Source organism: Phaseolus vulgaris, chromosome 6 (assembly GCF_051622355.1).
Source record: "Phaseolus vulgaris cultivar YP4 chromosome 6, ASM5162235v1, whole genome shotgun sequence".
Taxonomy (NCBI): Eukaryota; Viridiplantae; Streptophyta; class Magnoliopsida; order Fabales; family Fabaceae; genus Phaseolus; species Phaseolus vulgaris.
The window spans coordinates 4,274,893-4,419,071 of record NC_143503.1 but is presented as its reverse complement, the minus strand read 5'-3'; the positions used below and the strand labels follow the sequence as shown (position 1 = coordinate 4,419,071).

At 37.2% G+C, this 144,179-nt stretch overlaps 5 protein-coding genes and 1 pseudogene across 20 annotated transcripts; 5 read left to right on the top strand and 1 right to left on the bottom strand.

Moving 5' to 3' along the window:
• Positions 1-50,260: 50,260 nt before the first annotated feature.
• On the top strand, positions 50,261-54,656 carry LOC137830940 (uncharacterized). Of its 6 annotated transcripts, none has more exons than XM_068638361.1 (4): positions 50,261-50,359; positions 51,080-51,117; positions 51,245-51,379; positions 52,178-54,656. In XM_068638361.1, exons 3-4 carry the CDS (start codon positions 51,271-51,273, stop codon positions 54,502-54,504), a joined length of 2,436 nt encoding a protein of 811 aa, XP_068494462.1. In that variant the 5' UTR covers positions 50,261-50,359; positions 51,080-51,117; positions 51,245-51,270; the 3' UTR covers positions 54,505-54,656. The 6 variants fall into 6 exon arrangements, with proteins under 6 accessions (XP_068494462.1, XP_068494458.1, XP_068494460.1 ...); XM_068638357.1 differs by having other exon boundaries at positions 52,175-54,656; XM_068638359.2 differs by having other exon boundaries at positions 50,265-50,359; positions 51,249-51,379; positions 52,175-54,656.
• A 4,622-nt stretch (positions 54,657-59,278) lies between these two features.
• LOC137830942 (uncharacterized) lies at positions 59,279-62,873 on the top strand. Of its 10 annotated transcripts, XM_068638368.2 has the most exons (5): positions 59,289-59,454; positions 59,789-60,219; positions 60,732-60,770; positions 60,874-61,017; positions 61,850-62,873. In XM_068638368.2, the coding sequence occupies exons 4-5, from the start codon at positions 60,984-60,986 to the stop codon at positions 62,692-62,694; spliced, it is 879 nt and encodes a 292-aa protein (XP_068494469.2). In that variant the 5' UTR covers positions 59,289-59,454; positions 59,789-60,219; positions 60,732-60,770; positions 60,874-60,983; the 3' UTR covers positions 62,695-62,873. The 10 variants fall into 10 exon arrangements, with proteins under 10 accessions (XP_068494464.2, XP_068494471.2, XP_068494470.2 ...); XM_068638370.2 differs by lacking the exon at positions 59,789-60,219 and having other exon boundaries at positions 59,280-59,434; XM_068638369.2 differs by lacking the exon at positions 59,789-60,219 and having other exon boundaries at positions 59,280-59,454.
• A 4,030-nt stretch (positions 62,874-66,903) lies between these two features.
• Positions 66,904-71,708, top strand: LOC137830943 (AP-1 complex subunit sigma-2). 2 transcript variants are annotated; one of them, XM_068638373.2, is made up of 7 exons: positions 66,904-67,059; positions 69,461-69,547; positions 69,800-69,891; positions 70,003-70,111; positions 70,217-70,252; positions 70,950-71,036; positions 71,440-71,708. In XM_068638373.2, the coding sequence occupies exons 1-7, from the start codon at positions 67,057-67,059 to the stop codon at positions 71,509-71,511; spliced, it is 486 nt and encodes a 161-aa protein (XP_068494474.1). In that variant the 5' UTR covers positions 66,904-67,056; the 3' UTR covers positions 71,512-71,708. The 2 variants fall into 2 exon arrangements, with proteins under 2 accessions (XP_068494474.1, XP_068494475.1); XM_068638374.2 differs by having other exon boundaries at positions 66,950-69,010.
• Positions 71,709-89,933: 18,225 nt separating this feature from the next.
• Positions 89,934-112,389, top strand: LOC137833226 (zinc transporter 1-like; annotated as a pseudogene).
• Positions 112,390-118,851: 6,462 nt separating this feature from the next.
• On the top strand, positions 118,852-121,459 carry LOC137830944 (zinc transporter 8). Its single transcript, XM_068638375.2, has 3 exons — positions 118,852-119,771; positions 120,104-120,253; positions 120,977-121,459. Exons 1-3 carry the CDS (start codon positions 119,169-119,171, stop codon positions 121,280-121,282), a joined length of 1,059 nt encoding a protein of 352 aa, XP_068494476.2. The 5' UTR covers positions 118,852-119,168; the 3' UTR covers positions 121,283-121,459.
• Positions 121,460-129,508: 8,049 nt separating this feature from the next.
• Positions 129,509-135,575, bottom strand: LOC150026274 (uncharacterized). The gene is made up of 2 exons (XM_090304108.1): positions 135,331-135,575; positions 129,509-135,258 (listed from the first exon to the last, which is right to left on the bottom strand). Exon 2 carries the CDS (start codon positions 135,087-135,089, stop codon positions 129,675-129,677), a length of 5,415 nt encoding a protein of 1,804 aa, XP_090160234.1. The 5' UTR covers positions 135,090-135,258; positions 135,331-135,575; the 3' UTR covers positions 129,509-129,674.
• Between the last annotated feature and the right edge of the window lie 8,604 nt (positions 135,576-144,179).

Here is a 144,179-nt window from a genome sequence, read left to right as displayed (position 1 = left end):
GGTTTCATGAAATGGATTCCCAAAGGTTGTGAGGTGTCGAATGAAAAAAATAAATCAAATGGACCCACATTTGTAAGGGGACCAAATCTTGTTGCTTGAATTAATTTTGATGCAGGGATACTAGAGAAACATGAAGCTCTGAGTTATCTGATCAAGTTCTTGGAAGAAAAAGATTGTGATTGGAACTGGATTGAGGGTGTCTACCAGTCCAAGCTATTTCAAAAGCGAAAAGAAGCATTCTTGATCACAAACAATGACTTATTGAAGGGACTTCATAAAAGGATAAGACCTTCCTTATCTTTGCTTTTTAATTACTGATTCATGATTAATTTTTTCTTCTTTTTCAAATGAGCAATTACATCTATTTTGAACCTCTCTCAGTCTATGCCTGAAACTCACATTTCGTTAAGCTGTTGCAGAAAAACAACCGAGTGTTTCCTCGAAACAACCGATTGTTTCTCCTCTGACGGCACTGTGAAGAATTGATTTAATTTCTCTAAACATTTTATTTGTTGCAGATCTCAATAATAAAGGGATCTTGAGTCAATAAAGTAGTCTTGAAAGCCTGATTTGGTTCTGGAGGAAGTTACAAGTTGTCATAAAGGAATATATTCCATATCTTGGAAATTCAAGAGCCTTTATGTCTAGTCAAAAGTCGCATGTGCTGACCATGTGTTTTTCTGCTCTATGCTGACGTTTTCTGTGCAGAGCTTCAACCAGTTTCCTTTCTTGAAGACTGAAACCCACAATCACCAAAGGATCAAAGAAGGTTTCTGCTTTGCTATAAAATCTGCTGCAACTGTTTTCCTTCACAAAAACAACTAATTGGCTCATCTCTTGCAACATCTCTTTCTCTCCTTGTATGTGTGCCTTTGTCTCATTCTGCTTTCATGGATTCCTCCACCTACATCCAAGAGGATCAAAACAAGGGTTGTGAGGTCAGGAGGAAGGCTTGAGGGCTGGTATTCAGGAGATAATGAATTAATTGAAAGGTATCGCTTTGAGACAAGTACAAAAGTGATCAACAATCCAAAAGTTGTTTCCTTTGATTGGTTGAAAAGCCAAAAGCTGGACAATGTGAGAAGGCTTCTCAAGGATCAGCTGTTGAAGAGGTTCTTGGAGATGAAGGGGAACATTTATCCAGATTTAATCCGGGTGCTCTACACCAACTTAAAGTTTGAAGGAAACAATCTTGTTTCACATGTTAAAGGTGTAGACATGGAAATTACCCATGATGTATGGGGTGTTGTAACTGTGTTGAAGTATGTTGGTCTTAGAATCAATAAAGGAAACATTGGTGTTGTGGAAGATTTCAACAAGATTCAAAACTACAAAAGCTGTTTGAAGAATCTACAAGCTCAAGTAAGAACTTGTTCAGTTGGAGGATTAAAATTAGATGAAAGGGTGTTGGTTCTCATTGTCACTTGGATTCTAACTCCAAGAGGGAGCAACCATTCTGTTTTAACATAAAAAGATCTTGTCTGTGTCTACTGCATCATGAAGAAAGTCAAGATCAATTGGATTCATATCATCAAAGAGCATATGCAAAAGTCCATGAGGTTAAGTGACTACCATTACCCCTATGTTGTTTTAATTTCTAAATTTCTACTCTATTTTGAAGTGAATCTTGAAGATGAAACCTCTAAGTTGGTAAAATCAACACAAGAAGTGAACAATGGTTCACTAAGCAAAATGGGTTTCACCAAGATAAATGGAAGATGGGTAAGCAAAGATGGTGATCATGGTGGTTCCTCAAGTGTTGCAACTGCTGATTTTGATGAAGAAGATCAAGCCGCTGATATGAATATTCACAATGAAGAATAGCCTGCAATTGACTTTGATGTTGGAACAAGTGCTGGACATCAAGGGGATGAGATTCCCTCAATGTCTTCTTTTGAAAGATACATGGTGGATAGAATTGATGACTTTGCTGAAAATCAAAGAAATCTCCATGATCTTTGTGTTACAAATTTCCAGAACATTGCAACTGATTCTAGAGCATGGACACTCACTTTTTGACCCTTGATGAACAGATTGAAGTTGTTCAGAACCAGATCTTTGAGCTGCAATATGGCAAGGATGACTGAAGAAAAACAATCGGTTGAATGCTCGGGACAACCGATTGTTTTTGCTCTGTGGAAGCTTTACTGCTCTTTCATTTTATATTCTGTTTTATCTGGAACAATTTTTGTTTTATCTCTTCCTAAAGTCTATTTGGGAAGACAAATAGGGGGAGAATTTTGTGTTGTGTTGTTATGCTGCTGATAACTCTGCAAACTCTATATGCTTAAGTGGTTTTTATTCTGCTGATGTTTTATAGTTTGAAGGTGGTTTGCCTTTTTGGCTTGTTTTCTCTGCTGTAATGGTTATGCAGAAAACAACTTAAATGTGTTATTCTAACCTGTTGTTATAGATGTTGTGTATTGAATAAGTTTTGTTTTGCAGGAACTGCTTCAGATTCAAACAAAGTCCAACACAAGCAACATGGATTTGTCTTCATCAAATAAGGGGAGATTGTTGATCAAGAGTGATCAAAGGCTTTGAAGAATACAAATCCAAGTGTTTAATGCAAGGCTGGAGTTGTTGCTGTGTTTAGGATAGGATCTGGGTAGTTTATTTGTGTAATCCACTCTTTGTTGAATCTAAAGTTAATGTGTTTTAAAACCTTTTTGAGTTTAAAGTGTTTTTCAAACTAAATGAAAAACAACCTGTTGTTTTGTCGAAACAACCGATTATTTTGCTCTTATGTATTTTTGAAAAGGTTGAAAACTGTTTTGGTTTGTTGACTTGCTGTCAAACCAAAGCAATAGATTGTTTCGTGGTTTCAATCGATTGTTTCTTTGAAATTCCTAACAGAATTCTGTTTTGTTAGTTGAGTGTGCTTTAAATGATTTCCAACTGAATACGCTCCTCTATTAAATGCTTTGACCAATCTTTGAAAGTTATAAATAGTTTGTTTATGTTTTATAACAAACAAGAAAAACAGATTTGAGTTTTTCAGTTGTGAAAGATTGCTTTCAAGTTTTGAACATTCACATCAAGCTTTGGGTTTTCTCAAGAGAGAGTGGAATAGGATTACATTTGTATTGATTTCAGATTGTTCTGTAAACAAGTGTAATTCATTCTGAACATTTTATAAATTCTGGTGTTGTTGACAAGGAGTGTTGTGTGCTCTTGACGTTGTTAAGATCAACATTCTTGGTGTGTGTTGTGCCAAAGGAAGTGTGTTTCTTGAAGGGTTCAAAGTCACTTCTTTGGTGGTTTGTGTGTAATCTGTTTTGATTACTTAGTGGATTGCCTAGTGGCTTCTGGGGACTGGATGTAGCTCTTGGTTTAAGAGTGAACCAGTATAAACTGTTTGTGTATCTCTTTCTTCCCTTAAACTCATTTAAATTCAGTTGTTATTGCTTTGCTGGTATAAACAACCGATTGTTTCGAAGAAACAACCGATTATTTTTCTGGTGTTTTGCTGTTTTGTGCTTTATATCTTGGCTAACTAAATTTCTGATTAATTTTCATACAAAGGATTTTGTTTTAGCTGAAAAAGTTTTCAAAAAACCCTTTTAAACAATTCACCCCCCCTCTCGTTTAAGGCCATATATTCTAACGCCCTTGACTTTGTACAGCAAGGACGAGGTCAATTCAAAACCTTCCCCGTGGGTTAGAGGTCTCGAGGGTGGACAGGATGGTTCGTAGAGAACGCCTCCCCCTTTGAGTGAGAACGCCAGGGCGGGAAGCATGGTTCACCAGTTAAACCCTCCCTTGACTTCATACAACAAGGACGAGGTCAGTCACGAGTTTCTCTTTGGACTAGAAGTCTTGAGACTGGGCAGGACGGTTCGCATAGAACGCCTCCCTCTCTCGAGTGAGAGTGCCGTAATGGAGGCAGCCTGGTCCGGCGGGTGAACTCTCCCCGAACCCATTATGGTCAGATTGGGGACAAATACGAACTTCTCCTTGGATTAGAAGACTCGAGGCGGGTTAACGCAGAGTGCGCCTCCCTCTTGAGTGAGAACGTTTACCAACGGCATCAACAAAGCATCTCCTTACTCAATGAAGTAGGAGCAAAGTCAGTCAGTGGGTCTCTTTCTCCCTCGTCTTACAAAGCAGGTTCGAAGAGTGACCATAAAGAGTTCCCTCTCCTTTGTGTTACGGAGGTGAGGTCAGTTAAAGGTTCGTGTGCACGTCATCGCTACCTTGAGAAAAAGGTAAGGTAGGGCGGGTGGTGGACAAGCGCGCTACCTAGAGTATGGGTGATCATCAGAAGTGTTGTTAGCAGAGGTTAGTGCGAGGCACGACTGTTAACGATCAAGACGAAAGAGCCAAACGATTAAGACGAAAGAGCCAAACGATCAAGACATGAGGCAAACCAAAGCAAGATAAAAGCACAGCAGTTAACAAACCAAGACCAAGAAGGCAGTTAAAGGCAAACAAGTTATAAAGATACAAATATATATTGTTCAGCAACAGGACAAAGTTTGCGAATAAGGCAAGTTAAATCCTAGGTGCGAGGTGCCCATCTACAACCCATTTTGACGTCGAGAAGGGTGAGGTGTCCATCTCAGGGTGCACACAGGCAACCTGAGCAAGGGCATCCTCGAACCCTGCCCCATAGGCGTCAGCGGCTTCTTAGATGAGCTCCACCTCGGTCTTCTTGAATGTTTCGGCCTGTTGGGCAAGTTCACCCTCTATGCGACCAAGTTGAACTTCTTGGTTGGTGGCCCTCTCCTCCAGCTTGGCCATCTTGGCCTTAGACTCCTCCGCCTGTTCCTCCAGCTCGATCACCCTGGTGCATAGAGGCAGGATCTTTTCCTCTAGTTGGACAGCCTCCTGACCCTTTTCGAAGAGTTGTTTCTTGGTATCTTTCACCGATTGGCGGAGGCTGCTCATCTCTTGGGTCAGGGCGGTTTCACGAATGGCAAAGACCCGGGCCTGTTGGGCAAGCTCCTCTTTCATCCTTGTCTCCACCAGAGCAATCTCCTCCTCATCCTCGCCTATGCCTCGCTCACGAGGGCGCTTGAATGGACAAGGAACTCCCCAAGACCATGGCTCATGCGTTCCCTTAGCATGTTCCCGTCCAAAGCCTCTACTGCCTCTTGCTCTTCGAAGCTCTTGAGGGCATGTTGGAGGACAGCGGGTAGCTCGGGGGTGGGTGGCACTTGGTCATTTTTGGGGGTGCTCTCCCCGCCACATTCGAGCGCGAGGAGTCCACGGGGGGAGGAGGTGCTGGGGGGATGATCCCTGAATGAGGTAGGACAGTTATTGGTGGCAGAGTGTGAAGTCGTCGCTGCGACCACCCTTCGCCTCTTAAAGACGACGCCCTCCTCAATGTCCTCGTCATCATCAGAATCAATTGCCACCACCCCCTTTTCCTTCTCAGCGGGGGTTGGAATGGGTGAGGCCTAGACAACAACGAGAGGAACCGCGGCAAGAGGAGCAAAGGGTGTTGAGCCACCTGCACCATCAACTGCCCCTTGACAGCGGGCAATCACCTCAGCCAATCTTTTCCTTTTTCTCCTCGTTGAGCACCATGCCTACACCAAGACAAGAAAACATGAGAGGATAGTCCTATCAACCAGAAAACACAAGATTCATAGTAGGCAAGGGTGAAACCGGAGAATACACAAGCATAAAAAGCTGATAACAGATATGCACAGTAAAGTGGAGAGAGAATTGAAGCAGGTACCAATGTAGCCCCTAAGGCCTAAGGAGTTGAACTTGTGCTTAATTAGTTGGGCAGTGTTGAACACCACTCCTAGGCTTGAAAGGACCTGGCACAATGGGGAGGAGTCAGTTCCTCAAGGGTCCTAGGTTTCTTGAGCTTCAGCTGCCCCACCTAGTAAAGGGGGAACCCATCTAGTAGGGTGGGGTCGTGGTCGGTGCAACACACCCTAAAGAACTTTCCTTTGAAGCCTTTATAGGATTGCTGGAAGAGTGTGAGGAGGACTCTCCCCGCCACTCCACTGAAACTCACCCAAAGGTTCTTCCTGGGACTCTTAGCCTCAAAGAAGTGGAGGAAGACATCAACGGAGGGAGGGTGCCCAAAACGGTTACACAGGATGGCGAACACCCTCATGAACGCCCAACTGTTAGGGTGCAGCTAGGCAGAGGCAACGTTAATCTTTGTCAAGAGAGCCCTCTCGAAGCCCGTGAGTGGTAGGCGGAGTTTAATCCATTTGAAAACGGTGGAGTAGAGGAAGAAGAAGGGCTCTCCGTCGTTGACGCGATCGTCAACGCATACGGGTTCACCCTTTGTGCAGGGACAAACCGAAACATATGCATCACTCTCTATCCCAAACACCCGTCCCTTGTAGTCAGGCTCGTCGTCCCGGTGCTTCCTCACATCCTCGTTAGAGGTAAGAGTGGAGATCTCGACGAGGAGTTCAGCGAAGGCCCAAGGGTAGAGGGCTTTGTAATCGATGTTGGGAGGAGGGTTGGATGTAGTTTTTGTTCGGGCCATCTCAAGAAGAAAGCTAAAAGGAGAAAAAAAGAAGGAAGAAACGAGGGTTTAGAGGAAGATGATGGTGCGACTCGAGAAACCCAGAAAAAGCTGAGACTCAGAAGAAAAACAAAGAAAACCTAAATGTAGGAATTTAAACAGTCCCAGAGCAGTTTATCACATGTATGAGCAGCGGAATCATAAGATAAGAGCAATCGATGCATAAAGATCATACCTTTTGATCGAAGTGGGTTGGAAGTTCTGAGCTTTGAAGAAGGAAAGCGAGAGCGTTCAAGGAGAAGATGAAACGATCGAAAGAAGTTTTAGAGAAGTGATGGAATAGTGACGAAGCGCGCGTTTTTGAAAACTTAACGTAAACGAGGGAGTGCAAGTGGCGTTAAGTCCTGGCCGTTGATCTAGTCACGTGTGCGAAGATTAAAAAAGGTACGGAGAAGTGTCACTTTGGTGCACTATTGACGTCCCTTCACACAGTGCCACGTAGGTCCCCACGGGCGAGGTCTTAGTCTCTTCATTGAACAAAGTTAACAGCTCGAGACTGGGGGGCTTGTGTACCGACCAGTCCTCGGACGTCATTGACTGCGGCTAGAGGTGGGCCATGTAAGTTGGGTCCCACAAGTGGCATGGGCCAGTGCCTCGCAAGCGGCACGTGCCAGGGTGCCGATGAGTGGTCAGACGTCGATCACCAAGATGTGCTAATGTGTCCTCGGCAACAGAGTGAGGGTGATGTGACATCGGACATCAGTGACTCAGACAAAACAACTGGGCCACGAGAGGTGGGCCCCAGACAACACCCCAGTTATCAGTAGGGGAAAGCCTAGATCACGAGGGGTCTGTGCGTGTGGTATGAATAGCGCATTCATGTGCGGCATAAGCAAAGGACCACTGGAAGCGCTAAGGCCCATTAGGGTTGCGCTCCAGGGGTAGGCTGCATGCATGGCACGTGAACAGCTAGGGCACCTCCAGGACGAATGGCCTTAGAGATTAGATGCACAAGTTGGTATCCAGGTGGTCATTCCGTCAGAGGTTGCACTCCAGTAAGGGAGCCTTACGTGCTAGATTGCCCTAGGATTGGGTGATAGCGACGCTAAGGCACACCCTCAGAAACCCTAAATGCGGGTAGCAGAAACCCTAGACTATATAAAGGGTAGTAATAAACCTTATAAGGTACGCAAGTTTTATGCAGCTCTACAGACAGTTCTTGAGAGAAGGACTGATACACACATTTCTGTTTCTTTGCCCCAGTATTGACTTGAGCGTCGGAGTGCGAACGGCCTCTAGGGCGCCCCTTTGTCTTTGCAGATTCAGGGTGTTTGATCAAAAGAAAGCACGAACAAAGGCTGAGAGAATTGGGCGTGTGACCATCGTTAGAAGTACGAAGGCAATCGAGTCAACCGGCAGGAATAAATGCCAAGTACGGGTATTTAGCTTGATATTCTCCAAACACTTGCCCTGTCACACGTAATGAATCACTCTTTGCCAGCAGTTAACGAGTTCCCCATTCCTTTGCCAACAGCATGCCTGCTGTGAGGGCTTCATATTCGACTTGATTGTTGCTTGCTTTGAATGTGAACCTGAGGGACTATTCAATGAGAACTCTGTTTGCTCATTCCAAAATGACACCATCCCCGCTTCCTTGTAAATTTGAGGATCATCAACAGAGAAGACCCATAAATAGTCATCTGGATCGAGCTCGGATCCTCTGGGGCAAGCTCATTAAGGAAGTATGCGCATACCTGCTCCTTGATTGGCATGTGTGGCTCATAGTGTATGACGAACTCAAATAAGTCAATAGCCCATTAAACCATTATCCCCACAATATCTGGTTTTTGAAGCACCTTGCAGATAGGGAGGTCGGTCATCACTATGTCTATAAAACTTTGAAAATAATTTTGCAACCGTCGAGTTGTGAAGACCACCACAAAAGTTGCTTTCTCAATGTCTATGCGCCTTGTAGTACCTTGTTAATGAAACACATTGGTCTTTGAGACTGCCAATCTTCTTGCAAAATGACCGAGCTTATAGCTCAATTGGTGACAGAGAAGTACAACCGCAGGGGAAGTCTTGGGGTGGGTTTACTAAGTATGGGCGGCTTAGCTATATATTCCCTTAACTTAGCGAAGGCCTCTTCGCATTCTGTCGTCTAGATAAAACGATCATTCTTTTTTAGGCATTGAAAATATGGATAACATTTGTGGCCGCTGGCTGAGAGGAAACGAGAAATAGCCGCCATGCGCCCCGTTAACCTTTGCACTTCCTTCACGTTGGTCGAACTCCTCATTTCCATGATGGCAAAACATTTTCAGGGTTAGCCTCAATTCCCCTTTTAGTTAGCAAAAACCCGAGAAACTTCTCTACATGTACACCGAAAATGTACTTTTCTGGATTGAGCTTCAAGTTGTGTGCTCCAATCGTGATGAATAATTCCTCCAAATCGGATATGTGCTTGTTTGACCTTACTAACGTAACCCCATGTCATCTACATAGGCTTGAACATTCTGCCCGAGCATTCATTGGTAGCAAAATTTGGTCAATGAGCCTTTTGTAGGTCGCCCCAACGTTCTTCAGGACGAAAGGCATAACCTTGTAGGAATAGTTGGCTGACTCGGTCATGAAATTCGTTTTGCTCTCATCAGCTAGATGCTTTCGAATTTGGTTATATCCGGAGAAGGCATCCAAAAAACTCAGCAAGTCGCATCCCAAGGCATTATCCACCAAGAAATCTATATTCGGTAGTGGGTAAGGATCTTTGGGGCAGACCTTATTGAGGTTGGTGAAATCCACACACATTTTCCAATCCCACTTGCCTTTTTTACTAGGACCACATTGGCCAACCACTCGGGGTACTGGATTTCCCGAATGTGACTAGTTGTGAGGAGCTTCTGCGTTTCCTCGCGAATGATGAGACACTTCTCCTCGTTGAATTTTCTTCTCCTCTGAATGACGGGCTTGGTTCCTTCGTCTAGAGTGAGGTGGTGACATAGGTAGCCCGGATCAATCTCGGGCATCAGCAAACGATCATGCAAAAGAATTCATGTTCCTAGAGATCACCTCTAAGATCTTTTCCTCCGCCTCCTTAGGTAATGAAACTTCGACCTTAAACTTCTTCCCATTTACCTCTATCTCTCTGACCTCCCAACTGGTCCAGGTCTCCTTTCCGTGTCTGGAACGAGGTTTATCTCAATGTCAGGCACTCCGTGAGTGGTGGCCACCATATACATACCTCTCCTGTTCCTCAGGCTACTTTCGTAGCACTTCTGAGCTATCTTCTTATCCACCTTCAAAGTGATGACCTTCCCTTCCAGCAAGGGTAATTTTACCTTCATATGATAGGACGAGGGGACCGCTTTCAATTTGTTCAATGATGGGCGTTCTAAAAGCAGGTTATACGAAGAGGGTGCATTGACTACCATGTATCTTACTACGATGGTGATTGTTACATGCTTGTCTAAAAAGGTTATTCGGAGGTCGGCGTAACCTTGAACCTCCATGTGATCACCTGTGAACCCTACTAGACAACCCTCATGAGGTCGTAATTGGTCCAGTGGGACTTGTAATCCCAGAAATGTCTCACAGTACATCACATCGGTCGAGCTTACCTGATTCATAAGGATTGTATGTACAGTTCAGCCTATGATGATGACTGATACGACAATAGGATCATCCTCATGAGGAAACATGTCTTCAGAATCCGAGGCTGTGAAACATAAAGAGGAGACTAGGCTAGACTCAAACTTCCTGACCTCCAGGGTCATTACGGCTCGGCAGTAGCATTTTCGGCTTGATGTCGAGGCTCCCCCTAAGAATCTCTCAGAAATAGTGTTAAAATCACCTAAGATAGGTGTCTCGTGGTCTTTTTCTTTTGTTGTGTCTCCCTTCTTTTCTTTTTCCACCTCATCATCAAGGTACCTGACCAGATGCCCTTCGCTTACCAATTTTGTTAATTGGTAGGCCAAGGTGAGGCATTGCTTAGTGTCATGACCTCGGGCACAGTGGAACTCGCACCAATCGTCTCTTCGTCCGCCTAGGACTCGGCCTGTCATCTTCGGGAAACGCAACCTTTTCGCCATACTTTCTTTGGTGATGAGTGATTTCTACGACACCCAAAACCTCGGCTTGGGCACCTCTCCTTCCGTTCCTTCTTTGGTATCGCCTTTTTTTGCTACGTAAGGGACGTATCTCTGGTCGGAGCATCGATTCATGGATGAATCGGTATTCTTTGGACGGTGGTCACGCCCACTCTCCTTGTACTTTCCCTACTTGGGCTATGATTGCTATGCTTTACTATTACTGCCTTTTCTACTCCTATGTGGGCAACTGCTCGCTCACTAACATTGGCCATGGATTCTGCCCAGTTTCGAATGAGAGAATCACTAAAAAGGCTTGCCCACATGCCCTTCACGAAAGTGGCAACAACCATTTCCTCGTTTGGCGTTGGGAGCCGAACTAAGAAGGCGCAGTAACGATTCAGATAATCTTTCAAGGACTCGCCCTCCCTTTGCCTGATATCAAACAGGTTAGTTAGTCGAGGGGGTCGACTTTATTGGTTGAGAACTGCTCTTTGAAGATTCGTGAAACTGTCGAAACGACGTTATATGGCCATCTGGAATGCTACTAAACCAGTGGAGGGTTGTTCCTATGAACGTTCCCATGAGCATCTTGAAACGAATGGCATCTAAGCCACCTGATATTATCATCTGGGCCCTAAATGACTTTAGGTGATTCTTAGGGCCCTCCACTTTTGAGAAAGGAGTCATCTTTGAAGTAAGAAAATGTGGAGGGATGGGCTCATCCATTATTTGTCTAGAGAAAGGTTGAGGGTCATCCCTTGAGGACGGATCCGGGGAGCGTGTTAGAATTATAGGACTAAAACAAGAGGGGGGTGAATTTTTTTTTAAAGATTTTCAAAGTATTGAAGGTAGAATGAAAGACTATGAAGAATTAATCAATGGAAAATCTGTCCAGCCAAATATAAAACTGTTTTTAAGCTTGATGCAGAAAATCAACCGGTTGTTTTTACGAAACATTCGGTTGTTTTTATCAGCATTTTATAAAAACAAAGTTAAAGTAGTTTAAATGTAAGGATAGAGAGATTCACACAGAATGTTTATACTGGTTCACTCTTCACCAAGAGCTACATCTAGTCCCCAAAAATCACTGGATATTCCATTATGTAACCAACAATAGATTACAAATTACACACACACCAAAGAAGTGACCTTGAATCCCTCAAGAACACTCACTTCCTTTGGCTACAACACAACACAGATCATAACACCCTTTGACTCTGTGCAGCACCAATTCTTTACAGAAATACAAATCAAAGAGAGAAAAGAATAAAATACACCTGATACAATCACAGATTGGATTGAAAGAATACACAATAGTCATATTCCACTCTTAGCAAAAAAAATCCAAAGCCTTAAGCAATCTTAGAAAAACTGATTTTGAAAGTGTTAATTTGAATCCATAATAAACTAGGAGCGTATAACCACTTATTTATACTTCAATCAGTCATTAAAAACGTTTAAAGAACAAGCCATATCAGTTTTAAAACAAATAAAACAAATTGAATCAATTAAACTGAATTCTGTTAAGGATTTTCAAAAAATAGTCAGTTGATTTTTCGAAACAACCAATTGAATTATTTTGACAACAAAGTCAACCAGTTTAAAAACCCTTCCAACAAGTTGAGAGAAAAACAACCGATTAAAACGAGAAATCAACTGGTTGTTTTTTTGCTTCTCTTTGAAAACACATCTTTTTCAAAAGGATTAAAATCAAATAACCTTGGATCAATTCTATGAGTGGATTACAAATTCAAACTACCCAAAACACACCCAGAAACCCATTATCCAAGTATTCAAGCAATCCACATAGATTTGGAGACATCAAAGCCAATGTTCAACAGATTACCCGTGCAGTTTCCTCCATCATCTTTCGGGATGCTTCTATCTCTCTCAAAAGATTATCCTAGTGGGCTCGGGCTTCTTCTCTCTGTTGCTATTGTTCAGCTCAGGCTTCATCCCTCAGATGCGTCTGTTCAACTCGTGCCTCCTCTGAGGCGATCACACTCGACAAGATCCTCCTACCAGAGACGCTCTTGCTCGACTTGTGCTTCTTATTGAAGGCGATCTTTCTCCCTGTGATGATCCTCATTAGCTTGTTGGAGGACTCTCATCGTTTCCATGATTTGTTGCAACATGGGGATCTCGTCTTCGTCGGACGCCAAAGCTCCTTACCTCGTGTTTCTCATCTCATGCGCTGGTGTGCGCGAACTCGTGTTGGTAGCTAGTGGGACCAGTTTTACCGGTGTGGTTGATGCTCTCTCACTATGTCTTTGTTGCGATTGTTTGTGACCTTGGAACCCTTGAAACTCCAATGGAGGGTCCTCCACCTGTTGATTACACTCCGACGATGAAGTCCTTGAGAGCACTTATATATTAGAATGTAGTGTGTATAGCGTATGATCAACTTACCTGGTGGTTAGGGTCTCAGGTGTTAGAATATATGGCCTTAAATGAGAGGGGGTGAATTGTTTAAGAAAGGTTTCTAAAATCTTTTTGAAGTTTAACAAAATTCTTTGTATGAATCCAGAACAGAAATCAGGTTAGCTAAGAACAAAATGTAAATGAGATTAAGGGTAAGAGAAAGATACACCAACAGTTTATACTGGTTCACTATTAAACCAAGAGCTACATCCAGTCCCCCGAAAACCACTAGGTAATCCACTAAGTAATCAAACCAGATTACAACACACAATCCACCAAAGCAGTGACCTTGAACCCTTCAAGAAACACATTCACTTTGGCAAATCACACACCAAGAGTATTGATCTTGATCCCCTCAAAAGCACACAACACACTTTGGCAACACAACCAGAAATACAGAAGGTTGAGAAGAGATTACACTTGTTTACAAAACAATTTGAAATCAGTACAAATGCAATCATATTCCACTCTCTTAGAAAACCCAAAGCTTTGATGTGAATATTCAAATCTTGAATCAACTCTTTCACAACTGAAAAACTCAAATCTGTTTTTCTTCTCTGTTTGACAAGATAAACAAATTATTTATATTTTCCAAAGATTGGTCAAAGCATTTAATGAAGGAGCGTATTCAGTTGGAAATCATTTAAAGCACATTCAACCATCAAAACAGAATTCTATTAGGATTTTCAAAGAAACAATCGGTTGAAACCATGAAACAACCGATTGTTTGGTTTGCCAGTTAAGTCAACCAAACTTAAACAGTTTTCTACCTTTTCAAAAACACCTAAGAGTAAAACAACCGGTTGATTCGACAAAACAACAGGTTGTTTCCACTTAGTTTGAAAAACACTTTATTTAGAATAGTACATTAACTAGTTTTCTGCATAAACCTTAGAGCAGAAAAACCAACATAAATAAATACTATATCAAACAAACAACCAGTTGTTTCCTCGATTCAATTGGTTGTTTCTATCATTAGAAGCAAAAATCAACCTTAAAAACATAAATTAAAGAGATTTAACAGTTTGAAACAAATTGTAGAGCAACACAACCAATTCTCCCCCTATTTGTCTTCACAAATAGACTTTATGTATAGAAAACAGTTTAAGAGAGATTTTGAGAGTCAAGAATGCCTAACTCATTTCTTAAAAAGAAAAACCTATCTTTTGGCAAAGGTTTTGTGAATATATAAGCAAGTTGTAGTTTTGTTTCAATGAACTTCATCTCACAATCTCCATTGTTCACATGATCTCTTATGAAGTGATGACGAATCTCAATGTGCTTTATTCTTGAGTGTTGAATATGATTTTTGGTGAGATTTATAGCACTTGTGTTGTCACAAAGCAAAGGAACTTTGCTAATCTTCAATCCAAAATCTGCAAGCTGCTGTTTAAGCCAAAGAATTTGTGCACAGCAGCTCCCAATAGCAATGTATTCAGCTTCTGCAGTGGAAAAAGCTACACAAGCTTGTTTCTTACTATGCCAAGAAATGAAACTTGATCCAAGAAGATGACAAGTGCCACTTGTGCTTTTTCGGTCTAGCTTACACCCTCCAAAGTCAGAATCTGAATATCCAATTAAGTGTATAGGTGAGTAAGAAGGATACCATAGACCAACATTGGTAGTTCCTTTGAGATATTTGAGAATCCTTTTGGCAGCCTTGAAGTGAGATTCCTTTGGATTTGCTTGATATCTTGCACAAAGACATATGACAAACATGATATTCGATCTACTTGCTGTGAGATAGAGTAAAGAACCAATTAAGCCTCTATATTTTGTTTGATCTACCCCTTTTCCAGCAGCATCTACATCCACATAATAGCTTGAAGACATAGGTGTTCTAGCTTCCTTGCAACTCTCCATCTCAAATTTCTTGAGGATTTCTTTGCAATATTTTGATTGACATAAGAAAATTCCATCCTTTGATTGTTTAATCTGCAGCCTAAGAAAGAAGGAAAGCTCTCCCATCATGGACATTTCAAACTCACCTTGCATTGCAACAACAAACTCCTCACACAAACTATCTTTGGTAGCACCAAAAATGATGTCATCAACATAGATTTGGACCAAAATAATTTCAGAATTTGCTTTCTTGATGAAAAGAGTTTTGTCAATCATTCCTCTTTCGTAGCCATGTGATAAAAGGAAGTTGCTAAGCCTCTCATAGCACTGCCTTGGAGCTTGCTTAAGCCCATACAAAGCCTTTTTCAACTTAAAAACATGATTGGGATGTTGATGATCCTCAAAACCCGGTGGTTGCTCAACATATACTTCTTCATTTATGAAACCATTGAGAAAAGCACTTTTCACATCCATTTGAAAGAGTTTGAATCCACTCATGCAAGCAAAGGTCAACAACAACCTCACAGCTTCCAACCTTGCAACAGGGAGTCAATTCCTTCCTCTTAATTGTAGCCTTTGGCAACTAGCCTTGCCTTGTTTCTAGTATTTACTCCAGCCTCATCTAGCTTGTTTCTGAATACCCATTTAGATCCAATGACATTCATCTTATCTGTCTTGGGGACAAGAAACCACACATCATTTCTAGCAAACTGATTCAGCTCTTCATGCATTGCATCCACCAATTTTTCATCTTTAAGCTCTTTTTCAATAGACTTTAGTTCAACTTGAGAGACAAAAGCAGTGTACCTGCAAAAGTTTGAGATAGAACTACGTGTAGAAACACCCTCCTTTATCTGCCCAATGATGTTCTCCACTGACAGATCTCTTGGTATTCTCCATTCCTTAGGCAACTCATCTTGCTGCAGAATTTCAACTAGTTGTTTCGATGAATCAATCGATTGTTTTTCTGGACAACAATCCAGTTTCTGCATAATGATGTTCTGTTCGTCCTCTTCAGTGTTGATCTGTGAAGGATTCAAGACTTTGTGATCAACTTCATCAAATACCATATGAACAAATTCTTCTACAACCATGAGCCTCTTGTTGTAGACTCTATAAGCATGACTGGTTGATGGATAACCAATGAAAATGCCTTTGTCCGCTTTTTCATCAAACTTTCCCAGATTTTCTTTCCCATTATTCAGAACAAAACAGCTACATCCAAACACTCTTAGGTGACTAATGTTTGGCTTCCTTCCATTGAAGAGTTCATAGGGTGTTTTCTTTAAGCTTGGCCTTATTAGCACTCTATTCATCACATAGCAAGAGGTGCTAACAGCATTAGCCCAAAAGTACTTGTGTAGGAAGGACTCACTTAGCATGATTCTTGCTAATTCCTCTAGAGATCTGTTCTTTCTTTCCACTACCCCATTTTTTTGAGGGGTTCTTGGTGCGGAAAAATTGTGCAAGATCCCAGTTTTCTCACAAAATTTGCTGAATTTCTCATTTTGGAATTCTCCTCCATGATCACTTCTTATTGAACCAATACTGCAGTTTCTTATGTTTTGTAAGGCTCTTGCAAGCTTCTTGAAAGCCGAGAAAGCATCACTCTTTGATTCTAAGAAGAGTTTGCATGTGTACCTAGAAAAATCATTCACAATAACAAGAGCATAATAGTTGCCACCAAGACTTATGGTTCTTGAAGGGTCAAATAAATCCATGTTATGAAACAACATTTTTAAGTTTGAAGGGATTTTTAACTTGTTTCCCCTTTTGACATGCTTCACATATGTGGTCCTTCTCAAACTTAAGCTTGGGAAACCCAATCACAAGATCTTTTGATATTAATTTGTTTAAGTGATTCATGTGAATGTGAGCAATTCTTCTATGCCATAACCAAGATTCATCATGCTTAGAAAGAAGACAACCAATAGAACAAGGAGAAGAAATATCCAAGAGATAGACATTGTTGATTCTCTTACGAATCAACATTACCTCTTTTGAGTTGGGAAGGCAGATTTCACAAGAGTTTGTCTTGAAGATGACTTGATAGCCTTTGTCACACAATTGGCTAATGCTAAGCAAGTTGTGTTTTAGTCCCTCCACATATAAGACATCATGAATAAGCAAGATACTCTTGTCTCCTATAGAGCCTCTTCCAAGAATTCTTCCTTTGTTGTTGTCTCCATATGTTACATGGCCTTCTTGTTTGAAGATGATGCTCACAAACTTATATGTATCTCCTATCATGTGTTTTGAGCAGCCACTGTCCAGATACCACTGTTGCATGCTTTCCATCAATTTTGCCTACAAAAGACTATTTCAAGTACAAAGATTTGGTCCCCTTATAAATGTGGGTCCTTTTGATTTACATTCATCACTGGGAACTCCAGAATCTTTAGGAATCAATCTCATAATGCCTTTAGGAATAGAATATTTCCTAATTTTACAGAGTCTGACTGAATGTCTTGTTTTCATGCAGTAGAAGCATGTAACAACCGGTTGTTTCGATTTAACAATCGATTGTTTTTCTGACAATTTTGAAAATGACTTTGAAAACTTATCTTTCTTGTTCTATGGATTAAAACCTAATCCTGCTTTTCCAAAAACACAATTTTGAGATGCCAAGACATTCTCAAAGTTGGATTTACCCTTTGAAAGCTTATCCACAGTTCTTACAAGATAATGAACTTTATTTTCAAGATTTTTACAATTTTCACAAACAAGAGAGTCACACTTGCAAGAAGAGTTTTTGTAAAGAATTTCAAGATTTTCAAAATCTGTTTTCGAATTTTCCAACTCTTCTTCCAATGATTTAAATCTGTTTTCAAGCCAGTTGTTCATTCCCTTCAACTGGTTATTCAAGAAAGCCAATCAGTTAGCTTCTTCATGAGTTTCTTTAAAAGCTTGAAGTAATTGACTATAGTTTTCAGCATTTAAAGAAGGATAAGAACTTACGCTACTTTCACTGCTTGAATCATCCTCCTTTTTGGCCATAAAACACAGATTGAGACCTTTTTTTTATTTTGCCTCCTTTTTCTTCTTGCTTGACTTCTTGTCTTTGCTTTCTTTATTTTAGTGATACTCTCATGAGTTGCTTTAAGTGTATCACACATCTCCTTATCAGATTCACATTCTGAGATCCTGAAAAATTCTTTAGAATCCTAAGCAGAGGTTATGATATTCTTGGCAATGCAATCAAACTTGGCCTTTTCACTTTCTTCAGTAGTCCATTTGGACCAAGGTTTTTTAATAAAAGATCCACTCTTTTTAATCTTAGGAATGAAAGGGGCATTTTCAATTGCATACCAAATTCCTTGATCAATGGATTCAACAAAGATTTTCATTCTAGCTTTCCAATACTTATAATTCAAACCACAAAACAAATGTGGTTTGTTAATTGAAGCACCCTCCTCAAAAGGTAGTTTTCCAGCCATAAAAAAAAAAAGATTTTAGGATCAAACTTGAATATTTTTCAAGTACTGTACCGCCCTGGTGGTCGGATGCGATGACGTGGCATCCTGTTGCAGTGTAGGCGTGTTGACAAGGCGCCAGGTTGACAGTTGGGAAGGAAGTCGGGAGGCACGTGTAGTCGCCGATAGTTAAGTTGGCGTGTTCCGATCTCTAGCTTACCAGGGTAGGCGATCGCCAGGTTGAGGACGAAGTCGCCAGATGCAGACTCAGGCGACCAGGCAGTCGGAGATCGCCAGAACAAGCACATCGCCGAAGTTAAAGGAGAAGCAGATTATGAAGGCGGCCGGCGAGACCACAGGGAAGGTGTATGAAGGCCCTACCTCGCCAGTTTTAGTAGAGATCGCACTCCTGAGTTAGCTATGCACTGGGCAGTACCATGCATAGGTAACTTAGCCAAAATGAGAGTAGAAGCAGCGCCAAGTCAGTGAGCCTCCAGATGATGGCACGTGTACGGTTGGATGCAGGCCACGTGTCCAAGCCTGTAACTGCCAGGAGAGAGAAAACCACCAGGTATATAAGAGCTCCTAACAGATTTTCTAAGGTACGCACGTTCAGTTCATACACTTTACGCTTGCGAGTGACAGAGCTGTTTGTGAGAGAGATTTGCACGGTTCCAGTTCTTAGTATTTGGTGATACCGTCACTGACTTGAGCGTCGGAGTGCGATCGGCCGCAGCGGCGCCGTATCGTTTCTTTGCAGGTTCTTGAGATAGATCCAGAGGAGGAACGGAAGTGAGAAGCGGCGCGCACGTCGATCCTTTGACGAGGCATTCTCCAGCGCTCCGGTCAACAGGCAGGATCAAGTACCAAGCTCTTGATGTCAATTGTTAGAATATACGGCCTTAAACGAGAGGGGGTGAATTGTTTAAGATATGTTTTTGAAATCTTTTTGAAGTTTAACAAAATTCTTTGTATGAATCCAGAACAAAAATCAGGTTAGTTAAGAACAAGATCAATAAAACAGCAAAGTAGCAGAAAAACATCAGTTGTTTATACTAGTAAAGCTAAAAACAAAATGTAAATGAGTTTAAGGGTAAGAGAAAGATACACCAACAGTTTATATTGGTTCACTCTTAAACCAAGAGCTGTATCCAGTCCCAAGAAAACCACTGGGTAATCCACTAAGTAATCAAACCAGATTACAACATACAATCCACGAAAGCAGTGACCTTGAACCCTTCAAGAAACACACTCACTTTGGCAAATCACACACCAAGAGTATTAATCTTGATCCCCTCAAGAGCACACAACACCAGAAATACAGAAGGTTGAGAAGAGATTACACTTGTTTACAGAATAATCTAAAATCAATACAAATGCAATCCTATTCCACTCTCTTAGAAAACCCAAAGCTTTGATGTGAATGTTCAAATCTTGAATCAACTCTTTCACAATTGAAAAAACTCAAATCTGTTTTTCTTTTCTGTTAGAAAAGATAAACAAATTATTTATATTTTCCAAAGATTGGTCAAAGCATTTAATGAATGAGCGTATTCAGTTGGAAATCATTTAAAGCACATTCAACCATTAAAATAGAATTCTGTTAGGATTTTCAAAGAAACAATCGGTTGAAACCACAAAACAACCGATTGTTTGGTTTGGCAGTTAAGTCAACCAAACTTAAACAGTTTTCAACCTTTTCAAAAACTTCTAAGAGTAAAACAACCGGTTGATTCAACAAAACAACAGGTTGTCTTCACTTAGTTTGAAAAACACTTTATTTCAAAAAGGATTTAAAGCACATTAGCTTTAGATTCAACAAAGGAGTGGATTACAACTACCCAGATCCCTCCCAAAACACAGTAGCAACACAGCCTTGCATCAAGCACAAAGGATTTGGATTCTTCAAAGCACAATTTGAATTCTTCAAAGCACTTGATCACTCTTGATCAACATCAGGTCCTTTTATAGTCAAGCATTGATAACTGCATAATTTATTCGTTAATATGCTCCCTTATATTTTGGGGTTATATCTTTGCAGAGTATCGTCTCTGACTGGGTCTTTTTTCTGTTTCAAACTACTAATTGCATCAGTTATAATGTGTATTTAGTGTTTGGGTTGTACTAATTTCCCAAAAATGAGTGTTTTCTTGGAAATACTCAACCTTTTTGTATTTGGGCTGATGTATGGAGCTATGTTATGCTCCACATGTATCGATCTGATTAATGGGCCTAAGACCCACATGTTCGGATTATGAACCGAAAATGCCGAACAGTACAAATAATAATAATAAGATTAATTGTACTAATCATATTTTATATTTAATATTGGTATGGATAAAAAAACAATAATTATGTTCTACAAGATAAATTATTTTGATATAATTGCTTACAAACATGTGTACCCTAATCTTTATGAAAATAGTAGGATTGAAAAGTGCATATCATATTTGGAAGTTATTGAAGATCTATTATACATCGCCTACTCATGCAATAATCAAGAAACTCAAGCTTCAATTCCAAATGTTCAAGACAAACAAAGGGGTTAATGAAAATCCTTTAGAAATAAAGAAAATTGTTGATTTTCTTACTATGCTATCAATGTTTGAGTATATGAACAAGATCATATTAATGTCAATTTGGATGGTTTACTAGATTATTTTGATGCGTATATGGATTTTTTTGTGGTTGAGGAAAATAATAGATCTAAAGAATGTTTCAAGACACAATGCATTGAATTCGAGTAAATTTCTTAGTCAAATTTGTGGAAAAACTAAACATATTTCTCATGATTATTGATATGAGTACAATCGGGAGTTTCATAATCACCCTCCGACAAATACCACTGAAATACAAATCCTGGCAATGAAGTCTATAATCCTTTTTCTATTGTCACACCCTTTACTATGTTAGATCCTCTATTGTACCCAGACTTGGGTGCTTCTCACCACATCACACAGGATCAATCCAATCTATCCATGAGGAGTGCTTATACAAGACCATGTTATAGGTGACTAATAGTTGTCATTTAATAGTCAAATTAAAATGATAATGTAAACCATGTAACCAATGCTAAATTGTCTAACGTCATAAAGATGATATATAATTACAGTAAAAAAAACCCCAAGTCGTCTCCCAACGAATCCAATAGTGAAATCGGTAAATCAGTTATCAAAATCTATTTGCAAGCCAGAAAAGTTAGCAAAAACAATAAAGATAAAATGGAGTTTTTAATTTGTTTAACAATAAACATAAAATAAATTATTAAAATAGTAAATAAAAAGTAGTTAATACCCAAGTTCTTCCACCATTGAATTATTCACAGGTTCTCTAAAGATTAGTCATTTCTCAATCCTTAAGCAGAGTTAAACCATATTGAACATGTGTCAATCTGATTCATATGAAGCTCACTAGTAAAACATGTGTCTACTGGTTTAATCAGTATCCACTTTGTTTCATGCGTATACTCCATGTGAATGTTTATCTCCTATCTCTTGAATCATGTGCTAAGAAATTAATCGGAACAATGTGACTTAATTAAGAAACCAAAGTTTAAGATAAGGAAAGCTCTCAATAATGCGTTCAATTACAACCTCTTATAAAAACTAGTTTTCCAAGAGATTATAATATTAAAAAAACTGCTATACAGAATTTAAAAATGAAACTTTTATTGATCAGAACCTCAGAACTCAATGGAGAGTTACAAAAGAAACAACAAAAAGGTTTAGCCTTCCACGTGAAGCCAAAAAATACAAAGACAAAAATGCAAAAAAAATAAATAGAGAAAGCGACTATGCACCCATAGAGATTGGTGTCTTCTGTGTGTTTCTTTGACTCTCCTTAAATAGGACGCAAATCAGCAACAATATCCACATTCCATGGTGGAGGCACCACTTTTTGTGGAGAAGATGATGGAAAAAATCCAGCTCCTACTTAGGTGGAGAAAATCTTCTGAAATATTTGCTTATATTTTGATTCAAATAAGCAACTTGGACTATTGCATATTTGGCCCATTCGCAAAGGTAGACACTTCCTTCAGATCGTCTACTCTAAAAACACAAAATAATAGGTAAGGCCCAAATAAACCCAATTATATTAATCTTAATTAAAAAAATGGTTTTATTCATTATTATAGTCCAATAATCTATGATTATGGCTATTAAGTGTGAATAAAATTATGTTCATCGGTGACATCAATTGTCTCAAAATGTAAGTTAGGTATGCTAAGTCACAATCGAATGTATAAAGGGTTGCACCCTGACTATCAACAATATTTTTAGCCTAGTAGTAAACGCTCAATCAAACAGACCAAACTCTATCAATATTAGGAATGATACAAGTTTTCCAATTTATAATGTTAGTCATTCTTATTTTCATACTCCTAAATCATCAAAACATTTACTTATGTTTTTCCTCATGTGCAAAAATAGACCCCTAAAGTCTACAATTTCCTCATGTTTTCCTCTAAAATCAAAGATCTACATTAGAATAAGGAAAAAAGAATACTTAAAGTTTACCAAATATCTTATAGACAATGGTATACAACACAAGTTATCTTTTCCTTACACGTAAACAATATTGTAGACAAAAAAAAAATCATAAACATATAATTGAAAGTGGTCTCATCTTACATGTTAATGCCTCTCTTTCTCTTCATTTTTAGGATGATGTTTTTCTTCCTACAACATCTTGTATTGAGCTTCTTCACACACCTTCTTTAAGAAACATGTCCTTAATAAAATATTTTTCATTAACCTCCTAAATATAATTTCATAAAAAAAAGTTGGTTGTGTTTACTATACTCTTCTCTAACCATGTGAAAAATATCAACTTGATTTTAGATCTCATGAGTGTCCTTTTATAGGATATAGAAATCAATATAAGAAATATAGATGTTTATTCCATGAAAGTTATATATATCTAGACATGTCAGTTAATGAGTCTTGTTTCCCTTATAAACATTTTATAGTAATTTTCTTTCAACCTTTAATTATGATAATAATTCTTTCAATACTTTTCCTTAATTAGCTTTGTTGTTAAGAATGTCACTCCTACAATTTCTAAACTTCTTACATTAATATTAATACTCATGTTATTGATGTTGAAATTGATTTTTTTTAATTCAATAGTTGTTTGATCCTAATTCTATTGTTGACACATGTTCTGCTAGTAACCATCTTAGATTAATACTCATCACATGACAACTTGTACCAAGGCATGCATTTTTAAGCCAAAAACATATGTTGTAGTTGTCACATATCACCTATGATAACACAATTAAGCATGCATATTGAAGTAGGTCCTTTCTAAATTGGAACAATGTCAAACTATGAAAGAAGAATATGAAGTTCTAATTAAGAATGATTTTAGAACCATTATCGATTTACCTCTTGGATGTAAGGATATAAGATGTAAATGGATTTTAAGAGAAAATACAATATTTAGGGTCCTAACAATATCTTTAGTTTAGTGATCATAGGTTTTTGTGAGTAGGTTGAGCTTCCTCAATCAAACTAGGACGGTTGGAGTTATCCTTATTCATTATTGTAATTAAGTTAGAATTTCATGTTTATTTTCCTCCAAGTACCATCCTAAGAAGTGGACTTTAAGTCTAACTCAACCTTATAAAATAGGCTTATAAAGTGAGGTTTGCACCCACTTATATACTATGAAATGTTCTTTTTTATAGTCGATGTGGGATCTTCAACATACCCCCTCATGCTGAGACCCCCAACTCGTGACTGAGACTATATATTTGTTCCTACCGGTTGACTTGATCGCCTTCGTAGCTCTAACGATGATCACACGCCCAATTCTCTCTGCCTTGGTTTGTGCTTTCCTTCAATCAAAACACTCTGCACCTGCAAAGACAAAGGGGTGCCCTAGAGGCCATTTGCACTCCGACGCTCAAGTCAATACTGGGTAAAGAAACAAAAATGTGTCTCAGAGTTCTAGTCTCAAGAACTGCGTACCTTTGTGAGGTTTCTTACTACCCTTTATATAGTTTAGGGTTTCCGCTATTTTCGTTACCTGCATTTAGGGTTTCTGAGGGTATGCCTTAGCGCCGCTATTACCCAATCTTAGGGCAATCTAACGGGTAAGGCTCCCTTATTGGAGTACAACCTCTAATGGAATGGCCACCTAGTACCAACTTATGCACCTAATCTCTGGAGCCATCCCTTTTGGGGGTGCCCTAGCTGTTCACGTGCCATGCATGCAACCTACCCCTGGGAGACGTAACCCTAACGGGCCTTCGCGCCTCCAGTGGTTCTTTACTTGTGTTGCGCCTGAATGCGTTATTCACACCACACGCATGGACCCTTCGTGATCTAGGCTTCCCCCTATTGATAACTGGTGTGTTGTTTGGGACCCACCTCTCGTGGTCCAGTTATGTTGTTTGAATGACCGATGTTCGATGTCACATCGCCCTCACTCTGCTGCCGAGGACACATCAACACATCCTGGTGATCGACGTCTGACCACTCATCAGCACCCTGGCTCATGTCGCTTGTGAGACAGTGGCCCACACCGCTTGTGGGTCCCATATTACATGGCTCACCATTACTAGTAGTTAGCGATATCCGAGGACTGGTCAGTACAATATTTATGGGTGGTTCGATAACGAGTGGCTCGATAGGCCCAACAAATTCTCACTCGAATAGGTTTTAAATGCTTTCATACCATTTTAAGAAGTGAATTTTAAGCCCACTTCAACCTTATAAAATCGACTCATAAGGTGAGGTTTGTACCCACTTATATACTATTAAATGTTTTTATCTCTGGTCGATGTGAGATCTCCAACATATCGTGACATTTATAGATGTGCAAGTTGAGTTATAATGAACTTATCCTAATCCTTAACTCTTAGGTTTCTTATTGAACTAATTGGATTAGATTATGAATTAGTATATGGTAAAACTACTTTAATACGAATCTTTCATAAAACATTTGTTATTTATTGAATATGACATTACCCTTTATGTCTTTATGTGCATTGATTTATTATTAATTAATGTATTTGTTCTCGTCGGTTTGCCTAAGGTGTCTTGTGCATCTACGACAGTTGTGCGTCCAAGAATCCCCCCTCTTCAACAGCGCTTTCCTCGTCTTGAATCACCTGAAAACAAAGAGACAATGGGCGTCCTCGCGGCCATTTGCACTCCGACGCTCAAGTCAAACACCGGGCAAAGAAACACCAAAAACTCTAACTTCTAAGCGTTCTGTGTGAGTATTCTCTCTGTGTGTTACTTGTATTAGAAATGCGTACCTTGTTATGCTAGTTGTTTCCCTTTATATACCTTTCAATGTCTCTGCCCTTTTGCTAATTGTGACTTAAACATGTTGTAGGTGTGTTTTAGTGACACTATCACCAGTCTTAGGGCCATTTAGTGCGTAAGACTACCCTGCCGAAGCGCAACTGGCGCGGGATGACCACTTGGATGCCAACTCATGCACCCAATCTCTGGGTCATCCGCCCTAGGAGTTCCCTGCCTTACTCACGTGCCATGCATGCAAATCACCCCTGGGATGTGACCCTTACGAGTCTTCTCTTTTCCAGTGGCTCTTTGATGGTGGTGCATACTACCGCGTTTCCTACACCCCATGCACGGACCCCTCGTGATCTAGGCTTCCCCTTACTGGTAACTGGAGTGTGGCCTGAAAACCACCTTTTTTGGTCCATCTTTACTGTTGGGTTGTCGAGGCCCGAGGCCTCTATGCCCTGCCTCAATGTCGCCCCCCTCCTCGGCTCCCCTTATCTGTGAGCCTAGCGAGACTCTGCCCTGTCCTGCCAACCTCCCAGTGGACCCAGCCTTCGAGGCCCCACCACGACTTTGGTCAACGCCCGAGTCCGAGGACTAGTCGGTACACAAGCCCCCCAATCTCGAGTTGTCAACTTGTTCAGCAAAGAGACTATGGCATCGCCAACCTACGTGGCTTCATGTGATAGGACGTGCACAGTGCACCGAAGTGATGTTTTCATGTTCCTGCTTTAATCAGCGCACACGTGTCTTAATCAAGTGGATGGGACTTAACGTCACTTGTGCTTTCTAAGTTTACGTTAAGTATTTCAAAAGTGCGTGCTTCATGCATTGTTCCATCACTTGCAACTTTCTCTTGCATTCTTCATCTTCTTCTTCGAGCGCTCTGGTTTCCTCTGCCGCAAAAATCACTACTTTCACTCATCAACAATCAAAGGTATGATTTTTCTCCATTGATTGCTCTTTATCTCCGATTTTGCGCATTGATAACTGTCTGGGACTGCTTAAATTTCCGCATCTTAAGTTTTCTTCTGCATTTACTTCGTTCCTCTGTTTTTTGAGTCTTCCTGCGAGGGTAGGGGTTTTCTGGGTTTCTTTAGTTTCATACCATAGCCCCCCCTTGTTGATTCTTTGCTTTCTTCTTTTCCTTGCTTTTCCTAGCTTCCTTCATCATGGCACGAACGAAAGTCACCGCCAACCCTCCTCCACCTAGCGTCAACTACAAGCCCTTATACCCTTGGGCCTCCGACGAGCTTCTTGCTGAAACCTCCACCCTCACCTCTATTGCATACTAGAGGGCGCATCTAGATAGCGAACCTGAGTTCATGGGTAGGGTGTTCGAGAGAGAGTGTGACGCCTACATCTCGGTTCGTCCCTGCGTAGAGGGCGAACCCATGTGCATGGACAATCGCGCCAACGAAGGTGAACCCTTCTTCTTCTTCTACCAGACTGTCTTCAAGCGCATTAGGTTGTGCCTTCCCTTCAGCAACTTCGAAAGGGAGTTGCTAACAGAAATAAACGTTGCCCCTGCCCAGTTGCATCCCAACAGCTGGGCTTTCATAAGAGTTTTCACCATACTCTACAATCATTTTGGCCACCCCCCTCCGTCGACGTCTTCCTTCATTTCTTCGAAGCCAAAAAACCCGGGAAGAACTTGTGGGTGAGCTTCAACGGTGTCGGGAATAGTCTTCCTTACCCTATTTCAATCATCATACAAAGGCTTCAAGGGGAAGTTCTTTAGGGTGTGCAACTCTGAGCACGGCCGCACCTCGTTGGACGAATTCCCCTTGTATTGGGTGGGGGAGTTAAAACTCAAGAAAGCCAAAACCCTTGATGAGCTTTCTTCTACCGGTCGTGGGGTATGACAAGTGTTAGCCAGCCTGGGGCTGGTTTTTAACATTGTTGAGCTTATAAAGTGCGAGTACGATCCATCCAGACTCACTAGCTACATTTAAAGCCCTGCCTCTAACGTTTTCTTCTTCCTATACCGCTTTGCTTATTTGTTGCCTCATACCTTACATATGTGTTGATTTTCTGTCCTTCCTTCATTCACTAAGTTCTTATCCTTCCTTATTCTGATGCAGGAATGGTGTTAAACGTAGAGAAATGGGCAAGATTAGCTGAGGTTTTATCCCTTCGTGACGACGCCGCTGCTGGTGCGGGCGCCTCAGCACCCGCTGCTCCACATATCCCCTAAACCGTTCCTACCCCTACGACCTTAGCCCCTACTGCCGCAACTCCCTTGGCAACCGTTGAGGCCTCTCCTACTCCAGCCCCCCTTGAGAAAGGCAAGGGGGTTGTAAACATCGCCTCTGATGATGAGGAGGACTTCTTGGACGACCCTGTCTTCAAGAGGCGTAGGGTGGCTGTGGCGACTCCCTCACATTCCACATCAACTAGCCGTCCTGCCTCGTTCAGGGAGCACCCACCGAGCGCCTCGTCCCCCCAAAGCCTTTTCGCACCCGAGGGTGGGGGTGAAAACGGCCCTGAGCCTGTCCCTGCGCCTGCTCCTAAGCTTCCCCAGGTCCTTCAACAAATCCTTAAAGGCTACCAGAAAGGGGCCATGGGAGGCTCCAACAAAAAGGTCGCGTGGGAGAGCTTGGCTCTCAGCCTTGGTGAATTCTTTTCCCAAGCTGACGCCTTCTCCTGTGAGACAGAATCGAAGACAAAAGAGCAACTAGCTTTGGTTGGAGAACTGGATCTGGTGAAGGAACAACTTGCGCAACAGGCTTAGGTTTTCTTCAACCGTGAGACTGCACTGAACCAGGAGCTAAGTGCCCTTCGACAGCCTGAGCTAGAAGCTAACAAGAAACTCCACGACAAAGGCCAAGAGTACACCACCCTGTTGAGCAAAGTTGTGCCACTACGTACCCAGGTGGTGGAACTCCAAGAAGAAGTTGCGGCCAACAAGGCTAAAAAGGCCAATCTTGAAGAGTGGGCCACCGATCGGGAGGTGCAGCTGGGCAAGGTGGAGGCTGAGCTCACCGCACAAACTGAAGCCCTTGAGAACGCCAAGGCGGAGCTCACCTCACAAGCTGAAGTCTTTGGGAAAGCCAAGGCGGAGCTCATCAATGATGATGCCGACGTCTACGCAACGGGGTTCGAAGATGCTCTCGCTCAGGTTACTTGCAAGCATCCTGAGATGGATGTCACCCCCTTCGCGACGTCGAACCACATCGTTGATGGGCAGATTGTGCCTAGGCGCCCTCAATAGGAGCTTGGCTTGTGTAATCTAATCTTTGAAACAATGCCCCTTTGTGAACTTGTATTTAATATGATCTTGCACCTTTCTTTACTTGTCTTTATTGCATTTGCTCTGTTTGTCTTATTCATCTTCGTTTGCCAATCACTGCGTCTTTTACTGCCGATCTTACTTGACAGTGCTTCAATACTAATATCTTTAGCACACGACCTTTTTGGCAAACTTAAGACTTTGAACCTTAGGTAACACGCCTACTACCTTCACTTCCTGGTAACTTGAGATGGAGGTGAGGCACGCGTGAACTTTTAACTGGCCTTGCCTTAATTCTATTTGGACAAGGAGACTCCACTACTGATCCTCACCCCTGCCTCTGTGGTCAGGGGAGATATGCTAACTGGCCTCATCTTTGCCCCTAAGACAATAGAGGGCTTAACTGGGAATCCTTTCACTTAGCCTTGTTGTCGATACTTGAGAGGAGGCGTCCTACTTGGAATGGAAATGGATGAAGAAGATGAAAAGAACTAGGAAACTTATGTGGTTGGAGCTCTTGGAGATGTGCACGCCACTTGAAGGATGAAAGGCTTCAAGATGAGTGTAGTTGCCACCACTTGAGAGTCCAAGAATGCACTCAAGATAAGACTAGAAGAGAAGAAGACACAAGTCTCTCTCAATTCACTCACCAATTTGGGAGAGGTTCTTTACTCAAAAAATCAATTCTATTATTTCAAAGACCCAAGCCCTCCTTTTATAGGGAGAAGGACCGATCATCTATTACAAAGAAGCTTACAAGAGAAGTTTTACAAGGTAGCCTATAACTCTTCCACTTCTAGCGCCTAAAATGGAGAGTGAAAAGGCACCTTCTAGATTTTTCCTAAAGCTAACGCCTATAGATGCTATACACAAGAGGTGTCTTAGGTTTCCCTCTTTAGCACCTTGCTAAACACTACTCTATGTATTTTAATTTTTATACAAAAGAAACTACAAAAAGAGAAAACATTTGAAGCCTACTTCCTAACTCTTTAGCTTTGCTCCTTGTAATCCTTTGAGGTAAAAAGGATGATGAGCTAATATGTCTTTGAGCATCTTCAACTTCAACCTCATTCTCTTTTTCTTCTTGATCTCCATCATACTCCCCGAGTTGGAGAGAATTCGACCACGAATTCTGAAGACCTACAGAAAAAGGAGTTAGATCACTGATATTAAAGGTATGACTACCAAGAAACGTATCAGACATATCTAACTCATAAGCATTATCATTAATCCTCTTTTGGACTTGAAAAGGTCCATCACCACGAGGCATAAGTTTGGACTTCCTTTGATTAGGAAAACGATCCTTTCTCAAGTGAAGCCAAACCCAATCACCAACATTAAACAATAATGTTTTTCTCCTTTTGTTGGCATGTTCAGCATACTTGCTAACTTTCTTCTCAATTCGTAACTTGATGTCATTATGCAAATCTTTTTATAAAAGAAGCCTTTTCACAACCATCCTTGCATAATACATCATCAAGTATAGGAATAGGAAGAAGATCCAGAGGTGTTAGGGGGTTGAACCCATACACAACCTCAAAAGGAGAATGGGATGTGGTAGAATTTACTACTATATTATAAGAAAACTCAACATGTGGTAGTAAATTCTCCCAAACCCTTGGATTCCCGGAAATAAAGCATCGCAACATTTGGCCCAAAGTTCGATTGACCACTTCAGTTTGACCATCAGTTTGGGGGTGGCAAGTAGTAGAAAATAAAAGTTTAGTGCCAAGTTTCCCCCACAAGGTCTTCCAAAAGTGACTCAAGAACTTGGAATCTCTATCGGATACTATACTTCGAGGAAGTCCATTTAAACGAACTACTTCCTTAAAGAAGAGATTTGCAATATGACACGCATCATCCACTTTGTAGCAAGGAATAAAATGAGCCATTTTTTAAAAACGATCCACAGCCACAAAGATGGAATCCTTACCCTTTGATGTCTTGGGTAGTCCTAAAATGAAATCCATAGAAATATCAACCCAAGGCATTGTAGGGATAGGAAGAGGGGTATATAAACCATGGGGTTGCACTCTAGATTTAGCCTTACAACATGCAATACATTTATCACACAAGTTACTAACACATTTTCGCATATAAGGCCAAAAGAAATGCTCATGTAAAACATCTAAAGTTTTGGCTACCCCAAAATGTCTCATTAATCCACCCTCATGTGCTTCTCTAACAAGAGATTGTCTAATAGAGCTTTGGGGCACACAAAGTCTTTTACCTTTAAATAGAAACCTATCTTGTATAAAAAAAATCTTTATGTCCTCCCTTAGCACACTCTTGATAGATAAGAGAAAAATCAAGGTCATCATGATAAAGTTCCTTGATGTGATCAAACCCAAGATATTGGGTACCTAAAAGATTGAGCAAGGTATAGCGTCTAGAAAGTGCATCGGCCACAATATTAATTTTTCCTTGCTTGTGTTCGATCACATAAGGAAATTGCTCAAGAAATTCCACCCACTTAGCATGCCTCTTATTAAGCTTGTTTTGGCTTTTCAAATATTTAAGAGATTTAGGATCACTATGAATCAGAAATTCTTTAGGAAAAAGATAATGTTGCCAAGTATACAAAGCTCTAACAAGTGCATATAATTCTTTATCATAAGTGGAATAATCGAGATGACTACCTTTCAATTTCTCACTAAAATAAGCTATGGGGTGGCCCTCTTGAAGGAGAACAGCCACAATGCCTATATTCGAAGCATCACATTCTATCTCAAATGTTTTAGTAAAATTAGGAAGGGCTAAGATGGGAGCATTAGTTAATCTTTCTTTCAAAATGTTAAAAGCTTTTTGTTGCTCTTCTCCTCATTTAAAAACCACATCCTTTTTTACTATGTCATTGAGAGGTGCGACAATTGTACCAAAGTCTTTCACAAACCTTCTATAAAAAGAAGCAAGGCCATGAAAGCTTCGTACATCATTCACATTGGTGGGTGTTGGCCAATTTTGAATTGCTACAACCTTTGATTGATCTACATGCACCCGTTTAGCACTTACAACAAACCCTAGGAATTCTATATGATCAAGTGCAAACATACATTTAGCAAGGTTAGCATACAAATGTTCTTTCCTAAGGGTTTCTAACACTTGTCTAACATGCATCTTATGGTCACCCAAAGACAAGCTATAAATGAGGATATCATCAAAATAAACAACCACAAACTTGCCAATGAATGGTCTTAAAACATAATGCATGAGACGCATGAATGTACTTGGTGCATTAGTTAAACCAAAAGGCATAACTAACCACTCATACAAGCCAAAGTTGGTCTTAAAAGCAGTTTTCCATTCATCTCCCGGTTTAATACGAATTTGATTATACCCACTTTTAAGATCAATTTTGGTAAAAATTTGTGAACCATGCAATTCATCCAACAAATTATCATGCCTGGGGATGGGATGCCTATATTTGATTGTAATGTTGTTTATGGCCCTACAATCGGAACACATCCTCCATGACCCATCCTTTTTAGGGACAAGTATGATAGGCATGGCACAAGGGCTCATACTATTTTGAACCCACCCTTTGGTAAATAACTCTTCTACTTGTTGGCGAATTTCTCAAGTTTCACTTGGGTTGGTCCTATATGCGGGACGATTTGGTAAAGAAGATCCCGAAATTAAATCAATTTGGTGTTCAATCCCTCTTAAAGGTGGAAGTCCTTTAGGAGGATCTTGAAACACATCATGAAATTCCTCTACCAAATTATTCAAACAATGTGCACTATCCTCAAGTTGTTCGCACTCAAGAGGTCTAGGAATAGCTAAAAAGATAGGATTGTGAGAAACTATTACCTTGTTGACCGCATGGCTAGAGATAAGAAGAGCCTTCTTAGAACTTTTTGTATTTTCACTCTCCCTCTTTTTCTTCATAAGAATTTGGTCCTCATGGACTTCTCTTGGAGAGAGAGATTTTAATATGACCTTGTGTCCATGGAAGTCAAAAGAAAGTTTATTGGTAAAGCCATCATGAAAAACTTTTCTATCAAATTGTCATGGCCTACCCAAAAGCACATGTGTAGCTTCCATTGGCACAACATCACACAAGACCTCATCTTTGTATTTACCAATAGAGAAATTTATGAGGACTTGTTTGTTAACAATGATCTCACCCACCTCATTAACCATTATAACTTGTAGAGCTTTGTATGAGAGATAGTAGATAATCCAAACTTATCAACTACTTTTGTACTAGCCACATTGGCACAACTACCCCCATCCACTATCAAAGAACAAATGTTGTTTTGAATGAGACATCTTGTATGAAAAATATTTTCTCTTTGACTTTCATCAAAGGGTTGTAAAACTTGACCAAGAAGATGTCTCACAATCAACAAATCTCCTTTAAGTGGACTTTCGCTCTCATGCTCACTTGATGGCCTAGAAGGTGAAGAATGCCTAGATGAATCGGAATCATGCTCACTAACTACTATGCCATTATGCACATACATATTCCTTTTAGAAGGACAATTAGAAGCAATGTGACCATATCCCAAACATTTAAAGCATTTCTTACTAGACGATTTGATTGGTGATTTAGGAGTAAAAGTAGAAGGCTTAGACTCCTTAGGTTTGCAAGAAAAATCCTTAGAAGGAAGTTCTGAAAAAGCTTTTTTATTTTTCCAAGAGTTGTTGTAGTAACCATCATTGGGAGAGTTTTTGAAAGCATTTTTCTTTGCAAGTTGGGATTCAACCTTCATTGCAAGGTGAACCAAAGATCCCAAAGATGAATACTCTTGAAGTTCCACAACATCTTGAATATCCCTTCTTAGACCACTCACAAACCTAGCTATCATAGCTTCCTCACTCTCATCCATGTTTACTTTAAGCAAAAGCGTTTCTAACTCCTTAAAATAAGTATCCACACTTAGCGTGCCTTGTTGAAACCGTTGGAGCTTCAACAATAGGTCTTTCATAAAGTGTGGTGGCACTAATCTAAGGCGCATACACTCTTTCAAATCGTTCCAAGAAACCACGGGAGGTCTCTTGTTATATCCAATGTCCATTACAATGCTATGCCACCATTTCATGGCATAATCTATGAATTCTAAAGAGGCTATTTTCACCTTTTGGTCATCATTGACCTCATATGCCTTAAAAATTTGTTCACATTTAGCCTCCCAATCTAAATACACATTAGGATCACTATCACCACTAAAGCTAGGTACTTTTACAAAAGGAAGTTGAGGCTTTGCTTCTTGGTGATGTCTTTGGTCACGGTGATAGCTCTCTCCATGAGAATGATGGTGATGCCTCCTTCTCCTATGTTCTTCTCCATGGCCGTGACCATTCGAAGAACTTTTGAAAGAATGTATAGGAGAATGATGTCTTCCATGGATGGAATGTGAGGATATTTCTTGCTTGAATTCAAGTTTTGCTAATCTTTCTTCCAATTTTAGCATAACATAATCTTTGATTGCTAATCTATCTTCCAACTTTTGCATAGCTTCATCTTTGAGAGCAAGGGCTCGTTTTGCTTCTTTTAACTCATTAAGAACATAAGCTTTATGAGTAGAATGTGGTTTGGGAGATTTAGCACTTGAATATGTATCCATTAGACAAAGAAAAACAACAAACACAATAGCAAACAATATTAAGAAAAACAAGGTTAGCAAATGGAACAATTATAGGGATGTACCGAAAATTAAAAGTCACTCAAGTCACTTTAAGAAAAAATACTTCCCTCAACCAATCTGCTCTTGAGGTCTTGTCTCAAACGAAATATGTCAAAGCAAAAGCACTCTTACTCAAAGCCAATACACCACAAAACTTAAAGAACAATAAAAGACAAGCAAGAAAAGGTGTAAACAAGAAAGGCTATATCAAAAGGAATACAAAATATATATAACAAACTCAAAGAATAGTGAATAAAAGACAAGCAATAAAAATAAGGTACTCAATTAAAGGATGGCACACAAAAGAAACCTAAAGAAAAGCACTAGAATAGATGAAGAAAACAAAAACAGAACTACTGGAATTTTTGTATAAATTGTGCGTGAATTTACAGATTTATCTAGAACTGTATAATGCAAACTGGATTATGAAATTTAAACCACAGAAAGTTCAAGATCTTATTTCAACAATGGCCCTGGAATTACAGAAATTTCTAGTAAGCAAAGAAATTGCAATAAATCGAAACAGTCAGCACGTTTTCAAGAAAATAGAGGAAACCTAACTGGAATGAAAAACAGAATTAAGAACTTCAAAAGACATAATAGAAGTGATGTTTAAGAACTTGTATAGGTCTATTACACAAGTATGAACTCAAAACTAAAAAGAAAAAGCACCAAAGGATCAAGAAAACAAACACATAAAACTGTACTCAAAACAAAATCAAGAAACAAAAATTATCAACAAAAGGACTACATAGAATTGATAACATTTTTGGAGAAACATGACTTTGACAAAACTTATAAGGATTCAAAAATCAAAATGACACAAACACAATGTAATAAGAACAAGAAAACAGCAAGAAATACTCAAAAATAAACCTAAAACAGCCTAAAACAGAAAGGTAACAACAAGAATGTAAAGTTCTTGAATTAAAAGTGCCAAAACAACTCAAACACACATAAGAACAAACCTAAGACTCATGATACCACATTATATGATTCCAATAACATGATAGAGATATAATATGAACATGTTATGGATTCAACAAGAGTTGGAATATGATTAGGCAGTTTTAAAGAATTGGATCAATGTTCTTAACAATCAAGAACTCACCAAAACACAAGTAACCAAGCCAAACTCATATAGAAACCCATAATATGGCATATGAACCGATTAAAACAAGAGAGAACACAAATGAACCGATTAAAACACAAGGAAACACAACCAAAACCACAAGAACAGCAAACTAGAAGAAACTACGAAACAAAAACACAAAACAAACAAGTTCTACCGATTGAAATAACTAGAAACATCAAAGACATGTTTTAGAGTTTGTTTTGGAATGGAAATGGATGAAGAAGATGAAAAGAACTAGGAAACTTATGTGGTTGGAGCTCTTGGAGATGTGCACGCCACTTGAAGGATTAAAGGCTTCAAGATGAGTGTAGTTGCCGCCACTTGAGAGTCCAAGAATGCACTCAAGATAAGACTAGAAGAGAAGAAGACACAAGTCTCTCTCAATTCACTCACCAATTTGGGAGAGGTTCTTTACTCACAAAATCAATTCTATTATTTCAAAGACCCAAGCCCTTCTTTTATAGGGAGAAGGACCGGTCATCTATTACAAAGAAGCTTACAAGAGAAGTTTTACAAGGTAGCCTATAACTCTTCCACTTCTAGCGCCTAAAATGGAGAGTGAAGAGGCACCTTCTAGATTTTTCCTAAAGCTAACGCCTATAGATGTTATACACAAGAGGTGTCTTAGGTTTCCCTCTTTAGCACCTTGCTAAACACTACTCTATGTATTTTAATTTTTAAACAAAAGAAACTACAAAAAGAGAAAACATTTGAAGCCTACTTCCTAACTCTTTAGCTTTGCTCCTTGTAATCCTTTGAGGTAAAAAGGATGATGAGCTAATATGTCTTTGAGCATCTTCAACTTCAACCTCATTCTCTTCTTCTTCTTGATCTCGATCGGTATTCCATCAGCTAGGTAGCGCCTATAGGGTGTCATCCATGTGTCCCCCTCCTCAACTGTGCATACTTGCATAGGATCCCCCTGCAAGACTGGGTAAGCGCTTACTCTGGGCCTCCTCAGCGTCTCCTGAGTTAACGACCGATGACTCATCGCCCCTCCCCTGATCGTAACGACCGATGACTCATGGTGCTTTGAGGGTTTCTTGTATCACCGTCCTCTGCCTTCCCCCTTTGCCCGAACTGACGAGCTTGGCTAGCAAGTCGACTCAGGCATTCTTCTCTCTCGGGATGTGCACCAGCTCAAACACCGCGAACGAACTCTTCAAGACTTGGGCGTACCCCAGGTACGCGGCCATCTGTGGGTCCTTGGCTTGATATTCCCCAGTCACCTGACCTGTCACTGAAAAGGAGTCGCTCTTTGCCAATAAGTTCTGCGCTCCCATCTCCTTAGCTAAGAGCATGCCGAAGATGAGAGCTTCATACTCTGCCTGATTGTTGTTGGCCTTGAAAGCGAACCTTAGGGCCTGCTCGATCAACAGCCTGTGCGGTCCTTCCAAGATCACGCCAGCTCCGTTGCCCTGCTGGTTGGATGATCCATCCACTGAGAGCACCCATCTGAAGTTGGCCTCCTCCTCTTGCCGTGCATCTGTCGGGGAGATCTCTACTACAAAATCCGCATACACCTTGCCCTTGATGGGGCGTCGGGGTTCATACTGAACATCAAACTCCGAGAGCTCCTGATGGAGGAGGGCCCAAGCTCACCACACGATGAAAGCCAAGCCTCCAAGACTAGACGGTCTAGCCTATGATGAGGAGCGTCTAGACTCAAAAAGGAGCGTCTAGCCCATGAAGAGGAGCGTCTAGGCCATGATGAGGAGCGGCTACATAAGGAGCGTCTAGGCCATGATGAGGATTCCTTCTAGACCGTCTAGCTTCACATACACATGGGTCAAAGCTACGGTTTTGGGAAGAGAAGACCTTTGTAATTGTTACATAAAGGCCCATTAGGGGTGCTTAGTAATTAGAGTAGTGTAGAAAGCATATTTGTGTGAACATTCTAGAAAGACCATGGAGGGGGGGTGAGCATAAAAACTAGACACACCCCTCCCCATGTGCTCATTTGTGCACCCATGTGCCATGTGCACCCATGTGCTTCACATTTACATTTCATTTGGCTAGCATTAGGGTTGCATTATGGTCCTCCTTAGCCTATAAAAGGAGGAGCCTACACCTTGTATTTCAAGTTTATTGTGAGTAAAGTTATGCTGCCCATTTGTGCTCAACTTTGCTTCTCCCTAGAATCCTAGGCTCTAAACTTCAATTCCTTCATCTTTTCCCTTGGGCTGGCCGAACCACCCAATACCCACACTTATCATGCACCTACAAGATCAACACCACTCTTAGGAGGATCTTGCTCACTCTCATTCATTGCTTCCACCCCATACTCTACATTGATTCAAGAAGAACTTCATGAAAATGCCATCATTTGGTATCATGAGCTTTGGTTCTTCAAGATGAGTAACTCCTTGTCTTTTAAATTTTAGTTCTTCTTTATTTCATATTGTCATTTACTTTCCTTACTTGTCTTGCTGTTTTTTACTTTTTAATTTGTTCTTGGTGTGCTTTGTGGAAGATCCAACCGAAGCACTCTTGTTCATTTGATCTTGAACAAGTTCTTGTGCAATTTGTGATAGGATTCCATACACCTTTGTGTTGCTGTTTTGTTTTAGGCTTTTGAGTCTTTATTGCTTTCCTTATTTGGTTCATATTATGCTTTGAGTCTTTAATTTTCTGAATCTATACATGTTTTGTCAAGTCATGTTCATCCATATTGTCAACAATTCATAGTAGTCCTTTTATTTGGCTTATTTGTTTCTTGATTTTGGGTCTCTTTATTTTTGCTTGAATCTGCTGTTCTTTGCTCCTTTGGTGCCTTTCTAATTTTTAGTTTGAGTTCATATTGTGTTTAGATCCTACACAATTCTATTTCACAAATTTCCATTGTGTCTAAACTTTGGTATCTTGCTGTTTTTGTTTCCAGTTTTCAGATTCCCCTGTTTACACCTTCTCTGTTTTGGCTATTTTAACCCAGAAAAATATTTCCACCCATATGAAAATTCTGATTTTCTGGAAAATGCAAGTTTAAAGTGTTATAGAAAAGACAAAAAAAAATTAGGTCAAAAGAAGCAACAGAAAAAAAAAATGATAAATCTTTTAAGATCAGAGTGCAAATCTGAAGCGCTCCAGCTGGCCTAACCGAACACCAATTTTGCAAAATTTATTAAAAAAAAATGGTGCATCCGTTTTGAGTGAATCCAAAGCCAGATTTTAGATAAGATCCTGAATATCTTGCATAACAAATTTCAGAGCCAAATTCCAAAATTACAGATCAGCATAAATCGGGGAACAAACACGTTTTCTGGCCCACAACATTTTCCAGTGGTGCTGTTTTTTTTTATTTGGTCATCTAATCTAGTGCTTTTCTTTAGGAATTCTTTTTGTGTGCCAACCTTTAATTGAGTACCTTTATTTGTTTGCTTTAATTACTTGACTCTCTTTCTAGTTGTCACAATCTAAATCCTTTTGGTGGTACTGTTTTATTCAATTAAATTTGTTTCTTGCTTTTGTTCTTTGACCTCTAATTTGGGTGCTGGAATTTAATTCTTCTTTGGTGCTTATGTGAATGGGAACTTGATTTGGTTAAGGTTTAGCCCTTTGCTAGGTGCTGGAAATTGGAGGATTAAAGGCCATCATTCTAAGGAGAAGACAAGGTCAAAGCCGAAACAAACATTCTTGAAATAAACACTATAAACACTTGGAAGATCAACAATCAAAGACAACAAGGAAGTGCACTAATCAAAAGAGGATCAACAAAGGGAGTTCTCTTATTTCCTTTGCAACTTGGTTTATTGTTAATTACCTTGTTAATTACGTTTTAGACGGTGAGTGTGTCTTCAAGGGCTCAAAGTGTCCAAGAAGCCTCACCTAGGGCCGAATAGTATAGCATTCTTGATTAGTAATTGTTACTTGTTTGTAATTGCTTTTCTTTTGCTTTCATAGCTACGTTTTGCATGTTTAATTTTGTTAATTGTTGGTGATTGTCTTTCTTTTTGCTTAGTAGTAACACTTTGCATGCTTATTTTGTGTTAAACCGACTAGCTTTGTTAAATTAGTTAGCATACATTGTTTTCTTGCATTGAAAAAAAAAATTGATTTCTCAACTTATTTGTGTTCTAAGTGTTTCACTAAGAGAAAGTCTTGTGTGAAGATATTGGAGGATAGTTTTTGGCAAGGAAAAGGCTTGGTATTTAAGTAGTCCTTTGTGACTCACCTCCCTTACCTGGAAAACTACCTTCTTTAACTTTCCTAAACTTTCTCAAAGTAAAACACCTATATACACAAAGCTTTAGCCATGTCTTCTTCTTCTCATTCTACAAAGTCTATTGGAAGTGAATTAAAATCTTTAAAAACTCTTTTGAAAGAAGTTTCACAAACTGTGCAATCAATTGCATATAGACAATTGGAGAGTGAGACTAAACTTAATGTTTTGACTAAAGCAAAGGATGAGAAGTCTCACATTCTAAAAAAATTACCTTCTCATGCATATATCTCTAAAGATCATGATTCTTTTGGGGAGGGAAGCATTAGAGTAAATGATTATTATCAAGCACCCCCTAGAAGACATAGAGGAGATAGAAAAGAACAAGAAAACCCAAGAGAGGTTAGGGTAGACCAACCCCATTTCCATGGAAAAGAAAATATAGAAGCTTGCCTAGATTGGGAAATGAGGGTAGAAAAATTGTTTGTTTCCCATAAAGAAAGAAAGGAAAGAAAAATACAAAAGAAGATAGGGGAAGTCGAAAGGGAAGCTAAAGAAAAAGAAGAAAAAGAAAAGCATGAGAAGACCCTTGAAGAACAAAAGGCGTGGGAGAAGAGTGTTCCTTCCCACAAGGTGATTCAACAAGACCAAAGATTTAAAAATACCTTTGAAAATATGTGTCTTGTTGAACAACCTCAAAGCCTTACCTTTTGTAAAGGAACACTTGCAAGCCTAAGTGAAAAAGAAGAGTCTTTAAAAGAAGCTTGCATAGATAAAAATGAAATAGATTATTTCTCATATGTGCTAGGATATCACCAAGTGAATGTCAAGTTTTTTATAAGCATCTACAAAAACAATTTTTTATGTGAAGTAGTGCCTAAAGAAACTTGTCATGTCTTATTGAGACAACCATTGCAAAGTGTACAAATCCTTATAAACAATGGTTGTCACAACGAGACTATCCTTACACATAAGAGAAAAAGTCTTCATGAAGGAGAACTCATGGGACAAATTAGAGTTGATAAAACTCTAGAGCTTTTAAAAGGAAAACTTTTGTCCCCCATGAGAAAAGAAGTTCAAAGACATTACCTTAGGTACAATTCTTGTTTTCAAAATACGCCCAAGGCAATGTCTCATAAACTCTATACTCCTTCACCTTTTGCAAATGATCCTTGGGAAGATATAAATTTCCTATTAAAACTCCCTAGGACAACAAAAGGTTGTGATTCAATCTTCATGGTTATGGATAAACTCTTCTCTAGAGAAGTGATACATCTTCATGGTTTATCTTCAAGCATAGTGTTGAATAGAGTTCCAAATTTCGCAAACCATGATTTGAGGATTTCCTTTGGAAAACTTGCAACTAAATTGCACACTTTAAATTCTTATCATCCTCAAACGCATGGTCAAAATATATTTGAAAATCTAGCTCTTTCTACTATGCCTAGAATAATCATGAAGTGCACACACAACTCTAGAGGTGAGCAAACATACCATAAAGTAGTTCACAAAACTACTTATATTTCTACTTTTAAAGTTATGTGTGGGTTCAATCATCTTTCTCCTTTTAAGTTGTTACCATCTTCTATAGGATTTATGCCTAAAGAGAAAGTAACCACAAATGAACCTTTTAAAATACATAAGATGATTAGAGACCACACACAACCATTAAAAGAGAAACTTTGTCCAAGGTTGCCAAAACCAAAAGAAAAGCAAAAATGGCAACCTAGTAAAATTAATTTGCAAACTAACACCTATGCCTTATTTGATTATTTCTATAAGTGGACGTTTGATCCAGGAGGACAAGCTTTGGCGAAGCAAAAGGTTGCTATCCGAGATCAAGTCTGTAGATCTGAGGATAGATCTTTTCCCGAAGGAGGAGATGATGGACACCATCCAGCCACAACCATCCCCCTAGTTGAAGAAAAAGCTTTGGATTTGAGGACAAATCCTTTTCAAGAGGGAGGGGATGATGGAGGAGGGCCCAAGCTCACCACACGATGAAAGCCAAGCCTCCAAGACTAGACGGTCTAGCCTATGATGAGGAGCGTCTAGACTCAAAAAGGAGCGTCTAGCCCATGAAGAGGAGCGTCTAGGCCATGATGAGGAGCGGCTACATAAGGAGCGTCTAGGCCATGATGAGGATTCCTTCTAGACCGTCTAGCTTCACATACACATGGGTCAAAGCTACGGTTTTGGGAAGAGAAGACCTTTGTAATTGTTACATAAAGGCCCATTAGGGGTGCTTAGTAATTAGAGTAGTGTAGAAAGCATATTTGTGTGAACATTCTAGAAAGACCATGGAGGGGGGGGTGAGCATAAAAACTAGACACACCCCTCCCCATGTGCTCATTTGTGCACCCATGTGCCATGTGCACCCATGTGCTTCACATTTACATTTCATTTGGCTAGCATTAGGGTTGCATTATGGTCCTCCTTAGCCTATAAAAGGAGGAGCCTAATGTACCACTGCCTAATGTACCATCCTTCCTGCTACGTCCGGCTTCTGCAACACCTTTTGAATAGGTAAGTCCGTCATCACCACCACTGTGAAACTTTGGAAGTAATGACGAAGCCTCCAAGCCGAGAATACTACGGCCAAGGCCGCCTTCTCCAGGGCCTGGTATCTTACCTCTGGTACTTGCAATACTTTACTCACAAAGTATATTGGTTTTTGTACCTGATCCTGCTCTTGGACGAGGACCAAGCTAATCGCCCGCTCTGTTACAGCAAAGTACAATCGGAGTGGAGTGCCCAACTGCGGCTTGCACAACACGGGAGGGGTAGCTAGATACTCCTTCAACTTAAGGAACGCCTCCTCACACTCTTCAGTCCACACGAACCGGCTATTCCTTCTCAAACACTGGAAATAGGGGTGTCCTTTTTCCCCTCCAGCCTACACAAATCTGGACAGGGCGGCCATCTGCCCGGTCAACTGCTACACCTCCTTGACCAAGGTCGGGCTTCTCATGGCAAGGATTGTCGCACATTTCTCCGGGTTCGCCTCTATCCCACGCTCGGTGAGCAGGAAACCCACGAACTTTCTCGCCTCGACCCCGAACACGAATTTCTTAGGGTTTAGCTTCAACCGATACTTAGTTATCGTCGCAAATAGCTCTTCCAGATCAGACACATGCTAACCCCTCTTCTGCGAGATCACCACCATGTCATCCACGTAGGCCTGCACATTCCTGCCTATCATGGGTGCAAGAACCCTATCCATCAACCTTTGGTAGGTGGCACCTGCATTCTTCAGCCCGAAGGGCATCACTGTGTAGCAGTAACAAGACATCTCGGTCATAAACGCCGTCTTGCACTCGTCTCAAGGGTGCATCTTGATTTGGTTGTACTCGGAGAAGGCATCTAAGAAACTAAGCATCCTACAGCCCAAGGCGCTGTCCACCAAGGCATCGATGCTTGGTAAGGGGTACGAGTCCTTTGGGCACGCCTTGTTGAGGTCGGTAAAGTCCACACACATTCTCCACTTCCCGTTGGCCTTCTTCACCAATACCACATTTGCCAACCACTCAGGGTATTAAATCTCTCTAATGTGGTCGGCATCCAGCAACTTCTTCGTCTCTTCCTTGATGACTTGCCGCTTCTCTTCATTGAACTTCCTCCTCCTCTAGCGGACGGGCCTGACCTTGGGGTCCATGTTGAGGCAGTGACACAGGAAATCTGGGTCTATACCTGGCATGTCTGAGGTGGACCAGGCAAAAGCGTCCAGGTATCGTGTTATCACCCCAGCAACTTGGTATTGCTCCGCTTGGTCCAGTGACTTACCAAGTTTGAACGTTCTACCCCCGATCTGCCTCTCCACAATGTCCTTTGTTGGCTCGGGTCGCCTCTCCCGAGCGCTTTCTGCGCGGGAGACCCCTGCACGGGCGTCCCCGTCTCTGCTAGGTGGCCGTTTTGTAACCATGAACACCCCCTTTTTGGTCTTGAGGTTGTTCTCGTAGCACTCTTTAGCCTCTTGCTTATCCGACTTGATGGTTATCACCTCCCCGCTCAAGTCCGGTGACTTCATCTTCATATGGCGTGTTGATACTACCGCCCTCAGCCTATTCAAAGCTGGTCTCCCCAACAGAATATTATAAGCTGAGAAAGCGATAGCCACCAAGTACCTTATATTCTTCGTGCGGGATGCAAAGCTATCCGTAAAGGTTGTCCTCAGCTCCAAATGCCCCCGTACCTCCACCTGGTCCCCTGCAAAGCCATACAAGCACCCAGTGTAGGGCCTCAGCTGATTGGGAGACAGCTACAGCTTGTTAAAGGTGGACCAAAACTTCACATCCGTCGAGCTGCCTTGGTCCACTAGCACTCGGTGCACCTTCCTCCCTGCGGTTACAACGGATATCACCACAAGGTCGTTGTCATGAGGAACGACGTCTCGAAGATCGGTCTTCGTGAAGGTAAGGTCGACATCGAGCACGTCATTCACCGCTTGATGGAAACCAAGTAGAGGATGCTCAAGCCCATGAAGCCCAAGCCCAACAAGGGGCCCAAGCCCAACAAGGGGTCCAAGCCCAACGAATTACTAGGAGCATGGCAAGAGCTTTGGGACAAGAGTATAATAAGATGGCTCTTCTTATTTCTTTTGTAGAATAGGGGTGCGGATGTAATAAAAAGGTGTAAGTAGTAAGGGAGTCTAGGGGGGAGTGTAGATAGGAGTTAGGAGGTGCCAAACTAGGAAGGAAAGTCACACTTCCTTCATTGTCTAGTTAGCGCCGAATTTGAGTAGCATTTGAGGGTCATTTGGATTTGCATTTCAACACCTCATAGGCTATAAATAAGGTGCTTCCCTTTGTATTTTTCAGATTTGGATTTTGAAGTAGAGAGACTATACTCAAATTTAGAGAGAAATTGTGAGTCTTGAGTTTTCTTCTTCCTTTGCCTTATCTTGTGAGCAATGGTGAGCTTCAAGTGGCGGCACTCCATCACTTATCTTGGAACAAGGCTCCAAGTGGCGTGAATAGCTTCTCCAAGTCTCAAAATCCAGCAAGCTCCATTTCTATAATTGTTCTTCTTTCATTTCTTCAATTTTCATTCGGTAGCTTCTTAGTTTCTAGTGTTTCCTTTCATTTGTACCGTTTGAATTTGTGTTTCCAGCTTTGTTTCTTTTGTTCGGTTCAATTCAGTAGCTTATCCTTACATTTCTGTTCGGTTTTTCTTTCTTGTTCTTCATCATTGTTGTTTGATTCCATTTGACAATATATGGACTTCCATATGAGCTTTGGTTTGGTGCAAAGTCTTGGTGAGTTCTTGAATTAGAACATTGATCCAATTCTAAGTAAAAGTGCCATTTCATGACCAACTCAAGTTGTTCCTAAGAATGTCAAAGAATCATGTATTCTTGTTGTTACCTTCACATCACCGCTTGCGCCTCTACTGACATCACCGATCATGCATACCTCTTGCGTTGAGAGGTAGTGCACCCTCCACCTGAGAACCCCCCGAGATGGTGTGGATCTCACCATGAACGGGCATCTCAGGACCCTGGTCCTCTCCTGATGCTGCTGGGGTCTCAATCCCCTCTGGCTCTGCCAAATAATCATTTAGGAAGCCACTCTTCACCAGCTCATCCAATTGGTGTCCCAGCGCCAAACAGTTGCGTATGGGGTGACCAAACTTTTGGTGAAACTCACACCAAGCCTCTTTGTGAGGTCCCAGCTTCATGTCAGTCTTGGGCGGCATCCTCAACCTTTCTGCCATGTTGGGCATGGCTATCAGATCTTTCAAATCCACCACAAAGTTATGCCTCACGGGCTTATTCTCCCTAGCACGCCCCCTAGCCTGAGGCTTCCTGGGCTCATAGGGTTGCTTCTTCCCATGGTTCCTCTTCTCCATTGCTGCCTCATGCACTCTCATGGGCTGCGCACGCGCTGGTGCACCTAGGCGCGTGGGAACAACACAAGCACGCTTCTCATTCACTTCCCCTTCCACCGCGATGTGGGCTACCGCATGACGCCTGATCTCAGCAAAGGTTTTAGGGCGACTTCTAATGAGTGATTCACTGAAAGGCCCTGGACAAATCCCCTTTCTAAACGCATGAACCATCATAGTCTCGTCCTTGGTGTTAACCTTCACCACCTACGCCCCAAAACGGTTAACAAACTCCTTCAGCGACTCACCCTAGTACTGCCTTACGTCGAAAAGATCGTAAGAATTGGGTGGGGGAGCGCGATTCGCAATGTACTGCTCCCTGAACAACTTCAACAGCTGGGCAAATGACGTCACATGGCCATCAGGGAGGCTGATGAACCAATCCATTGTCGTCCCTACCAATGTGCTCATGAACAATTTGCACCTGACTGCATCAGAACCACCAACCAGCATCATCTGCGTATGGAAAGCTGTGAGATGAGCCTCTGGATTCTCCATCCCAGTGAACGTGGCTTTCGGTCCCACAAACGTAGCAGGTATCACAACATCCATAATTGCTTGTGAAAAAGGCATGGGAAATTCCCTAGGAGGAGTAACACACTCTCGTTCCTCTGTTTCACGATCCCCTGCCTGGTTTCGCAATTCACGGCGCAATTCTTCATTGGTTCAATGTAGTTCTTCGTTTCTTGCTTGTGACGCAGCCAGATCAATCTGGATGCGTTCTTGATTAGTTCTTGCCACTGCCATTGCTTCTTGAAGGCCATGCATCATCTCCATAACCTGTTGCAGGGTAAGACCTTCGCCACTGACTGGCGCAGCAGATCCTTGCCTCGTATTCCTCATTCTTGATTGATTCTTGATGAATCTTTCTCAGTTCTTGCGGTTGAGACAATCGTTTTAGATCGGGCCCCACGGTGGGTGCCAAATGTTCCCGCCGGTTGACCTAAGGTTTCTTGTGCGTCTACGACAGTTGTGCGTCCAAGAATCCCCCCTCTTCAACATCGCTTTCCTCATCTTGAATCACCTGAAAACAAAGAGACAATGGGCGCCCTCGCGTCCGTTTGCACTTCGACACTGAAGTCAAACACCAGGCAAAGAAACACCAAAAACTCTAACTTCTAAGAGTTTTGTGTGAGTATTCTCTGTGTGTGTTACTTGTATTAGAAATGCGTACCTTGTTATGCTAGTTGTTTCCCTTTATATACCTTTCACTGTCTCTGCCCTTTTGCTAACTGTGAATTAAGCATATTGTAGGTCCGTCTTAGCGACACTATCACCCAGTCTTAGGGCCATTTAGTGCGTAAGACTACCCTGTCAAAGCACAACTGGCACGGGATGACCACTTGGATGCCAACTCATGCACCCAATCTCTGGGTCATCCGCCCTAGGAGTTCCCTGTCTTACTCACGTGCCATGCATGCAGATCACTCCTGGGATGTGACCCTTACGAGTCGTCTTTTTCCCAGTGGCTCTTTGATGGTGGTGCGTACTACCGCGTTCCCTACACCCCATGCACAAACCCCTCATGATCTAGGCTTCCCCTTACTGGTAACTGAAGTGTGGCCTGAAAACCACCTTTTTCGGTCCATCTTTATTGTTGGGTTGTTGAGGCCTCCACGCCCTGCCTCAATGTCGTCCCCCTCCTCGGCTCCCCTTATCTGTGAGCCTAGCGAGACTCTGCCCTGTCCTGCCAACCTCCCAGTGAATCCAGCCTTCAGGACCCCACCACGACTTTTGTCAACGCCGAGTCCGAGAACTGATCGGTACAGTATTTAATATATATTACATATGATGATATTTGTAATATAAATTACATATCATTTTGAAGTAATAATGATTTTTTTATTATTATCTATGTTAACCTATTATGATTTATAATTGCATAATAATCTATATATTTTTCCTTCTCAAGTGTATATATATATATATATATATATATATATATATATATATATATATATATATATTACATATGGTTTATTATGTTTATAAGGCATTACATTGTACTTATGTAAATATATTAATAAAATTATTATTTTTCAAAACACGTTCATTTAGTTAAATTTATGTTAATATACATAACTATTTATAAGTGAGTTTGAAGTGTAAAAGTTAATATGTTAAAAAAACATAAGTTGTAAATTCAAATCAAAGGTAATTTATTTCGTAATGAGTGCAATACTCTTTCATTATTTCGTAGTAGTGAAAACATAAATATTCTATTGTGCGTATTCATATTTTTGTAAAATAGAAAAATAATGAACTCAATTAAAAAAATATATAGTTACTGTAACTCTAATCACATTTAACAAAAAATTGTTACCAGAATATTATAAATAAAATAGTCATCATTAAAAATGTTGAAGATTAAAAGGCTAGTCTACTCACAAAAATTTATGGAACACGTCTCACAAAAGTTACTTTAACAAAATTTCACGTGTTTTTTTGTTTCATTTCAATGACACTTAAGCTTATTTATTTTGCAATAAGCAATTTAATTTTACCAATTAAGCATGCTACTTATTTATTATCTACAACAATATATTATATATTACTATAATTATATATTAAGGATATTTTTATGTACATTTTGTTTTTCAACTTTATCTTTTATAATATTAAAATATAATAAATTTAATAATTATTTATTTTAAATTAAAAAAATTGAATTTGAAAGAAAAAACAATAAACCCAAAATATAAGGAAAATTTTCTATCATACATAACTTTTTTTTCTATTTTATCCTCATTAATATATTTTATATTATTATTTTATTTTATTAATTTTAAATTATAAGAAGAGACGTTATATAGTTTATACTAATATATATTCATAACCGATTTTTTATGTAAATAAGTTTTTATCAATTTTATCAAAACGTCACAAAACTTCCTTTAACATTCACTTTATTATACTTTTAAAAGAGAAGTAAAATAATTTTTTTAAATATTATATAAAATATAATTATGAATAAGTTTAATGTTTTAATTGACTGTTTTAATAAATTATGTGTTTAATTGACTGTTTTAATATAATATATATATATATATATATAATAAGTGTATTTCGTTCAATATAATTTTTTATAATAAAGATAAAGTTCATAATAATATTTAAAAAACATATAAACACATAAATTTATTATAAAATTAAAAAATAATATACGTAGTCACGATAAAAAGGGAAACACACATAAATTTATAATAAGTTAAAATATTACAATATAAATTTATAATAATAATATATAAAATGTAAATACATATAAATTTATAATAATAATATATAAAATATAAATACATATAAATTTATAATAAAACTAAAAATTACGACACATGATAATAATATATTTTGTTTTTGTTAACGTAAATTCAAAACAAAAACAATAAATATGTTTATTTTAAAATGAGAATAGTAAAATTATAAATTCAACGATAAAAATTATATATTTTAAAATATAATATTAATTTTTATATATATGGTAATTTGTACATTATCAATTAATTATAATTTTATTTCAAATAATTTTAAAAAATACTTAAATGTAATTATAATATTAAATATATAATAGAGGATAAAAATTATATATTTTAAAATATTAGATACATAATAATAATATAATAACAATAAAATACTGTATATATAATAATAATAATAATAATAAATTACAGATATACATTAAAAACAAAAATTAAAAATACCGATACATGTGTTGTAAATAAAGGATTTAAAGTTTACATAATATTTATTATATTACAATAAATAAATAAATAAATGTTTGATTTAACTATTATTTTATTTATGAAGAATTTTAAAATTTTGATCTTCTAAATATTTTTTTTAAGTATTTAAAAAATATATGATTTTAATTTCAAAATATTCAAGTTAAAAAAGTCTCACCAAAGTTCAGGTTGGATCTTACTCAGTTTGAATGTAAAAATCTAGAGATTAATTTATGTAATATCTTAGAATTCATATTTGACTATTTTAGTTTTTAATTAGTAAAATTTCGTTACTTGAGTTTGATTGATATTTTAAAATAAAAATAATCTAAATTTATTTGAATTTTAAATAAATAAAATAAATATATTGAACTTTTAATATAAAAGAACTTGTGTGTAATTTTAATCATTATTTTTATGATAAACTATAATTTTGTATAATTTATTGCTAAATCTCAACAAAAATTTAACTAATTTTCAACAAAATTTGTTAAAATAATAATAGTATCTCATTTTTAGGAATGGATGAGTTCCGAAAATTAATATCAAAACCCATTATCTAATATCTCTTACATAATTTAAATTCATGGGAAGTTTTTTTAAAAAATTATTTTTACTAAAATATACTTCTTTGATTTTAAAAGATTTGAAAATAAAATTTAAAGTACAGAAAATAAAAAAATAATTAAACCTAAATATTTTTCTTAGGTATAAACAAAACTTAAAAAGCAATTAAGAAAGGAGGTTTATGAATTGTTTCCGAGAAAAACAAATACAATTACTTTTCAAATAGTTAAGTTTCAAAATAAGACGTTATTCGTGTTAATTAGAGTAAATAGTGACAACAAGATCAAATCTTCAGAAATAATAGTGATATTCTTAGATAATATGTTTTAAATTGGGAATTAAATTTTGATAATTTTTTTTTATTATATAATTTTGAAACTTAATTTGGGATTATTGTTATTATTACCTTCTAAACAGGGATCTAATATCTTTTACCAAACAAAATATATATATATATATATATAAACAAATTTAGTCACTCACTCACTCACCATAGTTATTATCACTGTTTGCATTCTCTTCTCTTTCATTCATTCACTCACTCAAATTGCTTCTCACTGGACTCAGATCAGGCGAGTCACACTTTTCCCTTTTCTTTCCTTTTCTTCAACTCTTCTCTCTTTCTCTCTCCAAACTTTGTGAAAATTCGTAATTCATCATTCAATCTGGGGCTCTTATTCTCCTCTTCAGTTTCTATAACTTATTTTCCTGGTTTTCTTACCGAGAAAATCATTCTATTACGCATCATTCTATTACGCGTAAGATTTTCAGGGTTATTCTTTTGGTGAATGAAATTTTCTGTTAAAATGCGACTCTTTTTATTTTTCACATTTTAGCGATTAAATGTGGAGGGTACACACTCTTGAAAATTTGAGATCGTTCCGATGATAACCAATGGGGTTATGGAATTTAAATTGATTAATTGTGTTTTAAGAAGTCTTATCAAACGGACTCTTTTTTTTTTTTCTCAGAAACAAAAAAAAATTGCTGAAGATGTGGGTTACGTTGATTTTCTGTGGTCGTTTAGGGTGAAGTCAATAACCCGTTTACATGCAGTGTTTTTGTTCTGCTAAATCATCACTTGTTGAAAATATTAAAATATTGGGTGTGAGTTTCTTTTTTTATTTCTTTGTTTTTTATAAAAAATAATAATTTATATTGGAAATGCTAAAAAACTTTACTTTTCTGTTTTTGAGAATTATAATAATGGATGTCATCTCTTAAATTGATGAAATATGTTTTGCTTTCTTAGTGTGAGAGTTTGTATAAGTAAATTTTTCTGTTTCATGCAGGCATTGATGAGTTCCAGAATTGATTGAGAGAGAATTTGGTAAGAGATTCTTCTTTTTGTTAAGTGGAAGCCATTCAAAATATTGATCTCATTACCTTCAGTTTTGTTTATCTGCAAGTAGTTTTGTAACCCTGGTTGTGTCTTTGCTTTGCATGTGTTGTATTAGGTAGTTTATTTTATTAGCAGGCGGCAATGGATGTGGTTTTGACCCTAGGAAGAGGTGACACTGATTTTGGTGATGAGACAAAAAGTACTGGAAACACCATCATGCATGAAGAAGCCCGGGGGAAACTTGGAAGCTGTAAGATTTTTGTGTTGACTTAATATCTATGGTGATTGTGATTTTTTTTGGTTGTAGTGTGTTTTGTATGGAAATCTGGTTTTCTACTTTTCTACAGGTTTTTAAATTAATCTGAGCATCTCCATTGGTGATGTAGGAAACCCACTTTAGGTTTTTTAGTGAGTCTGAAGTGGGCTCTACTATGTCATATTACATTTAAGCAACCCACATTTGTACACTCTTTCTAACTGTAAAGTAGTTTTTTTGTTCATAATTAACTCTTTCTTATATAAGTTATACTTAGATTTGAGCAATCGTCCGGTTATAAGATCATCTCCAATAGGGAAAAAAAATAAGGAATTGTTTCTTAGTTTGCGTTGAGAATCGTTTTTCCATACCTTCCGATGTTAAATCTGTGACTGATTATTTTGTGCACAACCTTTTTGTGGTAGAGCTTAGATATCTTCTCTATATTTCGTGGTTCTGATATATGACTCTTTTTACCTGCTTGGAAAAAAAATAAATTCAAAAGTGGACGTTTGGTTTGCGTTTTATTCCTATTTGATATCATCCTCTCAATTGGTTCTTGATTCATGTGTGGAACAGTAGAAGTGTAGGAGGGCTTATGTTTATGTATCATTTAACTTGCTTTATTGTATGTTGGTATTCTGAGTGGCTTCTTCATCTTCATCATCTTATCAAGCGCTGAATTATTGTGAATAGATTGGCCAATGTTTAATAGTGTAATAAACATGGCCTCATGCTTTCAATAGGCTAGGTACAAATTATTGATTGAGCAAATTTTTTCCTTCACAGCAGGCTTTGATTCAAGAGATCGAAGAAAGAGCAAGTACCTGTCTTACCCGTATACAAACCTTAGATCAAAACAAAAAGATTCACCTGCTGAAACTGAAAACTCGAAGACACCATATCCTTCTCGGAAAGGAGGGGCTTCAAGTGTTGGTAGTAACCCTGCAAACATATCTTTGTCGAATGCTAAATTGGGTAGCAGGAGGTTCCGAAAGAACTGGTACAGAAAGTTTGTCAGCTGCAATAATCAGTCCAGTAGTCCCGAATTCATGAATGCATCTATAGTTGATGTACTCTCAGGACTTTTTTCTACAGCCGTTGATTGTATGTTTCCAGTTGGGAAGGAGAACTTTGATTTTGTTGAGCAGTTCTTTTGCAGATATAGAATATCAAACTATTATGATGAGGCTGAACTTGCTACCTTCCAGGTTAATGCACAAGAACCGGGGAAACCTGTGGGTAATGATTTACCAGATACCACAAGTAAGAAGAGAAAGAACAATAAAAGGGAAAGTGCAGTTAGGCGGAAGAGAAAATCACTCAGTGGCCTATCAGATGTGAATGCAAACACATCTAGCATTGACTCTCATATGCCTGGGAAAAAAAGGAAACAAAAGAGGAAGATGGAAGAAGCAACTTTGGGGCAACAGCCAAAAAATGTTACGACAAATTTAATTGGGGGAAGCCGCAAATACAGCTCAACTCCTCAAACTTCACCAAATCTGAGTTGCCTTGCTTATGAAGGAAAGACTGTTTATAAAAAGAGGAAAAAGATAGAAGTACTAGAGAATGAAAGTGCTCAAATTACTTCGGTGTGTACAGATGCCAAAAAGCTTAAAGGCAGTTCACTGGTAATAGATTTGCAGTTTACATCCCCACCTGTGCCTGTTGATATTCCTGACAGAAATAAAAGTGGAAATAAGGAAGAACTAGTTTTATTTTCTACTAATCCAGAGTCATGTGTTTCCCAAGAAGGGCCTGTTGGGAGGATTAATGATAATAGCTTGTCAGTAATTACCAAGGCAGAGGCCAGTACTGTCCTGGTAAATGAAGCAGCATTAGAGAACAGCATTGGGAAAGCAGCAGGAGTGCATCTCAATAATAAACTTGCTGTGGGAATGCCTCATAATAGCTTGGGGAAAGCAGCGGAAGCGCATCTCAATACTAAACTTGCTGTAGAGCAAACAGGGCTGAACAATAACATGGAGAAGGCAGTAGAAAAACCTCTCAATACTAAACTTGCTTTAGGGGAACCTAGGCTGATTGATAGCACAGAAATGGCAGCAAAAAAAGCTCTCAACACTAAATCTGTTGTTGAGATACCTGATCTGAACGATTCTAGTGCTGAGTGCAATTCAATCAGCACAGAATTTGATACTGTCAATTTCACTTCAACTGAATTGAAACCAAAGCAGTCGAGCTTATCTGCTTGTTCAAGGCCTATCAAAAAAACTACTATTTGCTGGAGACGGAAGGACGGTGGTGAATCACTTGGAAATTGTCTTCTCCTACAATTTTCCCCGGTAGCCTATATCCCATCAAAAGAAGATCTAATGACTACCTTTTACCGTTTTGGTCCCTTGAAGGCATCAGAAACTCAGTTGTTAAAAGACGCTGGTAGTGCTCAAGTTGTTTTTGTCAGAAGTAAAGATGCCGCTGCTGCATTTCATAGTTTAGAGCAGAACAAATTTGCCTTTGGTTCTACTCTTCTTGATTACAAGCTCCATCGTCCTTCTGCATCCTGTCCACCTGTGGAGCAACTCATGATCCCTGCCCAACCCGCTGGGTTTATGGCAATGCCTGGTGTAACCCCTAATCAACCAACTGGATCTATGGCAATGCCTGGTGTAACCCCTGCTCAATCAACTGGGTTTGTGGCAATGACTGGTGTAAACCCTGCTCAACCAACCGGGTCTAAGGCAATACCTGATGTAACCTCTGTTCAACCAACCGGGTCTATGGCAATGCTTGGTGGAAGCCCTACTCAACCATCTGGGTCTATGGCTGTAACCCCTACCCAACCAATTTTGTCTAAGCCAAGGCATGGTGTGACCCCTAACCAGCCAACTGTGTCCATGGCAGAGCCTGGTGTGATCCCTACCCTACCAACTGGGTCTATAGCAGTGCCTGGTGTGACCCCTGCCCAACAAACTGGGTCTACTGTGCCAATGCTTGGTGAAACACCTCCATCCCTTCAGGACATGAAGCAGAAGTTGCAGATGATGACATCAGTACTGGAGAATTCAGGGAGTAGTCTTTGCCCCCAGATGAGAGCCAAACTGGATTCTGGAATTAAAAACCTTATGAGAAAGGTGAATTCCAGGACCAAGGTCTAAACAGAGGTCTGGGAGGCTTTTCTTTCTAAATTTATCATGGTAGTTAAGTAGATCACAGTAGTTTTATTCCAGTCCTCTTGCAGTGGTTGTACTGGTGGACTTTCATCCCCATTTTTTAAAGATATTTTATGCACGAGTGTCGTTCGATTCAATATCATTCAGTGCTTACAATGTCTTTCATTTGTATTTATGCTTCTATATTACGGGACAAAGTAGGTTTTAACAATCTCCAAATTAGTCATTAAGAGATTTAGTTAGGGTTTGTTAGTCCTTGATAATTCAAAACATTGTTAGTTGCATAGAATGTTATCATTTATGGTTGTTTTATTTGGTTAAAATATTTATGTAGTCTTTACTGTTGAATACTTTTTAATTATTATTCTTTGTACTTCAAATCATTTTTTAGTCTATATGTTTTAAACTAATTTCTCTTAGTCCCAACCAGTTTAAATGAAAGAGATTAGAAGAAATGGTTTTATTGTGTTTGCTAAAGTTCACTTTTCTTTCTTTCTAGTGTTTTCTACATGACTCAAAATTACAGTATCAAGAGTTTTGCATTATGATGTTTTCGATATTTGCATTTAGACCTAGTTACTTTGTATCACTTGAATTGTGTTCATCTTCTCGTGTTCTCCAATTACCATGCTAGACTCAACTTTTTCATTTCATGCCTTCTTTTATATTCTTATAAAAAGAAATAGCTTGACATTGTTTCAGTAAAAAAATTGACGATCTGATCCCTAAATATATAAATTGGTAACATTTTTAGTCTTAAAAGAATAAAAAATATTATTTACTCTATATATATGCTAAAAAAAATACAAACTGATTTCTGAACTTTATAATTTAATATGAATTAGTCTTAAAGAATCCAGTGTTAAATTGATTTTTAAATATTACAATTTAATGGCAAATCTCACATAAATTTAGCAAAAATGACGTAATTATTTCACTTTTTACACACTTAGGAATTGAATACAAAATTTCCTTCTTTTATACACTAAATTGAGATCTATTTATATTTTTAAGGGAAAAAAATGACCATTTATGACTTTTATGAACATATTTGTAATGTTGGCCCTCTAATTAAATCTCGTTTGTCAATCTTGTTTCTCATTGTTATTGTCTTGGTCGATGATCAACATTTTGTTCTTAACAACTCCGTTTGTTGCAAGTTTGAAGTGATGATTCTCTTTGGTGGAATGAGAGATAAATTCTTTTGGTTTTCAAATTTCTTAGGGGTGTCTTAAGGACCAAGGTTGTTCTTCACAAATCAAGTCATCTTATGTAGCTCAAGTACAAAAGAAGACTTTTGCACAAACCTTGAATAATGCTTGTGATATAACCCTATTTCATAGTTGTGTTCTTCTTGCATTAATGAAGATTTAATATATGTTTAGATTGACGAAGATGTGTATCTTATCTTATAGGTCTTGAAAACTGTAAAAATCACCTTCATGGGAGAATAATGCTATCTAAAGGTGACAAACATTTTACTCATACGAACGTGTGCAAAAATTTGGATTTTGCCTCGAAATCTCTGGGACTTTGGAAAGTTATTCCTTTGGAAAAAAAAAAGGTTTATGAATTTGTTTTCTCTTCTCTTGAAGTGAAAAGAGTCCTAGAAGTGGGATCCTGGCAGTGTGGTATTGGAATCTCAATTCAACTTGAGAGTTTTTGCTTGTACCAAAGACTTTGTGTCATCTTCCATGAAACTCGCCAAAGCTCAATTTATACTCCTTTTTTTCTTGATGACTGCACCACGAATAAATCTGAAGATTTCTTTTGGTAGAGTGGTGAATGATATTGTTATGATATTTGCTTTGCCTAATCAATTTTTGTGTGGAAAGACCTAGTTTTGCTTTTATTGCAAATATTGAATTTGAGAAGTTTCCTGCAAAATGATAGGGCATGATATTTCTAAATACAAACAACATTTTCATAACCTCAATAACATTGTCAAACTGCCTACTGTTTGTCCAAACCTGTTGTTGTACAGTATAAACTTGTGATTGTCTAGACCAAAGAAAATAATGATGTCCCTCACAAGGAAGTGGTTGGTGAAATAGAATTCTACAACAGAGGTACTGATATACTTGTTCATAACACAAGAGTGGTGGAAGTTAAGGGAACTATTATTGATCTCGATACCCTTTATTGAAGTTGGTGTTGGCTACGTGGAAGTTTTATCTCTTATTGGTCAAAGTTTAAGAATTTTGCTAAAGATATAGGGCTTGTTTAGGATTTTAGAATGTTGTTTTTACTGATATACCATTTTTGGAGGATGCCCATTGTATCGGTATGGGCGAGGCTGGGACCCACCTGGCTGCCCGAGGCCGAGTCTACCTGACCGACACTTGGGAAACCTGGTTGAGGCTTAAGAACTTTGGCCGAGAGGACGAGGCCGACGATCCACTTGGCCGAGACCTTAGAAGATCTGGCCGAGACGGCCGAGACCACAAGGATTTGGCCGATGGCCGACCCATACCATGGGAACTTGGCCGATGGCCGAACCCTATTACAATTAACGCTCAAACCGAGATCAGTGAAGTTAATCCATCATCAAGAATTAGGTAATGCAACCCTAAGCGGTATCCACCTTGATAAACGAGCCCAACAAGGTAGGCCTATTAGAATAATATAAATAGCACGCATCCCAAGGAGTAAGGTATGTCATTTATTACTGTTCACCTACCTGAGAGCTGACCACCCGCTTTACTGACTTGAGCATCGGAGTGTCTTCGCAAGTACCCCCACCATCCGGTGTTCTCCCGAGACCGAGTGCCGAAAATGGAGAAGCAGGAGGACGAGAAGAATCTCAGCTCATCACCCAGTCACCTGCCCGACCGAAGGAAGAAGGAGAAGACTTCAATAGTTCTCTAGGCCCCATCTCCCTAGTAGGAACACCCATGAATTAGATAATTTGATAAAAAATGACTTATTGCCTATTGGAAATTATGGTCTTTTAGAAGGATTCTCTCACCTCAAACAAGTTACTTTTAAATCTATTTCTCAAGATCTAGTCTTACAAAATTGTTTTGAATATCTTTCAAGTGATGAACAACAGGCTCAATAATCATGTCTGACCATCTTAGCCGTGAATATAGTTGAATCTACCTCAACCGATATTTTCTTAAAAGAAGTCAATTTGGTCCAAAATAGGTCAACTCAAGAAAAAGTAATTGTAGCGATGTGCATCATATCATATGATTTTATTATCAATATTGAATGCAAATGATAGTCAATCTGATTGGATTTTTTAGATTCAATGGTTCCTTTATTATTTTTATGGGAGCTACTTATTAGAGAATGTTCTTTTATTTATCTTCTTGTCTTTATTTAATTTTTTAATTTTTTTTTAATTTAAACTCTAGTTGCTTAGACTACTCTTAGTTTTTTTTACATATATTTGGTCTAGTCTCTTTTTTTTCGTCTTTGTGCTATTTTTGGTATGATGGCATGCCTAGCCTGAGTTTTATTAAAAAAATTAATTTTAACTTGCATAAAAGAATTCATACATATTCTTTCTCAATTTTTTTAAAAAGACCTTTTTAGAGATTTTTTTACATATGATATGATATAGCCGTAAAAGTTGAATTAGTTATTTAGAGAGTCTAAGATTTGAAATTCTTGGTAATTTTTTGAAGTTTTAATTTTGAACTTGCAATATATCCATACTTTAAAAAAAACGCGTTGACATAGTGCTTTTAAGATTAAGTTGCAAGCAAGTTTATATATATATATATATATATATATATATATATATATTTAGAGAAATTTTTATTGCAACTCGATGATTAATACTTGGAATATCTTTCAGTTTTCCAATAAAAAATTTAAATCATTTTAAAACTAGATATAATTATATTTTTGTCTCTACATTTATGATCAATATTCAATTTACTATAGTGATTTAAAAAAAAAATTAATTTGGTCCAAAAAGAATTTAAAAGAATATACAATTTGGTCTCTTGTTAAATTTTCATCAAGGAGTTAACTTTTGATGATGCGATACACAATGTGGGACAATAGTACATAAGTGGAGTCCACGTGTTAAGTCCACATGTTATGAACCCCATGAGGATCATAATTATTGTTGGTTGTGATGCAGGATAGGATAAATTGATAAATAATGAAGAAAAATCCATTATTACGAAGGTGCTTGGAGGAGAAAGATGGTTAGAGTTGGAAGAGAGGATGAAGAGAAAAGGATTTAGGATTTAGTGTGATGACGAGGATCCGACGTGGAGACATGTGTGCATAAAAGTGTCACTTACAATTGTTACATCATAACGTTAATGAAATTTAACATAAAAAAAAAACAAATTGTAATAGATTGAATATTGATGTAAATGTAGAGATAAAAATGTAATTATATCTTAAAATATTTGTGCAATTTAAAAATAATTGAAATATTAGTATAATTTTTAAGAAGCACCAATGTAATTTCCTCTTATAATAAAGAAATATACAGAGGGTATAAATGTGATTTAAGAATTTCTTATAAAATTTTACTGTAATTTATTCTCTCCTTTTAATGATAATAATTACAACCTCGTTACTAAACTCTAGATTTAAATTCACTTTTAGTTCTCGTTCCTCTAATACAGTGAATGTGTAATTTTGATCCTTATAAAAATTCAATAACACGTTTATTCTTCGAAGTTTTTAAAATTAGGAAATTTTAATCTAATATAATATATAATCTAATTATTAAATTATTAAAATTTATAATTCAATACTATTATTAATATATTTGGTAAATAAATAACTTTGTTATTATTGAGAGATAAAAATAAAAATTTTCGTTGTCCACATAGTCGGAATGGCCACTGCACAGACCTTCCTCCGTCCACTCCTCCGTCTCCGCCGCCGGGACCCACCTGATTGACGGCGGTTCCCACGTCAACCTCCTCTTGCATTATCCCAAGTTTTGATTCTTTTCGCACAGTAGGATTTAAAAAAAAATCTATTCATTGCTATATCAAACGAGTTAGGGTTTTCCATTGAATGATTGTTTCAAATTCTTGTTTCCTTCTTCACTTCATTGCTTGTGAACTTTTTTGTTTGGAAGAATCCCTGTACTCTACTAAATTATTTTATTCCATTGAAAATAATGATTTAGAATTTATGTATGATTTATTAGGGTTAATGTGGGCGGAATTGTGTAGTTGAAATTGAAATGAAGGTTCAATTTCTTACAAAGTTAAATTTGAGGGGAGTGTTGAATTAAAGTATGTTTTGTTTCCCATTCTTACTAAGGCTTTGACATTTGAACCTGCAGAGCTTGGTTCCCATTGTGCTGCTTTTAAGCTTCCTGAAGGTTTTCAGGAAGACAAGAAAGAGGCTGATAATAACTAAAAGTTGGTTGAGGATGAGGACTAATTATATTTCCTATCATCTGAATTGTTCAGCGGCCAGAGCAAAAGGAAATCTGGTGCTGGAGACGGGCAACAGTATCACTATTCACTATACAGTATTGGTTGTCTTGCAACAGAAACAACTTGCTCTCCTTCTTGTGGAAACTGAAGCTGTGAAACAAGAAAAAGAATATCAAATACAGAGTCACTTTAAGGCAATCCAGGAAGCATATGTGGTGTTGATTCATGATTGATCCTATGAACCGCTTGCTGGTCCTGTGTTCTAGTGTTACCGTTTTGGGATGTTCTAGTGCTAAGCTATCTGGGGAATCAGCGGGAAGCATATTAGAAGGAGGTTGGAGAACAAGACAGACAGTGATAGAGAACACATAGGAACTAATCAAACTATGAAGGATACACTTACTGAAGTAACTAGGGACTATTCAATAAATATGCATTCTTCATCTAACCAGTTAAAATTACCTCATACAAGCGTTTAATTTTTGTGTAGTCATCCATCTCAAAACATATGTAAAAAAATGTGCCAAACAAGAGGTGGAGTAGTTGCATTACTTTTAACGGTTACTCTAGTTTGAAGTGGTGAAGAACCCTTCACATTCAGTGCCCTTGTTCTTCTAAATCACTCATTATTTTTTACTTTCCTTTATTGTTTTTGTCTTTTACCTAATTAGCTTTTCATTATAAATATTAAAATTAATGCTTATATCATATTTTATTCTTTACAGTTCAGTTTATTTTTGTGAATGATGGGTGTTTGCCCAATTCTTAAATTGATTTCGTATGCCTTTCCCTTTCCTTTAGTGTGAAGTGAGAATTTGTGCAAGTGAAATTTTCTCTGCTCTGCAGGCTTGGATTGCTTTCAGAATTGATTCATAAAGGCAACTGGTAAGAGAGTTTTTGTTTATTTGGAAGCTATTCAAAGTCTTGATTTGTTTTTTTTTTTTCCTTCAATTTTGTTTATTTTCCTTGCGTGCATTGTATTCGGTAGCCTATTGGAAGACGGCGAAGGATGTGGTTTTGACTGCAGGAATTGATGACGTTAATTTTGTTGCTGAGACAAAAGTGACTGCAAACACCACTGTGATAAGAAACCCCATCATGACTGAAGAAGCCCCTGAGAAACCTATAGGCTGTAAGATATTGGTGTTGAGATTATGATCTCCTTTATGCACTTTGTTATGTGTTTGATTGTTACTTTTTCTAATTATGGTTTTATTCTGGATGGAACTCTTTTTTTTTAACCTTTATATGCATTCTTAAATTTCTATGGTCTAGTGTGGTTTACAACGAGTATCAATTTCCCACAGCGTGCATACCTTCCAATGTATAAATTTTGACTGCGAATATTTTGGGCGCACAATCATGTTTAAAAATTCAAAATCACTTCTGCCAAAACTTAGGTCCAATGTTTCATATCTTACTATGGTCCAGTTTCTGCATCATTTCAGCATTTGACACGATTTATTCCATCTGTCACATCTTTCCAAACATGGGTAAAACAATAGGTCTCTAAGTCTCATGTATACATCATAGTTGCACCAATTTGATTGCAGTTCACATCTTTAATCTGTAGTACATTTCATGATTCTAATTTCTATTATATGACATGACACATATCAGCATGTAAAAAGTGGTGTTTCAAATTGGACATTTGGTATTTTTTTTTTCTTGTTTGGCATACGCATGTCTGAAATTTTATAGATGTTGAGTTATTTCCCCATTGGTGCTTTATTCATGTGTAGAATAGTAGAACTGCATGAGGGCTAATGTTTATGTATTCTTTAAGTTGCTTCATAGTATGTTGGTATCATGAGCGGCTTCTTAATCTTCTCTTATAATGAGCTGAAGGTTTGTGAATTGATTGGGTAATGTGTGATATGTACAATACACTGACGTGGTGGTCATGTGGTTTCAATTATTTAGCCAAAAAATTACTGATTGGGCAATTTTCTTTTCTTTTACAGTAGGCTTTGGTTACAGAGTTCGGAGAAAAAGTAAGTATCTGTCTTACCCTTACTTGAACATTGAACCAGAGGAAGAGGTTTTGTCAGCGGAAAGAGAAGACTCGAGGACCCATGAATCTTCTGCATATACTAAATCGGGTAGTGAGATAAAATCACTCTCTGGCCTGTCAGATGTGAATGCTAATACTTCTAGTGGTGTCTCATTGAGGCCAGAGAGAAAATTGATACAAAAGGTGAGGGTGACAGAAGTAACATCAGTGCATCAGCAGCCAAATGTTGAGATAAATTTAAAGGGGGGCAGCAGCAAATACAGCTCCATTCCTGATGCTTCACAAAATCCGAGTTCTTTTTCTTTTGTTTCTGAAGGAAGGGCTGTGCATAAAGAGAGGGAAAAGATAGAAGCACCAGAAGATCCTCAAATTTCTCAGATTTCTTCAGTGCATATCGATGCAGCAAGCCATAACTGCAGTGCACTAGTTATAGCTTCAAATCTAGAGTCACATGTTTCCCAAAAGGGACCTATTGGGAATGTTATTACTGATCATAGCCTGGCAGCAAGTTCTATGTCAGTGGTTGGTACTGTCCCTGTAAGTAAAGCAGGCTTGAAGAATACCATGGTTGGTACTGCAGCAATGCCTGGTGTGACTCCTACTCAACGAACTCAGTCTATAGCAATGCCTGCTGAGACACCTCCTTCTCTTGAGTTTATGAAGAAGAACTTGGAGATGATGTCATCAATCCTGGAGAATTCAGGGAATACTCTTTCCCCCCATATGAGAGCCAAACTGGATGCTGAAATTAAAAACCTGTTGAGGAGGGTGAATTCTAGGAATAAGAAGGCCTGAGCAGTGTTTTGGAAGCTTTTTCAGATTAATCGTGACAGTAGTTAAGTAGATTAGTCAGGGTTTATGTTCTGGTCGTCATTCAGTGGTGTACTGGTGAACTTTCCTGCCCTTTCTTTGACTTTCGAACACTTCATTTGGATGGCTCAAGGATATCTATGAATGAATGTTATTTGATTCTATATCAGTTTATATTCTTTCCATTTTTTCGTTTGTATTTATGCTGGGAGAAGGAGAAACTGTTAGGACATATGTGTCCTCTAACATACAAATCGTGTTAGTTCCTTAGAGTGAAAAAATAATGTCAGTTTGAGGTGAGATTTTTATTGTCAAGATTCATGTCTGTCCCCAAATTACAGATGGGTCAAGGGGTTTACATTTTTGTTACAGAGGCAAAATATACTGAAATGAAATGTTATTTTGTATTCTTAAAGGTAGAAAATAAGCAGACATAAGAAATGAAATTTCAATAAATTAAGTACTTAGCCGTGGCCATAAATGAGATGCTTCCCGGGAATTACAATACCTAGAAGGAAATGGATCGATATGAAGACTGGTTTGGATACTGTCCTTTTTCAGAAAAAAGTATAGATATAGATTTTAATTTTTTTTATATAATTATAAAATTCACTTGTGTAATTATGTTTGATAAAGTTTATTTATTTTGCATGACTTTTCTATATGGCCCCACCCTAGAGTGTGAAGAGTTTTGGTGGTATAGTGTTTTCAAGATAGAAATTCCCATGTAGTAATTATGTTGCGCTTAGATATGTTCATCGTCTTGTATTCTGTCTTAATGGTTAATCAAAATGGTTGAAATGCAGATAAAAGAAAATTAATTAGAACAATGCGAACTAACTAAGAAATCAAAGTTTAAGATAAGGAAGACTTTCAATCCTCTTACAAAAACCAATTTTTCAGAAGATTAGAATATTAAAATAACTGTTATAGATAATTAAAAAATGAAACTTCTATTGACCAAAACTTCAAAACTCAATGGAATTACAAAAAAGAAAAGAAACTAAGAAAATCCTATGATCATCCTTTCTCCTTGATGCTTGTGTCCTTTTATAGACTTTTCTGCTCCAAGAATCTTAGAAAAATATTGTAGTTTAGATTTTGTTAACAGACTTCACTTTTCCATAATTCTTGTATTTTGCAGAAGATTTGCTTACGATTTTTTTTTTTCTGAGATATTATAGCTTTTATTTCCTCTTCTTCTCCTTAGATTTTGTTTTTTGTTTTGATTAAAAGAAGCAACTTGGACTTTTGCATATTTGACCCATTTACATAGGTAGACACTTCCTTCATACCATTTACTCTTAACGAAGATAATAGTTAAAGCCAAAATAAACCCAATTATATGAATATTAATTAAAATAATAGATTTATTTATTATTATAGTCAAATAATCTATGACTAAAGCTATTGAATGTGAATAAATATATGCTCATCAATTATATAGAACCTCATAATTCATTGTGAAATTACAAGAGAATCAGTCTAAAGGAGTTTAGCCTTTCATGTGGAGACAAAATGAACAGATTACAAAGAAGAGAATAAGAAAACCTTAATGCTTTGTTCTCCCAACGTCATTGTCAAGATACAAAATTTGATGATTTATCCTTGAAGCTTGTACCTGTTTATAGATTTTTCTGCTCCAAGGATCATAGGAAAATATTCCAGTCTAGATTTTGTTAACAATTTCTCAATTTCCAACTTTCCAGAATTCTTAGAATTTTTTTACAATTTTATCACGATTATGTTTTTTCTTATTTTGTAGAAGATATGCTTCCAACTCTGTTTTATGAGATATTGTATATCTTATTCTCTTATTCTTCTCCTCAGATTTCGTTTTTTTTGTTTTGATTCAAATAAGAAATTTGGGCTTTCATATATTCGGTCCACTCACAATGGTAAATGCTTCCTTTAGACTGTCTATCCTGAGAAATATTAGACATTCTATTCTAAAAACAAAAAAATAATAGAAATAACGGTTACGACCAAAATAAACCCAATTAAATTAATCTTAATTAAAATAATAGAGTTATTTATTATTATAATCCATGAATTTATGATTAAAGTTATTAAGTGTAAATAAAATTATGTCTATAGAAATCTAAAAACACCTAACTAATATGATTAGTTTTTTTTTTCTTTAGTGAGAGATTCTTGTTGTAACCTATATATGTTTATATATTTGAGATAACCTGGAGAGATTAGTGTACTTGATGTAATCATTGTTCTGGTTAGTGAAACCTCTTAAATAGTATGCTTCAGGGAGAACTAGCCCACGTATTAGGATGAACCAATATAAATCTTGTTGCGTTGAAGTGACTGTGTTCCAAACAATATCTTGTGTTTATCTAAGAGTGGTTGTGTCCAAATAATACTCAATGTTTAACCATTAGCAGTTGAGTTCAAATAATACTTGTCTTATATCTTGTAGCATTAGTATTATTAGAATTATAGGTGATGACATTTCATGTGTTCTTCTTGAATCAAAGTAGTAAAAGTGATGCGGAAGCAATGGGTGAGTGAAACAAAGCCCTCTTAGGAGTTGTGTTGGCTTTGAAGGTGCATGAGGAGTGTGATGTTTGAGTGGTTCGGCCAGCTCAAGGGAGAAAGGTGAAAGGATTGAAGTTTATAGCCTAGATTTCTAGGAGAAGTAAAGCTAGTGCACAAAAATGGCAGCATAACAATACTCAATTAAACTTGCAAAATACAATGAGATAGCCTTCCTATTTATAGGCCATCTTGGACGTAAAAGGTAAGCTACTTTCTAATGAAAAGAAAACAAAAATTAAATGTAAAACCTAAGCCATGTGCCATGTGCAATGACCGGCCACACAAACCTAGTTTCTAGAATGTTTCCTTCACAAAGTGCTTTCTACACTATCCTATCTACTAAGTACCCCTAATGGGCCTTTATGCAACAAAGCCTTCTCTTCCCAAACCGTAGCTTGGCTCATGTGTGTGTGAAGCTAGACGGTCTAGGACTCTTCATAGATGCTCCTTATGTAGCCATGGCTAGACGCTCCCTTGTGAAGCTAGACGGTCTTAATCTTTTGGCTTTCATAGTGTGGTGAGCTTGACCCTCTTCCATCAATAGGGCTAAAACAAGAGGGGAGTGAATTGTTTTAGAAAGATTTTTGCAAGTATTGAAGGTAAAGTGAAAAGTTATGAAGAATTAATCAATGGAAAATCTGTCCAGCCAAATATAAAATTGTTGTTAAGCTTGATGCAGAAAATCAACCGATTGTTTTAAAGAAAATATCAGTTGTTTTTATCAGTAGTTTATAAAAACAAAGTTAAAGCAATTTAAAGAGTGTAAGGATATAGAGATTCACACTGAATGTTTATACTGATTCACTCAACACCTGAGCTACATACAGTCCTCAAAAACCACTGAGAATACACTATGTAATCAACCCTAGATTACAAGCTATACTCACCAAGAGTAATGATTTTGAACATACAGTACAGTACCGTGAGGGCCAATTAAAGGCCATGTGTACGCAGACTTTATGGTAGAGCTTTCATCTAAGGAATCAAACTTTTATGAGAACTCTACATTGATACAGATTTTATAGTTTGAATGCTTTCACTAACTTGATCGTTAGAGTGTGATCAACAGGTGCCCCTTCGTCACAAAACGTCTTCATCTCGATTCAATACACCAAGCAAAATTGCTTGAACCCGGAACCCACTTCCAAGTCCGACCAAGTTCAGCAAGCGCGAGAACATTTTATATTGGAAGTGATTTTTTTTATATTATTAATAAAATAGAAATAATTTACATATAAAGTTTTAAAAAATTACTCTAAAACTGTTTTTATAATTTATTATCAAATGCTTATAACATTTTTACACATAAGGTATACTCAACTTAAATTCTTGTTAAAATTTAAAATATAATAATTAAAAGTGTCTATAACTAGTGCAGAATAATTTTTAATAAGTTTGAATCTGCATTTAAAAAGTGAGATATATGTTTTTATTCATATGATCGTGTAAGTTTTTTTATTTGATAATATATATATATATATATATATATATATATATATCAAATTAATATTCTTTACTTTAAATTGATTGTTACCTGTAATTTGAATTTTTGTTAATTGATATTCTGTTTTTAATTTAATACTAATTCATGGCTAAATAATTATAAATTATCAAACTAGAAAATTTGTCTTATCAATTAAATTCAAATTTTCCTATATATATATATAACATGCGAATAGTTGTTAAGATTACATCTTTTTCTTCTTTGTTTGAGTTGCTTTGAAGAATCGAGTGGTGTTGTTTGCTGAAAGACATTGTTGGTGAATATTGAAGTTGCAGGCTCTAATCAGATTCTAAATGGTGTGTGCAGTGAACTTCTCTTTCGAATTTCTTTTAAATCTATGGTTTGTTATTTATTCGCATAATAACACTTTGATTTGTGTCTTGAACATTTTTCATCCCAATTAGATCTAACTTGGCTCTATACAAATACAACCGCTTGGATTGCGTTCTAGATCTTTCTTTCCATCTGGGTAGGGTCGGATCGTGTTTTTTAATCTCATTTTGAGAAGTTTGACGTTGTTGGACTCTTTGGTCAATTTTGATACTGCCAGTTGAAATTGGTCATGTTAGTTTGTAATTCATTTCAAACATCTATGCTTTATTGCTAGGTTGTAGATTTTTGGCTAGATTTCAGTTGAGTGATGATCGCTCTTTTAATGTTTTCATGACATTATTTGATTAATCTCTGTGGAAATGGTGAGCACCAAGTTTAATTTTGAAAGGGGGAAAATGGTTAGAGAAGCATTTAAGTCTAAATCAATCGTAAATGAGAAATGTTAAGAACCTTCGTACTATAGTTACTATAAAATTTTACTATCAAACTTTTTTTATGCACCCAAACTTTGAACAATTCTCTATCAGATTTTTCATTTCATCGAGGCAATCAATTAAGAAAGAACAAGAACGTTATCTTGTACTAGATTTTGATACTAAATGTGAAATTTCACTGCTTTGTTAGAAGAAGGATAGCTATATTGATTTAGTATACTCAAAAGACAGTTGGTACAAAATGGACCGTCTTCTGTGGAATCAATCCCCCATTTTGACTGTTCAAGAATTTGTGGGGATCAAGTGCAAGCACGGGAGAACATTCTTTTGCTTTTAGTCATATTAATAGACAATGAAGGATCTTAGACACCTTTTTCACATTGAGGATTGAACATGAGACTATATATTTATGGGGGTCTAAATAGTGATGATTCTTACAAGATGGGTCCAACAAATATTATTAGAACACACTCTTACATCTTTTAAGAAAGACGAGTTTAAGTTTTACTTAACTTTGCAAAACCAATGTGTAAGATGAGATGTACTTTATCTTATCCATATTCCTGGTCAGTGTCACAAGATTCACCTTCATATGTGATCCAAAATTTCTTTATTCCTCTTTGGTGTGCTTTGTGGGTGAACGCGGGAGAGATAGTTGATAAATATTAAGTGGGATCCACAAAAATTATAATTTCTAGTGACTTTCAGACAGTGATAGAAGAAGTATTCAAAAGAGTGTGTTAGGGACTATGTTGTTATCATTTCTGTTGTTTTAAATTGCAGCTGTGGTTATGTCATGATCATTGATACTTAATGTGGTCACAATTAATGTTACAGTGTAGTTGTGCCACTAATTTATCACAACAATATGGCAGCGGGGCAACCCCTTGCCCACTACAGGCTGTGTGGCCTTTGCAGATCAAATAGCATGTGGAGTAGGGGATGTAACACGCTACTTGTAAATTACAAAGAGAACTTCCAATTAGAGATATTAGGGCTCTCTTTAGGTTATTGGGATTTCAATTTTCAAAAATTGAAATCTGCAATGATATTAGTAGTGAAAATGATTAAGAAGACTTGGATTTAAAAAGTTGATGATTGATAATTGATGATTCCTATCTAGGAAACTTGTATTTGATTTTGCTGCTAGTATTTATTTGTATATGTTGTTTAAGAAATCTGTGACTTTCTTTCGTTAATCATCAGTCATTAATTTTGAGTAATTATTATAGTTTTTGAGAATTTATATTCATATAGTATACATTATATAAAAATTCCAAAACAAAGGTTATCCTTCTATAGCATTTTTTGGACTGGCCATGATGATACATGCAGTGGCAATTGTGGTCGTGGACTGCATTTAAAAACGCTGGGCCATTGGAAAGGTTTCTGCCTTAACATGAAGGTTACATGTCGTTGTAACAGCTTTGCTGGTAGCAAGGATAGGCTGTGTTCATCTACATTCCCTAGACCTTGTTAGGTAGGGTAAGGCTTTGTACAGGTTTCGCTTCGTTGGAACTAAAGTCATCAACATTATACCCTGTTTGATTTCTTTGAGGCTTTTGCATTTCGTGGTAAATTGGTAATTAACTGTGTATGTAAGATAATTTGTAGTCTTGGTCATATGTCTGTATATCTGCTGAAAAGTACTGAGTTCGTACTTGCTTGTGCATGTCCTCAAGCATGCTGAAAAATCTATATACCTGAACTTGATTTGGTGTCTTATGGAAGGGCTTGCTAATGTTCTTTCATATTTTAGCAAAAGGGTTGGCAAATTTAAGATGATAGGAATAGGATCTCTTTCCCCATTGTAATTAGTATACTCTAAATCTAATCCTTGAGTCCAGATTTTTGGTTTGCTAGTTATAACATGCATCTTCTTTATGTATTTCCAATGTGAGTGAACATGCTTTATTCCTCTGCTATGTAGATAAACTTTGTGCTTCTCATTAGTCGCCAAGGGAAGGTGAGACTGACAAAATGGTATTCACCTTACTCTCAGAAAGAACGAAGTAAGGTAACTAATGAATTCTTTTTTCATCATTTATATATCATAGTACTTGCAATTTCTTATAATCTCCATTTTCTAATGTATGAGTAATCTTGTTACAGTTGAGCAGAGTATATAAATGTTTACCTCAGATACTATTTTCATTTTCATATTACATATATGATGGTGTTAACATGGCTATTGCATGTTGATCATATTGCATTCTGCAAAGTAATTATCCCTGCAATGTGAATTTACATTTAATTTATTTTGTGAAAGGTAATCCGTGAGCTCAGTGGAATGATTCTTGCCCGTGCTCCCAAGCAAAGTAATTTTGTAGAATGGCGAGGATATAAAGTTGTTTATAAAAGGTACAGTAACAGAGAGAGTAGTTTTTTGTCATTATTTCAATTCGTTTTCTGGGCACCCTTCTGTGTGTTATGTTAATTAACTGAGTCTAAACTAATGCATATCTGGTGCAGGTATGCTAGTCTTTTTTTCTGCATGTGTATTGATCAAGATGACAATGAATTGGAAACCCTGGAAATAATCCATCATTTTGTCGAGATTCTTGACCGCTATTTTGGCAGTGTGAGTTCTCATAAGCTTTGACATTTGAAGGACACTACTTGATTTACTTCAGAGATTATCCGATTATTCTAATAAGCTTTGTAATTATTGTTTTATGTTTTGCAGGTGTGTGAACTGGACTTAATATTCAACTTTCACAAGGTTTGTACGTGGTCATAGCATCTTCATAAGTTGAAACAGTAGCTACTTGTTCACCTTTCATATATTACCTTTAGAAATTGTTCCAACTTTAAGTTTGCTTTACGGATGGAGTAATTTTCAAATATTAATAATTTTCAAAAAGAGATATCAGTTCATTTAGTTAGTCACTCTTATGTTACAATCTATTTTATTCAATTCCATTTCCAATAAAAAAAGTACACATAAATATCTGTCTACAGCGTATACATTGCAATAAGATTTATTAGGAGAATACTCTTTGATATGTAAAGGTAACAAACGAATAAAAACTAATAACAACACCTTTGTATTATATATCATATTTAATTTAAAGAAACTTAAATTAAAACAATATTTTAAACTTATTTATAAAATTATCATAAATAATATAAAAAATGAATTTTGGTCCCAATGTCACTGTGTACCTTGGAGGTTGTTTATAAATTATCTGGTTTTGATTCTTAAGTATTGTGAGACTTTATGCGTTTACTAGAATAAGCACCTTAGCTGAGGCTAAAGGGCAAAAATGATCTAAGCTCTCCTTCTACAACACTAATGTTTAACTAGCCTTAACAATTGGTTTTTTTATTTTATTTTATTTTATGAAGTGCTTGTTTGTTTTGGTGAAGTGAGACCCTTCTGATATGTGGTGTGTGTTTTGTTTTTTGCATTGAGAAAGGCATACTATATACTAGATGAAATTCTAATAGCTGGTGAGCTTCAAGAGTCCAGCAAGAAAACAGTTGCCCGATTGATAGCAGCACAGGTATGGAACAAATTTTCTCTTTTCTTATCAGTTGGTTTGAATGAGATGAAAGAGGAGAAAGAGGAAAGAAAGAGAAAGAAAGGAAAGAGGTGGGGTGGGGTGGTTTGGTTTGATAGAAAAGAGAGTGAAGAAAGGCACAATCCTTTAAGTTATATATATGATATTAAAACACTCAATAATTGATCATGAGGTTTATATTTTTCAATTTTTTATAATAAATATATGAAATAATATTATTAATAACAAATAAATAATAAAATAAAATAACAAATATTATTTCTTTCTGTTTTCTTCAATCATACCACCTCTATTTCTTACTTATTTCTTCAATCTACTAGACTAAGCATAAGTATTTTCTCGAAATGTTATGTTGAATGCATTTTACAACAATACTGTATTTCAGGATTCACTGGTGGAAACTGCAAAGGAGGAAGCCAGTTCATTAAGTAATATAATTGCACAAGCCACAAAGTGAGAAGAGCAAATGTTGTACTTTCCTACACACTAATTTACTCTGTTGATGTCCCATTTTACTGATACCAAGTTTCCTTTCTTGAAGTTGGCCTTCGCATATCATGTTTTTGTATGCCTGAACTGTATTTATTGTATTACATGTGATTCTGTTTGGTTCCTTTTGAGATTCAAATTTAAAAGCATGTATGTTAATATCCATTCTTCTTTCTTCAATTTTGTAATACATTGTTTGCTATAGGGAGCTTGTTAGAATGATAGCCGATGAAAAACAAGTTATAACTGTATTGGAAAGGGGTGAATTGAATTTTTAGGAGGTATTATTTTCACCAATTGTGGATAAGAAAGTATGGAAAATGATGAAGCACCAATATCTGAATTTGTTTAACGCACACGTATATGGTATATATCTGATATTGATTTTCTTTGATACTTTATTGTATGGACAAAATGTCTAAATGTATGAAGCATCAATACTTTAATACTTTTATATTTATTTAACGTATTTAATGCCGATATTTCACTGATGTGCATTGGTGGAGTGCGCACATATTTCAATTGTTAAACTAGAGAACTCAAAATGTTAAAAGAAAGTCCCCTGTCGAAATACAGCTGCATAGAAAGAAAGGGTTATGTTTTGTGTGTGATGAAAAGTTTTCCCCAATGCATAGATGTCCCAATAAGAAGTATTTGTTTCTACAAATGGAAGAGGATAACATGGGTAATCATATACTTGACACTCATGATGATATTAGAGAAAATATAAAAACCTTAGCATTGAGGCCATAACTTTATATTTTGATACAATACTAGATCTTGTCATAACATTTTTGTTTCTTGTTAGAAATCACCAATAGAAACACAATATTTGGAAGTTGATTTTCTATCAAACGAAGATTCTGCCAATCGACATTTGAGTAACTCTCTAGTATGATTATTGTGACCTTATAGTAAGTCATTTCCAAGATAACCTTTAATGTACTTCAATATATGAATGACTACATTTCAATGATTAACACATGGAGAATTAAGGATTTGACTCACCACATTAACTGGAAATAAAATATCAGGATGAGTAATATTAAGATAGTTCAATTTTCAACCTTATCTTATGTACTTCTCAAGATCTAAGAGAGTCCCCTAACTAGGTAGGAGTTTGACATTAGGATCCATAGGTGTGTCAACAAATTTTGAATTCATTAATTTAGTTTCCTCCAAAATATCCAATGCATACTTTCTTTAAGAGATAACAATATTATTGTTGGATTGTGCTATCTCAATCCCCAAGAAATATACGAGTTTACCAAGATCTTTGGTCTGAAAGTGGTGACCAACATGTTGTTTTACTTTAGAGATGTCATTACTTGTAAAAATAAGGTCATCACTTGAGTGACAATAAAAAACCTGAATGATTTTCCTCACTGCTATTCATATCAAATGGTTGAACTACACTATTTGAGCTTTCCAAACTAGGCCCTACAAGACTACTTAAGACTAATAAAGATTTGCAAAAATGACAGACCATTCCAGAAGACTCCCGCTGAGCAAAAAAATTAGGAGGTTGCTCCATATAAATTTCTTCCTACAAATCCTCATTAAGAAAACATTTTTCATATTCAGTTGATAAAGAGACTGTTTTTTAAGAGTTGTCATGGCTACGAATAAGCGAACAAAAGCCATCTTTGCAACTGGATAAAATGTATCACTATAGTCCAAACCAAAAAATTGTGTAAAACCGTTAGTCACAAGATAAGTGTTAGGTTTATTTTTTGTGGAAAAGTGTTGGAGTGATTTGACACCAATGAGCCATGAACATGCATATAAGAAAGTCAAGACACCACTTCCAACCCAAAATCTTAAGGCAATGTGTATGTGAGTTTTCTTTATTATATATCTCTCTTGAGGCACATTCCTACTCAATGCGAGACAAAATCACACTTGGAATCTTAACAATCACCTTTTCAAGTGCGAGTTTCTTCCACAATGGTTACCCACTTGTACCACCGTTTTTATCACAACATGACACTCACTTGAAACCCCTTGTTAAGAAGACTTTTGATACAAGAAATCCTAACAATACAGGATTCAACCACTCACGTGTTCGATCCACGCTCATCGCACTAGTTTGTTAGTTTCTTTCATGGGAAAATGTCAGGGTGATTCGACACTAATGAGCCATGTGCATTTTCTATAAGAAAGTTAAGACTCCACTTCCAACCCAAAACCTTAAGTGATGGTGAACCATTTGGAAGGACACATATTGGAACTTTAATTAGGACCATGGCTACAAAAATGGTGAAGAAGAAGGAGTTCAAAAAACTCTATTTTTATGGAGAATTAATTTTTAACTTTTTCTTTCAAATTTCCTAGTCTTATAAATTTGTACAGAGTAGTATATGCTTTATTTTGTGCTTGTATTTCGGACATTATCATGGGCCATGTTTTAGTCCAATCTTGCTAATTAGAGTAGGGTGTAAATAGAAAAAGAAAGAGTCTAGCTAGAGTTACAATTGGATCTCTAGACCTAATGCAACTCTAGACCATCTGAAGAGTTTTTTTAGGGTTAAAGCTTGCATCTTGGCTGCCCATAGTACTATAAATGCAAGTGTTAACCCCCTTGTAAATGAGATTTGAATTGATAATGAAAAGTTGCCCAAGTTGCTAGCTCAGTTGTCTTCAAATTCTCACTCTCAAGTTTTCACTTCTATCAGTGTTTTGCTTGAATATTCTTAGGAGTTGGTCCACCTCTCTTAAGCTTCAATATCATTCTCCATACACCAATACTTCACAATTTCTTTCACTCATTTTGGCCACCCAATCCCACAAAATTCCGCACCCCAAAATACAAAACAAAAGACTCATAGCAATGCAAGCTAGGATTGCATTATTAAAGCTATGGGTATGTGAGTCTTCTTTCTTATATATTTCTCTTAAGGCACATTCCCACTCAATGTGGGACAAACTCACACTTAGAATCCTAACAACGAGCTTTGAGACGATCAATAATACTAATAGCTGACGTTTTGCTGCCAAATTAAAATGATTACAACACATCTGTCTAACGATAAAGAGATGATAGTATAATTGTGGCTAGATGATCCCAAGTTGTCTCCCAACGAACCCAATAGTGAAACCACTAAATCACTATTCAGAATTTATCCGTAAGTAGGAAAAGTTAACAATAACAATAAAGATAAAAAGGGTTGAGATTGTTTAATCGAAAATATAAAAGAGATTTAAACAACAAATAAAAAGCGGTTGATCCCTAAGTTCTTCCACCATTGAATTCTTCACAGGTTCTTTAAAGATTAGTTCTTTCTCAATCCTCAAACAGAGCTAAATCAGATTGAACATGCGTCAATCTGATTCAACTGAAGCACACCAGTAAAACATGCGTCTATTGATTTAATTAGTACCCATTTTGTTTCATGGGAATGCTTATCTCCTCTTTCTTGAATTATGCGCTCAAGAAATTAATTAGAACAATATGAACGAACTAAGAAACCAAAGTTTTGTTAGAATATATGGCCATAAACGAGAGGGGGGGGGGGGTGAATTGTTCAAGAGGGATTTTCACAAACTTTGAAGGTATAATGAAAATCAATGCTGAATTACAGAGAAAGAAATCAAAGATACAAAGAACCAAAACTGTTTCAAGATGATATCAGAAAAACAATCGGTTGTTTTTATCAGCAGTTTATAAAAACAACTTAAAAACAGAATTTAAAGAGTAAAGGGTAAGAGATAAGCACGCAAGCAATTTATACTGGTTCACTCTTACACCAAGAGCTACATCCAGTCCCCAGAAACCACTGGGTATTCCACTATGCAATCAAAACCATATTACAAACACCACACACCAAAGTAGTGACCTTGAACCCCTCAAGAAACACACTACCTTTGGCAAACCACACCAAGAATGTTGATCTTGAACACCTCAAGAACACACAACATTCCTTGGCAACACAACTACAGTAATCAAGGAAGAAGGGAATAAAATACACTTGGGTATTACAAAGCTTAAAGATAAGAAATACAACCCAATCCTATTCCACACACTTAAGAATGATCCAAAGCTCTTTTCAAATCTTGGAAAAACTGTTTTGATAAACTCTTTCTGTTACTCCAAGATTAGGAGCGTAAAACTACCTTTATATAGACCAACCAAGTGGTCAAAAGCATTTAATAAAGGAGTCAAGTTAGTTAGGATCAATTAAAACATATTAAAACCGCTTAACAGAATTCTGTTACGGTTTGCAGGAAAACAATCGGTTGTTTTGTCGACACAATCGATTGTTTTGGTTTGACAGCAAAGTCAACCAAGTTTTTCAAAAACAGCTAAGGTAAAACAACCTGTTGAATTTTTGACAGCTTTTTAGAAAACACATCTCTTCAAAAGGTTAAAGATTCAAATGAACTTGGATCATCTTAAGGAGTGAATTAACAAGTTTCAAACAACTAGACAACACACACACCCCCAACAGCAAGGTCTTCAAGCTTTCCTCTTGGATTTGGAGACATCAAAGCATCTTGTTCAACAATCTCCCCCTATTTGATGAAGACAAATCCCTGATTTGTTTGTGTTGTTGTTTTTGAACTTGAAAGGTCCTGCAAAACAGAATTTGTGCATATACAAAGCAAGTATACCATCAGGATACCAAGGAACATAAAACTAGTTTTCTGCATAAGCCTTTAAGCAGAAAAACCAGTCAAATAACAATAAAAACTAGTGCCAAAATGAGACTTGTGTGCAGCAGAACTATGGTGAATAATAACATGGCAGCAGCAGAATTTAAATCATGATAAAACCAGATAACACCAGAGTGTATCAGTAGCACCACAACACATAAAAGCACATCATTCTCCCCCTATTTGTCTTCTCAAATAGAATGAAAGAAGGGATACAAACAGCAGAATTTCCAGCATTGAAAACCAGCATATAACAACAACATAATAAACCAGAAAACCTGTGTGTTGTAGCAGCACCGTTGCAACAACAAATCTTTGATACCATATCAGAATTGCAGCAAAATCTATGGTGTATCAGAGCTATGACAGCAGCAAAATCAAAGTACCATACACCCCAGAAATGTCAACAAGGAGACCACAATTTCTCCCCCTATCTTTTCTTCATCCAACAATTCAAGTTGGTCAAATGATTGTTCAAGAGGCGGATTTGGTAGAAATATTCTTTCTTCACACTTCCTTGGAGCTTGCTTAATCCCATACAAGGCCTTTTTCAGCTTGTATACATGGTTAGGATGTTGATGATCTTCAAAGCCCGGTGTTTGTTCAACATAGACTTCCTCATTGATGATTCCATTGAGGAAAACACTTTTAACATCCATTTGAAACAATTTGAATCCCCTCAAACAAGCAAAAGCCAGCAGCAACCTTACAGCTTCTAATCTTGCAACTGGAGCAAAGATTTCACCATAATCTATGCCTTGTTCTTGATTATAACCTTTAGCCACAAACCTTGGCTTGTTCCTTGTGATTACTCCAGATTTATCCAGTTTGTTTCTGAAAACCATTTGCATCCAATGATGTTCTCCACTGAAAGATCCCTTGGAATTCTCCATTCCTTTGGTAGCTCTTCCTATTGCAGAATTTCAACCGGTTGTTTCGCAAAATCAATCGGTTGTTTTTCTGGACAGGATTTCAGTTTCTCCAAGGTGATGTTCTGCTCATCTTCTTCTGTATAAACCTTTGTAGAACTTTGATCATTCTTCATCATAGCACCTGTATTTGAAAGGTCCTGTAACACAAAATTGATGCATATACAAAGCAAGTATAGTAGCAAGATAACAAGACACACACAAACCAGTTTTCTGCATATACAACATTAGCAGAAAAACCAGAAAAAAAATTAAAGTAATCAAGTGCTTTCAAGTGCAGAGAAACAACAACATAATGCACAAGTTTAAAGCTAACTATACAACCAAATCAAGCATAAACTTCTCCCCCTATTTGATCTACAAATAGATAATGAGGAGGGTTGTACAAAGCAGAAATCATAATGATAATAGAGTAGTCCAGCAATACAAACAATTTTGACATTTCAAGAATATAACATGTCATAGAGCTTTCAAGAAAACAAGTGGATATAATCTTTTATTGTCAGATTTCGAGGCATATTCAATGTATATTTGTCCAAAAGCAAGATTTGAAAAAGAGAAATAGGTTTAATCATGCATAAACAAACTTGACAACGTTATACAAAGGTGCCAGAGGAAAAACAATCGGTTGTTTTGAAAAAACAATCGGTTGTTTTGAAAAAACAATCAGTTGTTTTATTGTGACAGCAAAAAAAGACATTTTTCATAACCAGAAATTACCTTTTAAATTGATGAAAATGCAGTATGCAATTTGTTCATACCTTTGCATAGAGAACCCAAATAGATTCACCCAAAAAGAAGACTTTGAGATGTTCATATGCTCACAAGGCATACTTACATAAAATGAGAAATGAAAACACACATACTCTCTTTATTCTTGAAGTTTCTCTTTTAAGCACCCACTATGCATGTGCCAAGATGTCTCTTGACTTTCAAAGAACCTTACAAGACATATACAATTGAAAGGTGTAGGTACAAAGATTGTCTTTGCTCTTGTCGCTTTTCCCTTTGACAGTCATTCTTCAAGTCCAAAAATGATTCTTGGCTGCCAAGGATACCTACAAGAGAGGATTAAGAAGCAAGATTTGGTCCCCTTATGAATTTGGGTCCAATGATGTTAGTAGGAACCTTAGAAACCTTAGGAACCCATTTCAAAATACCTTTAGGAACAGAAAACCTTCTTACTCTGCAGAATCTAATAGTGTGGCCCCTTTTCATGCAGTAATGACAAATTTCAACCGGTTGTTTCGATAAAACAACAGGTTGTTTTTCAAAGAAACTTGAAAAGGGTTTTGAAACAGATTTGTTCTTGCTGTTTGGATTAAACCCCAACCCAACCTTGCCAAAAACACATTTTTGAGAAGCAAGAACAGTTTCAAGATTGGATTGGCCTTTGGAAAACTTGTCCATGGTTTTCAAAAGATATTGAACCTTCTTTTGAAGAGATTCACAATTTTCACAAAAACTTGAATCAACACACTTACAAGAAGAGTTTTGGTAAATCATTTCCAAATTTTCAAAATCAGTTTTTGAATTGTTCAACTCTTCTTCCAAGATCTTGACTCTATTTTCCAATGAGTTGTTCAAATCTTTCAACCGTTTATTCAAAAGGGCCAACCTATTAGCTTCTTCACGAGTCTCATTGAAGGCCTCAAGAAGTTGGCTATAGTTTTCAACATTAATGGAAGAGCTTGAACTTACACTGCTTGTGTCACTTTCTTGTCTTGTCATTTGACATAAGATTGCTTCTTCTTCATCACTTGAAGAGGAGCTTGATGAGTCATCATTATAAGCTCTTCTTGATTTTCCTTTCTTCTCATGCTTCTTGAAGTTTTTCCTCTTTTTGTTGGGACATTCAGTTTTAATATGACCCTGTTCACCACATCCAAAGCATGTATATTTGTTAGTGTTAAACTCAGTAGGTTTCTTGTTATCATACCTGTTGAATGAGTCACTTTTGTTGTTTCTCTTCTTTAGGGACTTGCTGAATTTCTTAAACAGCAACCTAAATGTTTCCTCTTCACTCTCATCACTTGAGTATTGATAGTTTTTGTTCCCAGCAGATTGACTTGATCCAAATTCTTCTTTTGTCATAAGACAAACCTCTTTTCTGGATTCTGAAGAGAAAGATTCAACAAAAGATTCTTCTTTGTCCATCAAGGCACTCCTTGGATTCTTGTGATACTCTTCAAGGGTATTCCACATTTCTTTGGCAAAACTACATTCTGAAACCTTGAGCAATTCATTAGAATCAAGTGCAGATACAATGATGTTCATAGCTACACAATCAAGATGTTCTATTTCAGAAGAAACATTTTCAGATATAGGCATGAGATAGCTATTTGTAATAACATTCCAAATTTTTCTATCTATAGATTCAACAAAGAATTTCATTCTAACCTTCCATATTTGATAATTCAGTCCACAAAACAGAGGTGACCTGTTAATTGAGGCACCCTCCCCAAAAGGTAGTTTTTCAGTCATAGAAAAAGATTTAGGATCAAAACTTGAATATCTTTCAAGAACTAAGCTCTTGATGCCAATTGTTAGAATATATGGCCTTAAACGAGAGGAGGGGTGAATTGTTTAAGAGGGATTTTCGCAAACTTTGAAGGTATAATGAAAATCAATGTTGAATTACAGAGAAAGAAATCAAAGAAACAAAGAACCAAAACTGTTTCAAGATGATATCAGAAAAACAATCGGTTGTTTCTTCGAAACAATCGGTTGTTTCTTCGAAACAATCGGTTGTTTTTATCAGCAGTTTATAAAAACAACTTAAAAATAGAAACCAGAGCAAGCAATTTATACTGGTTCACTCTTACACCAAGAGCTACATCCAGTCCCCAGAAACCACTGGGTATTCCACTATGCAATCAAAACCATATTACAAACACCACACACCAAAGTAGTGACCTTGAACCCCTCAAGAAACACACTACCTTTGGCAAACCACACCAAGAATGTTGATCTTGAACACCTCAAGAACACACAACATTCCTTGGCAACACAACTACAGAAATACAGTAATCAAGGAAGAAGGGAATAGAATACACTTGGGTATTACAAAGCTTAAAGATCAGAAATACAACCCAATCCTATTCCACACACTTAAGAATGATCCAAAGCTCTTTTCAAATCTTGGAAAAACTGTTTTGATAAACACTTTCTGTTACTCCAAGATTAGGAGCGTAAAACTACCTTTATATAGACCAACCAAGTGGTCAAAAGCATTTAATAAAGGAGCCAAGTTAGTTAGGATCATTTAAAACATATTAAAACCGCTTAACAGAATTCTGTTACGGTTTGCAGGAAAACAATCGGTTGTTTTGTCGACACAATCGATTGTTTTGGTTTGACAGCAAAGTCAACCAAGTTTTTCAAAAACAGCTAAGGCCTGTTGAATTTTTGACAGCTTTTTAGAAAACACATCTCTTCAAAAGGTTAAAGATTCAAATGAACTTGGATCATCTTAAGGAGTGAATTAACAAGTTTCAAACAACTAGACAACACACACACACCCATCAATAAGGTCTTCAAGCTTTCCTCTTGGATTTGGAGACATCAAAGCATCTTGTTCAACAAGTTTAATGTAAGGAAGACTCTTAATCATGCATTCAAGTACAACCTCTCACAAAAACTAGTTTTTCAGGAGATTGAAATATTAAAACAACAATTATAGAGAATTGGAAAAAGAAACTTGTATTGATCAAAACCTCAGAACTTAATGGAAAAATTACAAAGGAATCAACCAAAAAGGTTTAGCATTCCATGCAGAAGCAAAAATACAATGATAAAAATGGAGAAAAAAAAACAAAGGAAGCAGTTTTGCACTAAGAGATATTGGTGTCTTCTATGTTTCCCTGACTCTCCTTAAATAGGCATGCTCCATGCAACCCCCTTTACATTCAATGTGAAGGAACCACTTTTGGTGGAGAAAATGATGGAGAAGATCATGGAGAAAATAGTGGTGAAAATATAACTCCTACTTAGGTGGAGAAAATCTCTCTTACTTTGCATAAAATCCTTTCAAATATTATTTTGTTTTGATTGCATATTTGACCCATTCACAAAGGTAGACACTTCCTTTAGATCATCTACTCTAAAAATACAATTAACCAAAATAATAGTTAAGGCTCAAATAAACCCAATTATATGAATCTTAATTAAAACAATGGATTTATTTATTATTATAGTCCAATAATCTACGATTAAAGTTATTGAGTGTGAATAAAATTATGCTCATCAAATACCATTATGACCAACTTTGATAGCAAAAACCCACTTGCAACCAACAACAAATTTCTCATAAGGTAAAAGAACAAGTTCCTAAGTTCCACTAGTCTAAAGAACACTTTTTATCAAGCATTATCTAACGCCAACCAAGATGAGTTAAGGCATCACCTACAAACTTTGGAATTGACACAAAAGAAATAGATGAAAGGAAGGTATAAAAAGGTAAGATATTCGATGGTAGCTCAAAATAGTATAATATAGAGAGGGATTACGGGTAGAACATATACCTTTACATAAGGCAATAAGTTGAAGGGATACCCAAGAACATAAAGAACATTATCAATAGATAAAGAAGGAAGAAGATCAATTACTACTAGTAATGCGATCTATGACACCTGAGTTGCCAAGATAATTGGAGTGAGTGAGGACAACAAAAATGTACCTAAATGTGCAACAGAAGAAGTGGAACGAGTTCAAATAATCCTCATACCATTTAAGAAATTCATTGAAAATAGCAAGTTGCCCAGATGAAGTAGGGTCCGTAGTAGAAGGTTACATAGGAGTAGTTTGGGCAACCACATCATATCTAGAAGGACGACCATGTAAGACATAAAATTTCCCAATTTTGTGGTTAAGCTTGCCACAATGATCACACCTGAGACGCCTTTTACTTGGCTTGTGAGGTGAGGTTTGCAAACCCTCCCCCCCCCCCCCCACGTTGAGGTCGTCAATTCATGCGTGAGACTCGATATTTATGGATATGGTCTGATACCATCTTAAGAAGTGAACTTTAATCTTAATTCAACCTTACAAAATGGGCTTCCGAGGTCGAGTGCAATAATTACATTGAGAGAATAAAGCAAAAGAGTCATCAACATGAGTAGGTATATCAATGGTCTCTTTACTTGACACACACAGAAGGGTAGAACAAGTGAAAGTAAAATTAGACACAATAAGATATCCCAAATTTGATCACGAAAATAAGAATAATAATCAGGAAGTTCATGTCAGCCCAATAACATGAAGAACTTAGATCTTAAAACTCATTAAAATCATGAAAAAAAGCATAAAGTTTACCCAGATATTCAACCATTAATTGAACCATAACCTATGCTCTAGATACCATTTTAAGAATAAAGAAAATAAGAACAAGATTATTTTCCCTTGTACACATAGGATTTTTATTTGTAGATGGAAATAATAACAGAATAATAAAAACAATGAACTAAGCCGTTACATTCAACATTAAAAAGTTTGTTTGGATTAGGTAGTATGAGATTCCGGGCACTATCATTGCCATGAAATTTTAGGTGTTGCTGGACAACGGGATTTCAGATAATTGTTTACGGCCACGGCTAGCTAATTGTTTATAGCTTCTAGTGAAACCAATTCCCAATGTTCAAGTGTTGGTAACGCTTTAGCATCTAAATGATTGATATGATAATTGAAAGTAAAGATTCAGGATCATACCTTGAAAATATCTTTTTATTTGCTTCCAGTTTCATGTGCTAACTCTGTTTTGGTGGCTACTTGATTAGCAACTCGTATGCCACACATTGCATATTACAATAAGTTGAATTCGATGTTTTTGACTAATATTCACTTTATTACCGTACATGGGGGAGCAAAGTAAATTATCAACTCAAGACCAGTTTCACTAGTTGTGTAGAATGCATCAGATTCACTCCATAGCTAAGTTATTTGCCCTACAAATGAAGCTTTATGTGTCTCCTTTGCAAATTTATCAAACTCAAGAGTTTACATTGAATCATGAGAATTTCGTAAACTTGACTATGAAAAAAATAACTAGTAAACTTGACTATGAAAAAAATAACTAGTAGTGAATGAGAATTATATAAGTTCATACAAATATTACAAATGGATTGTGGAGAAACATTATGTCTTGGAGCCTTTTTACTTATTTTTAGTATATGAGTATGCATTTGAGTTATCCTAGTTGAATTTGATCCACTCCTAGACATATCTTAAAAAAACAATTTTTTTTAAAAAAAGGAATTTTCTGAAATTAAAGTTAGAATTCAATTGAAAAAAACTCCTAACAATTTCAATTAAAAAAGAACTTTGCAAGTGCACTTTCAATATTCTCTCTTACATGTATGGTCAAGCTTAAAAAAACTTTGCAGCAGGTGCATTCCCATATTCCCAATGTTCTCTTGGCTAAGCAAACCTTAAACTCAAATAGAACAAAGACGCACTAGATGACCACGGCACGACACGACCACGATGAACGTAAATCATAGACGACAACACACCACCATGATCGAAACACGGATGCAAGAAGAGGCAATGATGAGTCCTTTTTAAAGCAAGTGTATGGAGTTAGAACTAATAATTTATCCTTAAGGACGGATATCGAACTCACAAGGAACCATTGAATTCTCAAGTATAATATTCAGTAAATAGAAAACAATAAGTAAAAGTTTGTTGGATGTGTGTTGTGTATGAGATTGCAAGAATGTAAATAAAGAGTAAAAAGTTGTTTGATTCAATAGGAAAAATTGGAATTGAGGTTCATCCTTCTCACTCTTTTGTATTTTGAAAAGTATAATAATATTCTATCTTTGATTGATATTAATGTCAATATAAATTTCATTTATATCGATTCATCGGATATAAAATTATTAAGATAGTCTCTTAAATATCAATTTCTCACATATTTATAAAAACTCCTTATTGTTATTAGTAGATATTGATAGCAATTAACATTTCAAATCTATTTCTAGCATTCAAATATGTTAAGCATTACAATTTAGGTCAAATACTTATAAGTACTTTTTAGTCAAATCTAAGAATCAAAATCTTGATAAAACAAACTTTAAGAATAAAATGAAAATACCAATCATCAATCAAGAACAAAATATTATGTTTAAATATCATCTCAATTCCAAATGGTAGAATTAGCTACTCATGTTGGCCATTACAAACATGAACAACAAGAAAAGACAATCCATGATGTTTCTCTTTGACGGCTGCCTCATTTAAGGTTTTTTATTACCTTTTATTCTTCCAATGATGCTTAGGATTATGCCTTGTGTCTTTTATTCAACCTTATTGGGTTTGGGCTCAATGATATCTTTATTCATAATATATTTATATGCTTCATCTCTACTTAAATTCCTGAAAATAACAAAAAATTGGAAATAAATAATTCTTATTCATATCATAATCCTAAAATATGTAAAAATATTAAAATTTCTAAATTAGAGGTTGAATTATAATTATTTTATCAATTAGTTCATAAGTGCCTATCTTTTTGTATGAAATATTACTGAATTATGGTACTTATCAGGTAACCATGAAAGAAAGAATGTGAGCACGAACTCGACCACCAAAGCCACCAGGATCGCAACAATGCACCACATTCGAAATAGATATGCACCATGAAGAATGTGAATGAACCCTACGTGAGCAAGTTGAGTTTGTTTGATTTTGGGTTAAAAAATGGGTCATTTTGGGTTTAATGGAAAAACCCTTTGAACTCACCAACTCGGTTGTAAACTCGTGAGTTCAACTGAGTTCAATACGAGTTTACCAAGGTTGCTCCAAAAGTGAGTTTGTTTTCGAGTCAACTCACTCAAGGTGAGTGGGAACGTAAACTCGTTGAGTTTACGAGTTAACTCGCAGATTTGATAACCATGCTCCTTTGTATCAGTGACTAGACTTGCTAGCATGAAACCAAAACTAGTCTTACTAAATGCTTACGAGAAAGTCTTTGTTGTTTCCTCAGTTTTGTCTCTTGATAGATCTCAGAATCATGTAATTTCCTTACAGATAGATTATGAGTTTGTTAAGGTCAAACAACACCATCATCCTAAGTCAAAAAGTACACATAGAAATAATGGTACAAAAAATATGTTGAATGAGGGTATTATCACCCGTAACACTAGCTCATTCTCTTAACTTATAATCCTTGTAAAGAAAAAAGACGGAACATGGAGGTTTTTGCATTGACTATCAGGCTTTTAATGCAATAACAATTAAGAATATTTTTCCTATCACTACGTTAGATGAACTCATTGATGAGCTGTTTCAAGTTATGTTATTTTCTATGATGGATCTACTAAAATCAAATTATCATCAAATATTGGTTATGGAGGAGGATATGCATAAAACATTATTTAGAACTCATTAGGACCTTTATAAATGACTGGTCATGACATCTGGATGTGTTTTTCTTGTTGCACCCTATCAACTTGGGACTTGCACCCCTACAATTGGGTGAAATAGTCGAATTATCCTATTCAATTTTCTCTGATTGCATCCCACCACCAAAAGAGAAAAAAAAGTAAAAGAAATTTTATTCGGTAAAGCTTATTCCATAACACATTCCAGGTGTTTCGGAAAGCTTATTCTGGAAAACTCATTAAATAAAATCTATTCCAAAAGAAATTATGTACATTCTAGAAGAATTATTTTGAAAATTCTGTTATGTAAAGTTTTTTTCCAAAAATCTTGTTCCAAAAAACATATTCTAGAGTTATTTTAAAAAGGTAAAACAATCTTCTTAAAAATTGTGAGGATGCAAGTCCGAATTTGATCAAAGTTTATGAAAGAATTGTAATCGCTGATTTATTTCATCAATTTGGTCCCTATATTAATACAACTTACAAGGAGTTATTCTAGGGTTACTATTATTATTCTAATAATTATAGTATCAACATATTTGGGTAAAAGAGATATTCTAGGAATATATACACTATAATGGAGGCAATAATTTCGGTAATAATATGGAAAGATATTATTCTAATACTCTCCCGCAGTCATAGCGGGAGGTTCACGGACGCTGAGACTGGATCTGAAATCAACAAATAACGCGCGTGGTAGTCCTTTTGTGAAAATATCAGTGTATTGAGAACGAGACGACACATGGAGAACGTGGACCTGGCCTTTTGCAACCCTTTCGCGAACAAAATGAACATCCATTTCAATGTGTTTAGTTCGTTGATGATTTACCGGGTTGCCGGTCAAGTAGATAGCACTAGTATTATCGCAATAAACAATGGTCGCTTTGTGAAGCGGGCAATGTAATTCAAGTAGCAGATTCCTAATCCAACAAGACTCAACAACAACATTTGCAACTCCTCTGTATTCAGCTTCGGCACTGGAACGGGAGAGAGTGGGTTGGCGTTTTGATGACCACGAAATCAAATTATCCCCTAGAATTACACAATATCCCGAAGTGGAGCGACGGGTGTCCGGACAACCAGCCCAGTCGGAGTAGATGGAGACTTACAGAGATGAAGGCCGAGAGTTGGAGTACCCTTTGTATATCGAATTATACGTTTGAGGGTAGCAAAATGTTCCTCTCTTGGATCGTGCATATAGAGACAAATTTGTTGCACTGCAAATGAGATGTCAGGACGGGTAATAGTAAGATATTGAAGTGCATCTGCAAGACTCCGATAAAGAAGAGGATCAGACACAGATGGGCCAGAAGATGCCGAGAGTTTACTTTTTTGTATCAACAGGCGTGTTAGCTAATTTGCAAGATGACATATTTGCACGAGCTATTATCTCCGTCACATACTTTTTTTGGGACAAAAATAGACCACCAGAGTGGCGTGTGACGGCGATTCCCAAGAAATAATTTAAGGGGCCAAGATCCGTCATGGAGAATTCACTTTTAAGCTTTGAAATAATCGTGGTGCGAAGATCGTCGGACGAGGAAGCCAAGACAATATCGTCGACATATAGGAGAAGATAGGCAGTGGACGTACCCTGTTTATAAATCAATAGAGAATTGTCACATAAGCTTTGAGTGAATCCGATGGTTGACACGAATGTGGCGAAACAGTGATACCAAGCTCTTGGAGCTTGTTTGAGTCCGTACAGGGACTTCTTTAGAAGGCACACATGATCAGGTTCTTCTTTGTCACGAAATCTCGACGGTTAGTGCATATATATTGTTTCACTGATATGGCCATTAAGAAAAGCATTCTTCACATCTAGTTGATGGATAGACCAATCATTGGATATAGCAAGGCTAAGAACAGTCTTGATGGTGGCAGGTTTGACAACCAGACTAAAAGTTTCATTGCAATCAACCCCAACTTGTTGAGATTTGCCATTGACAAATAGTCATGCTTTGTAGCGTTCCAAGTCTCCGTTTGTCCTGTATTTGTGTTTAAACAACCAAATGCAACGAGTAATATTAACATTAGAGGGACGAGGGACCAAGACCCATGTCTTATTCGCAACAAGAGCAGAATATTCATTGTTCATGGCTTGGTTCCAATTAGGGTCTTGGAAGGCGGAAATGGGGCTTTTGGGTATTGGTAAGATGGTGGTGGAGTGTGAAAGGTCAAATGTGGGTTTGGGCCGAAAAATACCGTGTTGAGCACGAGTGCGCATTTGAGGGGAGGTTGGCAGAGTCGTGGGGGGGGGGGAGGATGCATGCGGGCTGGGTGGTGTAGGGGGTGAAGGTTGGATAGGAGACGTAGGTGGCGTGGGAGTGGGTGCAGTGGGAGGAGTTGGGTTAGAGTGTAAGTGGTGGGTGATGTAGGGAGAAATAGGCGTGTCGAGGAATGTGTAAGAGTGAGGGGATGGAGGTTGTAATTCTTTGAATGGGTAAATAGATTCATGAAAGGTTACATGACGAGAGATAAAAAAAATTTTGGTAGATAGGTCGTAGCATTTGTAGCCTCAGTGATGTGAGGGGTAGCCAAGGAATACACGGTGTGGAACGGGCATCCAACTTATGAATGCGACTAATGGGAAGATGGGGTAACAAAAGCACCCGAAGGTGCGAAGTTCGGTGTAAGATGGATGGCGAAGATAGAGGTTGAGAGTCGGTGTTAGATTGTGGTTAGCTTTGCTCGGGAGTATATTGTGAAGATATGTGGCCATTGAAAGAGCATGGTGCCAAAAGGAGGGGGGTTGAGAAACATGGAGAAGGAGAGTTCGCACGATATTGTTTATGGTTTTGATTTTGCGTTCGGCTTTTCCATTTTGAGAGGATGTGTGCGGACATGAAAATCTAAAGTGGATGCCATGCTTTAGGAAGTGACGACGAAAAAAATGGTTGTCATATTCTTTTCCATTATCACACTGGAAGGTTTTAATAACTTTAGTGAATTGTGTGGAAATGTATTTGTGAAATTCAGTAAAGATATTAAAGGCTTGAGACTTATTTTGTATAGGATATGTCCATAAGAAATTTGTAAAGTCATCTAGGAAAAGAATATAGTATTGATGGCCCATGGTACTTCGGACTGGAGATGTCCATAAGTCACTATAAACGATGTCAAAAGGAGAGTAAGTATAAGTCATAGATGGGAAAAAAGGGAGTTTAATATGCTTGCCAAGTTCACATGAATTGTAATGGCGACTTGGACTTTTATTATTACAATCAAGGAAAAGAGTACGACGCATAGAATTAAAACTAGGAAGTCCCGGATGTCCAAGACGATTGTGCCAAGTGGTAGCTGTGGTGGCGGTGAGAGCGTGAGGCGAGGAGGAGTTTGGACGACAAAAGGTGGTGTGAAGAGGATATAAGTCGCCCACACTATTGCATCTCAGCAATTGATTCTTCGTATGGAGATCCTTAACCAAAAATCCAAACCGGTCAAATTCAATAGAAACAAAATTATCAGTTGTAAATTTGCGAACAGAGAGAGGTTCTTAATAAGTTTGGGTGCATGTAGGACTTTATTTAGGGTGAGAGGGGGGTTTGTGTTAGGTTAAAGAGTGTGACCAAAACCTTTAATTGGAACAGTGTGACCACTTCCGACAATTATATTATTATTTAGACTCGAGTGAGAATAAGAGGAGAGTATACCTTTGTCAACCGTCATATGAGAGGTGGCCCCAGTGTCCATATACCAGTTGTCATCTGGTGGTTGAAGAGAGAGCGTTTGCATAGCCGCAACAATATCCGTAGGAACAAACATACCGGTTGAGGGCTCGGCATGTGCGGACTGGGTGACGAACGCTTGTTGAGGACGAGGGCAAAGGGTGCCAGGGGAAGATGAAGCGGTTGATGGTTGTCATGGTGTCCATGAACTCGTAGGATATGGGCAAGGCGGTGGTGTCCAATTAGGAACCTGACCCCAAGGGTTGTAAGGCAACCACGCCCTCCAAGGTAGGTGGAGCACGAGGGTGCGGAGTATACTGATCTCGTCCACGAGCGCCACTCGAGCGCCCACCTTTATTGCCTTTACCACGACCATATGGTGGTCGAGTGTTGGCACCAGTTGATGTGGTTGGAGTGTTAGAGATAAGACGTGGATCAGGTTGTTTTGATGCAACAAGAGCAATGTCTGTTGTGATAGCACGAGAGCGATGTGTTTCTTCCAAGAGAAGCATATAACGAGCTTTATAGAAAGAGGGAAGAGGATTACTTTGTTCAATATGACCGGGGATCCAACATTTGCAAGTTTGTCGGCAAGCATCTTCAAATGCTGACAGTAGGCCGAAACAGTAGGGTACTGTTCCATATGAATACGAGCAAATTCCCGTTCGAGAAAGACGGTTCTTGAGTGTTTGTTGTCTTGAAAGATGTCGGCAAGGCGGTCCCAAGTATCTGGGCGGTGGCTCCTGGTGTGATGATAGTATGGAGAAGGTTCGTACTAATGGTGCTATATATCCATTGTTTGACAATAGCATCGAGACGTTCCCATTGAGCGTCTTTGGTAATTGGCTTGTCTGCTTTGGGTGGCACGATATGGTCGGCCACGGTAAACGACTTGGCAGTGTTGATAAAGAGTTCCGTCCAATGTGCATAATGGATGTTTTCTGTATCAAGGGTGATTTTGATGTGGTTATTGATATTAGAAACAACAAAAGCAGGATGAAAGGTTGGTGATTTCGAATTTTGAGAGTCGGTCGACATTGGACGATTACACGAGAAAAAGAGAAAAAGAGAAGAATGGATCGGTTAATATGATACCATGAAGATACCATGAAAGAATTGTAATCGCTGATTTATTCCATCAATTTGGTCCCTATTAATACAACTTACAAGAAGATATTCTAGGGTTACTATTATTATTCTAATAATTACAGTATCAACATATTTGAGTAAAAAAGATATTCTAGGAATATATACACTATAATGGAAGACAATAATATCGGTAATAATATTGAAAGATATTATTCTAATAGTTTCATTAACATAGTATTTTAAGCCTATTATTAAAGAAGTTTGTCATTGTTTTCTTTTATGACATTTTAGTATATAGTCCCTTATAGTCCATGCATTTACAACATTAGGAGACTCTTACAACTTTTACAATAGCATAAACTATTTGCTAGACTATCCAAATATTCTTTTGTCATTATTCTACTTCAACGAATTTGAAACAATTAAGAGAGCTGACAAGATATTACAAAAGATTCATTATAGGTTATGTCTCTACGGTCACTCCTTTGACCTTTATTAAAGAAAGACAAGTTATGGGTTATACCCGTTGTACATTTTAAGCTTTGAAAACAATTATTAAGAAGAATCTTGTGTTGGCTAACCAACTTTTCAAGGCGTTTATCTTGGAAATTTATGACTCTGAATCAGGTGTAGGTGTTGTACAAAGTTAAAATGGTCAACCTATTATTTTTTTTCTCAAAAAAATTGGATAGAATGCCTATTAAATTAATTTGAGAAAAATTAAAAAAAAGGAAATTCTTTTAAGGAAAAATATAAAGAAAAAATAAATAATAAAAAAATACAAAAAAATAAAAATAAAACTAAAACTAAAAATATAAAAATTTTATTTTTTATTTTTATTTTTATTTTCGTTTTAAAGAAATAATAAACTTTTGGGCCTAGCCTAAAAAAGTAATAAAAAAGGTAAAACAGGAAAGCTAAAAGTAAAAAGTAGAAAATCAAAGAAAAATCAGGAAAAAAAATAAAATGATCACGACACACACCCGACCATATAACTCTTACGTGTGAGTAATTACTGATGTGTCGAAGGGAAATTTAAATTATTGGGAAGTCTTGAGGGTGTTTAACGTTGGAGTACGAGGATGAGAGCGGGAAATGAATAGAAGAGCAAGGGAGAGACGAAGAGTTCGCGTTTGGTAGTGGGTGTGTCGTAGATTCAAAGGAAGCGAAAATGGAAATCATTTTGGCGAAGGGAAGTGTAAACGGAAATCGGTTTGGTCAAGAAGTTTAAGTGGTCATTATGGTACGCTTGTTTGTGGGTGTGTCGTAGAGTGAAGGGAAGCGAAACCCAAAACGTTTGTGTGAAACAACAAGCCATTTTCAAAGGGGAAGTATTTATGTTTGCGAACGCTGGTAATATTTATTGGGGTTTTGTTGGTTATTGTGGTTTTGTTTGGTTTTGAAGGAATTTACTTATTTAGGATTGGTGTTATGATTTGTGAGTTTATAATTTTTTTTTGTTTTTGTTTGATTTGTACAAAGGTAAGTGATTTTGTGTCTGGGGTATTTTGGAACATTTTGTGGGTGTTTTTTTTTGTGTTGTCGTTTTTGTTCATGGTGTCATTTCATTGTGGACGTGGATTTTGGTGGAATTGTTTGGTGTATTTGGTTGGAATAAGTGGTGACTTGAAATTTTAACCATACTCAAATACTTGGAAGGGACTACATGCTCATCATGTGTAATAAAAATGTCAATGCACTTAGTTCATGTAAAAGTTAGTGGTGACCTATGATTGAATAAGTAGTGATTTGTGACCAGGTTTATGCACACTAAGTACTTTTTTTAAAATTTTAACTATACTCAAGTACTTGGATGGGGAAATGCATGGTCATCATGTGTGTTCCTTAGAAATGAACTTCAATGGAGGCCAACAACATGTATGTAACACATGTGTAACAAAACTGTCCATGCACTTAGATCATGTGAAAGTTAGTGATTACATGTGAACGAATAAATGGTGAGTTATGACAAACATTATTCATAATAAGTACTTTTTTTAATTCTAACCATACTCAAGTATTTGGAAGGGGCAGTGCATGACCATCATGTGTGTGTCAATTGACTTCAATGGAGACCATCAATATACATGTAAACATGTGTAATAAGAGTGTCCATGCACTTAGTTCGTGTAAACGTTAGTGGTGACCTGTGAACAAATAAGTGGTGATCTATGACCAAGTTTATGCATACTAAGTACCTTTTTTAAATTTTAACCATACTGAAGTACTTGGAGGGGGCAGTGTGTGACCATCATGTGTGTTCCATAAAAATTGACTTAAACAGAGGCAAGCAATATGCATGTAAACATGTGTAATAGTAGTGGTCATGCTCTTAGTTTATGTAAAATTTAGTGGTGACCTGTGAAAGAATAAATGGTGACATGTGATCGAGTTTATACACACTAAGTACCTTTTTTAAAATTTAACCATACTCAAGTACATGGATGGGGCAATGCATGACCATCATGTGTGTTCCTTAAAAATTGACTTCAATGGAAGCCATCAATACACATGTAAACATGTGTAATAAGATTGTTCATGCACTCAGTTCATGTAAAAGTTAGTGGTGACTTGTAAATCAATAAGTGATGATATGTGACCAAGTTTATGCACAATGAATACTATTTTTAAATATTAACCATAATTTAGAACATGGATGGGGCAGTGCGTGATCATCATGTGTGTTCCTTAAAAAATGACTTCAATGAAAGCCAACAATATGCATGTAAACATGTGTAATAAGATTCTTCATGCACTCATTTCGTGTAAAAGTTAGTGGTGACTTGTAAATCAATAAGTGGTGATATGTGACCAAGTTTATGCACAATAAATACTGGCCCATAGGTCCGCCCTGCGTTTGACCTGCAAAATGTGGATCAGGTTTGATGGAAGAGGCCCCAACACCAATCCATTGAAAGGCAACCAAAATGTCAAATTGAGGCAACCACTAGAGTTATGGTCAAAGAGGGGTCAAGAGGACGCATTCTACATGTCATAAACTCTAGTGTAGAATAGTTTTTACATTTGTGTCAAAAATAACATAGTTTAATTCTTTTGTATTTGTGTTAAAACATGCAAAGTGGCACCTAGAAGGCTAACCTAAGTTTAATTAGAATTTAATACTTCTAATTAAACTAAGGTCCAGCCCACATTTAGCCTAAGGGGAGCGCAAGGTTCTAGAACTCCTAGCACATGGAAGAATTCTAGAACCTACCTCACATGTGCTGAATTTTGGAGTCACCTTCCCATGTGCCAACATTTGAATTTCCCTCCAATTCTCTTTTCATTTTCAGCCCACTCTTGCTATATATAGAGGAGTTTGAGTCATGTAAATTCAAGATTAATACATGAGTGAATTGCTGCCAAAAAATTGTGCCAATATCACTCTTTGCCCAAAACCTCACAGGTTAGACTCTTAATCTTCATAAACCATCCCTTTCCAAGTAGAGTTGGCCTCACCACTCTCAAATCCTACTTCTCATGCACCTTCAAGGTCACCACCACTCTTAGGAGGACCTTGTTCCATCTCCAATCCGTGAAGCTTCCGCAAATCACTTACAAAAACAAAAAGAGGAGGACACAAATCCATCATTTGGTATCAGAGCTATGGTTCTACAAGAGCTAAGTGTCTTCTTTCATTTTTATGTTTGTGTTCTTCTTGTTTTCGTGTTGTTCTTCAATTCTTCATGTTGTCTTGCTGTTTTTTGCATTTTAATTTGATTTAGGTGTTGTTTGAAGAAATTCAATCGGTGCATTGTGTTCAAATTGTTCTTGAGCTTCTAATTTTCACGTTTTGTGTAGGAATCTATATAGAATAGTGTTGCTGTTTTGTTTTTAGTTTGTTTGAGTCTTGTTTGCAATTCTATTCGGTTTATTATATGTGTCTTGAGTCATTTTAATTTCTGAATCCAATTATGTTTTGTCTAAGTCATGTTTCTCCCAATTTGTCATCAAATCCATGTAGTGCTGATTTTGTTGATAATTTTGGTTTCTTGATTTGATTTGAGTTTAGATTTATAATTTGGTGTTTGTTGATCCTTTGGTGCATTTTTCTTTTAGTTTGAGTTCTTATTTGTATGTTAGATCCATACAAATTCATATACATTCACTCCATTGTGTTTTTGAAGTTCTTCATTCTGTTTTTAAATTCCAGAATTAGGATTACTCTGTTTTTCAAATTCTATGATGGCTGTTTTTTGTTATGAATTTCAAATACGTTGAAAAAAATTTATGAAAATCTGGATCTATACAGTTTGATGTATTAGAAAATCAAGAAAAAAAAGAATTAGATCAAAAGACAAAATAGAGAAAAAATTATAAATAAAACAAAAAAAGTGTGCATCCTGGCGCCAAAAGATACGGTAGTTGGACAAGAATTTTTAAATATTTATCACAATTATTTGGTGCATAGTTTTGGTGTGATTCCAGCGCCAAAAGTTTGCTAAGACCTTGAATTGTTTGTGGTTCAAATTTCAGAATCAAATTTCAAATAGTCAGCTCAGCATAAATTTTATAAGTCACGCTTTTTGGACCTAAAATTTCCAGTAGTGTTGTTTTTTGGTTTTTCTAATCAATTCTAGTGTCATTCTCTAGGTTCCATTTGTGTGCCACCTTTTATTGAGTGCCTATTTTTATTGCTTGTCCAATATTATTCAATACTCCTTCTTGTTGTGTCCTATAAATCAAATCCATTTTCTGTTGCCCTTTTTTTAAATTTAAATTGTTCTTTGCTTTCATTTCTTGACCTCTAAATTGTTGGTGAACAAAATCCAAATTGGTGTTTGTTAAGTGGAATTAACTTTGTGGTCAGTCCATCCCTACTTAGTAGGTACTGTTTTGAAGATTTTAATTGGCTAACCATAAGAGGTTAAGGCAAGGAGCTGCAGCAAATACAAATACAAACACATACACTTTGTAGAACACATCAAGGAAGATCAACCACAAGCCAAGGAGTGCATAGTTTAGGAAATCTGAATTTTATTTTGTGTAATTCAATTTCTTTGAGTTGTAATTACATTCAACCTTGATTAATTAGTGGATTAATTGTGTGTAGACGATGTCTTCAATGGCTCCAAGTGTCTAGAAGCCTCACCTTAGGAATCGTCTAGTTTAAAGTTTTGTAGTTAGCAATCTTTAATTTGTGCTTAGTTAATTGCTTTACTTTAATTACTTGTTTTGTATTATCAAACTTGATTTGCATTGTTTAATTGCTTTGCATTGTTTTCCTTTGCATAAAAATTGACTTTTCATTCCTAATTGTGATCTAAGTAAATTACTTAGAAAAAGAATTGTGTGAAGTCTTGAGGGATAGGTTTTGGCAAGGAAAGACTTGGTACTTAAGAGATCCTAGTGATCCACCTCTCTATCCTGTCATTACTTTCCTTTTTCTTTCTTGAGGTAAAATAATTTTAACACAAAGCTTTAGTCATGTCAAATCACTCTTCTAAATCTAGTGAAAGTGATATAAAGTCCATTAAAACTCTTTTAAAACAATTAGCCAAGGACTTTCAATCACTCTCATATAGACAATTGGAACATAAGGCACAAATCAAAGAGTTGAAAATGGCTAAAGAAAAGGATGAAAGCTCTCAAAAATCTAAAAAAATATATTCACATGCATCTAGTTCTCACAATCATGAATCTTTTGGGGAAGAAAGTCTTGGGATAAATGAATATTATCAACCACCCCCTAGGAGAACTACAAAAGAAAGAAAAGAAAGCACTAAGGAGGTTAGGGTAGATCTACCTTATTTCCATGGGAAAGAAAATGTAGAAGCCTATCTAGATTGGGAAATGAAGGTAGAACAATTGTTTGCTTGCCATAGAGTAAGTGAGGAAAGAAAGGTACCCTTAGCCACCCTAAGTTTTCAAGATAATGCTATGTATTGGTGGAATGCCTTTGAGAGAAAAAGGCGCCTTCATAAAGACCCTCCCATAGAGTATTGGAATGATCTTAGGGGAGCTTTAAGACGCCGCCATATTCCCTCCTACCACAATAGGAAGTCAATGGACAAACTCCAAGGACTTCATCAAAAAAATATAAGTGTAGAAGAATATTGGCAAAAGATGATGTCATATATAATAAGAGCAGGGATTAATGAAGACAACCATACCACCCTATCTAGGTTTTTAAGTGGTCTCAAACTTGAGATAAGAAACAAAGTTGAACTTTTACCTTATAGAGATTTAAATGACTTGATTCAACTTAGCATTAAAGTTGAACATTTTTTTTTTTGAAGAAACAATCAAGTCAAAAACAAAGTTCATACTTTGTATCTTATGACAAGGATGAGTTCCAAAGAGGGGAAGAACATATAAAAGAAACATCTCTAGAAATTTCCCAAAACCTATCCGAGCATATCTCACACACTCAAGCTAGACAAGTTCAAAGTTTAGAATGTCTTGGTAAAGGTCATTTCGCATCTCATTGTTCCAATGAAAGATCTGTGATCTTAAGGAACAAAGATAACAATAGTAGCCAAGAAAAATAAACTAGTGAGAGTGAAGAAAATAAGAAAAAGAAAGAAATAGAAAAGCCAAGTGAGGGTTGTGTGAATCTAGAAAGAATGAGGAATATCTTACAACATCCCTTACAAGCATAGTAAAAATAGAATCTTTAAAGAGGGAATGCATAGGTAAATATATAGTAGTTTATGATTACCTAAGCCACCTTAGGAAAGTTTTCTTAGTGTTTATGGCTAATAGTTTGTTTGCTAATAGTGATAAATGTACTTTCTATGTTGATAGTGTAGTGTCTTTGGTTTTTATAGCTAACAAAAATGGGGTACATGTTGACCCCGAGAAAATTAAAGCCATCCAAGAATGGCCAACACAACAAAATGTAGGAGATGTTAGGAGTTTTCATGGTCTAGCAAGTTATAAAAGGAGAATTGATCATAACTTCTCAAGTCTAGCTTCACCACTCAATGAGTTAGTGAAGAAAGACACTCCATTTTGTTGGATGGAGAAGCATGAGCAAGCCTTTCAAAGGTTGAAAGCTTAACTCACCAATCCACCCATTCTAGCTTTACCAAACTTTGTAAAAACTTTTGAGCTAGAGTGTGATCCATTGGGAGTAGGAATAGGTGTTGGGTTGTTGCAAGGTGGGCACCCAATTGCATATTTTATTGAAAAACTTCATGGTGCAACCCTCAACTACCCCATCTATAACAAAGAGCTCTATACACTTGTGAGGGCCCTGCATGAGTCTTTAAAATCTTTAAAGAGTCAACACAAGTTAAAAATACATGCAAAGTGGATAGGATTTCTTGAGCAAATTCCATATGTTATCGAATACAAGAAGGAAAATACAAATATTGTGGTGGATGCTCTATCAAAGAGACATGCCCTATTTTTAAAACTTGGAGCCCAAATTCTTGGATTTGATAACATACCTAAACTTTATCAAGATTTTGCACCCACTTTTGCTAAGAACCAACATAGAGCACATGGAGGGTTTTATGTTTATGAGGGGTACTTATTTAAAGAAGAAAAATTTTGCATACCCCAAATAACACATAGAAAACTCCTTGTAAATGAGTTACATGAAGGAGGATTCATAAGTCATTTTGGAGTTGATCAAATTCTTGAGCTTTTGAAAGAAAAGAAAATTATGAACTCCTCCCTAAAGAAATATTGTAAAAAGTTGCCAAAAACAATAGAAAAACAAAAAGAATGGCAACTTCATAAAATTGATTTTTATACAGCTGCTCAAACTAACACATTTGTTTTGTTTGATGATTCCCATAGATGGACGTTTGATCCGGGAGGACGAGCATAGTTGTCAAAGCAAGAGGCTGCTATCCGAGATCGACCCTGTGGATCTGAGGATAGATTTTCTCAAGAAGGAGGAGATGATGGACACCATCCAGCCACATACATCCCCCTACTAATGACGAGGACGAAGCCTTGGATTTGAGGACAAATCCTTTTCAAGAGGGAGGGGATGATGGAAGAGGCCCCAACACCAGTCCATTGAAAGACCACCAAAATTTCAAATTGAGGCAACCACTAGAGTTATGGTCAAAAAGGGGTCAAGAGGACGCATTCTACATGTCATAAAATTTAGTGTAGAATAGTTTTTACATTTGTGTCCTCCTCTTTTCGTTTTTGTAGGTGATTTGAGGAAGCTTCATGGATTGGAGATGTAAGTTTCAGCCCACATTTAGCCTAAGTGGAGCGTAAGGTTCTAGAACTCCTAGCACATTGAAGAATTCTAGAACCTACCTCACATGTGCTGAATTTTGGAGCCACCTTCTCATGTGCCAACATTTGAATTTCCCTCCAATTCTCTTTTCATTTTCAGCCCACTCTTGCTATATATAGAGGAGTTTGGGTCATGTAAATTCAAGATTAATACATGAGTGAATTGCTGCCAAAATTGTGCCAATATCACTCTTTGCCCAAAACCTCCTAGCTTAGGCTCTTAATCTTCATAAACCATCCCTTTCCAAGTAGAGTTGGCCTCACCACTCTCAAATCCTACTTCTCATGCACCTTCAAGGTCACCACCACTCTTAGGAGGACCTTGTTCCATCTCCAATCCGTGAAGCTTCTGCAAATCACCTACAAAAACGAAAAGAGGAGGACACAAATGTAAAAACTATTCTACACTAGAGTTTATGACATGTAGAATGCGTCCTCTTGACCCCTATTTGACCATAACTCTAGTGGTTGCCTCAATTTGACATTTTGGTGGCCTTTCAATGGATTGGTGTTGGGGCCTCTTCCATCAAGGTTGGCCCGCCTCGCATAAGAAGTAACCAATGGGCCTGCGTGCCAACTCGCATAAGAATTTTTTTAAAAAAAACAAAATAAAATTTCATTAATTATAAAAAAACTTATTCCTACTACTGAAAAATTAAAATTTTATTCGTGTTTCAATTCATTTAATTAGGATAAAAATATAAATTCAAGTATGAGGGTTGTTAGAAGGCTTGATTAAAAATAATTAAAGTTTTGTTTTGCATCTATTTTTTCATATGTATGTATGTAAATGTATAAGAGTATCTTATGAAAATTTTGCTACAAAGTATTTTAATGAAGAGGACTAATTTTTTAACTATCCTATTAAAATCTCTTCTTTATATTACTTTTTTATTAACAAAATTTAAATATAAGACTTTACTTAAAACTAAATTCAATGTTACTCTTAATACTAATTCCTTTATATGATTAAAATAAAACATTCATTCTTTTAGTACATTAAATTCAATTTTTTTAAATAAAATAAAATAAAACAAAGGTCACACTGCAATAATGAGTGAATGGAGTATGATTTTTTTTTACAAAAAAAAATTAAATAATTATTTTTTATCGCGGGCCAGCAGGCTAACCAGCCCCGCCCCGCCCCGCCTCGCCCCGCCCCGCTGTTGACCCGCGCGGGCTGCGTGTTATGCGGGGTGGGCTTAGATTAGTGAGTTCGCCTCACACTTTTTGTCACCCCTACATGTAAGCAAGTTTATGCACACTACATACTTTTTTTAAAATTTTAACCATACTTACGTACTTTGGAGGGGCAGTGCATGACCATCATGTCTATGTTAATTTTCTTCAATGGAGGCCAGTAATAAACATGTAAATATGTGTAATAAGATTGTTCATGCGCTTAATTCACGTAAAAGTTTGTGGTGACGTGTGAAGGAATAAATGGTGACATGTGAGCAAGTTTATGCATAGTGAGTAATTTTTTTAAATTTCAACCATACTTAAGTACTTGGACAGGGTAGTGCATGACCATCATGTGTGTTCCTTAAAAAATGACTTCAATGGAGGCCATTAATATGCATGTAACTTAGTTCATGTAAAAGTTATTGGTAACATGTGAAGGAATAAGTAGTGACCTATGACTAAGTTTATGCATATTACGTACTTTTTTTTAAATCTTAACCATACTCAAGTACATGGATGGGTAGTACATGACCATCATGTGTGTTCCCCAAAAATTGACTTCAACGGAGGATATCCACTACAAGAAAAAATGATTTTAATGGAGGTTATTTAGTGGAGGTTAATATAACCCTAGGAATTGATTTAATCAACGGAGGTTAACCTTCGTTAAATTCTAAAGGTTTATTCTAAAATTTTAGCAAAATAACAAAGGATTTTTAACCTTCGTTAAATTCCAAAGATTTATTTTAAAACCTTAGCAAAATAATAGAGGTTTTTTTAACCTTCATTAAATTTCAAAGGTTTATTCTAAAACCTCAGCAAAATAACTGTGATTTTTTTAAACTTTCATTAAGTTCCAAATGTTTGTTCTAAAACCTCAACAAAATAACAGAGATGTTTTTAACCTTAATTAAAATTTTCAAATGTTTATTTTAAAACCTCAGCAAAATAATGAAGGTTTTGTTAACCTTCGTTAAATCCCAAAGGTTTATTATAAAACCTCAACAAAATAACTGAGGTTTTTTAACCTTCGTTAAGTTCCAATGGTTTATTTTAAAATCTCAGGAAAATAGTGAAAGTTTTATTAATCTTGGTTAAGTTTTAAAGATTTATTCTAAAACCTAAAATAATAGAATTTTTTAACATTCATTAAGTTCCACATTTTTATTGTAAATTTGAGTGAAATATTTTATATTTTTTAAATCCTAATAAATAAAAATATTAAACTTTTTTTTATAAATAAATAATTAAAAATATAATTTTAATATATTTGATAACTAAATTCTTTAAAGTTTTTGAAAGTGTAAGTTTAGACATGTAAAACTTTTTAAAAATATTCTTAATCTTAAATATTTATTTAATCAAAACTATTTAATTTTTATTTTATTTTATATAAATTTTTATTTTATTTATATAAATTTTTATTAAAAATTATCATAAATTTTTATTAAAAATTATCATAAATTTTTATTAAAAATTATCATAAATTATAAATATTATTAATTATATTTTAATAGACACTAGAAAATAATAATTTTAATGAAAAAATAATATAACCACAAAAATAAATTTAATTAATGATTTTTTTTTAATCTCTATTACATATCTATTAACTATCAAAGGTTTATTTCAAAACACCAAATATTTAAGGTTGATTTCGAAACCTCAATAAAAACTTAAATTTATTTTTTATTTTATTTTATTTTTAATTTTTCTCTCATTTTCATCCCTTTCCTCTTCACTTTAAGGTAAATCCTGAACCCCTTCGAGAAAGTTTCAGTATGTTATCTATAGTTATGTCGCAACAGAAATTTGCTTCTTTCCTCTCTCCTCATGGACTAAAAAAAAATTTGAAAATCTTGCCATTTTGTCTCCCTCTCACTTCTAACCACCTGTTTCTACCACAAAGCCTGCTCCTCTTTCTTCACCTTCTTCTAATTATAATTCTAATTCATCATCTTCTTCTTCAACGTCGTTGTCTTGGACCCTTTGCATTTGAATATGTATTATTCGACATGTTTGGCCCATACAATGCATGATCATCATGTCTATGTCAATTGACTTCAGTGACGGCCTATGATATGCACATAAATATGCGTAATAACAGTGTTCATGTTCTTAGTTCATGTAAAAGTTAGTGGTAATATGTGATCAAGTTTATGCACACTGAACACTCTTTTAATTTCTTTACCATAATCAAGTACTTCGATGGGGACAGTGCATGACTATCACGTGTGTTGCATAGAAATTGACTTCAACGGAAACCATCAATGTGCATGTAAACATGTGTAATGAGAATGTCCTTACACTTAGTTCATGGTAAAGCTAGTAGTGACATGTGAAAAAGAACTAATATAAAAATTACAACATTTTTTTTTTATCAGCAATGAATAAATAAAATTAAAGAGGATACTTCAGGGGTATCCCAACCCATATACAGTAACCAGAAATGGACTTCCTATATCATCCACAAACAAAACTCTCCTTTATGAGAACAACCTTAAAGTGAGAAAACCATACCCAAGAATATAACCAACATCGGCGACCACCGACTACACATATGGAGAACGCCGCTTCATCGATCGGCGATCATGTTGACCTATGGAGAACGCCGCTTCATCAACCGGCGATCATGTTGACCTTTGCATACCTACGGCGACCACCGACTACGCACATGGAGATCGCCGTTTCATCGACCGGCGATCATGTTGACCTTGTATAACTTCAGCAACCTCCGACTACACACATATGGAGAACACCGCTTCTTCGATCGACGATCATGTTGACCTATGGAGAACGCCGCTTCATCAACTGGCGATCATGTTGACCTTTACATACCTTCGGCGACCACCGACTACGCACGCATGGACATCGCCGTTTCATCATCGACGACCACCGACTACGCACGCATGGAGATCGTCGTTTCATCGACCGGCGGTCATGTTGACCTTTGCATAACTTCAACGACCACCGACTACGCCCACATGGAGATCGCCGTTTCATCGACCGGCGATCATGTTGACCTTGTGTAACTTCGGCGAATCACACAGCCTAGCACATGGCGGAAGTTGCCTCATACAAACCTTACTATATTTGAATCTGCACTCATCAGTGAATACCTACCGCGTATCATGGCCCCTTCTTGCAACGTTTCCCCCTTCAAAACCCTATACCTTCCTCCAGATTCAGCACCGCATCGGATCAGATATGCCCCCATTAAAATCTGCAGTGTGATGACAGGAAAAGTTGCACCTCTTTACCGTCACCAACAGCAGACCCCTGGAACCTGCTCCTAGCACCAAAAAGAACCCTACAGACCAACTCCTTACCTACTGAGACTCCTACCCTGTACCATCAGTTTTGAACCTCCATCCTTCTCTCATTACAGCTACTTATGCATAACATTGGGTTCATCAACCAATCCGCAAAGCAGCGAGCAGAAGTCTGTTCTTTATGTTTAAGCCATAACCAAGATTTGAGCTGGGCATTGTGGAAGATTTCTTCCGCGTCTACCACTCCTTGATCAAACACTATTGAGTTCCTTTGCTCCCAAATGCATCGAACTATTGCTGCCCACACTCCTCTCCAGATCTGATTATGTTTATTGTTGCTTTGGGCCAAGTAAAAGCTTTCAAAGTGAATCATAATCTCATTATGTTGGACGGATAAAATCTCAATCCATCTATGACACAGATTCCATACACGTTGGGCATGAGCACACTCCACAAATAAATGTTGGCATGACTCCTCTTTTGTTTGACACAAGGCACAAAGAGTATTCTGCATCACCACCCCTCTCCTGTTTAAGGTCACTCTTGTGGGTACTCTACCCAAGAGTACCCTCCAAGCTGTGGTCAACACATTAGGAAAAGCCTTAGCCTTCCAGAGATACTTAAAAGCTTGACACTGGGGGCCCCTATTATGTTTGTCAATGAGATCATAAGCTGATCTCACATAGTAGCGACCTGAAACATCCCCCGTCCATACCTGCACATCCTTGACAATATTAGCACTAGCCAAGAGTATTTCGAGCTCAGATTCTAAAGGAATTTCCCACTCAAATCACAACATAAACCTTTTTTTTCATTATCTCTATTTATTACATATTAATTATTGTACTAAAATAATGAAAGGAATGAATTTTTATGAACCAATCTTTAGAAATATTTTTTGACATATTCTCTGTTAAACAAAAATTATCATCAAACTATACATTGCAAAAAAAATTCAAAAGGTTTAAAATTACAATGTAATCCTCTCTTATGTTTTTGGCCTTTTGGCCGTTGTGCATTGAATTTTGGTGAAATTTATAAATGAAGGATATGAAACAAAGAAAATGCAATTCCTTACAACATAATTTGCTTTTGGTTCAATAATTTGTGGGAAAAAAAATTCTCTTTTACGTTGAATATGGTATCTTGAACCTAGAGTTTAATAGAACGCTAATAAGAATTTTTGGATATAAGTTATGATAAAAAGGATTCAATAGTTTTTTGACAACTTAGTTTTATTTTACACTACAATTGAGAGGATTGGTAATAGTTGTGAACCTTTGATCTCCATATTTTGGAAATACCTAATTATTTCATTTCTAGTTATGCAGTATATCTAACATGATATTTTAAACTTTTTCTTAGTTATGTTATTGAAGTATTTTAGTGATTGACTTTTACTATTCAAACATTATTTTGAATGATATCATTTTTTAAACAAGCAATTACTATTTAGTAATATATTTTTTACAAATTTATATATTTTAATAAATGTATTTTTTTATTTTAAATTTATATATAAGTAATTTAATGTTTCATATCCTTTGGACTTGTAGGGATACAAGATGTTCCTTTGGACTAATAGGGATACATGAGAAGAATTACACGGTTAAAAAATCTTAGAAACATAGTAAAATCTAGTATAGATAACTTGCTGTATATAAAATTAACTATTTAAATTCAATGAAAGAAATTCAATTTTCAATTAATTTATTTATGATAAAATAGGAATCAAATAATAGAAAATAAAAATGAGATTAGGGATTTATTTGTTAATTATTAGGCATGACAGAAGATAGAGTGAGATGGGTCCATTTTACTTTTTTTTTCTGTGATCTAGCTCATACACACGAGATTTCAAAAACAAGCTGACTTTACTTTTTTTATTCTTCTCTTTCACACATTGCAATCTAGTTTCCACACAATGGACACACTTTTCCTCTTCTCTCACTAGACTCTTCACATTTAAACTCCCCAAACCCTTTTTTTTAATTGGTTCTTACATACTCATGTCGACATTTTATGACATCCTTCGGTTTTTTCATCACCATTAAATTTATTTATTTATTTTTACCAAAATGAGGTTGTTTTTTAAAAAAATCAGATTTATACAAGTCGTGTGAAGTTAATATAATTTTGGTCATATTAATCTAAACGCATGTCAAGTTAACACGATTTTTACCACATCAACTTAAAGTCGTGTCAAATTAGTACCAATTTATTGAAATTGTAATTTTTTTTCTTTTTTATATATTATTAATTATTTAATTATAATTAAAATTGAGTAGTAAGTTATCTAATATTTAAAATTAGTTTGATAAATAAATTTTAAGGATTTAGTTTTTAAATAAATTTGATAAGTTGAACACTTTAAAAAAAATTATTTATCAAATTAATTTTAACTATAATTAAATAATTAATAATATATATTTATTTAAAAAATATAAAAAAATTAAAATAAAATAAAACTATAATGTTGATAAAGTCGTACCAACTTGACATGAATTCAGATTCACGTAACAGTGCCAACTTGACATGAGTTGAGATTGATGTGTTAGTTTCGTATGAAAGAGATTGTACGAACTTATACTACTTGTCTAAATCTGTAATTTTTAAAAAATAGCCCATCTTATTAAAAGAAAGTCCATGGTGATAAAAAAAAACAACATCTTCACTATTTGTATCATTCTCTCACTATCTCAATCCCTATCTCTATCTATCATGCAAATTAAACCTTAATTAAAATTAATTAACATAATCAATTGTCTACTATTTCATCCTATTTCATCCTACTGTTTTAAATTGTTAACCCAGTTTCCTAGATCATTCTCCCATCACTTCTTTTTCACTTCACTTACTTTTTTCTTCCTTCTTTATCTAACGATTAATCTATGATGGGTAGATTCAAGAATCAATTGTTTTCTTCTTTTATGTTAATCATTCTGGTTGTACTTCCTCCTAGTTAGAGCAGGAGAATGCACGTGTGACGTCTGAAGATGAAAATCGTGACTAAGGAAAAGCTATGATGATGAGAGTCAAGTAAAGGAGGTTTTTATTAATGAAGGAAGAGGCAATTCACCATCACACTTGAAGTTCTTCCTTCTAGTCTTCTCAAAATTAAAAGAAGACATAAAATAAAGAGAGGCCCAAGCCCAAAGCCCAAGCCCAAAGCCCAAGCCCAAGCCCAAGCCCAAGTCCATCCTATGAAGGGCAAGGCCAAGTAGTAAATAATAAAGAATATTGTTGAAGGTGCTTAGAGGGAAACATTAGAAACCTCTATTGTTAAAGCATCTTTTAGTCTTTAGTTAGGAGTCTTAGGGGGGTGTGTTAGTAGATAGGTGTAGGAATAAATAAGGAGGTGCCAAACTGAGAGAAGGGATCACACCTTCCTCATGCATTGTTTTAGGCGCCAATTCTAGAAGTTTTTAGGAGGGAGTTTTTGAATTTGTGTAGCTTGCATTTCAGCACCTTAGGCTATAAGTAGAGGTGCTCCCTTTGTATTTTTCAGAATTGAAATTGGAGTAAAGAAACTATACTCAATTTTTGAGTGAGCATTGGAGAGCTTTTGAGCCTTCTTCTCTAGTCTTATCTTGAAGGATCCATGGTGTCCTCAAGTGGCGGCAGCACACTCATCTAGGAGCAACCAACCTTCTAGTGGCGTGATCACTCACCTTCTCTTCCATCTCCATAAGGTTTTCTCTTCTCCTTCCTTCCTACTCTTTCAATTGTTCATGTTTAGCTTGTGTTCTTGAGTTTTGGTTTGGTTATCTTTCATTTTCCAGCAGCTGTTCTTATTCTTTTCTGTTTTGGTTCGGTTTTAATTTCCAGCACTTCTAATTCAGTTTGCTTATCTTTTGTTCCATTTTGTTCGGTTCAATTTGACTATAATTGGAACTTCCATATGAGTTTGGAATTGGTGCTAGTTTTTGGAGAGTTCTTGACTTAGAACAATGATCCAATTCTAAGAAAAAGTACCTAACTATTGTCCAACTCAAGTTGATTCCTAAGAAGGTCAAGAACCTTTCTCTATGTGGTTATTGGAATCACATCATGTGGTATCTAGAGTTTAGGTTTTGTTTTGCTTAATTTTTGAGTTGTGTTGCACTTTATTTTCAAGAGCTCTTTAATTCAAGTTGTTTACCATTCTGTTTTAGGCTTTATTTTGAGTTTCATTGCTGTTTTTCTTTTTGTTACACCAAGTGTTTGTGAAAAGGTTTATGACACTCATTATTCATATGAGTATGGTTGCTCTTTTGGAATGGCATTCTCCTTCCTTGAGCTGACCTTAAGCTTCCTTTCACTTGTTGTTATATCTTGTGATATGTCTTTTAATTTTGTAATCATGTCAAGTTTTGTCTTAGTCATGTTATTCCATAATTGTCATTACTTCTTGTAGTACTTTTATTTCTTTGATTGTTTCTTGCTTTGGTTTACTTTCTGTTTTGAGTTTATTGCTTGATCCTTTGTGCATTTTCATTTTTAGATTTGAGTTCATGCTTGTATTCTAGTTCTATACAAGTTCCTTTACACAATTTCCATTATGTCTTTGCTAGTTCATCATACTGTTTTTCATTCCTAAATAGGCTCCTCTGTTTTCTTACAAACGTGCTACTGTTTTCAATTTACTGCAATTAATTGGCTCACTGGAAATTTGTGAAAATTTGGATTTAAATTCTTCAAAGTGTTACAAAAGCATAGCAAAAAGAAGTACAAAAAAATTCCAAGTACACAAAAAATGATAAATAAAATACGAAAAGTGTACATTACTGTCGAAAAAAAGACGGTAATTGGGCAGCAATTTTGAAAAATTTATTTCTCTCAATTGGCTTACTTTTTTAGTTCGTTCCAGTGGCATTATTGATTTGAGACATTGAAGTATCTATGGTTAATTTTTCACATTCCAGTTCTCTTTCAATCGTTCCAGTTAAATCTGTAAACATAGCACAGTTTGCATACAACACTTTTTCTTGTAGTTCTGTTTTTGTTTCTTAAATCTACTCTAGTACTTTTCTCTAGGACTCTTTTGGTGTGCCTTCTTTCCTCATTGAGTTCTTTATTTTCTTGCTTGTCTTTCATTCCTTAATCTTTGAGTTTGTCTTACATATAGTTTTCCTTTTGCAATTACCTTTCTTTGCTTATACCTTTTCTTGTTTGTCTTTATTGTTTCATTGGTTTTGTGGTGGTTGCCTTTGAGATTGGTGTGCTTGCTTTGACATCTTTCATTTGAGGATTCCAAGACCTCAAGATCAGATTGGTGCAAGGACATTATTTCTTTGAGAGTGACCTATTTTTCTGCCTCAATTCACTTCGGCATTTTTGCTTAAAACACTCACTGTTTTTGCTAATTTTTGTTTCTTAACTTGTTTGCTGTTTTTGTGTGTTTGCTGTTTTTTTATTTCCAAAATGGCTGGATTTTCAAGTGATGCATCATACAAGCAGAATTATCCTTCCAAAGCTTCAATCCTTGGTGAATTACATGAAGCTCAAAGAACCATTAGACGCTTGGAGGAGAAATTGCAAAAGATGGAGGTGCAACAAGCTAGACCATCTCCTTCAATTCATGATGAGCATCATAGACCTTCAACAAGAGCTTCTTCCAATGATTTTGGCCGTGAAGATGAGCATAGGAGAAGGAGAACTCCACCCCAAGTCCATGGACAAAGACATCATCACCAAGGGGAAATAACTCATACGGCAATGGCTTCTATCAAGATGCAAAGTCTAGGCTTCCTTCGGTCAAGCTTCCTTGTTTTAATGGCTCTAGTGATCCTAATGTATATTTAGATTGGGAGGCTAAGTGTGAACAAATATTTGAGATCCAAGATGAGCATAAGCTTAAGCTAGCCACTTTAGAGTTTAGTGATTATGCCATGAAATGGTGGCATGGTATTGTAAAGGACATTATCTATCACAAGGGTCCTCCCGTGGACTCTTGGAACTCTTTAAAGGATCAAATGCGCGCTAGATTTGTGGCCCCACATTTTAGGAAAGACCTCATGTTGAGACTCCAACGGTTTCAACAAGGCACGCTAAATGTGGATGAATATTATAAGGAGCTAGAAACGCTTGTGCTTAAAATTGAATTAGAGGAAAGTGAGGAAGCTATGATTGCTAGGTTTGTGAGTGGTCTTAGGAAGGATATTCAAGACATTGTTGAGTTACAAGAGTATTCATCATTGGGCTCTTTAGTTCATCTTGCAATGAAGGTGGAAGCCCAACTTGCAAAGAAAAATATTTTTAAACATATTCCCAAAGATGATTACTACAACAATTCTTGGAAGAACAAAAAGTCTTTTTCAAAATTTCCTTCCAAAGATTCTTCTTTCAAACCCAAGGATCCTACGTCATCTACTTCTAGGCCTAAATCCCCAATTAAATCGTCTAGTCAAAAGTGCTTTAAATGTTTGGGATATGGTCACATTGCGGCTAATTGCCCTTCTAAACGAAGTATGTACATACATGAAGGCATTGTAGTTAGTGAGCATGATTCCAATTCACCTAGGCATTCTTCACCTTCTAGACCATCAAGTGAAACTGAGAGTGAAAGTCCTTGTGAAGGTGACTTATTGATGGTAAGACATATGTTGGGCACAATTCCAAAATCTTTGAATGATACTCAAAGAGGAAATATTTTTCACACCCGATGTCTTATCAACAACAAGTTATGTTCCTTGATTATTGATGGGGGAAGTTGCACTAATGTGGCTAGTACAAGAGTTGTGGAGAAGTTAGCCTTACCCACTATCTCTCATACCAAGCCCTACAAATTACAATGGCTTAGTGAAGTAGGTGAAATCATGGTGAATAAACAAGTCCTCATTAACTTTGAAATAGGAAAGTATAAAGATGAGGTTTTATGTGATGTTGTGCCCATGGAAGCATCTCATCTTCTTTTAGGAAGGCCTTGGCAATATGATAGACATGTTTTACATGATGGCCTATCCAATACAATGTCTTTTTCCTTCCTAGGGCGCAAGGTTATATTAAAACCCCTCTCTCCCAAAGAGGTTCATGAGAACCAAATAAAAATGAAAACTAAAAGAGAAAATGAGAAAGAAAAAGAAGTAAGTACTACACCGAGTCACACCATTTTCTCCTCTAAATCCATCATGTTGACTCGTGCTATGCCTCAAATTGACCCTCCAAGGTCTTCTTCTTCTTTATCTTTTTCATTACCCAAGGTGCCTATTTCAACACCAACTTGGTTAAAATATGTTAGGGATGATTTTTTCATACCTCCTAATGGGTTTCACCATTTAAGAGGTCTTTTTCCAAAAAACATCATCATTCCCAAACAAATTTTTCCAACTTGGTCGATTTATAGGACCTCCTTTTCTGCAATCCCTTTGGTTCCATCTGCTAAGTCATGTATTCCTTTTTCTTACACTTTTGATTATAAAAGTAAACTGACTTTGTTATATGCAGGGATTCAGAATTCGTGGGCGAATTCTCTCCAACTCGGGGAGTATGATGAGAGTCAAGTAAAGGAGGTTTTTATTAATGAAGGAAGAGGCAATTCACCATCACACTTGAAGTTCTTCCTTCTAGTCTTCTCAAAATTAAAAGAAGACATAAAATAAAGAAAGGCCCAAGCCCAAAGCCCAAGCCCAAGCCCCAGTCCATCCTATGAAGGGCAAGGCCAAGTAGTAAATAATAAAGAATATTGTTGAAGGTGCTTAGAGGGAAACATTAGAAACCTCTATTGTTAAAGCATCTTTTAGTCTTTAGTTAGGAGTCTTAGGGGGGTGTGTTAGTAGATAGGTGTAGGAATAAATAAGGAGGTGCCAAAGTGAGAGAAGGGATCACACCTTCCTCATGCATTGTTTTAGGCGCCAATTCTAGAAGTTTTTAGGAGGGAGTTTTTGAATTTGTGTAGCTTGCATTTCAGCACCTTAGGCTATAAATAGAGGTGCTCCCTTTGTATTTTTCAGAACTGAAATTGGAGTAAAGAAACTATACTCAATTTTTGAGTGAGCATTGGAGAGCTTTTGAGCCTTCTTCTCTAGTCTTATCTTGAAGGATCCATGGTGTCCTCAAGTGGCGGCAGCACACTCATCTAGGAGCAACCAACCTTCTAGTGGCGTGATCACTCACCTTCTCTTCCATCTCCATAAGCTTTTCTCTTCTCCTTCCTTCCTACTCTTTCAATTGTTCATGTTTAGCTTGTGTTCTTGAGTTTTGGTTTGGTTATCTTTCATTTTCCAGCAGTTGTTCTTATTCTTTTCTGTTTTGGTTCGGTGCATTTTAATTTCCAGCACTTCTAATTCAGTTTGCTTATCTTTTGTTCCATTTTGTTCGGTTCAATTTGACTATAATTGGAACTTCCATATGAGTTTGGAATTGGTGTTAGTTTTTGGAGAGTTCTTGACTTAGAACAATGATCCAATTCTAAGAAAAAGTGCCTAACTATTGTCCAACTCAAGTTGATTCCTAAGAAGGTCAAGAACCTTTCTCTGTGTGGCTATTGGAATCACATCATATGAGGTATAAATAACAGCTTTGTTATCCATTCTGATTGCGATTGCAATTGGGGTGCATACTCCTCTTTTCGGCAAAGTGATACCTGCGTTGTGTTGTGGCAATGTGCACTGGCATGGGGACTCTCATGGTAGATACTTATGCCACTACTTATTTTCAAAAACACCATTCCAAAGAAATACAGAGTGAGAATGAGATATGCAGAAAGAGGAAGGGCACGTTCATCTGCAACACATGGTCATGCTCATGGCCCTGTTCACTCCAATGATCATTCCTCCCAACTTCTTCGTCATCTGGTCATATCACAGTATTCATCATTTCTTGATTTGTCCATTGATAGATACCTAATTTGAAAGGTTTTTAATTGTTTAATGGGGTTTGGTAGGTATGGTTGATAATGGTTTGAGATTGATGGTTTTGAATTTGTTGCAGGTGTTGGAGTTGGAAATTATTGTTCACTCTTTTATCATTGGGAGCTGAGAGTCCCAACACAATAAGACCACTGGTAGCTGCATTGACTTTTCATCAATTCTTTGAAGGCATGGGACTTGGAAGCTGTATATCTCAGATATTCTATCCATTTATGAACTTTCTTGGTGGACTTAATGATGTGAGTGGGACCATGTGTTGTTGGGTTAGTATGAAACAATAAAATATGATTAAGATGATTGGTTAAGATTTTGAAACTTGTTTTATTGTTCTGTCTATTACTAATTAATGACATTTGAAATGAACTGTTGCAGGCAAATTTCAAGAGAATATATGTTAGAGTACCCACAATGGGGATTGGAATTGGCATAGTAACAAATGTTTATGATGAGAACAATCCAACTATTCTTATTGTGGAAGGAGTGTTCAATGCAGCTTCAGTTGGGATCTTAATTTACATGGCACTTGTTGATCTTCTTGTCACTGGTTTCATGAATCCAAGGATGCAACAGAATGGCATAGTTCGTTTAGGGATTGTTAAGTGTATAACAGAATGACCTTTATGTAACTGCATGGCCTTTATGTAACTGCATGGGTATTCCTATATATACCCTTACGCATTATGTAATATGTAGCTTTTTCTGATACATAATGAGATATAAGTCTTTTCTCTCTCTTGTGCTCACTTGACCTATTATGGTATCAGAGCCCTCTGTTTTTCTTTTTTGTCATGTCTTCCGCTACATCCATAGTTTCTTCTTCTTCTTTCTCTTCTTTCCCTTCCCCTCACTTCTTTACCACACCGATTTCATTGAAACTGTCTGAAGAAAATTTTCTGCTGTGGAAGCAGCAGGTCCTTGCAACCACTGATGGGTTACTACTTTCTCATTTTCTTGATGGCTCTCGTGTCCCTTCCTCTATTCTTCCACCTGCCACTGAGGGTTCCTCCCCGTGTGTCAATCCTGCTTTTACCCGGTACAAACAACAAGATAGTTTGCTCGTGGCTTGGATGTTAGCCTCCATGACCACACCGTTCCTCACCAAGATGGTGGGTCTTCACTCCTCGGCTGAGATTTGGGATGTTCTTCACACCTATTTCGCTGCCAACACACGTGCACAAATCAAGAAGTTTAGTTTGCGCCTCAAGAACCCCAAGAATGAGCGATCTGTTTCCACCTATCTCTTGGATATCAAGAAGACCGTTGATCTTCTTGCTGCCATAGGAGCCCCTGTTTCTGTTGAAGATCATGTTGAAACAATTTTAGATGGTCTTTCTGCTGATTTTGATCCTTTTGTTGCATCCATAATGTCCCGAAAAGAGGTGTACACTATTAATGAAATCGAAGCTCTCTTATTAGCTCAAGAAGAGCGTTTCGCTAAACATCTTCAGGTTGATCATCTCACTGTTCCTCCCACTGTTGATGTTGCTACGTGGACTCCTACGCGTTCCACCAATGGCAAATCTCAACGCAAGCCTGGTGGCTCTCATGGTGGTCGTGGCTTCATGCATGCTTCTTTGAATCAAGGACGTCATTCCAACTACAGACCCTCGCATACTGAATCTTGGGTCTCGCTTCGCCCTGTTTGTCAAATTTGCAAAAAACATGGCCACTCTGCGGATGTGTGTTGGCAACGGTATCATCCTTCTTCGTCTAACAATATGACTGCCAATTATTCCTCTTTTTCTTCTCAGGATTGTGTTCCTAGCGACGCGTCCATGCTCGATGCACCTTCCTCCATGGATGACCCTCTGTGGTATCCGGATAGTGGCGCTACTCACCACATCACCAATTCTTCTTCTGTTTATTCCGATAAACAACACTATGCAGGTTCTGAAACGGTTAAGATGGGTAATGGAAAAGGTTTGTGCATCTCCCATATTGGTTCTGCTTCTCTATCCTTTGCTACTCACAGTACATCCCTTCGTTTAAACGATCTTTTGCTCGTGCCTGATATCACCAAAAACCTTCTAAGTGTCTCAAAATTCTCTCGTGATAACAATGTTTTCTTTATATTTTACCCTCACTCGTGTTATGTTGTGCATCAGGATACGAAGCAAGTCCTTCTTCAAGGAACTCTTAAAGATGGGTTGTACACTTTTCCTGGCTTAAAGGCTTCATCACACTACTCTGCTAATTCTCTTTCTTTTACTGGAAACAGTGCCACTATCAACCTTTGGCATCAACGTTTTGGTCATTGCCATTTAAAATCCTTAAAGAAAATTCTTTCGTCTTGTAATATCTCTGTAAAACCTGATCTTCATTTTTGTGTTGCATGTGCGCGTGCTAAGTGTCATCAGTTTCCTTATCCCACCTCTTTAAATGTCTATACTGCTCCCTTACAACTTGTGTATACTGATATTTGGGGACCAGCTTCTGTGCTTGCTTCTAATGGAGCAAGATATTATGTGTCTTTTCTTGATGCCTTTACCAAATTTACATGGATTTATGTTCTGCATACCAAGTCTCAGGTTTCGCATGCTTTCAAAAAGTTTAAAGTTCTGGTTGAAAACCAAACTGGCCATAAAATTTGTAATTTGCAAACTGATAATGCACGTGAAGTTCTTGCCTTAACTCCTTTTCTTCAACAGCATGGTATACATCACTGTCTAACATGCCCTTACACGCACCAACAAAATGGTTATGTGGAAAGAAAGCACCGCCATATTGTGGACATGGGTTTAGCGTTGCTTGCCCATGCTAACCTTCCCCTAAAATTTTGGGTTGAGGCTTTTATTTCTTCTGTTCATATCATTAATGTTTTTCCCTCTCCTATTACACAAGGTGACACGCCTCATCATAAACTTTTTCACACCACTCCTAATTACGCTCATTTTAAGGTTTTTGGTTGCGCTTGTTACCCTAACCTTCGCCCCTATAACACATGTAAATTTGCTTTTCGTTCTCAGTGTTGTTTGTTTCTTGGTTATAGTCTTCACCGTGCTAGTTATATTTGCCTAACTGCAGATGGCAAAACTATTATCTCTCGCAATGTTATTTTTAACGAAACTCACTTCCCCTATAATGCACAAACGCTTCCTTTTGCTGTTTCATCAGGTGATATCTTGCCTACTGTTTCTTCCACTCCCTCTCTCACCGTTGTGCCGTTTCATCCTCCTCCTACCTCACCTCCTGCTGCACCTCCTGATGTTCCTCTTGCTGGTCCTCCCACTGTTCATTCTGCTGCCCCTGCACTGCTCCCTGTCTCCACTACGACCAACGTCCATCCGATGGTTACTCGAGCAAAGGTTGGCACTCACAAACCAAAGGTGTATCTCTCCTCTCTTCCTGATATTCCTTATATTCCATCTTCTGTTAAAATTGCTCTTGCTTCCCCGCTTTGGTCTATTGCTATGCAAGAAGAATACAATGCTTTGCTCTTTAACAATACTTGGACCTTAACTACTCTCCCTCCCAATGCATCGCTAGTTGGGTGCAAGTGGGTTTTTAAAACTAAGCTAAATGCAGACGGCTCGTTTCATCGATGTAAAGCTCGTCTCGTGGCCAAAGGTTTTCATCAAACACACGGTCTTGACTATGCTGAGACCTTTAGCCCTGTGGTTCGTCACACTACCATACGTCTTGTGCTCACCCATGCTGTTACTTCAGGTTGGCCTGTTCGTCAAGTTGATGTTAACAATGCCTTTCTGAACGGTGATCTAAGTGAATGCGTTTACATGCAACAACCCCCTGGTTTCGTTTATGCAAATCCACATCTCGTATGTCGGCTTCACAAAGCCATCTACGGGCTGAAACAAGCCCCTCGCTCTTGGTTTCTCAAGCTAAGTCATACATTACATACCCTTGGCTTCACACCTACAAAGAGTGATACCTCCTTGTTTGTTCGTTTTACTTCTTCACACACTCTTCTTGTCCTTGTTTATGTAGATGATATTCTGATCACTAGGTCCTCTCTCTCTGCCATCACTACGCTCATTTCCAGTCTCAATCTGCTTTGCCTTAAAAGACCTTGGTAATCTACACCATTTTCTGGGTATCCAAGTTATACGTACCTCCACAGGTGACATGCATCTGTCTCAGTCACAGTACATTCGTGAGCTTCTTCATAAAACCACCATGGTCTCCTCCAATCCGCAACCCACACCAATGATCTCCACTGTGCGTCTTCAACAAAACTCGTCTATGGCCTTTCATGATCCCACTCTCTATCGGTCGGTCGTTGGCACTCTCCAGTATCTTCTTGTCACTCGTCCTGAACTCTCCTACTCGGTCAACAAGGTTGCTCAGTTCATGCATGCTCCCCAAAATCATCACTGGAAAGCTGTTAAGCGTATCCTACGTTATCTTGCTGGCACTATTCACCATGGTCTTCTTCTTCACCGTACCTCCACCTCGAATGTCCTAGCCTTTGCTGACGCAGACTGGGCTGCCGACCTTGATGATCGCAAGTCCACCACAGGGTTCTGTGTTTATCTTGGTTCCAACCTGATCGCATGGTCCACACATAAGCAAAAATGCGTTTCCCGGAGCAGCACTGAAGCTGAATATCGTGCCATCGCTGCTGTCCTGGCTGAACTCCTCTGACTCCGGTCGCTCCTTCACGAACATCACATTCCCACGTCCATCCCTAGAATCTATTTGGACAATCTGGGTGTTGTTCTTCTAAGTGTTAATCCTGTAATGCACTCTAAGTCTAAACACTTTGGGTTAGACCTTCACTTTGTTAGGGACAATGTCCAAACTAAGCAGGTTCAGCTTTTTCACATCCCAGCCCGCTATCAAGTTGCTGATCTGCTCACCAAGCCTGTGTCTGGAGCCAGCTTTCTTCGGGTTCGAAATAAACTCAAGATTTTCCCTGCTTCAACCATGAGCTTACGGGGGGATGTTAAGTGTATAACAGAATGACCTTTATGTAACTGCATGGCCTTTATGTAACTGCATGGGTATTCCTATATATACCCTTACACATTATGTAATATGTAGCTTTTTCTTATACATAATGAGATATAAGTCTTTTCTCTCTCTTGTGCTCACTTGACCTAATAGGGACCAATGTTTCTCTTATGCTGGTTTCATGTCTCTAGCTAAATGGACTTACGAAGATTGTGTATGTTTTAGTTTAGGTTAGACGGAAGGTTACACAATTTTTATAGATAATCAATTTAAGTTGTTCATATATTCTTATTTTTCTCAACTTACCAAATCATGTTCAGCTTTCTGTGCATGATTTGAACATATAAATTACACTTACAGCTGACATTCTGTGCTCTTTCTCATAAACCTTTTTTTACCTGGTATATGGTCAAAATGTTTATTACTGCATACAGATTTAGGAGTATTTTAGGATTCGAATTTTGAAGTAGAACTAGATGTGTTCATGGTTTCAATTAGTTTCTGCATGTGACAGTTTTCAATTATGAGAAAGATTTAATAAAGGTTCCCAACCAACCTGGTAATAACTTTTTCAAAAACTCAGATCTCAGCTCATTCAATTCTACTAAGCAACAAGTAAATATAATGCTCACTGTTAATGTTAATTATGTCTTCTGGTTTTGGTTGGGTCAGTCAGAAATTACTGTAATTTGATTTCATTAAATTCTTAGTTATTCTTTATCTTCTTCTTAAAGCAACAAGATCGGTGCTACACATGACTTTTTATAAAAGAAATTAGTAAGTTTCTCTAAACATTTATAAAAATGATAAGCTAATTAGTTTGTTATAAACTAATTTTAGAAGTTTTTTCATTTTTTTAATTTATATATAAATTAATTTTAACTTATATAAAACTTTGTTTTTTTTTACTTTTATCTCTTAAAACTTTTATTTCTTCATATTTACTCTTTGAAAGAATTTATATGACTTTTGTAAATAAGTTATGTAAAACTTTAAAGAAGTCAGAGATATATACTTTTATAGTATATATAGAATGAAAACTTACTATAGACTATTTTTAATATGTAAAGAAAAAAGTTGTAATGTGTAGAAGTTAGCTATTTTGAATTATTTTATAATATTACGTATTTTTGAAAAAGTTATAATACTTTTTAAAAGTATTATAAATCAGTTTTTTGTACTAAATAAATTTTTTGAAGGGGATTGACTTGGATGATTTTGAATTAATTGCATGTTGGAGTTGGCTATTATTGCTGTGGACATTGGAGTTACATACCCATCACATATTTTACATTAGAAACTTTAAGTGAACTGTTTTTTTGAAGACTTCTAAAAATATTCTTTTTTCATAAATTAAAATTAAATTATATATAAATTATTTTATAAATTTATTCAAAATTTATTTTTAATTTGTATATAAAAAAAATTATGTTGGCAATTTCGACGAACCTATATCCATGATAATTATATGTGAGATATCTACTAATAGAAGTATATAATTTGTTTATAGTTTTTAGCTATAACAAAATTACTGATGGATTTTGTATGATTAAATATTCATAAAAAAAAGGTATAATACAGATAGAATTTGGCATTTATTTGGAAAGGAATGTTTCCATCTTTTGATAATAAAATTATATTCTTTATGAGTGTTCTGCATTTACGTATATTTTGTATGCATCTTTAAAATATACTTTGTTCTAATTAAGTTGTACTACACAGCTAAAAAAAATTAGAAACATACACAAAAAATTATGTACAAAGTGTCTATATCAATTCTTCTCATGATTAATCTATGTTAATTTCTATCACATTAATCTTCCTTAGAAAATCTAATTGTTGGCATATAAAATCAACTATTTAAATTCAATGAAAGAAATTCAAATTGCAATTAATTAATTTATGATAAAAATACATTGTGATTACAGATTTATTTGTTAATTATTAGACATGCATTTATGATAGAAGATAAAAATAGATTGGGCTTCATATTTTCTACATATTTAATATATGATCTTGACGTAACATTTTGCCTCTTTTTGCAAAGGTCATAATACATTTCGGAGATTTCAGAATAAAACCGTTGACTTGACTTTACTTTTTTATTCTTCTCTTTCACACCTTTCAATAGTTTCCACACAATGGCCACACTTCTCTTCTTTTCTCACTCTACTCTTCACATTTAAAATCGTCAAACCTTCTTTTCATTGGTTGTTAGACACTCATGTCGACATTTTCATAACATTCATTGTGTATATTATTTTATTTTTCTTTCTATTCAAAATTTATTCTTCTAATGCAAATTATATATTAATTAAAATTAATTAAGATAATCAATTATCTTATTATATTAGGTACTGTTTTAAACTGAAGACACAGTTTTCTATTTATATCATTCTCTATCACTTTTCTTCACTTCATTCTATTTTTCTCTCCTACTTTTCTCTTCTTTTTACTTTTCTCTTTATTTTTTTTAAAGATTTATGGCTAGATTCAAATTGTTGTTTTCTTCTTTTATTTTGATTTTTCTAGTTGTACTTCCGATCTTAGTTAGAGCGGAATGCACGTGTGATGCAGAAGATGAAGATCGTGATAAAGGAAAAGCTATGAGGTACAAAATAACTGCTCTGGTTTCAATTCTGATTGCGAGTGCAATTGGAGTGTGTATTCCTCTACTGGGCAAAGTGATACCTGCCTTGAGTCCGGAGAAGGATATTTTCTTCATCATAAAGGCTTTCGCTGCGGGTGTGATTCTAGCCACTGGCTTCATCCACGTGCTTCCGGATGCTTTTGAGAATCTGACCTCACCTTGCTTGAAGGAGCATCCATGGGGGGATTTTCCCTTCACTGGGTTTGTTGCAATGTGCACTGCCATGGGAACTCTCATGGTGGATACTTATGCCACTGCTTATTTTCAGAAACACCATTCCAAGGAAATACATAGTGAGAATGGGGATGTGGAGAAAGAGGCAGGACACGAAGGGCACGTGCATCTTCACACGCATGCAACGCATGGCCATGCTCATGGCCCTGTTCACTCCGATGATCACTCCTCCCAGCTTCTTCGCCATCGAGTCATATCACAGGTATTCATCACTTCTTGATCTCAACAATCTGAGGTGTCAATTGATAGATACCTAATCTTAAATTTTTTTAATGGGTTTTGTTTAATTTAAGTCTGGAGGTTAAAAATAATTTATGAACATATTTTTCCTTGATCCACTGGTATGACTTTATTGAAAGGAGTCACTGTTATCATTTATTTGTATGTTTCTTTCTTTCTTTGATTTGACTTCTGGTATGTTTATATATGAACTTTTAAATCTTCAACCTTTAATGGAATTGCAAAATAAGTAAATGGGGTTTTGTGGGTTTGGTTGATAATGGTTTGAGATTGATGGTTTTGAATTTGTTGCAGGTGTTGGAGTTGGGAATTATTGTTCACTCTGTTATCATTGGGATTTCATTGGGAGCTTCAGAGAGTCCCAACACAATAAGACCACTGGTAGCTGCGTTGACTTTTCATCAATTCTTTGAAGGCATGGGACTTGGAAGCTGTATATCTCAGGTACTGTATCCATTCATGAACTTTCTTGATTGATTGAATCTGAAAAATGTAAGAATCTTAAATGCCTTTTGTGAAAAGATTTGTATGTATGTTGTTGCGTTGGTACGGAACAAATAACTAAGATTGGTTAGAATTATTTAAACTTGTTCTATTTCTTTTATCTAATATAGTTATACCTACTGAGTACTATAGGTGTGGGACCATAGGAAGAATCTGACTTTTCACCATGTAAATGTTCAAATTAATATAACCTCTACATCAAAAATTGAGTAACTTTTCTCTTTTCTTAATTTGATTTTACTATGAAGCGCGAGGAAGATATTTCCTATAGATCAAAAGAATGGTTTAGATGTATGACTTTGATGAACTATTATTAGCCACCACATATTCTTTTGTGTGATGTTAATCATTACACATGGCACAACTAGTGGTTTGTTAGTTTGTCTCCATACATTTCTGAGAAAAAGTTTAGATAGACTACCTTTGTACCTATAAAATATTTTTAAAAAAATATGCTAGATTATGTTTTATATTTTAATTAGTAAAATTGAAGAAAAAGTAGGTGAATAATCATGATTATGGTAAAAAAAAATATAGTTAATCTACTGAGTTGTCCTGTATCTGCAACTTTGTGTATATGTTTGAGAATTCCATGCTTCAACTTGAGTGAAAAAAAAAGGATAAATGGTGAATACAAATGACATTTGAAGTTAATTGTTGCAGGCAAATTTCAAGAGAGGATCTGTTATAGTAATGGGATTGTTCTTTGCCTTGACAACTCCAGTGGGGATTGGAATTGGCATAGGAATAACAAATGTTTATGATGAGAACAGTCCAACTGCACTTATTGTGGAAGGAGTATTCAATGCAGCTTCAGCTGGGATCTTAATTTACATGGCACTTGTTGATCTTCTTGCCACTGATTTCATGAGTCCAAGGATGCAACAAAGTGGTAGACTCCGTTTAGGGGCCAATATTTTTCTTCTTCTTGGAGCTGGTTTGATGTCTCTCGTAGCTAAATGGGCATAAGAAGTATTTAGTTCTGAAGAAAATCCTATGTTGGATTTACACAATTTTTATTTTCTCCACAATACATGTATTCTCTTTTAAATAGATTTCACTACCTCCAAAATCATGTATTTGGCTTTCAATTGAGTGTTTTGTACAAGAAATTATAACATATCAACTTCATTAGCATTTTGTGCACTTCATGTACTTTTGTTTATATTGTATATGTCCAAAAGTTGAGTTCAGCATATAGCAACTAAGATAATTGGCTCTAAAATCATGAGTCACATGGTATTGGTTAGATTGGCTTATGTGAAAAAGATAAGGATAGTTCATTAGACTATCTAAACACATGTTCTTATATAGGTCTTATTCTTGAATGGGATTTCGTTTTTCTTTTATTTAAGTTTTGTATATAAAAATTGTCTTATCACAAACGATACAATAAATAACAAACTCTATATAAAACTAGTTAAATAAATTGTACTTTTGTATTTTTTTTACATCATCTTTATTTTTTTGGAACCCAACAATTGGAGTCGTATGTGGAAATAAAAAAAGATAGTTAAGAAGTTAAAAATAATTACCAATAAGTTTGAGTTTGAGATTGAGAAATTTTGAGGGGAGAACAACTTTGAATTTGGAGACTGAAGATGGAAGTCATCTTGATTCAACAAGGTTGTGTTGATGTTTCGAAGGGAAAGACGAACTTGCAGCGTCTATGTTTTAGAAGGAGAAGATTGACATGATCAATAGAGCCAAGAACACCATAATTTTGTGTCTTGGTGATAAAGCAACAATTGTATTCATTCAAGATGACCAAATTAGGAATGATGGTGGAGTAGCTAAAAGTCTTTAATAAAACTTTGGATGACTTGGAGAATATTGAGGTGAAGTTGAAGGGTGAGGACAATGCTTTAGTTCTTCTTAATGCCTTGCCTAAGATGTTTGAACATTTTAAAGATCCTTTGTTTTTTTGGAAATAAGAAGACGATTACTCTACAGGAGGTGCAAACCTAAATAAAGACGAAGGAGTTTCAGAAGTTTCAAGAGTCAAAGAGGGAGGATAATAAGTTGAGTTTGAATGTGTCTAAGTTGAAAGGGAGGAAATAAAATGAGGTTAAGGGGCGGAAGACAAAGCAATATTCGTTAAATGATCTAGCAAACGTTGAGTGCTTCAACTTTCATAAGAAAGGTCACTTCAAGATGAGTTGTCGACAAAAGAAAAGAAATGGAAAAGGCAAGAAAACTCATTTTAAGAAGGAATTTGTGCTAATGTTGTTGTAGTGTCTGATACATACAAGTTTTCTTAGGTGTTGGTGGCATCTACATCTGACAAACAAAGAAGTTGGATCATGGACTCAAGGTGCACATATCACATGTGTCTAGTGAAGGAATTCTTTGAGACCCTATAACTAAAAGAAGGTGGAGTGGTCCTTCTTTGAAACAATAAAGCATGTAAGGTGTAAAACATAAGGTCTATTAGATTAAAGATGTTTGATGATCGGGAGCTATTCTTGCAAGAAGTGAGGCATGTTCTAGAGCTGAAGGTGTTGGATCTGACACAAAAAGGAGTTGGATCATGGTCTCAAAGGGCACATATCACATGCGGTTCAAAACCTAGAAGCTTTCAGGAGGCTACTGAAGGTGCAAAAGTTCAGCAGTGGTAGGTTGTCATGGAGGAGGAGATTGAGTCTCTGAGAAAAAGCCACATGTGGATGCTTGTTGATGTACCAAGAATCTAGAAGGTGGTAGGAAATAATTGGGTGTTCAAGAAGAAAGAGAAAATACTAGGTGTGGAGGGACAGAGGTTGATGGAGGACCATCCAAGCCACCATATACAAGATTGGTGGCAAAATGTTTTGCACAGGTAAATTGAGTAGAATATAATGAGATATTCCCAATTTTGGTAAAACATTGTTCTATAGGAATTTTAATGTCTGTTGTTAACCAATTCAATCTAGTGCTAGAATAGTTAGACGTGAAGAAAACTTTTTTGCATAGTATTTTGGAGGAGATTGTCTACATGCAAAAACGTGAAGGGTTTGTTGAAGAGGGAGGAAAAGTTTGTCTCTATTGAGAAAATCATTATATTGCTTGAAACAAAATTCAAAGCAGTGGTATAAGAGATTTGACAATTTTTTTAAGGAAGATGAAGTTTCAGAGCTGTAGTTATGATAACTTAGTCTATGGTGTTCTTGTTTTTATATGCAGAAGATCTCCTTATAGTTAGCCATTGTAAAGACGAATTGGAAGAGTTTAAAAAAAAATAAGTTCAAAGTTTGAGAAGAAGGATCTTGGTCCTACGAGGTGTATACAAAGGATGGACATACAACAGGACCAGATGCCTATCTTAGCAAGGGTACTTGCAAAAGGTGGTTGAAATGTTTTCAATGTAAAAATCTAAACCTGTGGGAACACCTTTGCAACATTATAAAAAGCTCTAAATTTCTCAAGCTCTAAGTATTGACAAGGAAAGGAGGAAGATTAAGACTAGTCCATATGAGTTTGGATAGGCTAGGATTAAGAAAATAGTCTCGAAAGAAAATCCAGTAGATGTGTTTACAAAGTCCTTATTAAAATCAAGGTTTAGACGATATCTAGAGATGGTTAATTTTTCGTTTGAGGGGAAAATAATTAAAGTTGAAGCTCTTCCATAATTTGGAGCCAATGTGGAGACTTTTGATAATTGACTTTAAAATCATGAACACGACAAACGAGCTATTGTTGAGTGGAGTCAGATTTTGTAATAAAATTTTCTTAGAGAGAATATTAATTATAAAATAATTTCCTCAATAATATATGTCAACATTTTACATATTTATAATTGTTCATAGTTTATTATAAAACCATATAAGTTTTGTACAATAACAAGAGTTCTACATTAGAATAAAGAACTATATATATAATTATTCTAAATTTTTCACGAGTCCTCTTTTTAGAGGAGATCTCCGAAATCTTCCTGAATTACTCTACTGAGAAGGTTTTCTTGAGTTCAATAGTGTCAAAGTTCAAGAGGAGGGGGGGGATTGAGTTTTTAAAAATTTCAAACAGATTCAGTTTTATCACAGGACAGAGAAAAAGAATCGATTTATTTTGACATGAACAGATTTATTTTTTTGCTTACATTAACAAAGCAGTAATTCAGTTATGTGGTTTTCTGATATTAAATGAATTGATTAGCAAGCTATGTTCACATTAATTCGAGCAGAAGAAAATCAAAGAGTTGAATTAGTATACAGTCATTGAATATAAAATCAACCACTTGAATGAATCTTGTCAATTGATTGACTTGATTTTCACAAGACAATGTACTTCAATTATTTCCAATAGTACACTTAGATTTCCACAAGTTATTTAGATTGGTTTTCCAGAAATCAAGAACAGTATGAACAAACCCAAAAAGAACAGATTTATTTTCTGTCAGATTAACAAACGAATCAGTAAAAGAGTGCAGACATGAAGAGAGATTGAACACCACGAGATTATACTGGTTCACTCAAATGAGCTACATCCAGTCTCACATTTTCCAAGGTGAAATCCACTAAAACAAAGTACAAAACAATTACACAACCAATGTTCTTGAATCCTATAAGAACAAGGTACACCTAGTCGAAAAACTCTATTTCAGCACACACAACTCTTCAAGAAACTCTATCAAGAAGAGTCTTACAACCACACTTTACAAAGAAATGAATTATGAAATGAATACACCTGGAAAGAGAATGCAGAAATCTAACTAGACCAATAGAACAGATTGCCCAAACTGTGATAGCACCTCCAACCAAGCTTAAAACAACAAACAAGAGCAAGCACACTTTCTATTTTGAAAATTCTTTCAAGATCACGTGCTAAAACTCTGAAAACTCTCAATCTCTGTTTTAAACTTGTTTTCTTAACTCTCACTTTAGTAAGAAATAACTCTCTTTATATAAGAAATGATTTATAACAGACTTTTAAAAAACAGTTCAAAAAACTGTTCAAAAAATAACAGATTGAAGTTATTATAAATAGATTTATTTTCAAAAAAGATAAAGAGAGATTTTTGAATAGATGAAACTCATTCATTTTGATATCACCAAAAGCTGAGCCAAAATACTGGATGCACAAAACAAAGTTATTAAAAACTTTTAAAGAACAAGACATCAGTTTAAAAAAGAATCTATTCGTTTAAGAAATAACAGATTCATTTATGTGCAGTAAAGCATATTTTGGCAAAACATGTGAAAAACATTTTAGAAAACGTTGTGCTTGATCTTATAAACTTGATAAGGGTTAAGATGTGGGTCACAGGGCAAAAAGCTCACTTTAAACACACTTTAACCTTTACACAAGACTATCCAAATACACAAACAATCTTCAAAGCAGAACACACACAAATCTTCATCAAACACATTGACTTGAAGGAGCAATATCCATCTTCAACAGGTTCCACTTCTACTCGCATAACATATGCATATAAAAGAAAAACATGGAAAAGCGTAAGGTCTTTGTAAGCCTTAAATATCAATGTTAATAAACTTAACACATAATGCATACAATGAGGACCTATGAGTTGACCTCTAACCATAATAATGAGAGCCTCTGACTTGACTCACAACAATAAAACTTAATATTACTTCATAACACCTATGATTCGTTCTCACTTTATCAACATATGACCTAATCTCTCTCTATTCATATGAATCCATATTCCACTTTTGATGATCCCCATTGAACATCAAAAGTTGCTTGGGAAGTGATTAAGTAGTTGAGTATTTCTCATAAAATTATTGGTATAATCATAATCATTTTTCTCAAGATTGTTGGCCATCTGCCAAAGAAATATTAACTACCTAACATTGGCAATGATGAGCAGGTATCACATAATCCCTAAGTCTGGCTTGTGAAATATCTTAGTCTATGACATTAATTTGAACTATCCAGATATTCACCTAGTTAGCAACTTTCTTAGACCTCACTCAGTCTTTGCCTTTCATCCCTCACTGTACCAAACGTGACTTTCTAAATACAAAGACTCATACATTAACATGGTTTTAACTCAATGCAAAGAATTTTATGAGTCTTTCTTAACTGATATGTCACATTTGTCTTATCAATAATCTATACACATCACTCAAACAAATACAACAAGTGTAAAATAAAGCATATAGATACTTTCTTTAATCCAAACTCATTAAATAAAAATAATAACTCTTTTTACTCTATTTTTATTATTACCTTCTATATATATTTAAGTTATATAAACAATTATATTTTAAATAATACAAAATAAAATAAAATAAGAATTAAAGAAGAACTATAAATAATTAGATATGGATCACTATACTATAGAAAAATAAATTAAAAATAAATAAATATGACCAGTGCCTAACTAAATATATATATATATATAATCAATGTAAAACTAGAAATAAATAAAATAATTAGGACCAATGTCAAACTCAAGATCAATTAATAGATAAATAAATAAATAATACCAGTGCGAAACTAAAGGTAATTAAATGACATAAAAAATAGATAAATAAATAAATATCATACAAGACTGGAAATAAAAATAAATAAGTAAAAATGGATAAATAAATTAAATAATAATAAAAACAAAAAAAGTACAATAATATATAATTTAAAATAGAGAAAAAGTTTCTCTATATATATATATATTTAAAATTCACATTATTAAAATTCATACTTTTTATTATTATTTTTATTACTTTACCTTTTTAAAATTTATACTTATTATTAATACTATCATTATTTTTCTTTTTAAAAATTAATACTTTTTATTATTATTATTATTATTATTATTATTATTTCAATTTTTAAAAGAAAATGATTCCAAATAATATAATTCCAATATATTATGTTTAAAAATACTGCATTGATTTTTTTTTTATATTTTTATTTTATTTAGTCGAGTTAAAACGTAGGATAAATGTGAAAAAGTTGTTGAAGACGTTAGTTAGATTGTTTAAGCACATGTTCTCTTTATAACTATTATAACAATTTTAACAATCTTATTATTATTATTGAACGGTTTTACATATTTCTTTTCTTTAAATTTTATATATAAATATCGTTTTGATCATAGATGACACACTGACAGGTGCCAAATATTCATAACTTTTGCATATATTTAGGCACTAAAGTTGAATTAATTGTATAGAAAATTTTATGAAAAAGAGTATTTTCTCACATGATGGTGTGCATTTTGAGTAGAATCTTGCAGGAATTTGAGGAAAATTGTACCTGAGTGGAGAGACGGGGCCCAGGCACGGTCGGTTGACGTAATGAGATTGCTGACGTGTTGATCTTCTTCTCCTTCGGTCGGTCGTTCCTTCTTGGTGTCTCCTTCGGTCGGGCGGGGGAGGGTACCTGCGAAGGCACTCCGACGCTCAAGTAAGTATGAGATTCTAAGCGTAGTTTCGTAAGTGAATGAAAACGTACCTTTCTCTGGCTTGAGCACAGTATTTATAGGATTGCCTAATGGGCTTTCTATCCCTTGGGCTCAGGGTGGTTATGGATATATCTTGTCAGTCGTGCTCCGGAATACCCGGGGAATATATCTTCTCTATGCGCATATTCCTTATTCTTCGGAGGTGTATCTTAACCACCTAAGCGTGTCACATAAATGCCGTTACATTTATTGTGCATTCGGTCGGTCGGCCACGTGGGTGCGTCCGGTGCCTACTGGTACATTACATTTATAGTGCATTCGGACGGTCGTCCGGGTGGGTTCGTCCGGTGCCTACTGGTACACTTGCCCCCCAGGCTCGAGGTGAATAAAAGCCGAAGAGTCGTAATGATTGTTGTGCCTCTCGAGTTGTCAGACATTAAATTTAACGGAACGACGGGACGTTCGGATTAGCGAAAAATAATTTCGGTTAGGCATCGGACAAGCGGCCTGCCTGAATGGAGTACCCCGGGCGGGCGATCGGTACGACAGAAAAAATAGTAGTTGATGGAAAGCTGGTGCCGGCCAACCGCGATGATAATTTAGGTGAGGAGGTCGAGGCGGAGACCCCTGGCCCACAGCCGAACGCCTCTTCTGAATAGTTAATGAACAAAGTGCCGTAGAAAATTGCTGGACCTGACATGTGGGCAATACACACTTGCATAGATAATTCTGATTACGTTAGAGTAATAAGATAATTCTGATGCCGAACGAGGCATAAATAATTCTGAATACATTAAAGTAATGATAATTCTGATGCCGAACGAGGCATAAATAATTCTGATTACATTAAAGTAATAAGATAATTCTGATGCCGAACGAGGCATTAATAATTTGGATTACATTAAAATAATAAGATAATCCTGATGCCGAACGAGGCATAAAATTGAGTAATTCTGATGCCGAACGTGGCATAAATGTGAAGAATTCTGATGCCAAACGTGGCATAAATTGATTCAGATGCCGAACTAGGCATAAAATAAGTGAAGTATTCGGATGCCGAACGTGGCGTAAAATTGAGTAATTCTGATGCCGGACGAGTCATAAATACTGCTGAATAATTCTGATGCCGGACGAGGCATAAATAATTCTGAATAATTCTGATGCCGGACGAGGCATAAATAATTCTAATGCCGGATGAGGCATAAGTAATTTTGATTACATTAAAGTAATAAGATAATTCTGATGCCGAACGAGGCATTAATACTGCTGAATAATTCTGATGCCGGACGAGGCATAAATAATTCTGAATAATTCTGATGCCGGACGAGGCATTAATACTGCTGAATAATTCTGATGCCGGACGAGGCATAAATAATTCTGAATAATTCTGATGCCGGACGAGGCATAAATAATTCTAATGCCGGATGAGGCATAAGTAATTTTGATTACATTAAAGTAATAAGATAATTCTGATGCCGAACGAGGCATAAATACTGCTGAATAATTCTGATGCCGGACGAGGCATAAATAATTCTGATTACATTAAAGTAATAAGATAATTCTGATGCCGAACGAGGCATAAATACTGCTGAATAATTCTGATGCCGGACGAGGCATAAATAATTCTGATTACATTGAAGTAATAATTCTGATGCCGAACGAGGCATAGGATTGAGTAAATAATTCTGAAGTCGAACGTGGCATAAATAATTCTGATTACGTTAAGGTAATAATTCAGATGCCGAACGAGGCATAGGATTGAGTAAATAATTCTGATGCCGAGCGTGGCATAAATAATTCTGATTACGTTAAGGTAATAATTCAGATGCCGAACGAGGCATAAGATTGAGTAAAGAATTCTGATGCCAAACGTGGCGTAAATTGATTCAGATGCCGAACGAGGCATAAAGTTGAGTAATAAAAGGAATAGATGTGCCTCGTTAAAACCTTCTCGGTCGTAAACCCTCCTTAGGGAAAAACCGACCGAGCGAGGAAAGAGTGCACTTTTTATTAAGTTCAGCTGTAATAAAATTTGAGATGCGTGGCATTCCACGTTCTCGGTATGTCCTTCCCAGATAAATGTTCTAAGTAATAGGCTCCGCTGGCTGCTGTGTCGACTATGCGGAATGGACCTTCCCAATTGCTAGAGAACTTGCCTCCTTCCTTCCGGGCGCTACTTCGCATTCGCCATACTAAGTCACCTTTGTGGAATTGTCTCGGTTTGACTTTGGAGTTGTATCGTCTGGCCGCTCGAATTTTGCATGCTTCTTCTCTAATTCTGCACTTGTCCCGAAGTTCGTTAATGAGATCGAGGCCGACCGAGAGACTTTCCTTGTTCAGATCGAGATCGAGGGTTTGTCGGCGAAGAGAAGGTTCCCCAATCTCCACGGGAATCATAGCTTCAGTGCCATATGTCAGGCTGTACGGCGTCTCTTGTGTAGTCGTCTGCGGAGTACATCGATATGCCCATAGGACCTCTAAAAGTTCTTCCGTCCAGTTACCCTTGGCTGGGCCGAGGCGTTTCTTGAGTTCGTTCAGGATGACTTTGTTTGCAGCTTCGGCTTGTCCGTTTGTCTGCGGATGTTCGACTGAACTGGCGATGTGTTTGATGTGGAGCTTCTCGTAAAATTCGGATAACGTTCGGTCGGTGAATTGTCGACCGTTATCAGTGATTATGATCTGTGGAAGTCCAAATCGGCAGACGATATTTTTCCATACGAAATTTTGAACATTGCGGGCGGTGATCGCAGTCAGAGGCTCGGCTTCGATCCACTTGGTGAAGTAATCAATGCCGACCAGTAAGAATTTACACTGGCCTTTACCGGGGGCGAAAGGGCCAATGATATCCATACCCCATTGGACGAACGGCCAAGGTGATAGCATAAAATGGAGTTCTTCAGGTTTTTGGTGGGATAAAGTGCCAAACTCTTGGCATTTAAGACATTTTTGGACGAAACTGGTGCAATCGCCTTGGACGGTCGGCCAGTAGTATCCGGCTCGGAATACTTTGGCTGCCATTGTTCGTGCGCCAGAGTGGGTTCCGCAAATTCCTTCGTGTAACTCTCGGACGACATAGGAAGCTTGGTCGGGCGTCAAACATTTAAGGAGTGGTCGGGTATAACCCCGGCGGTAAAGGTCGTCGCCAATTAAGACAAAACGAGCGGCCTGTAGCTTCATGGTTTTTTCGCCGAGAGGAGTACATGTGCCGTCGAGTAAATATTGCTTGATTGGGGTAATCCAAGTGGATTCTGAGTCGGTCGTTAGGCATTCCTGTAGGTCGATGCTTGGGCGTGCAAGCGTAACGTGGATGACCGACCTATGCATTCCTTTACACTTCGTGGTTGCTAACCGGGACAAGGCGTCCGCGCGAGTATTGTGATCGCGCCGAACGTGCTCCATAGAAATTTCAGAAAAGGTGCTCATCGACTGTTTGACTAAGTGATAGTATCGCTGTAAAAAGCTTTCTCGGACTTCATATTCGTCGTTAAGCTGACCGATGACTAGCCGGGAATCACTTTTGCAAATTAACTTAGTGATTTCTAATTCGTGAGCGAGACGTAGACCGGCTAATATGGCTTCATATTCTGCCTGATTGTTTGAAGCTTTGAAGTCGAATTTGAGGGCTTGCTCAATGACAAGCTCGCCGGGGCCTTCCAAAACAACTCCAGCGCCGCACGACCGCTCGTTGGAGGAGCCGTCAACGTATAAGATCCATGATGAATGTTCGGTCTCGGCCGATGAAGGAGTGAGCTCGGCTGCGAAATCGGCCAGAGCTTGCGACTTGATTGCTCCGCGCGGCTGGTACTGTATATGGAATTCGGATAATTCGATCGTCCAATTGATCATCCGTCCGGCTAAATCGGGCTTAGTGAGGATCTTTACAATGGGGTAATTTGTCCGGACGATAATGCGATGATTTTGAAAATACATGCGCATTCGTCGGGCGGTAATGATGAGAGCCATGGCTACCTTTTCGATCGTCTGGTATCGGATTTCGGCGCCATGAAGGGCGCGGCTGACGAAGTAAACCGGTCGTTCCTCGAAATTAATTTCTTGCACCAAGACTGAGCTGACGGCCTCGTGGGAAACGGCAAGATAGACTATGATGGGCTCCCGGGCGTCCGGCTTCTGGATGACCGGCGGGGAAGACAAAAAGGTTTTCAAATGGAGGAAAATTTCTTCACATTCGGTCGACCACTCAAAGCGCGATGCTTTTTTCAGTAGTCGGACAATGGGTCTGGTTCGTTCGGCTAATTTAGGAACGAATCTGGACAATGCGGTGAGTCGGCCGATAAGTCTCTGAATTTCCTGAATGGATTTGGGACTTCTCATTTCGGAGATAGCTCTACATTTCTCGGGGTTAGCTTCTATGCCTCTATGAGTTAGCATAAAACCTAAGAACTTCCCCCCCTCGACGCCGAACGCGCATTTGTCAGGATTGAGTCGCATCTGGTGTTGGCGGAGGGCCTGAAAAACTTCTTTTAGGTCGGCAATATGCTGTTTGCATGAGTCTGACTTGACGACGATGTCATCGACATAGACTTCGACATTCCTACCGATCATGTCGTGGAATACATGGTCCATTAGTCTTTGGTAAGTGGCCCCGGCGTTTTTGAGTCCGAAGGGCATAACTTCATAATAGAAATTACCGGAATCAGTCATGAAGGCCGTCTTCTTCCGGTCGGCCGGGTGCATTTGGATTTGATTATAACCAGAGTAGGCATCAAGGAAGCTGAAGATATGATGTCCGGCCGCTCCGTCAACGAGACGATCAATGGTAGGCAAAGGGTAGGAGTCTTTTGGGCATGCCTTATTGAGGTCCGTGTAGTCAACACACATTCGCCATTTTCCGTTCGCTTTCGTTACCATAACCACGTTGGCTAGCCATGTGGTGTAACGGGCCTTCCGAATGAATCCAGCTTGTAGCAATTTGTTGGTTTCGTCACGTGCGGCTTGGCGTCGTTCCTCGCCTAGATGTCTTTTCTTTTGAGCTATCGGTCTAGCCTCTTTATATAGTGATAATCGGTGTGTGATGACCTGTGGATCTACGCCAGGCATGTCAGCGGCCGTCCATGCGAATAGATCGGCATTTTTGACAAGTGTCGTGCCAATGGCCATTCGGTCGTCCGGCTTCAATGAGGTGCCAACATGTGTAATGTGACGGTCGTCGCGAAGTGGGAACGCCTGCAAGTCTTCTCCTGCCTCCATACGGGGATCGTCCATACGAGGGTCGAGATCGACAAGGGCTATCATTTGCCGATTGGACATGCGCCGTCCGGAATATCGTGTCGGGGATCGTCCTCTTTTTTGCGGCATTCGGTCGTCCGGATTGGTCGTGTAGAGTCGTCTAGTTGGTTCACTTTTCAGACTTGCCACATAACATTCTCTAGCGGTTTTTTGGTCGACATGGATTGTTGCAATGTCGTTGTTAGCCGAGGGGAATTTCATGGCTAAGTGTGGAGTGGACACAATGGCTTTTAATCTGTTAATGGACGGACGGCCGAGCAGGATGTTGTAGGAAGTTTGTGCGTTAACCAGGAGGTATCGTACGTTTATTGTTTTATGGAGGCCGTCTTCCTCACCAAAGGTTGTGTACAGGTCTATGTACCCCTTAGTATCGACCCGTTCACCTGAGAATCCTACAATTTGTTCGTTATAGGGCTGAATATGTGCTTCTGGGATGCGCATTTTCTTGAAAATGTCCCAATATAATATGTCGACCGAGCTACCCTGATCTACCAAAGTTTTGGCAATTGCGAACTTGTCAATTTCTACAGTGATGACCATGGGGTCGTCCTGGGCTGGATCTATGGCTGTAAAGTCTTCGTCAGTGAAAGTAATCGGAGGTATATGTGGACGCCTCCTCGTGGTAGCATGAGCGGACTGGATGTCACGGAGATGTTTCTTTCGGGCGGAATTTGAGCATCCGCCACCGGCAAATCCCCCAGCGATATAATTTGTTTCGTGGTTCGGTTCGCCCAAGTTAACGGGTCCAGCAATCATGTTGATGACTTCGCGGACTCGTTGGCGGGGTCGGGCGCTTCGGTCGGGACTTGTGCTACGAGCGCGTGTACGCCGAACGGGGCTTTCGCTGCGTTTTCGCGAAGTCTGGCTACGGTCAGTGTGGCGTTTGTAATCGTTACGGTACGGCCGGTCGGCACCACGGGACGGACGGTCGGTATTCCGTGGTGGGGATCTTGAACTCCTTGTCCTCTTGACGAACTGCCGCAAATGGCCAGCTTGGATGAGTTCTTCAATTTTATCTTTCAAAGCTTGACACCCTTCGGTCGTGTGACCGAAATTCTGATGGTATTGACAACGCTTAGCAGTATCTGCATTTGGTGGTGTTTGATACTGCTTCAATGTCGGGATTAGGTCCGTTTGTAGTGCTTCATCTAGGGCTCGTCCCCTCGGCACAGTTAAAGGGGTGTAACTGTTAAACCTGGGGACTCGGCCTCCCCTACTCCGGTCGGACCTCAGAGTGGTTCGGACGGTTCGTTCGGTTTCGACTTCTCTTTCTTTACTTTGAGTTTGGTCTTTAAGGGCTCCGAATCCGACAGCTTTGAATCGTTGATGGTAGTCAATGTGTTCTTCGATTTGCATGAATTTGGTTGCTCGAGTTCGAAGGTCCTCCATGTCTTGAGGTGGTTTCTTGATGAGACTTTCAGTGAAACGGCTCGGTCGGATGGCTGAGACCAAATGGTGCAATGCAACCTCTTGTTTGAGCCCTCGGATGTTCATGCATGCTTTGTTGAACCTATCTAGAAAGGTTCTAAGAGATTCACCTTTTTCTTGTTGTACCGCTAGGAGAGACATGGAGGACATGTGATGCGGTCGGCTAGTGGCATATTGAGTGGAGAATTTTGCGGCTAGGATGTCAAAATCGTTAATGGAGTTTGGAGGCAGCTCTGTGAACCAGGTAAGGGGTTCTCCCTGGAGCGACGTGGGAAATACTTTACACCACACATTGTTATCTGTGGTATACAAAGTCATTTGCGTCTTGTAGACATTTAAGTGTTCGTCCGGGTCGGTCGAGCCGTCATAGAGCTTAATGACGAGGCCTCTCCATTTGTCTGGAAGTGGGGTGGTGATGATTTCTTCTGTAAAAGGATGACCTCTTTTACTTGACTTTCTTTCGACTGTTTCAGTTCTGGAAGCAGGATTGGTGTCGGCCGGTGTTGGTATGAGAGAGGCGGTCCGGTCGGCCGTATGGGATTGTCCTTCTCGTTCGGGATTATCGACCTGTCGCTGGAGTCGCGCATTCTGCTCTCTCAATAAGGCGATTTCCTCCTCTTGGCGGCGTCTATCGTCTTCGTGTTGGCGGCGGTCTTCCATCCCCTTTTGCCGCAGTTCCTCCATCTGAGTTTGGAGGGTTTGGATCATAGTCATCTGTTCTGCCATAGCGTCGTTGTTGTTTCTTGTTGCAACCATTATTGAAGATTTGCCTCGGCCCCACGGTGGGCGCCAATTGTACCTGAGTGGAGAGACGGGGCCCAGGCACGGTCGGTTGACGTAATGAGATTGCTGACGTGTTGATCTTCTTCTCCTTCGGTCGGTCGTTCCTTCTTGGTGTCTCCTTCGGTCGGGCGGGGGAGGGTACCTGCGAAGGCACTCCGACGCTCAAGTAAGTATGAGATTCTAAGCGTAGTTTCGTAAGTGAATGAAAACGTACCTTTCTCTGGCTTGAGCACAGTATTTATAGGATTGCCTAATGGGCTTTCTATCCCTTGGGCTCAGGGTGGTTATGGATATATCTTGTCAGTCGTGCTCCGGAATACCCGGGGAATATATCTTCTCTATGCGCATATTCTTTATTCTTCGGAGGTGTATCTTAACCACCTAAGCGTGTCACATAAATGCCGTTACATTTATTGTGCATTCGGTCGGTCGGCCACGTGGGTGCGTCCGGTGCCTACTGGTACATTACATTTATAGTGCATTCGGACGGTCGTCCGGGTGGGTTCGTCCGGTGCCTACTGGTACAAAAACAATAACTAAATGAAGAATTGAGAAAATGACTGATCTATTAAGTGCATGCATGAATCATTCAACGGATTCATGAAATAGAAGACATTATCATATAACCTCTATCCACCAATCGCAGAGCTATACGCTGAACGGATTTGAACTAATAAGAATGAGTTCAAGTATTGAAGTTGAGGAGTAAATTTGTGAGGATACCAAGGAAAACAATTAGTTAGGATAGGCTTTGAATAAAGTTAATCCGTTGAACGGAAGATACCTCAATTTTATTACTAAGGTGGTAATGTGAGTTGGTCTCCTCCAATTTCATTGGTCAGTTCCGTATAAGAGGTCGTTCGTGGCTTGCTTGTGTGAAGAAAATATTTTTTTTAAATTAAAATTTAATTATAAAAAAGATATTTCTGTTGTTGGAAAATTAAAATTTCATCTTTATTTTAACTCATTTAGTTAAGATAAAAAAAAAATATAAAATATAAAAACATTTAAGTATGATGATTGTTTGAAAGTTTGATTAAAATTAATTAAAGTTTTGTTTTACATATATTTTACTTCTATATGTATGTATATGTATGAGAGTATCTTATCAAAATTTTGCTAAAAAAACATTTTAATGAAATCTCTTCTTTATATTATTTTTTTTACTAACAAATTTTAAATGTAAAACTTTACTTAAAACTAAATCTACTCTTATTTTTAATATTAACTTTTGATGATTAACATAAAACATACTTTTTTTGGTACATTAAATTTATTTTTTTTAAAATAAAATAAAGATTACCCTGCAATAATAATATGAGTAAGATATGACTTTTTTAGAAAAAATTAAATAATAATTATTTTTTATTTATGTAGATCAACAGTTCCACCCATAGGCATAAACAGGTCAACAAACTAAATTATTGAGTTCGTCCTAAAGTAAAAGGTGATTGAAAGTAAAGATTTGAAATGACAAAAACACCAAGTAAAAGATTAGTCGTGTGTAACGCTTAAGATTATATATATATATATAATAATAATAATAATAATAATTATAATAATAATAATAATAAATTATAATAAATTATGCAGCTGTCACGAGAAAAAAAAAAGTAGGATGTAAATATCTATTTCTTCTATCGTCTTTATAATTTTTCTAAAACACTGCATAGATTCTGGAAAATGAAGCTCTTCAACAATTAATTTTAAACATTTTTATTTATTTTAGATCAGGTAACTAATATGTTTTTTCTATTTTAGAATAAATAATTCGAAAAATTATGGAAGTAAGGTGTGCGTGAAGAAACATACCTAAATTTTATAGTCAAGGGGATTAGCAGTCAACATAAAGAGTTAGGTTATGAGTTATGAGTAACAGGACCTACTCGTATTTATGGATAATTAAGAAGCCACGTTCAACAAAGAATCTCAGAGACACTCGACGATAACCAATGGGTTTTCTCACCCTTTTCTTCACAATTTACTTATTTATAATCTCATATATAACTGTTTTAATTTACATATTGTACTAAAATTAATAAATAAGTAGAAGCATAAAAAGTAAGAATTTAAAAATAAAATCTAATTTTAAATTTTTTGTAATATAAATATTATAATTTAATTTAAATTAAAATTATTTCACACAATTATGTTAGTTTTTGTTGAAGATGATATATTGATTGAAAATTAAATTAAATTAAATTACATATAAATTTTATCTTACAAATTAATTTTATAAAGATAAATTAGATTTAAGCTCACATTTTTTAATTATGTGTTTAAGTGTTGAAAAGTATTAAAATTGTGTTCTTAATAAAAGTTATAATAGATAATTTTGAAACAATAAGTTGTTGATTGAATAGGTGGGAAAGGTGTGCAAGGCAAGTTTGAAAAGGGAGAGTGGATGGAAACATCTATGGAGTCTAGATATCATGTCATGGGACTAAATATGAAAAAAGGTAGCAATGATTTGTAGATATTGGTAGCAATGATTTGTAGATTTTTTTTATGAAGGTTAAAATATTCTTTAAGTGATTAATTAGTGGTAATTTTTAATAGATTAATGGGATATTATTATCAATTTTCAATTAATTTCTTAATTAACGTTGCTTTTTTCAAAGTTTGACAAAAAAAAATAATTGAAGCATATTGATAAGTTTTTTACTCCATTGATGTTGATAAATTAATTTTTAATTAATATCGATTTCAGTTAATATCGACTATAATTAGTTAGGTCGATATCAAATAGGATTAATTTTATGCCGTTGTTAGTTAGTTTTTTTTTTTCGTCGACTTTTCGATCGATGTGAGTTGAATTTTTTTTTCTATTGATATTGGTAAAAAAAAATCCTAAATATTGTTGGATGAATATTTTCTCATTTAACAATTAAAACAAATAACAAAATATTAAAAGAATAATCATTGTAGATATGAATAGAAAATAATCATGACAAATCTCAATAGAAAAAATCTAGTCTGCATCCTTGAAAAAATAATCTCCCTAACAATCATATATAAAATCCTAAAATTCTAAGTAATGTTAAGCGAGAAATAATAGTGATCTATATAATAATACAAATAATTATAATAATTTAAATAAAAAAAATATAACTCCTATTAATCGATATCATAAAAAAAAAGTCATTCTAACAATATCTCAATTTAAAAGTCTACGATTCCAAACCAAAATTTAAGTTCAAGACAAAATACGAAGAGAATGCACATTTATTTGAAAATATAAAAAAAATTTAAATTTTTACTTTTAGATAGAATTTAAAATTCCCTATTTTTAAATAATCTATTTATTCTTATAAAATTCTCTATTGAAAAAAATTACCCTCTTAAATTTCCAAACCAGTCATACTCTCTGTAGACACGACACTGACATTGATATGACACAGATATGGATACGGAGATACGTATAATTTCTAAAATTTAGGACACGAGGACACAAAAACGACTTCAACCGGCCAATCCCCCCTCCTACGACCGAGTCTACAATGGAGGTCTCTATGTCACCCCTGTCGGTGTTGGTGTGACTTACAATTTGCAAGGGGGGTTAAGATTGGTCTGCCCGAGCCGACGCGAGAGCTCATTCGGGGCGTCCCCTTGGAAGACTTGCTCCAAGGCAACATCGAGATGATGTGTTGAGTGCTCATCCTGGCCCGCCTGGGTTTCGAGGACCGGGGTCACCACGCCGAGGAGATCTCTCGGCTTGAGGACGAGCTTTCAGAGGCTTTGGGAAACCTGAAGCAGTCTCTTGCGGCTAACACTGAGTACGCGGAAAGGCTTGCTGGGAAGGTCGTCGAGCGGGAGATCGCTGAGACCGAGTGGCTGAGCTCGAGCGGCGAGTTGTAGAGATTTCAGCTGACAATGCGCGAATGAAGAATGTCGTGGAGGAGGCGGATAACAAGATCTCGGTGTTGCATGCCAAGAACTCTGAGTTGAAGGCTGATAAGGAAGTGGTCGAGGCGGAGCTGGATAAATTTTTTTATGACACTTTGGAGCTGCTCAACCAAAGTTTTTTCCAGGGCGTTCGCTAGGCCTATGTCCTCTACAATGGTTTGCCACTTCCCGGTGACTTCGATCCTGAAAGCGAAGTCTTCGAGGGTCGGATCTTGTCGAGGGCTGAGGTGAGGGTTTTGGAGAGCGCAACACAACCTGCTTCGACCAAAGGTGTTCAAGCCGAAGACCAGTAAGTCTTAGGTTTTAACTTTTTTGCTTCCTTTGGCCGAGATGTGGCCCTTTATCGCTTTACCTTTGAGGTCAGGGTGTGTCTCCTCCTTGCTTACTTCATATATGAAATGGTCGTTTCTTCGTACATTGTGGCTTAATGAACAAAGAAATTGAACAAGTTAAAAGATGCGTTGAAAGATGCGTCAACTTTGACTTTAAATTACAAACAGTTGGAGAAAAACGTCTCGTTAAAACCTATCCGATTGAAAATCCTCCTTAGGGAAAAACCGACTGGATGAGGAAAGAGTGCGTAAATTTTATTGATTTTAACCATAATAAAATTTGAGGTGCATGGCATTCCACGTCCTTGGTATAATTTTGCTTGACAACCACTCTAGGTTGTACACCCCTCCAGCTGCAACTTCTCGGATGCGGAAGGGCCCTTCCCAGTTGGATGAAAATTTGCCTTCATTTTTCCTTGCGCCACTCTTGATCCTCTATACGAGGTCTCCCTTATGAAAGCTCATCGGTCAGACCTTCGTGTTGTATTGTCTCATCGCCTGAAGCTTGCATGCTGCCTCTCGAATCTTACTCTTGTCACGAAGCTCGTTGACCAAATATAGGTTGACCGAGAGACTCTCTTCATTCAGGGTTAGATCAAACATCTACCTTCAGATAGTAGGCTCACCTACCTCGATCAGGATCATTGCTTTGATTCCGTACATTAGGTTATACAGTGTTTCTTATGTGATCGTCTGGGGTGCAAAAATATGCCCATAGGACTTCCAACAATTCTTCGGTCCATCAACCTTCTGCTTTGCCGAGCCACTTCTCCAGTTCATTCAGGATGACCTTGTTGGCAGCTTCGGCCTGCCCACTAGGGGTGCTCGACCGAAGCTGTTATGGACTTGATATCAAGGTCAGCATAGAAAGATTGGAGCCTTCGATCGATGAACTGTCGACCATTGTCAGTTATTATTGTGTGTGGCATGCCGAACTTTGTCATACAAAGTTTTGCACGTTCTTGGCAGAAATGGATGCGAGTGGCTCAACGTCGGTCCATTTGGTGAAATAGTCGACTCCAATAAGGAGGAATTTTGTCTGACGCTTTCCCGGAGAGAAAGGAGCGATGATGTCCATCCCCCAGATGGCGAACGACCATGGGGATGTCATGCTATGCAGTACTTCTGGCTTCAGGTGGTGCATGGGACTCAACTCTTGGCACTTGGCACATTTCTTCATAAACTTTGTGCAATCCCTTTTGACGTCAGCCAGTAATAACGAACCCTGAGGACTTTGGCAACCATCGTTCGTGCGCTCGAGTGATTGTCACATACCCCCTCGTGGATCTCCTTGAGAACGTACTCGACCTGGTCTTTGGTGATGCATTTCAGCAACGACGTTGAGTAGCCCCTTTGGTACAAGTCCTGGTTGAGCATGGTGTACCCTGAACACTGTTGTTTCATAGCTTTATCCTCTTCCGACTTGCACGTGTCGTGCTCAAGGTATCAGACGATCAGGGTCATCTAGGTCTCAGCCTCGACATCGATGACTACTAGGCCTTCGGTTTCTTCCATGCTAGGTTGTCTTAAGCCAGATTTACGTGACAGACCTATAGTGGCTCTTCTTCTTGGTGGTCGACAACCGAGATAACACATTGGTCCGCTTGTTCTCCTGCAAGAAGATATGCTCCACTGTTGCTTTTTGAAAACGAGTGATGCTATTGCGAACCATGTGGTAGTATCTTTGGAGCAAAGGCTCATTTATCTCGAATTGCCCTTTGATCTGGTCGATCATAACTTGAGATTCGCTTTTACAAGTTACCTCATGAGCTCCCATGTCGTACGCCAGGTTCAGCCCGACAAGAAGAGCCTTGTACTCTGCTTGATTATTGGCGGCCTTGAACCCAAATTGGAGGGCTTGCTCCAAGAGGAGATCACTAGGTCATTCGAGGACGACTCCTGCTCCACATGCAGTCTTATTTGAGGAGTCGTCGACGTATAACGTCCATCCAGCCGAGAGATCTGGAAGAGGTGTGAGCTCGACGGAGAAGTCGACCAAGCATTGGGACTTTATGGCACCTCTCGACTCGTACCAGATGTCGAACTTTGAGAGCTCAACTGACCACCCTATCATTCGCCCTGCAAGGTCAGGTTTAGATAAAATTTTGAAAATGGGGTAGAGGATATCTACTAAACTTCCTTGGTCCACCAACGTTTTCATGATAGTGAACTTATCGACGTCGATCGATATCACCATCGGGTCGTCCTGTCGATAATCGACGCCCTTGAAATCGTCATCAGTGAAGGTGATGGACAACATCCTCGGTCGGAATGACACCGTGTTCACTTGGTGCTCCGCTCTGAGGTGCTTCTTCCGGGTGTTGTTGGAGCTTCCACCACCGAAAAACCCTCAAACGATGGTGTTGATGACTTGTCTTCGTGGAGGGTCATCCCTCCTCGGTCGATTCTCGGGTCGACGGTCATCTTCTCTTGCCCTTGGAGGGGAGTGGCTCCTTCGCTTCGCGGGCTCGTCCCTCCTAGGGGATCGTCTTGTGCCTCGGCCTAGATAAGTTCTTCTATCTTACCTTTGAGGGTCTGGCATTCCTCGATGGAATGTTCGTTGTTCTTGTGATACCGTCACTGTTTCCTACGGTCGACATTCTCTAGGCTTGATGCTTTCCTGGGTGGAGGGATCAACTCGGCTGAGAGTCTCGTCCAGGATTCTCCCCTTCTTAGTCATCAAGGGGGTGTATCTTGAGAACCGACTGCTTCAGTTATCCATCCGTTTGTCTTCCCGATTGACCGATCGACCCTAGTGTTCCTCCTCCTCCTTTCCCTTCTCGCTGCTAGCTTTCGCCTGGGTCTGGTTACAGAATTCTCTCAGTTCCTCCAACTACATATACTTGACAACTCTCTTCCTGAGCTCGTCCAAGCTAGCGGTCGGCTGCATCCAGAGGCTGTTAGCAAACAATCCCGACTGTAAGGCCGTCAAGATGTGGTACATGGCCATGTCGGGCTAGATAAAGGTCCTCAAGGATTCTGCCTTCTCCTGGCGGATATCGACTAGGGCAATGGAAGTCAGGTGGTGCAGTTAGCTCGTGGCGAACTGTGTCTTGAACTTGGACATCTGCGTCGCGAAGCTATCGACGAATTTGGTAGGGAGCTTTATAAACCAACTAAGAGCTCCTCCCTTTAATGACGTGGGAAACACTTGACACAAAATCACATTGTCTGAGGTATACATGCTCATGTGCGTAGTGTACGCATCCATGTGCTCACCTGGATCGGTCGTGCCATCATAACGATCTCTATTGAAGCCCTTCCACTTATCTGACAGTGAAACTCCAATGATAGAATCAGTGAAAGGATGTCGGCACATCGAATCGATGGTACTGGTCGTGCAGATCGACTTGTTAGGACAGGACTCACCATCCATCTCCTGAGTGGGGGCCTTGTCCTTGGTCTCTTCAACCGCTCTCAGGTTGGGAGGGGAGCGCCATCTGGTCAGCTTCGATCATCCTCTCGCTTGTCATGCTATGGATTGATACCATCAACTTAGCTTTCTTCACTCAATTTCTCTCTGCCCCACGGTGGGTGCCAATTGTTCTTGTTCAGGGGTTGGGGCCTAGAGAACTATTGAGAAGATTCTTCTATATCCTTTTATCGGTCGGTCGTACTGTCCTTCAACTCCATTCCTTACAAACTCCTCGCTCTTCCTTCTTAGTCTCGACTCTCGATCTTCTCGTAATCCAGACTCAAAGAGTACCTGCAGAAGGCACTCGGACGCTCAAGTCAGCAAAGGTGTTCGAGACTTGGTTCTCAAAGCACTGTATATGATGACATACCTGATTCTTGGAATATGTGCTATTTATATTACCTTTGGTGGGCTTTCATTATTGGGCCGGTTAAGGAGTTGGACCACGTTTAGGGCTGCATTACCTAGTTCCTAATCGTGGATTAGCTTCGTTGACCCTGATTGAGCGTAATTGGACTTGTACTATCGGTCGGTCCCATGGACATGGGCCTTTACCTCGGTCGGTCCAGTGATGGAGACCGAGACATGACATTAGTCGTACGATCCTCACCTGTACATAGTCATTAGGTAATGTGTTCTTACTTAAGATCCAAACGCTAATCTGGCCCAATATAATGGCCCATGATAATCACATAAATAGTCACAACTTTCAAAAAAAATGCACGTCATTATCACGAATTAATTGCACCGAGCATCGAATACCAAATACTTACTTGATCGGAAGAACACCTTTTGCAGGTGTCATCTCGACTGAGAGCATACAAAGAGGAAGTGGATAGAGGTGAAGGAGTAAGAGTTGTCAAAGGTGAAATGAAGTTGAGTTGAGAAGAAGGAAGACAAGTAACCGACCAACCGAATACAGGAGGTAATAGTTCTATCAGTTCCTTTTATAAGTTAATTTTATAAGGTAATATGTTATTCTCTGTGAAAGCATTCATAAATGTGTTGATAGCTTTAATTATCGATACATTTTTATTTATGCGTTTAAGTGGTGAAAAGTATTAAAATCTTGTTCTTAATGAAATTTGTAATTGATAATTTTGAAACAATAAATTGTTGATTGAATAGGTGGGAAAGGTGTCAAAGGCAAGTTTGAAAAGGAAGAGTGGATGGAAACATCTATCGAGTCTAGACATCATGTCATGGGACTAAATATGAAAAAGGTCAAGACTTCCTAGTTATAGATTATGGGTAGCCTTGTATTATTGTTAAGCTAGTAGCAATGATTTGTAGATATTTTTTTGATGAAGGTTAAAATATTATGTAAGTGATTATTTAATGATATTTTTTAATAGATTAATATGATATTATTATCAATTTTCAATTAATTTCTTAGTTAACGTTATTTTG

Coding starts and splice junctions, on each gene's coding strand:
- LOC137830944 (XM_068638375.2), top strand. CDS start 119,169: ATGGCTAGATTCAAATTGTTGTTTTCTTCTTTTATTTTGATTTTTCTA. Junction 119,772..120,103: donor GCCATCGAGTCATATCACAG/GTATTCATCACT, acceptor AATTTGTTGCAG/GTGTTGGAGTTGGGAATTAT. Junction 120,254..120,976: donor TTGGAAGCTGTATATCTCAG/GTACTGTATCCA, acceptor TAATTGTTGCAG/GCAAATTTCAAGAGAGGATC.
- LOC137830943 (XM_068638373.2), top strand. Junction 69,892..70,002: donor TATAAAGTTGTTTATAAAAG/GTACAGTAACAG, acceptor TATCTGGTGCAG/GTATGCTAGTCTTTTTTTCT. Junction 70,253..70,949: donor TAATATTCAACTTTCACAAG/GTTTGTACGTGG, acceptor GCATTGAGAAAG/GCATACTATATACTAGATGA.
- LOC137830942 (XM_068638363.2), top strand. CDS start 60,984: ATGACTGAAGAAGCCCCTGAGAAACCTATAGGCT. Junction 61,018..61,849: donor CCCTGAGAAACCTATAGGCT/GTAAGATATTGG, acceptor TTTCTTTTACAG/TAGGCTTTGGTTACAGAGTT.
- LOC137830940 (XM_068638357.1), top strand. CDS start 51,271: ATGGATGTGGTTTTGACCCTAGGAAGAGGTGACACTGATTTTGGTGAT. Junction 51,380..52,174: donor CCGGGGGAAACTTGGAAGCT/GTAAGATTTTTG, acceptor TTTCCTTCACAG/CAGGCTTTGATTCAAGAGAT.
- LOC150026274 (XM_090304108.1), bottom strand. CDS start 135,089: ATGGTTGCAACAAGAAACAACAACGACGCTATGGCAGAACAGATGACT.